At 32.3% G+C, this 118703-nt stretch overlaps 14 protein-coding genes and 1 long non-coding RNA gene across 20 annotated transcripts; 7 read left to right on the forward strand and 8 right to left on the reverse strand.

Annotated features, from left to right (window-relative positions):
• Nucleotides 1-6019: 6019 nt before the first annotated feature.
• LOC124821732 (uncharacterized) lies at nucleotides 6020-11284 on the reverse strand. Its single transcript, XM_047293666.2, has 2 exons — nucleotides 10338-11284; nucleotides 6020-6356 (listed from the first exon to the last, which is right to left on the reverse strand). The coding sequence occupies exon 1, from the start codon at nucleotides 11187-11189 to the stop codon at nucleotides 10353-10355; it is 837 nt and encodes a 278-aa protein (XP_047149622.2). The 5' UTR covers nucleotides 11190-11284; the 3' UTR covers nucleotides 6020-6356; nucleotides 10338-10352.
• Nucleotides 11285-17530: 6246 nt separating this feature from the next.
• Nucleotides 17531-21075, forward strand: LOC124821717 (glucose-6-phosphate/phosphate translocator 1, chloroplastic-like). Its single transcript, XM_047293655.2, has 5 exons — nucleotides 17531-18425; nucleotides 18927-19152; nucleotides 19502-19724; nucleotides 20360-20573; nucleotides 20757-21075. The coding sequence occupies exons 1-5, from the start codon at nucleotides 17913-17915 to the stop codon at nucleotides 20766-20768; spliced, it is 1188 nt and encodes a 395-aa protein (XP_047149611.1). The 5' UTR covers nucleotides 17531-17912; the 3' UTR covers nucleotides 20769-21075.
• A 5249-nt stretch (nucleotides 21076-26324) lies between these two features.
• On the reverse strand, nucleotides 26325-28951 carry SGP1 (Ras-related small GTP-binding family protein). Its single transcript, XM_047293629.2, has 6 exons — nucleotides 28348-28951; nucleotides 27901-28021; nucleotides 27664-27760; nucleotides 27517-27556; nucleotides 27109-27192; nucleotides 26325-26787 (listed from the first exon to the last, which is right to left on the reverse strand). The coding sequence occupies exons 1-6, from the start codon at nucleotides 28684-28686 to the stop codon at nucleotides 26623-26625; spliced, it is 846 nt and encodes a 281-aa protein (XP_047149585.1). The 5' UTR covers nucleotides 28687-28951; the 3' UTR covers nucleotides 26325-26622.
• A 4670-nt stretch (nucleotides 28952-33621) lies between these two features.
• Nucleotides 33622-36280, forward strand: CHL (chloroplastic lipocalin). Its single transcript, XM_047293615.2, has 5 exons — nucleotides 33622-33772; nucleotides 34322-34448; nucleotides 34804-35046; nucleotides 35347-35637; nucleotides 35863-36280. Exons 1-5 carry the CDS (start codon nucleotides 33717-33719, stop codon nucleotides 36139-36141), a joined length of 996 nt encoding a protein of 331 aa, XP_047149571.2. The 5' UTR covers nucleotides 33622-33716; the 3' UTR covers nucleotides 36142-36280.
• Nucleotides 36281-38936: 2656 nt separating this feature from the next.
• LOC124821670 (hexon) lies at nucleotides 38937-41860 on the reverse strand. 5 transcript variants are annotated; one of them, XM_047293603.2, is made up of 2 exons: nucleotides 41580-41860; nucleotides 38937-40394 (listed from the first exon to the last, which is right to left on the reverse strand). In XM_047293603.2, the coding sequence occupies exon 2, from the start codon at nucleotides 40353-40355 to the stop codon at nucleotides 39834-39836; it is 522 nt and encodes a 173-aa protein (XP_047149559.1). In that variant the 5' UTR covers nucleotides 40356-40394; nucleotides 41580-41860; the 3' UTR covers nucleotides 38937-39833. The 5 variants fall into 5 exon arrangements, with proteins under 5 accessions (XP_047149559.1, XP_047149550.1, XP_047149561.1 ...); XM_047293594.2 differs by lacking the exon at nucleotides 41580-41860 and adding an exon at nucleotides 41420-41573; XM_047293605.2 differs by lacking the exon at nucleotides 41580-41860 and adding an exon at nucleotides 41276-41417.
• A 1809-nt stretch (nucleotides 41861-43669) lies between these two features.
• LOC124821661 (DNA polymerase I A, chloroplastic/mitochondrial-like) lies at nucleotides 43670-51216 on the reverse strand. Of its 2 annotated transcripts, none has more exons than XM_088095594.1 (12): nucleotides 51066-51216; nucleotides 49651-50524; nucleotides 49313-49561; nucleotides 47749-48428; nucleotides 47115-47556; nucleotides 46498-46593; nucleotides 46133-46225; nucleotides 45858-46052; nucleotides 45183-45275; nucleotides 44888-45100; nucleotides 44646-44735; nucleotides 43670-44300 (listed from the first exon to the last, which is right to left on the reverse strand). In XM_088095594.1, exons 1-12 carry the CDS (start codon nucleotides 51164-51166, stop codon nucleotides 44139-44141), a joined length of 3288 nt encoding a protein of 1095 aa, XP_087951720.1. In that variant the 5' UTR covers nucleotides 51167-51216; the 3' UTR covers nucleotides 43670-44138. The 2 variants fall into 2 exon arrangements, with proteins under 2 accessions (XP_087951720.1, XP_087951719.1); XM_088095593.1 differs by having other exon boundaries at nucleotides 49313-49504; nucleotides 51066-51181.
• Nucleotides 51217-52524: 1308 nt separating this feature from the next.
• On the reverse strand, nucleotides 52525-54982 carry LOC124821654 (putative serine/threonine-protein kinase PBL23). Its single transcript, XM_047293572.2, has 5 exons — nucleotides 54495-54982; nucleotides 54121-54302; nucleotides 53824-54013; nucleotides 53356-53747; nucleotides 52525-53001 (listed from the first exon to the last, which is right to left on the reverse strand). Exons 1-5 carry the CDS (start codon nucleotides 54616-54618, stop codon nucleotides 52750-52752), a joined length of 1140 nt encoding a protein of 379 aa, XP_047149528.1. The 5' UTR covers nucleotides 54619-54982; the 3' UTR covers nucleotides 52525-52749.
• Nucleotides 54983-60274: 5292 nt separating this feature from the next.
• LOC124821551 (uncharacterized) lies at nucleotides 60275-62159 on the forward strand. The gene is made up of 3 exons (XM_047293455.2): nucleotides 60275-60971; nucleotides 61151-61654; nucleotides 61742-62159. The coding sequence occupies exons 1-3, from the start codon at nucleotides 60514-60516 to the stop codon at nucleotides 61947-61949; spliced, it is 1170 nt and encodes a 389-aa protein (XP_047149411.2). The 5' UTR covers nucleotides 60275-60513; the 3' UTR covers nucleotides 61950-62159.
• A 3006-nt stretch (nucleotides 62160-65165) lies between these two features.
• Nucleotides 65166-71271, forward strand: LOC124821643 (uncharacterized). The gene is made up of 7 exons (XM_088095602.1): nucleotides 65166-65547; nucleotides 66780-66920; nucleotides 67022-67387; nucleotides 68718-68963; nucleotides 69445-69537; nucleotides 70091-70291; nucleotides 70754-71271. Exons 1-7 carry the CDS (start codon nucleotides 65233-65235, stop codon nucleotides 70967-70969), a joined length of 1578 nt encoding a protein of 525 aa, XP_087951728.1. The 5' UTR covers nucleotides 65166-65232; the 3' UTR covers nucleotides 70970-71271.
• A 1123-nt stretch (nucleotides 71272-72394) lies between these two features.
• Nucleotides 72395-74859, reverse strand: LOC124821634 (taxadiene 5-alpha-hydroxylase-like). The gene is made up of 4 exons (XM_047293553.2): nucleotides 74228-74859; nucleotides 73372-73813; nucleotides 72866-73053; nucleotides 72395-72782 (listed from the first exon to the last, which is right to left on the reverse strand). Exons 1-4 carry the CDS (start codon nucleotides 74717-74719, stop codon nucleotides 72480-72482), a joined length of 1425 nt encoding a protein of 474 aa, XP_047149509.2. The 5' UTR covers nucleotides 74720-74859; the 3' UTR covers nucleotides 72395-72479.
• Nucleotides 74860-75990: 1131 nt separating this feature from the next.
• Nucleotides 75991-78947, reverse strand: LOC124821624 (Transmembrane proteins 14C). The gene is made up of 3 exons (XM_047293543.2): nucleotides 78592-78947; nucleotides 76961-77048; nucleotides 75991-76430 (listed from the first exon to the last, which is right to left on the reverse strand). The coding sequence occupies exons 1-3, from the start codon at nucleotides 78788-78790 to the stop codon at nucleotides 76358-76360; spliced, it is 360 nt and encodes a 119-aa protein (XP_047149499.1). The 5' UTR covers nucleotides 78791-78947; the 3' UTR covers nucleotides 75991-76357.
• Nucleotides 78948-81855: 2908 nt separating this feature from the next.
• LOC124821606 (DTW domain-containing protein) lies at nucleotides 81856-83566 on the forward strand. Its single transcript, XM_047293522.2, has one exon. It carries the CDS (start codon nucleotides 81913-81915, stop codon nucleotides 83176-83178), a length of 1266 nt encoding a protein of 421 aa, XP_047149478.1. The 5' UTR covers nucleotides 81856-81912; the 3' UTR covers nucleotides 83179-83566.
• Nucleotides 83567-84147: 581 nt separating this feature from the next.
• Nucleotides 84148-86840, reverse strand: LOC124821591 (purple acid phosphatase 18). The gene is made up of 5 exons (XM_047293498.2): nucleotides 86626-86840; nucleotides 85391-86059; nucleotides 85033-85221; nucleotides 84862-84950; nucleotides 84148-84705 (listed from the first exon to the last, which is right to left on the reverse strand). Exons 1-5 carry the CDS (start codon nucleotides 86776-86778, stop codon nucleotides 84486-84488), a joined length of 1320 nt encoding a protein of 439 aa, XP_047149454.2. The 5' UTR covers nucleotides 86779-86840; the 3' UTR covers nucleotides 84148-84485.
• Nucleotides 86841-88568: 1728 nt separating this feature from the next.
• On the forward strand, nucleotides 88569-111662 carry LOC124821770 (ARM repeat superfamily protein). The gene is made up of 39 exons (XM_088095615.1): nucleotides 88569-88886; nucleotides 89071-89284; nucleotides 89440-89535; nucleotides 89649-89766; nucleotides 89853-90026; nucleotides 90844-91014; nucleotides 91142-91197; nucleotides 91302-91391; nucleotides 91490-91635; nucleotides 92762-92844; nucleotides 92929-93057; nucleotides 93146-93217; nucleotides 94211-94379; nucleotides 95264-95403; nucleotides 95522-95614; nucleotides 96127-96307; nucleotides 96842-96936; nucleotides 97053-97205; nucleotides 97339-97495; nucleotides 98422-98555; nucleotides 98772-98853; nucleotides 98941-99121; nucleotides 101456-101531; nucleotides 101717-101881; nucleotides 101962-102027; nucleotides 102108-102212; nucleotides 102386-102475; nucleotides 103590-103807; nucleotides 103908-104115; nucleotides 104227-104406; nucleotides 105063-105158; nucleotides 105264-105331; nucleotides 105423-105765; nucleotides 106692-106907; nucleotides 107335-107994; nucleotides 108081-108484; nucleotides 109183-109435; nucleotides 110151-110321; nucleotides 111167-111662. The coding sequence occupies exons 1-39, from the start codon at nucleotides 88727-88729 to the stop codon at nucleotides 111395-111397; spliced, it is 6444 nt and encodes a 2147-aa protein (XP_087951741.1). The 5' UTR covers nucleotides 88569-88726; the 3' UTR covers nucleotides 111398-111662.
• A 1833-nt stretch (nucleotides 111663-113495) lies between these two features.
• Nucleotides 113496-115461, forward strand: LOC148204682 (uncharacterized). The gene is made up of 2 exons (XR_015783232.1): nucleotides 113496-113749; nucleotides 114930-115461. It is a non-coding gene; the product is annotated as an uncharacterized LOC148204682 (long non-coding RNA).
• Nucleotides 115462-118703: the final 3242 nt, after the last annotated feature.

Here is a 118703-nt window from a genome sequence, read left to right on the forward strand (position 1 = left end):
TAGCTTTCAGGAGTTGAAGCAGAGATTGACTAGCGCTCCAGTATTGGCCATTCCTGACACAGGTAAACCTTTTGAGGTTTTCTGTGATGCTTCCTATCAGGGATTAGGATGTGTCTTGATGCAAGAAAGAAGAGTTGTTGCATATGCCTCAAGACAACTAAAGATTCATGAGAGAAACTACCCTACACATGACCTGGAATTAGCTGCAGTGGTGTTTGCTCTCAAGATATGGAGACATTATTTGTATGGAGCTCAATTTCAGGTGTTCAGTGATCACAAGAGCCTGAAGTATCTCTTTGATCAGAAGGAGCTTAATATGAGACAGAGAAGGTGGATGGAATTCTTGAAGGATTACGATTTTGACCTTCTTTATCATCCCGGGAAGGCAAATGTAGTTGCTGATGCCTTAAGCAGAAAGTCAGTACATGTTTCTGCATTGATGGTTAAAGAGTTGGAGCTAGTTGAGAGCTTCAGTGATTTAAAGCTGGATGTAGAATTTGAACCTGATGGCATTAGATGTTGCAAATTGGTTATATCAAGTAGTATCTTTGAAAGAATTAAGGAGGGACAACTAGTAGACCCCGAGCTTCAGAAGTCAAGGGCTTTAATTGGTAAAGAACAAGGAAAAGATTTTAACACTGGGACAGACGGTCTTCTACGATTCAGAGGAAGAACATGTATACCAAATGATGGAGAGCTGAAAAGAGTGATTTTAGAAGAAGGACATCGCAGTCGTTTTAGCATGCATCCCGGCATGACTAAAATGTACCAGGACCTCAAGGAGTCATTTTGGTGGTCAGGAATGAAAAGTGATATAGCTAAATTTGTTTCCTCTTGCCTTACCTGTCAGAAGGCTAAGATAGAACACCAGAGGCCAGGTGGTATGTTACAACAACCTGAGGTTCCTGAGTGGAAATGGGACAGCATTGCCATGGATTTCGTAACCCATTTGCCACACACTGTCAGAAAGCATGATGCCATCTGGGTAATAGTTGATAGATTGACCAAGAGTGCCCACTTCTTAGCAATTAATTTGAAGATGTCTATGCAGAAGTTAGCTCAGTTGTACATCAAGGAAATAGTTAGATTGCATGGTGTGCCTTCCAGCATCATATCGGACAGAGACCCCCGCTTCACTTCGCGTTTCTGGCAGACTTTACAGAATGAGATGGGCAGTAAACTCCAGATGAGTTCTGCTTACCATCCTCAGACTGATGGTCAGTCAGAACGGACTATACAGTCATTGGAGGATTTGCTTAGGACGTGTGTACTTGATCATCTGGGAGTCTGGGATGAAGTGCTACCATTGGTGGAGTTCACATATAATAACAGCTTTCAAACCAGTATTGGAATGGCACCGTTCGAAGCTCTGTATGGGAGGCGCTGCAGGACACCTTTATGCTGGTTCCAGGATGGGGAGTTTGTGTTGGCTGGGCCAGAAATAGTGCAACAAACGACTGAGAAAGTGAGAGTAATTCAAGAGAGAATGAGAGCCTCACAGAGTAGGCAGAAATCATATGCTGACAGGAGACGCAGGCCTTTGGAGTTCGAGGCCGATGACCATGTGTTTATTCGTGTGACACCTACTACTGGAGTAGGGAGGGCTATCCGTGCTAAGAAGCTTTCTCCCAGATACCTTGGGCCATATCAGATTACTAGACGCATCGGACCAGTCGCATATGAGATAGCTATGCCGCCCCAGCTAGCTAATCTCCATCCAGTCTTTCATGTTTCTCAGCTTCGGAAGTATGTCCCCGACCCTTCTCATGTGTTGGAAGCTGACACTGTACGAGTCAAGGAAGATCTCTCTATAGAGATGCAACCGGTCAAAGTAGATGAGAGGCTATCCAAACGACCAGATGGGAAAGCTACCAGACTGATCAAAGTCATTTGGGACAGTAGAACCGGCGATTCTACCTGGGAGAAAGAGGAAGAGATGAAGAAGTCATATCCTCACTTGTTTTCTGGTAAGTCCTAATTTTCGAGGACGAAAATTCTTGTTGTTGGGGAGAATGTAAGGACTTGGATTTGAGTCAGCAAAAAGGGGATGACAAGTGGCAAAGGATGAGAGGTTGAGTACTTTAAAATAAAATTACATTAGTTTGGAAACAGTGGTTTTAACTCATTCCTCTTGTCTGAGAAACCATTCCCCTTCCAGCAAGCTCTCTCCTCCTCCTACATCTTCTCCCTTTCCATCCTTCACACTGAACCATTAAAATCTTGATTAGGTGCTGCCCCAACGATCACAAAGTAGCGGGTGTTGCTCTTAGTCGGTCAATTTTCCCAAATCTGAACCGGTAAGAAAACCCCCTTTCTCATGTGCCCTAGGGTTGTAAGCATGTGATTGAACTTGGTGCATGCAACCCATTTCGTTTTCTTCCATAATCTAGCTTCTATTTGGTGCTAAGATTCGTTTTCTATCATCAATTGATGATTTATAGGTGATTCTAACCTTTTGAAAGTGCAAGCAAGTGGTCTAGGGTTTCTACTTGAGCTTGGTTGTCTACACTAGAGGTAAGGGGAGCTAGTTCTCTTTTTGATTTTACTGTATGACGTGATTACATAATGATTTTCAAATTGGTATGTTGTTGGAAGCATAATTTTGAATTTTGCTAACTTGAAATGCATGTATGAAAGTGTGAGTGCTACGTGAATGTGGTGATTGATGGATGTGAACTGTTTGGGATGATTTTGAGTGATGAATTATGTATGTTGGAACTGTTTTGGTGTGTAAAATTTGTTATGGTGTTGATAGGAAGGAAAATCAAGTGTCTTAGGGTCACTTTTTGGTCATTTTAGAGGAAGTGAGGTAGGGATTTTGAGTAAATGAAGGCTGCAGTGTTCCTGGACTGTTTGGGCAGCCTAGACAAGTCCATTGTGACTTGTTAGAAGCATAACAGTAGTTGAAAACAGGTTCCAAGTAGTGGAATCGAATTTGGGTCCCTAAGTTGTTGAAATTAGTGTTTTGGATGCTGAAAGTGAACTTTAATCACTTAAAAATGGTGGTAGAAATGTTTAGAATCATTTGGATAAGTTTAATTAAGTCTAAAATGAGAATTAAGAGTCTAAGAAGTTGGGAAAAGTGGTTAGAAATGGTTAAGGGAGGTTCTGTTACCATTCTGCAGAGTTCTGAGAATTCTGCAGAATTAAATTCTGCAGAACGCGCAAACTGAGCGTTCGTCCATGGCGGAGCTGAACGCTCGGCCATGCATGTGCTGAGTGACGTTCGGTCAAATGTTGGTTGGATGAACGTTCGGTCTTAGGAGATGATAGTAATAGCGTTCGTCCATGGGAATGTGTTAGTGATTAGCGTTCGTCCTTGTCTGGGGACGTTCGGTCAAAGGTTGGAGTGATTAGCGTTCGTCCTTGTCTGGGGACGTTCGGTCAAAGGTTGGTGTGATTAGCGTTCGTCCTTGTCTGGGGACGTTCGGTCAAAGGTTGGTGTGATTAGCGTTCGTCCTTGTCTGGGGACGTTCGGTCAAATGTTGGGGGATTAGCGTTCGTCCTTGAGCCGGTGTTAGTAATCAGTTAGCGTTCGGTCATGATGAGGCTTGATATTGAAGCGTTCGTCCTAGTTATAACAGCGTTCGTCCAAATTGGGTTCGTCCAAGTGCTTTTGGCGTTCGTCCAAATAGGGATCGTCCAAGATGTTAGGACGTTCGTCCAACAGGGTCCGTCCAAGGACTTTTGGGCGCTCGTCCAAGCAGTTCGTCCAAGCGGTTAGGACGTTCGTCCAAACAGGGTCCGTCCAAGGACTTTTGGGCGCTCGTCCAAGTAGTTCGTCCAATGGTGTTAGGACGTTCGTCCAAACAGTGTCCGCCCAAGGGCTTTTGGACGCTCGTCCAAACAGTGTTCGTCCAGTGATATTTTCTTTTGTGCTTTCTCTCATTCCAGTAAGCTTTGTTAATTAAATATTTCGGTTACAATTTATGAATGCATCTTCATGTGATCCAGATTGGTTGAAAGTGTATGATTATAAGTGGTTTATGATGTACATTGTTGATTCAAAAGGAATATTATGAGATTTAAAATGGTCGGATTAAATCGGAAATTTAGATCTCTCGGTGAGATCAGTTAGTGTATTGAATGAATGTAAGAGGCTTCCATATGGGGGGTTATCCCTAACACTCCAACGGTCTTTCATTCTCACTTAGAGAGGATCGACGCGTGTGGTGGGAGTAGTGGGAGGTCCTAGGGTAGACGCTATCACTGGAGGTCTATTCCGCGGTAACGGATTAGCCTTGTGTATGGTCGGGTGGAACCCCTCGGCAATGGCTTTGCAAAGCAGTAGAGGCCATCACAAGTGCACAACCCGCCCCAGCTCTACATACATTCTATGTCCGGACGTGTCTAGAGTCTTAACATGATAGGATACTTGTCTTGATGAGTGTTATTAAATAAATGCTTATGTTTATGATGACTTATGTGTATGGATATTCTGGTAAATGCTAGATTGGTTGAAAATGAATTGTATGATTGTTTGAGATCTAGCTCACCCTTGCATTTGTGTGTGTTGCATGTGTTTGATTTCCCTCTTGCGATGATCATCCAATCCTTTGGATGTGAGCAGTAGGTGATGATGTACCCTTGGAGCAAGCGTTGGAGAATGAGGAAGACCCAGCTCCTAGTGCTTAGGATTTCTTCTAGCTATGATGTTCAATAGCTTTTTATTTTTTTTTTTTGAAAAACTTCTAGCCTTCATTTTAGCATGATCTGTATTTTGGAGAATTATGAGCTTGTACTTATATTTTAAAGTTTTCCAGTCAGACTTGGATAACTGTACTCCTAATTCCATCTATTGCGTACTCCTAACTGTTTCTATTATTATAATTGATGCATTCTACGTATATACTTTGTTATATATTTTGGGATGTCACAAAAATAACTACACGTAATTAATTAAGTTAAGAAGATTGTTTATTTATTTCTAAAATCTGAAGAACAAAATATATAAAATTTTTGAATAAAAATAAATATCTTGTAATCAGAAACAAAAAAATATTTTATAATACACATATACGAATTTCATATATGTTTGAGTGTACCAAAATCGAGTTTCATTTATAAGATTATCATTATCTTATTGTAATTATAAAATTAATATAAATAATTTTTATAATTTTATCGTAAATAAGTTTTATTTATTTTTTAGGTAATTAAAAAATTTATTAAATTAAGTAAAAAGGTTAAAGAAAATTAAATATAACTTTTAAAATTTTATTTAAATAAATAAAATTTATTGTGTAAGTATTTTTTTAATTAAAAAACTGATTAAATTTAAAAAAACAGTTAAATTAAAGAAAGATAACTTGAAGAATATAATTGATAAAATAATTAATTAAAATTAAAATAACTTTTATTTAAAAGATAAAATTAAAAAATAAATGTGAACACTGAAAAGAAAAATCTTCTCTGTATAGATAATAAATGCAAGATATTATAAAAACAAAAACATATTTAGCATTTTAAGAGTTTTAAATGAATACAACATAATTAGCCATGAAAATAAAAACATCTCTAGAGTAATCAAATTGGACAAAACTAAAACATCCCACAAAAGTAAATTTAATTATTTAAAAGAGAAAACCAAACATTGATTTAAAACACTTGATATTATTGTTAAAGCTATGTTTAGTAAAGTGAAGAGAGAAAAATTAAGTGAAGAGAGAAGATAAATATAAAAGACCATTTTGAATAAAAAAAATGCTTTAGAAAAAGTGAAAATAAATTAAGAAACCTTGTGTTAGAAAATATATTACTATTAATTTATATTATTGTAATAATATAATATAGAAACGGACAGTGGAATGGTAGACAAAAATCAAGTGAAGCGCTACTCATTTCACTTGCATTAATCGTTTATATCATCCAAACCATAATCAGCCGTCTGTTAAAGATCATTCAATCGCATATACTTCCATCAAATATGTGCTGCGTCTAACCATTTTTTTCAGCTTAATGCAGCCAACTATACTAAGAAAAACAATGCCAAAATAAGTGCAAACAAACAAAAAAAGAATTGATCCAGAAGCATTACCAATGTCATATTATGTAATATAACCCAAATGGCACAAGGGGGTTTCTGTCCTACGTTCGAATCAGTACTATCTGTCTACGCGATCCGGCATTTTTCCCCTGAAAATCTACACGGGGACTTCTATGGTCCAATGCTCAGATTTTAGTAGAATAATGATTTCCTCAAAAACATAAAGCTGTTTCTAACATTACACATCCTCATCAAGACCAAAATAAAAAATCCCTAACAGGAGAGTGATTCAAGGTTGTACAAGCTGGATATTGAATCGCGCGCAAGATGTCCAGAGTCCGTATTTGGGTTCCGATTAGCAGTAAGAAACCTGTCATAACAATTTGAAGTCAAATAACCACATATAACAAGAAAAATAACGTACTATCAATATGCCGAATCCAATGTCTCAAATAACTTCCCAATAATCAGCAAATTTACTAATAATAAAGCAGTCCAACAATGACAAAGGTAAAAGATTTCAGTGATTAAGAATATATAGAGGATGATGGAGAAAGTAATACAAAATTTAAGCAAAATAATATTAAGCCAGAGATGAAGTTCAAGTTGTTGAATGTGACGAGGTTGGAACACAAACAGAGACAACACTGACACAATAACCACACAAAAATATTAGCAAAATTTATGCTTCGTAGATCATATAGAATACCAAAGATGACATCAACAAATATTCTTAACAATAGACAACTAACACGCAAAATGTACACTAACAATGTCCTCAACCTTGCCGAAGCATAAGTTAAAATAAGATATAATTCATTCCCTAACTAACATACAAATTTATGGGCCAAATATGGATTCCGGAGTAAACATTACGAACATATCAGATTACTGAACATATTATACATAGTATTCCAATATTCTATACAGAAACATGCTCCAACATGTATTATAAAAATACAAGGGCTACACTTAGTTATTTAAACCCACATCCTGTTGCTTAGTTATTTCACTTTCCTACCTATTTATCATGTACAGCTGAAAAATAAAACAATACAATAACTTCACTCCTATTTTACTGAGACAAATCAATATCATATAGATGGCAAGTGTTGACAAGCATTTTAGTGACTAATTGTTAAAAAGTGTAATTTAAACCTAACTCAATCTCACAAAATCGGTTTATAAGATAGGTTTACATCCACTTAAATACTCTAAATTGGCCTTCTTACTAGTCTATATAGAATTTCCAACACCCCCTCACGTTGAGGTATATATATCTCGTGCGTGGAACTAAACCTTAATGAATGATCCGATAGTGGGTGGAACGATATGCCCAACATACACAAATTTCGCTAAAATTGACTCTAACCCATGACTCTTATACCATGTTAAAAAGTGAACTTTAAGTCTAATCTCACAAAACCAGCTTGTAAAGTGAGTTTGCACCCACATATATACTCTAAAGTGACATTATCACTAGTCTATATGAAACTTCCAACTAAACAAACTTAACACCCGGTCTTAACCAAAATTGCCACATAATAAGTCCAAAGTTGATGACTAAATTAAGCTGGTGCAAAAACCATTATGATTGCTTTAAAATAAAGATAAATGAAGAACAAATAAAGAGGAGCAAAAGTCATGGTCACCAGTCCAAAGTGATTTAGATATTATAAAAAAGTTGCTAAGTCAAGAAAACAAGCTAAATTACATAATTCTTTTCAGTGAGACTAGTCCGGCATGCATAAATTCACAAGAGAATCTGACAACCCACAAGTCTCGATCATGTGGGTAGAATTGGGTAGACTGGTATAAATTCAAAACTTTGAGTCTGAAAATCTGCTGCCACAGGGCATGTATTTTTGCCCAAAACAAAAGAATTTTGTCAAAAGATGAAGGGTAAATTTCCTTAAGTCACACTGTACTGCTCATCTATTCATAATGCTAATCAATCATTGTTTGTCCATTACAGCAGGCAAATTAGTGGTTCACTGTGGAGTTACTGTTGATTGCCCATCCATATAGCATGTCAGAAAATGGAAGATCAAGGTTCTTCCTCAACCAACACTTTTGTCCTGAAACTAAGATCACACCTGAAATAGAACTTGATCTAGGGTAGAGACACAAGTTATATGAACAAAACCATGGTAAAAAAGGTCAGAAGACTATTAATTATGATTATGGTATACATTTCATTTAGATACTATGATGTGTTTCTTAATGAGGTACAATCTTGTCAACTAACATGTCAAGTCAATGAACGTTCTGTGACTACAAATGGTAAAAAATATCAGTAAGACTATTAATTATGGTTATGGTATACATTTCATTTAGATACCATGATGTATTTTTTAATGAGGTATAATCTTGTCAATTCACATGTCAAGTCCATGAACGTTCCATGACAATAAAATAGTCTTTACCTAGAAAGTGGATTTCAATCATAACTCAGTTTTGCAAACTCAGCCTGAGAAATTTACACTAAATTATACACTAAACATATCTCTAATTGATTTGAAATCTCAAACATACTCTGTCACACCAAGGCCTACAAGTGCAAGGTCTAATAGCGACATGAAGTATCTAAAAAAGCTTACTTGGATAGGTTCAAATACAATATTAGAAATCAAGTTTAAGTCTAATTCAGTATCATAAAACCAACTTAGCTAAAAACAGTAACAAGTTTGCAGAATATCAGAATTCTAAAGGAAAATCAAAGATTATGGAGACCAGAGATTCGAATGGCCAACTGTCATAGCTAGAAAGAAAACTGAGAAATGGTGGAAATGTTATGGAACAAGGGTCGGTGTTTGTGTTTGGCACTAAAGGGAACACGAACTGACCGGTAACAGAAAAAGTACTCCTACAAACAAACAGACCTACAGTAACTTTGATAGAGGGTGAAGAAAATAGTGAGAAATGATATACTAATGTTCTTTGGTTGAGTGGAAACAAGAGTGAGACAAAAAGGTGTGGAGACAACCCCTTTTCATTTTAAGCACAATTCCCTGCAAAAGGAAACAACTGACTCAATTTGACAGGCCTTTCGTGTGGGATACACAAACCAGAAGTAATTATACACAAGGTTCAAAATTGTGATCCACATCTGCAATTGAATCTGCAACAAAAGGGTTTATTGACTCACCACACAACCCCATTGAAACCACAACTGCAAATCTTTATGAAGCCATATACACGACATAGAACCACGATTATATGTTTAGTGGCTATTTCCAAAACAACATTGAATCACCTATACTCATTCACTCTACTTCTCTCTTCCTTCTTTCCATCCACCCTATTTATCTCCTAAACAACGTTTTTTCATGGTTATCATCGGTTAGAACTCATGTCCAAGGCTTTTGACTATTTACTCCTCTATTGTACTCAAAGCAGCGACTTCAAACTACAAATGCCATTCATTATTTGTAGAATAATCCCGATTCTCCACAACGTGTGCCACCACTATTTGGACTATTATACTAAAGAATACTCCTTCAAGAATGTAAAGGGAATGAGAAATAACTACACATTGTCTTACAACATTTGCATCGGTTAATATTTAATTTGCTTTCTTGGAGTGGCCTAATAGCAGATAGTAGTTGTAGTGAAGTTAGCCACCTTCACATTATTTGATGATTTCTCAACAGAAATACTAACAAAGTCAGCTTGGAACCTAATAGGCCACAAATAACTTGCAATATACGCATACCTTCCGCTATTCTTGCTAATCAAGATAGTTTAAAATAGTGTATCCAAAAGGTAAATTCAAAATTCGTTTATAGTAGACAGCACACTGTTCCTTACTCTGCAACTCATTGGTCACAACAAAATAATATCAATAGACAATTCCAATGAATTCAGAAACTTCATAACATGTTGATGTTAAATTTTGCTTCACTTTCAAACGCAAATTTGAGTTGGGATTTGTAATAGCTCCAAATATCCTTACCAACAAAAGTAATATCATCCACTAATTCCCACAATAACAAGGATCAAGGCCGCACTCACATTTTAAAACTTCGATGAAGGAAATTTTAAATTAGATCTTACATCAAACTTTCTGTTACAATAAACTCGTCCAGACATAAATCAGTTTGAACATTTTTCAAACGCAAACTCAAGCACAAATACAGAGGCACTCAGTCTCACCAAAATCTAAAAGAGAGGAATGAGAAAGACAAAAATTAGATCTTACATCAAACTTACTATTACAGTAAACTCGACCAGGCATAAATCAGTTTTCACAGTAAATTTTTCAAACGCAAACTCAAGCACAAATACAGAGGCACTCAGTCTCACCAAAATCTAAAAGACGGGAATGAGTAAGACATCAGATACAACCTACCAATCCATTATCTCGTTACTGTTGTTGGTTTGGAGGGTTTGGGGGAGGAGGCATGCCAGGTCGAGGAGGACCAAACACCGGAACACCGCTGCCAGGTGGTGGGGGCATGCCGGGGCGAGGTGGAGGAGGCGCAGGCATACCAGGGCGCGGAGGAGCCGGAGGTCCTCTCACCATCTGTCCCGGAGGAGGAGGTCCCATGGGGCGCTGTCCAAACTGCGGGGGAGGAACGGAGAACTGAGGTGGACCGCCACCAGGTCTTGGAGGAACAAATTGTCCGGGTGGCATCGGAGGAGGCGGACCCCTGGCCATGGGGGGAGGAGCGAATTGCCCTGGCATCTGCCCCGGTGGACGCATAACCGGCGGACCGCCAGGATACGGCGGCGCATTGAGCTGCGGTGGACGCGAGATCTGCGGCTGCATCATGCCCGGGGCAGGGCCGCCAACGCCGCGAACTGGGCCGGCGAGACCAGGCTGGGCCTGGACAACGGGAGCGGGAGGAATGCCTCTTCCGGCGGCACGACCGATGCCGGGGCCGGCGAGTGCGGCGGCACCGACGGCCTTTGAGCGGGACTCTTCCGGCGGAGGTGGTCCCTCGACGGTCATGGAGATGACCTCCTCGCCGCGGAGGAGTACAAGACCGAGCGTGCGGCGGTCCTCACGGTCGCCGCCTTCGGCTGGCTTCTTGCCCTTGGCCGGAGGAAGCTTTCGGAACTCCTCGCAGTCGCCGAGAACAAGGTTCATGTGGCGGTCGAATGCCATGAATTTTCCGACGAGCTGGCGTCCGTCCTGAATGGTGACGCGCATTCGGTAGTTGATGTACTGGAGCATCTTGGAACTCTTAGACATCGACATTTTGGAAGAACAAAAATTTCCCTCGCAGCTTCTTCAGTGAGAGTGTTCTAGGGTTTAAGAACAGTTGCAACTTCAGAGAGAGGGAAACATTGGATAAAATGCATCCCAGCTCCTTGTTATAACACTACTAAAATGCATCCCAGCCCAAGCCCAGAGCCCAAAAGCGTTTAAAAAAAAAAAAAAACAATCGTGTCTATTCATTTGCGCTGTCATAGTTTGGGAAATTGAAAACCAATTTAAGGAGTTACTTTGAAACCTTATTATTAACTAAATCTGAAACTATACAAATACAGTATTGTCTTTGAAACTGTTCAAACTCCTTTCTTATATTCTATTTTCACATATATTTTTATAATTTTATATATCTTTTCTCTTTTTGTTTTGTGGAAGTTTCTCACTTATGTTATTTCTTATATAATTAAATGGGAGTAGTGTGTGTTTGCATTGGAGTCGTGTTGAATTGAATATAACCTTACTTCTCGTTAGAAAGTGAATTTAAGAACATTTCAATAATAAACCAAACATATCTTTAATTATATTTTTTTTCTTTTAAAATTCTATGGATAAACTGATTCAATTTTACTTATTTTATTCAAAATCATTGGTTTATGTCTTTTTTAAGTGTTTTATTTTCTTGAAATCTCTTAGCCCCGTGTTTTATCTTATCTGGTTTGGAAAGTATGTCTTAATCTTTTTATTAGTATACCAAAGCTAATTTTAGATAGGTAGGTCTCGCAACCTAAGATTATTTATTTTATTCATACTACTACTAGACTTAAACATACTTTTTTAAATTATAGTTTTTTTTTCTCTTTTTTTCAGTTTATCTAAAATTACAATTGTTGTTTTAATATAAGTATCACACACTAGCCTATTATAAATATTGTGATATCATAAAAAAAGTAATATATAAGAACCTAAAACATAGTTAAATAGTAGAAATAATTTTCTATAAATGAGATTATGTTGTTGTATTATTAAAAGGTCTAATTATAGAAAAATCACTTAGTTCATATGATTTGTTGAATGATAAATCAAGACAAAATGCATGTTACAATGTCATCAATATTACTGTTTTATAAAGAAAAAAATAACAATAATCAATCTTGTCTCATATGTAGTTAACAAAGTTTTAAGTTTCATATTCAAGATATAGTCACTCTTAAACTTGGACATTGACTTATGTCCTACGTGGTTAAATTAAATTATTTGTGGTGTGATAAAGAGAATTTTAAGCTCTTCAATCGTCGTATTTTCATGCTATTATTATTTGTTTATATCATCGTTTATAACTAATGACATTTGTTATTTCAGTCTCTCTATGACATTTTTAAGATTTATAAGGTTCAATTCTATCCTGTTCAAAATGAAAGTTAGTCTATTTATATAGATCGAGTTTCATAACTAAATTTATTAGTGTAAAACAACATATACGATAAATATACGGATCATAACAAGTATTTTATAATTATTTCAAAAGAACTTATGTAACACATGACAATTCCTATAATTCATAATCAATATAAACAATGATGTTCATAATTTATAGTTGATTTTTTCAACGAAAGGTGTGTGAGATTGATGTAATTTTAGTATAATAGGATCTTTTAAAAATGTATTTTATATTTTTATTTATTGTATGTAATTTTATTAAATAAAGAATAAAATTGTATAATTAATTGTTTATGTTGTTGTTACTCAAAGTAAAGTATATAAAGTAATTTAATAAAAAGAAATTAACAATTATTAGCGAAGTAGTAAATACTATTACTAATATGATAAATGATAAGAATTTTGTAATTCAAAGAAAAATAACTTATATTTTATATATATATATATATATATATATATATATATATATGAAACAGTATGTGAATGTAGGTAATGTTGTTATAAGTGATTAAATTTTATTCTACGAAAAAAAAATTGTTATTTCACTTTTACCATAGAACATTTATTTATTTATTTGGATTTGGGTGATCCCTTTTATTATGATATAATTAGTGAATGATTTTTCTAATTCTTTATGTCTCATATGGGTTTGATAATGTTGATTTTTCATCTTTTTATTTATTTATGTTAAGTTTTGTAAATAAAATTAACCTATTTATAACTTTTATCTTATTTAATCCTTGAGTCGGTATTGTTTTTGTAACATTGTTTTATGTTTTATTTATTTTGTGTTTGTTTTATCTCTAGTATCAATTTGAGTATGTGAAATAAGTGAATAGGAAAAAAATTTGGTTGAAAAAACAAGTTAGGTTTCAAGAAAGCATGATTGAACAAGAAAATATTATTTTTAGGCAAAGGAAAATACTTGCATTGGGTGTCATAGGAATTGTGCCTAGCTCCACAAAGTCATAGAACCAAGTTGCAATGTTGTCTAGCTATGAATAGCATAATAGTGGTGTTGGGCGCCTCCCACATTTGCACAGGCTGATGTTGGGCAGCTAGACTGGTGTTAGGTGCCACCACATTTTAGAGAGTCACCGTTGAACGGTCAAAGTTAGGCGTCACATGCCAGTGATGAACAGTGTTAGGCGGTAATTTGACAACGTTGAGTGGTGCTCTAACAGAGACCGCCCTTCTCTCGATCTGAATGATGGCGTCCAATGGTCTTGAGATGACGTCAAGCGATAACAATGCTCAAACACGAAATTAAGGCATTTAATCACATTCTTCGCGAAGGTTTTCATTCATTCCCTGTTTTGCATGAGAGATAAACACTTTAGATGTTTGGGAAAGGTTTTAGGAGACCATCAGAGGTGTTAGTAAACTCTCCCTTTCCTCCTTGAGTTTCAATCTTCACCCCTTTTGAACTGAAGAGGGATATGAGTTGTAATTTGGAGTGGTGATGCTAATGGGAGACGCGATTAAATCTTGGAGAGTCTGTTATGTGCCTTGGGAAATGACCTCTATATTCTTTATGATTTCAATTTTGTTTTTATCTCTTCAATTTGTAAACCTTGAGTTCTCAACCATGAAGTGCTAAATCTATTGTTGATATTAGATGTAATAAACTAAATTATTGTGTTTCTAATTTATATGTTTTTTCATTTCAATATTAGTATTTGATTTTTATACTTAGTGTTTGTTGTAACTTAATTACCCATGCTTATTGTTGGTTCTTGAGGTGTTGGAAAATGTTTTTAAATAACTAAATATAAGTACCTAATGAACTTTATGTAGGGATGGATCATCATTAGTAATTTTAAAACTCTTGAACTTAATGTATAATTTAACTTGATGAAGATTCAAAGAATTTGAACTTGATGAGTCATTTTATACTCAAAGTTACCAAGAATGAAATTTGAGCATATTTGTGAATTGATTTTGACTTCAATAGTCAGTATATAAGTGTGTACCCCTTATAATTTCATTAATTATTTACATAACTCAAACTTTGCTTGATTTGAGGACACGACACATACTTTTGAGTAGAAATAATCACAAGAATCACTATTCTAAATGTCTCCGTTGAGGTAGGAGTCCCTCTTTATAACCCAATAACATAAATCTCTCTTCAAGAGTTAGGTTCAATCAAAACAATAAGATCATTTACAAAAATGATAAAGTAAGAGAGTTGAAACTGTAAAATAGTTAAAAATACATTATAATGAAGTAAATGAGATATAATCTTAATAATTATAAATACATAATTAATTTTAGTTATACACAAACTATTTAATACAAACCTCAAAAAAGTTGTTGAGTGAGTTTGTCATTTATCTTACAGACAACTTCAGTTCTTAAAAAAAAATAAAAACTCGTTCCAAAAAATAAAAATTTGTGTCATGTTAAAAATACTTTAATTTAAAATAATATTACATAAAAGTTACATGAAATTATGCCATAAATACAAAACTTTACAATAAACTAATTCCACTAAAATTATGATCGTTACATAACTTTAACATAAAAGAAAAGTTAACTCAGTTAAATAAAGTTAAACAAATTCATTTTAACATATCAAGAAAACATGATATAACTTTTTAATAATGAAATTATGCAAACTTAATATTACTTGCATACAGTAAAACTTGATATATTCATAAAATCAAAATAAAATTGCATCATTTACATTAAAAAAAAACTAAAAATAACACTTACATTAAACATTTCTTTTTCTTATATTTGAAAATTGAGAATCAATTATATTATGTTTATTTGTATATAATATAATATAAAAATATAGGATAAATAGTTAAATAAAATTTAAAATATAATAATAATAATAAACATTATTATTATAATTTTCTCTCTCTCTATATTATGTGGTTTTGTTTGTTATATAAAAAGTAAAACAATTAAATATGTTATTTACTGTATGTAATATTGAAACTATGATGATACTGTAGTAAAAAACAGTAGTTATATAAAATAGATTATTTTTATAATTTAATTATACCTATGAGTATTTCATTTTTATCTATTTTTTTCACTAACAATTAGTTATTATTTTATTGTTGTTTTTCACTATAATTTAATATTTTTTGTTGTTCCTTATAAAATTTATATTGTAATTTAAAAATATGCTAAAAGTAAAACAGACAAAGAACTATAAAAATGCATTTATATATAATTACAAACTATAATACAGAGAGATTCCTTTGTGTACATATTTTATTTATAATTTTATCTTTTAAGTATTACTTTTAAATAAGAAAATTAATTTTACCTATTTTATCTTTTAATTGATTTTTTCCATTTTTAAATTTAACAATTTTTTAAACTTTATCGTTTTTTTTCAAAATTTAATTATTTTTTAAACTAAAATAACCATTATAATACAATAATTAGCTAAAAAGTTAAATATTTTTGTAAAATTATGCACAATTTTTTTTATAATTATAATCATATAATATTTTTTCTTTGTTATCATAAAAAATTTATTTATAATATATAATACTTCTAATACGTTAGTAAATAGTAACGTTGATAATGTCATCACAGTAACTATCATACTTCTATTAATTATAATATTAATAATAATAATAATAATAATTATTATTATTATTATTATGTTAATAACAAACAGTGATACATAATAATAACATAAATAGGAATACTACTGCTAATAAATAATAATAATAATATTATTAAATAATAATATTGAGATTTAAATGAGAACATTTTTGTTTTTCCTCCTGGAATATTCACTCCTGACATGACACTGACATTATTAACATTCTCATCAACCTTGTTATCATTCAGCTTTTGTTCTTTTTATTCACTTTCAATAATCCTACAGTGTCATCTTATCATGCCACCTGCACGTGCCACCATTTTAACTCAGTCAAATCCACGTGTTTATTTCTTCTTCTCTGCCACATGCATAAACTACAACAATATCAAACATGCTCTCCACCAATCTCGCTCAGTAAAATATTCATTTTTTTCATTAATTTGTCAAATTTTACATCAGCATCCAACTTTTTTTATATTAAATAAATATTTTCCACATATAAAAAATTTATAATTGATTACATACTAAAATTTAGCTATAATTAATTACATGCTAAAATTTTGTCAACATATATTGTTTTTAATTTACATTAATTTTAGGAATTATTTTTTCGTATAAATATATCTTTAAGAATTTTTTTCATTTCTTCTTGCAACATAGTATAAAAGGTAATTCCATATTTATGATTTATTAAAAAAGTTCACATTTATTTTTATCAATATTTTTTACATTTTTAACAGCTCACTTTTACTTTATCTCTAAATGGAATGTGAATAATTTTTAAAAAGAATTTTCAACAGTTGGAGATGATCTTATATTAAAACTTCATAACTTATAAATCCAAAATACAATTAGCATATTAAAAAATATCTATATTATAATTTTAAATTTTAATAACTTACACAATCTAAAATACTTTTTATGAATTTGAAATTTAGTTATTGTGCTTCTATCTTATCATTTTCATGTCTTTATTATATTGTATTATATAGAGCCTCCAATCTAGTTTTAAGAAAAAAAGTATAAAAAATAATTTGAAATAAAATACATGATATGATGGGTTATAAAAATAATTAAACAAGTGCTTACAATTAATGAGTATATATAGATAGATAATATTTCTGATAAAGTAGATGAATGATTTCTTTTTCAGTTAATAAATATAAATAATATATTTTTCTGTTGCTAATTAAATGCTGTATAAACTCGTAATATACTTAAATGTGGTATCATTATAAGCATTGAAAGATTGAATCTTTCACCCTTTTACTAGCCGCGAGGAACGAGACAAAGGCTTTTGAAAAGGGCAAAAACCAGCAAAGCAAGTGCTTTTTCGTCCTCTTCTACTAATTCCCAAATCCCATTGTCGAGTTTTTAGCATCATTCCCCGAACAGATTCCAAATGATTTTACCCTTAAACAGCTCATAATATCTTTCACATTATGTGATTGATGTTTTCTAGACTTAAATATTACCTTAGCACTAGCAAGCTTCTGTGTTTCTGACACAGTAACTTTGATTTAAAGAGCCAAATCATAGAGACATTCTCAAATCTCATAATAATAATAGTGCTCAGTCCGTGAGATTTCACTTCACGGTTCTGACACTGACACACTCGCACGGGATCCCTTTTTCTGCTCGTCCTTTTGCTGATTTCCTCTTCATTTATTAGCGACCCATTGGGATTTTGATTGGGAAGTTTAGTTTTTTATATTCTGGTTTTTATTGGTTTTTGCCATTTCATCAGTGATCACACCATGATTTGCACGGTGAAACAGCCCGCCATATCGATCGGAGCCTCTGATGTTTTGCTAAGAAAGGGTTCAACTTTAGCCTCAGCTAAGTCATGTTCCCTTGTTGTCCCTTCTTCCCACCCAAGGGAAAAGACTGTGAGATCTCTTTTGTCAGTGCAAAAGCCACTGCACCTTTCATGTGTGGGGTTGGGGAATTTTGTTAGGTCTTCGGTGAGGCGTGAACGTGGTGATTTGGGGACATGTAAGGCCTATGAGGCTGAGAGACCGGAGGTGGAAGGGGCTGATCCATCGGAGGCTGCTAAGAAGGTGAAAATTGGTATATACTTTGCAACCTGGTGGGCTCTGAATGTGGTGTTCAATATTTATAATAAGAAGGTGCTGAATGCGTACCCCTACCCTTGGCTTACCTCAACACTCTCCCTTGCATGTGGGTCTCTCATGATGTTGATCTCTTGGGCCACCAGGATAGCCGAGCCTCCCAAGACCGATCTTGAGTTCTGGAAGACTTTGTTACCTGTAAGTTAGTGACTTTTGTTTGTATCCTTAGAAAAAAGTTTATGAAAGAAAGTGAAAGCATGTTTTTGTCTGTTCATGTGTTATATATGTAATCTTGGTTTTAAATTGTGCTCATTGCCACAGTTTTGTTGTGATTCTGGATATTGTGGGAAATTGCGAATAAATATGGTTTGCTCATAGCGACCCAAGAAAGCTTGATGTTTTCTCTGAAATCACTTTTTAAATATGGAATTTTATTCCATCTATTGGTATATGTGTGTGTTTTGACTTTGATGATTTCATGAATAAAAGAGCAAAGTTAATTCATTTAACCGTGTTGAATTGGGAGGAGCTTTATTAGTGATTTTTTTTTCAATGATGAAAAATTAAGTTTTGGAAGCGGAAAATTCACTTTTTTCTTTCGGATTCAATTCAAATGAGAACTTGCATGGTTTGGCATTTTCTCTGATTATTAATATCTACAAGTAGACAGGACCTCAGTGTTTGATGTTTTTCCTTCAGGTTGCTGTTGCACATACAATAGGACATGTAGCGGCAACTGTTAGCATGTCAAAAGTTGCAGTCTCCTTCACCCACATCATAAAGAGTGGTGAACCAGCTTTCAGTGTTCTTGTTTCGAGATTTCTTCTGGGTGAGACCTTCCCGGTGCCAGTCTATCTTTCCTTAATTCCTATCATTGGTGGATGTGCACTTGCAGCTGTTACTGAGCTCAACTTCAACATGATTGGTAAAGAAGTTGCTTTTCTGTTGCATTTTTGTATTTTGTTGTTGAGCATAGTATAGAAGTCGGATATGCTAGAATCAATTGATGGAAAGTATTGGTTAAGGCAATAATAACAGAGTCCCCTCCTCCCCCTACTCAAGTCAAAAATGTTTATTACCTAACTTCTATTTATGTATTTAATTATTGTGTGTTAATGCTTGTGTTAAGACATCACTGTAAAGGATGATTTACTGCTACATAGTACACTTCGGTGCTTATGTTGTTACCAGAGGCCGTGATGGAATATATTTCTCATATTTGTTTTCATGCCCTCTTGATTTTGATTCAATAACTGCTTTATTATATATTTCAGGTTTTATGGGGGCTATGATATCGAATTTGGCATTCGTGTTCCGTAACATATTTTCAAAGAAGGGCATGAAAGGAAAGGCTGTTAGTGGAATGAACTACTATGCGTGTTTATCTATGTTGTCTCTTGTAATACTCACACCTTTTGCGATTGCCGTGGAGGGACCACAGATGTGGGCAATTGGATGGCAAGCAGCTCTCTCTCAAATTGGACCTCAATTTATATGGTAACTATAACATATATAATCTATCTGATGTTGTTGTTGATTCTGTGTTTTCATAAAGGTGATATCTTGAAATTGTCGTAAACTCATAATATTTTCCCGACTACTATTGTCTACACTGCACAGAAATTGCAATTTGTTTGATGTTGATCTACAAGACATAACATGAAGGAAAGGTGGATGTTGTTGGATTGCTTGTTTTATGGAGTTGCTATGTAGATAGCAGATGTATGAATTTGATGGTTATGTACTATCAAAATAAAATTTTCATCGTTGATCAAACAGAAATTAAACATATCCAATTTGCTGGTTTTTTATTGGATGATAATGTGCATAGCCTCTTCTCTCTGTTAGTGAGAGTGCTGTTTTTAGTAGAGTGAGGAGAAAATGTTGACTTAATAACTTTAACTCTGTGTACTTTGAGAAAGGAGAACATTTTCTTAGTAACCATTTGACTGTGATGTTTTATGTGAAACCTGATTTACGTGTTTGGGGTTTCAAACAGAAAACTAACTTGAGTTCTTTTGTTTTTATTTTGAGTTATATCCATTGTTCTTGTTCTTTCACTTGTGGTCCTTAAAAGCTTGTGTGCTTCTTCTGTCTTATGATTGTTTATGGCTGTTACCTGTGCACAACAGGTGGGTGGCAGCTCAGAGTATATTCTATCACCTGTATAATCAGGTGTCGTACATGTCTCTGGATGAGATCTCTCCTTTGACATTTAGCATTGGAAACACCATGAAACGCATATCTGTTATAGTTTCTTCAATCATCATCTTTCACACACCAGTTCAGCCTGTCAACGCTCTTGGAGCTGCTATTGCCATCCTCGGAACCTTCTTGTATTCACAGGTACTATCTAGATGGGATTTTTTCATAGTGTGACATTGATCTGTTGATTATAGATGAAATTTTAAGGTTTTAGGTGAAAGATGGTGTGATGTTCTTCATATTTTATTTTTACATTCTGATAAACACATTGCCTATTTTGAAAATAACAATATACATAATCTCTCATTCTACTGATTTTTGCAGTCAAAGCAGTAGAGTGGAGGAGTCATAAAAGTCACTGATAAGGAAGTCTATTATGCAAGGTGGTAGATGGATTTTGGTAAAGTCTGAAGGATCCGACACTTTTGTCTATTTCTATGTGAATAATAATAGTTAATAATGATGAGCTTCTCAGGAACATTATCATTAGAGATTATTAGTTTTTCTGCTCCTTCTCTGTGTCTAAATTATCATCAAGTTTGAGGAATAAATGTGTGTATTTGTTTAGTCTGAGATAATTTCTCAAAAACATGGTATATTATAATAAGGTGACAATGATAATATGAAATCTACGTTGATGTTCCTTAAAGTTCACAAAACGTATTCTCGTACCAGTATAATTGTGAAACAGCGACATGCTACTCTGTATTGGAACTTGACCTTGGAATAGCATCCTTGAAGATAGAGAAGGAGGAAGCAGCAATGTGAAAGTAGATGGGCCTAATGGCTGTTTGTGGATGACATTTAAGAGGCCATAGAAGCCCACAATACTTTTATGGATAAGGTTTTCAAGATCAGAAGCAAGAAGTAATCTAGTTTCCTTACTATTTTTTAACAAAAATGATTTTATATATACTTCATATTTTTTAGTTTTGGAAAATAATTTTTATAAAATATGGATATTATTACTTTGATGCTTAACAAATTTTTGTAAACACTTTACCTCTATTATTTTATCCTTTAATCTCTTTATTTTTTTACAAATATAAACGTCAACTTAAAATATCTCTAAAAATGAAAAAAAAAAGATTTCCAATGAAAACACATATATTACACGTGTGTTTACTTTTTTTTTTCTTTCATAATAACAAAAAATTATAAAATTATAATTATAAAAATCAATATAAATAAATTTTATTTATTTTGTAGGTATTTTTTTATTATAAATAATTATTTTAGTTTAACAGAATATTTAAACTTAACAAAAAAAAATAAATCCAAAAAATTGTTAAATTTTAAAAATTAATAATAAGTTAATTATTTTAATTAAAAAATAGTTACTTAATAAAATTATAAAAACAAATGTAGACGCCAAAAGGAAAATTTCTTTGTCTAATGGTATAGATATTTTTTGGTTTGAAACAAATTTCTAAATTTTAGTTTGTCAAAATTTTCCATATAAAAGACTTCTGTGTTCCTTATTTTAAAACATTAAATTGTATATAATTATATATATAATTTGGGTTAAGGGAGTTTGAATGAATTTGAAAACTGGAATAAAATGACAAATTTAAGCTCATTGATTACAAATAAATAAAAATCATTTGTAATCGCACACAGTATTTTTTTTTTTTCAATCAATGTGCCGAATTTAAACAAAAATGAAATATCTGTAACGTTCTCATGTCTAGTTCAATAAATTAAAAAGAAAGACATAACGGTAAAAGTATACTTAAGACATTCTTATTATAAAATATGACATGACAACTATGCTCATAATTTTAACATTTAAATCTTATTAAAATGTGTCGTATTCCAAAATAAAATAAAATAAAAATTATGTTTACATGATGAGTCTAGTTCAATAAATTTAATCTATTTTGGTAGTTTTATGAAAAAAATATAATTGATTATAGTTTTTTTTTCCTTTCTACTTTTTTATTTAATTAATATAACATTATTTACATATTTTCTTCTTTTTAACTTTTCACTCTCTTTTTTTTTATTCATGAAATTTTAAATAAAAAGAGTTACATCATTATCAAATAATAAATTGCACTCTTAATTTAATAATTCAAATAAATTATAACATATTACATAAATTGCCCCTAATGTGAAAAGGTGGACCAAACCACCATTGAATAATAATATTTATCAGAGTAATAATATTTATAAACTTTTAGTCTAATATTAAAAAAAATAGAAAAACTGCTTTTATTATTTTTTGCATATTTCATTCGTTTCTTTGTCTGTGCTTACTTTTTATCTACCTAATTTACACAAAATATTTTCTTTATATTTTTCATCCGTGTCTAAGATTCTATCACACTAATACTTAATATAGTTATTTTATTTTTTATCTTTCTTTTTCTCTTTTAAAGGTAAAAAACACTTTTACAGTCTCAAGTTTTTAAATTTACTCTTTAATTCAAACACATCCTTACTACCGCGGTCTTAACAATCATTCAATGTAACCAGAAATTAATAAAATAATTAATGACGAGACTTCAAAACAGTTACATTCATTTTAATCAATGAACATTGATGTAATTCATTAATGATAAGACTTGAATTAAATTACATTTAGTTTAAATTCATTAATATTAATGTCATTCATTAACGAGGAAAGATAGGATGATTATATTTTTTACTCACATTAAATGTGAGTTACTTCATTAAATTAAAATAATGTTAGTCTTTAATTTTTTTAGTTGTCAGTTTTTTAACAAAAAGGTGATTTGAATTAATTTGAGTAGATTTGATGGTAATTTTTTTGTTGTTTTTTTGAGTGAATTTGTGGGTAACTGAGAATTGATTTGAAAGTAAAGTTTCTGAGAATTAGTGTAGGATTAGATTGATGTGACAGATAAAAAAAATTTGTTTAATTGTTAGAAATTAAAGATTACCAAAATACCCTTAGAAATTAATGTGATATAAAATGATAATTGTTAATGTTATTTTTAATTGTAAAAAAGTTTATAAAGAGTAAAACATTAATATTAATTATTAAAATTTATTTTAAAAATGAAAAAATTATAATTTAGTAAAATGAAATTATTTTTAAATTTAATATTTTTTGTAATATAATTTATTATGAATTATTTGATAATCGTTAATATTATATATAATTGTAAAAAATATTATAAGAAAAAAAGAAAAATGAATTTTTAAGATGGAAATAAATTGTATTATTATTATTATTATTATTATTATATGTTTATTATGCACCAAACAATTCTTCGGTTTCATGGAGGAATAGGCGAGCCATCATAGGTGGAGGATCTGTCAAAGATTGAAGAGAATGTCTGGAATCTGCAGATCTCGACGGAGAGGTTCGCGATCTCCTCACCGATTCGCGGTTCGACTCCATTCGCTTCCTTTTCCTCTGATTTACGGCCGGATCTCCTCCCTCCGACGATGTTCAAAGGGCATTAACACCCTTCCTCCACCTGCGTCTATGTCTGCGTCGACGGCCGTAAACACGCTTCTGCTAAGCCACTTATGGCGACTGAACAAGTATTCCAGGTATGGGGAACCGGTGATTGGAACCGGAACAAAGAGGTGCCCTCCGTAGAACTGGATACGAAGCACGTAGACCCGAGGCGCAAAACTATAACAACCTTGCCTGGAACCGGATACGCGAAGCATGAAACCGAATACACCTCCTTCGCAAATTCTTCCAAAAGCTGGAACCGGATACGCGTAACAGTGGAACCGAATACATGAAGATCTCTTCTGCTTCAAGCTTTCGCCTTCTTCATCCGGTTGCCTCCTCCTCATCAACCGCCTTCTTCCTCGTCCAAACATCAGTTAACACACACCAAACTTATCTATACATGCCTTTAAAATGGTCATGGAATTATAAAAATAGCACAAGGAGATACATGACTTTTCAGTATAAATCATCGCAAATCTTTGCAAAATTGCGAGATGCTAAAAATAATCCAATCTCGCAAATCCCTACTTTTCTCTATTTTTCATTCTTCACAAATAAGTCCAAGGAACAACATTTCTCACACAAATTTATCTTCGGTGATTCTCGTATACACCGTGAAAAATGTAAGGACTTTTTTTATCAGAATTTTTTACGACAATTTTTTAAACAACTTTTTTCGATTTTACAGAAAATTCATTCTTTTACATATTTTATACGAATTTGTTTAGCTGATTTCAAAATTCAGTACTTTTACTGTGAAATTATCTATACAAGAAATTTGGTTTGTCACGTCAGTTCGCTTTAATAGTAGATTTTTCTTTTCAATATTTACTTTGTTGAAGTAAAGAAACTCATTAATAACTCACTATAAACAAATTTCTAAGTTAAACACGATATTAATTACTCTTATATTTATATACGGTTCTTAATATTTAATTATTTTAGACATAAATAGCATGAAAAGAATGATCTTATAAAATATTTCAGTAAATTAAAGAAAAAATGTTACTTTTTTTTTTCAAAATAACCATAAACCACACTTAAAAAGAAAAAAAAGAGAGAGAAAGAAATACATCATAAAATATGTTTAAAGTATTAAAATAATATGCAAAAAATCTATATTTACACAAATCAGAATAAATGTTTTATTTGAATCAAACAGATTTCTCAGTAAAGGATTGTGAGCCCTTTTCTATATATATCTTTCAATTTCATTGCAAAAGGAATCACCTTGATAATTTTTTTCCCTGCAAAACTTAATTCTCAATGACCTTATTATATAGTCAGCCATGAAAGATTTTCTTAGTCTGTTGCCATTGGAGTTGCTTATAGTCATCATTTCACTCCTTCCCTTCAAGGAAGCGGTGAAAAGTTCTGTCCTTTCTAAAAATTGGTTGAAAGCATCAAAGTCTAAAAAAAATGTAGAGTTTAATGAACTTTTTTTTTGTTAAACCTGACCAATCTTTTGAGACCAGACAAGTCCAGAGAAGAGCTTTTCTTGACTTCATCGAAATTTGGATTGAAAACCACATAGGAATTGTGTTGGACAAGTTTTCTTTGAAGATGTCAACACAACAAGATGTGGGGGACATCATTGATCAATGTGTTGGTTTTGCAACACAGTAAGGTGAAAAAATTAACACTTGACTCTGCTGATTGATGGAGAAAGGACAAAAAATATAACAACTTATCAACAGTAATAACGCAGGACCAAAAATATAACAATTTATCAAACAGTAATAACGCAGCGGAAATTCAATCTCCCTTTATTGTGAGAATATGTGAAGAGCACCAAACAAATAGAACAAAAATAGAATCCAAAGCACAAAGAGATACCAACAATTTTTAGCGTGGAAAACCTCTCAATGCAAGGGTAAAAACCACGAGTCGTCCAGACCAAAGAAAAATCCACTATGATCAATAATAGGGTACAAAAGAGTCTCCAATAATAACACCAAATGACGTGTTCAATAAGCCAATTTAAATAAGCACAAATGCTTACAAACAAGAACAAAGAATATGAAAAATCTCCAAAACAGGACTGCTGGTGCGGGACTGATTTCTCCCAATATAGACCTCCGATTGACGATCCAAACGGTCACAATAAAGAACCATATGTCTGAAACCTACTGTCCAAAAATCAGCTCGATCCAACGGTGAACGACTTCACAACGACGAAAACACAAGTGCAGGTTTAGGGTAATGCGGGAATGACTTTCTCTATTTCTTTTTCTCTTACTTTACTTTTACCTCTATTCAAATTACTCTAATGTGCCCTACTAATTTGACCCATCTCTATTTGATCGATAATATTATTCGGTGTGATTATTCTTTTATAGAGTTTTAGAATGTATTTTTGGGATGTTATATCAATCATAATTATACAATAATAAAAAAAATTGTTAGATATTATATTTCTAGCATTCGAGAAACAAAAAAGAATTACAGAAAAAATATGCAGAAATAGAACTTCTCTTTCTTTATAAGTAGAGGTGGAAAAATATGAATGCCTGTGGGCTTTGACCTCAGCCACAACAGGGGAAGATAGACAGAAAAACCGAGACACAACATCTCACGTTATCACTCTCTACAGAAGTGAAGTCAAAATGGCCCGTTGAAACATGGAATTTGTAGGTACCTAGGTGGTCAAGATTCCTAGTCAATAAGAAAAACTGGACATGTTTTCTTTCTCATTCTATTTTTTTTATTCTCCTTTTCCCTGCTATGTACACATAAATAACTATGTAAAGAAATTTAGAAGTCAATTATGGGTTCTCCAACTCTCAGATTTCTTTCCACTGTCCACGGCAGGTTAAAGAGCTTGGCCATGATGAACTTGAAAATTTTGTTCACATTTATGTTGTGTGTTGCACTTGAAAAGAAAAGGGTTGCCTTCATTGCCTTTGCATACGCCCTTGCCTGTAGGAATAATGTGTTAAATTTCAAAAAAAGCCAAGGAATGTGATTGAAAGTAAGACTTCAATTAAAGTCATAACTCGTAATTTGTGCCAAAAAAGGAAAGTAATGGAATTTGAACGTCACTGATCAGACTTTAATCAGCATGTAGGTCCCAAAGTTAATGCTAAACGCGGAAACACAAAGGTTGATAAATTTCATGCCGAGGTTTCAAATATGACTAGCATTTATTACAACAATTTTTCTCTGTTTCTGAGTCAATCAAGGATTCATCAATAGGGGAAAATGAAAAATGACCAATCCTGGTAATTATTATTCATCTACCTGTGTTACAATTGTCCACTGCACATCTGGGGGTAGTCTAACAAAATCATCAAACTTGGTTCCTATCAGAATTGGGATTGCACTCTGTAAAATGAACAAAATGACATAAAAATGTGCCAAAAATTGTCATTATGGTATCTTAATTAGTATACCATCAGATCCTCTCTCTGTTTAGTGTTGATGCAAAAATCAATGCTTCTGACAGTATGCAGTATAATGTAATAATGCAGATACTGTATCTGTATATGCACTACTTCGGATCTTGTCTCGTTTTTTTAAAAAGAGTTTCCATGCGAAAAGACTTTGGAAACTACACTTTAATTTAAAAAGTGGCAATCACTTTATGAAATAAATTGAATTCAAATAGTACCACTACTGTACAAGCCCTGCAAAATTAAATTATGGTACCTGATTCCACTTTCTTGCTTCACTATACCATCCAACAACACTGCAGGAACATAGCAACGGACAAGAAATGCAGAATCATTATTTCTGAGTTACGTTTCTAAAAGCACTACACCAAACTCATCACACAGATAATATCTCTCAGCCTACCTATTTAGTGTACAGCGACTGGTGAGATCGAACATAATCAAAATTGCAACTGCATCTTTACAAGCCATGGGAATTTGATCCAGGGACCTTTTATCACCTACACACGCCACATGATACTTCACCATCAATGATCAATTAACACAACACACCCAGAAAACTAAAAAGAATAGAAACAGGAAAAGCAAAATGTAAAAAGTACACATAAAGGAAAAGAAAGGTAAAGTTTAAGCAAAGCACCTGCAACATCCCATATTCTAAACGAAATGCGTGCTCCTTGAACAGACAAAGTTTTGTCCATCAGATTCAATCCTTCCATCTGTAGACTCATCTTTTCTTGTTCATTCCCTACATACTTGATCTGGTAACAGGAATTCACACAATAACCGCAAGCTAGTTAGACCCTTTCACTGCTACCACACTTGACCCATTTCAGAAGAAATAAATAGCTATCTATGTACGCAAAATCTAACCCGCAAATAACTTCAAAATCACGTCAAAGTTAAATTCTAATCTATCAATACGATAGAGTTAAATTTTTTATCTTCAACCCAAATACTGATTCTCGTATTCAAATTATTCTTTTACAGACATACACATAACCTAAAATCGAAACCAGACCTTTAAGAAACATAATTATATCTGAATCATACGATGTTTTGAATGTAAAGTTAGAAACAAGCGTACCACAAAAGTAGTTTTCCCAATATGGCAATCACCCAACAAGCTGATCTTGAGGTTCACCAAATCGGAGTCGGAGTCATAGCCGCAAGTGGCGGCAGCGAGGAAGGTGTCGGAGTCGGTGGCGAGAGGCAAAGAGGACGATGGGTCCCGGAGCGGTAATTTCCGGTAGTGGGGTGGCCTTCCGGCGACGGAGCAAACGATAATTCTATTCCAAATGAAACGAAAAAATTGGCCGACGAAAGATACCCTTTTTAGGACACCCCACCGGACGTCGACCTGAACGAACTTGCGGCAGAGCTGAGACATCTTTCTAGTGGTTCGGTGAATGATCTTGGCCATCATGGAGCATGGTTTCCTGTGGGCAAAATCAAAACTTTCGCAAAAACAGATACTACTCAGTACCTATTATCTTCTTCTTTCGTGTAGTTGTTCTTCGTTGATGATGTTCCTGTTGTGCGGTTCGTTTGGTCTTGTTTGGGTTCTGGTCCCACTGTTTGATATAGGGGACAGTTGACCGGTATTTTTCACTTCGCTTTCCCAAACGCTCCCTATTGCCGCCTTCTTGGTTTCTGCGTAGGGAGGCCTTACTGGGTGAGTACTGGTAAGAGCAAAACACTTCACGTAATTTATACTATTTTTCACACAAAAATACTACTTTTACCAAAATGTTCTTCAAAGATCTAAACCATCATTTCAGTTCATCACGCACAAAATTTCTCACAAGTTATAGCAATATCAAAAGATTCATTAAATAAAAAGTGAGACCAATTAAAATTTTCCATTTTTAATCAATTTCAATAATTAATTAATAAAAAAAGACCATCAATTTTAGAAACTAATTTATTACATGCCACTGTGTGTTACACTTTTAAAAGCTAAAATGATGACTTACTTACCTTTTTTTTATCACATCAATTACTTTTTGTGAAATTTATGTCTTCTTTTGTCATGGTTTGTTGTATAAGAAAATGGAACAACTGTGTTATGGAATGTGGCAAGAGAGAAGTATATTTATGTCTGTGAATCGGAGCATCTTGTGGAGTGTGGCGTTTAAGGATAGGATAAGGCCACGTGGCTTTATTTAATTTTTAATCCTTATTCGTTAATGATAATAATTACAACAACAACATCCATTGATGACTGAAAAAGTAGGAAATAATATTAATTTCACGTATTCTTCTTCATTATTATTAGCATTCTAGTAACAGTTTGAATCGAAAGCCTAAAGAAAATGATTACATGTCTTAGAGTCTATCAATCAATATTGTAATGACTTCATTTGATGCTAAAATGACAAATTAAACAAACAATTCAAAACAGTTATTGAACCATTTTTATAAATTTCAAAGTTGAAATTTAATTATATGCGATCTAGTTTGAAAAAATTTACTATATTCAATAATGGTAGTAAACTTAAACACAAATATATACCAAAAAAGGTAAACATTTAATATTTAGCGTGTTAATAACACAAGAATATTTAGCATGTTGGACACGTCTAATTATATTTGAAGTTAAACGCGCTTTTGAATTAGATTTGGAAAAGTCAATTAGAAATGATAAAGGTAAAATTAGTTAAAAATAAAAGTGACGATAATTGGGAATTTGCAATGGTAATTATATGATTAGTGGAAGTGGGTATAGTAGAGCATCAATTTGGTTGTATGATTAGTGACAAATTACAGAAATGATAATGTGATTGGTGGATCTGAATCTACAGAATATAAAAGTTAAAACTATTTGATAAAGGAAAAAGGCTGCCACACCTTCTTTAACTTTTCTCTGCAAATTTAAAACATTCTTATTATGAAATTAAAATATATACCATAATAGAGAGACCGTATAATTTCAGTATTTGAATGATTCTATATGTATATACGGTGTCGTCCGAGGAAGTTGACGTTGATTTGATCACCGCAACTACATAGGAAAAACCTTCGTACGAGATAAGTTAGTGGAAATCAATTTCACTTTGTCGTCGCTTTTGGAGAGATGGAGAACACCACATGAGATCTTAAACCTATTATTTAATTAACTATGGAATCTTGGTAATTCCAAAAAATGTTACCCTAATCCAACCTAAATCCATCACTAACCTCAGACTTCAACTAGGAAAATGCTACATTCTTTTTAACGTGGTCCACATATATATATTAATATATTATATAAAATAAACGTGTAGCTATGGAGCTAGAGCAAGGCATCTAAAGTTTTATTGATTAATTAAATTAATCCACCAACCTATCTTTCTATAAGAATTTTTTATAGTTTTTAATATGAATTTATTTTGTTAGTTACACAGATGATGGGTTTGGGATAATGAAATAAATGGAAAGCTTCATACCAAACTGATCATACTCGTAGAGCAGTATGTAACCACCGCTAACCACTGCCAATATAATTCCACTAACTTTTTTTTATATATAATAAATATCTTAATGAATATCTAAAATTTAAGATATTGTTTTAGTTAAATTATGCTAACTTGCACGGAACTATGAGGAGTGTGGTTGATAATGTTTATTAATTATGATACAAAGTGAACCAACTTCAGTGTAGGTTTATTATAGATGTTGATGGATATTAGTAGCAGAAGAAGAAGATGACGAAGACACGTGGCAGAAAGAGAAAGAAGATGAAAATCAGACGGCTTGAAATTATGGTAATTGCATGACGTGTGATTGAGTGAGTATGGTGTTATAGGGTGATTGATTTTTGACGGTGGAAGTTTGGTAGAGTTTGAAAGTGGGTTTTGCAAAGTTGGGGTGTTCCTTTTCCTGAAATTCTATCATGCGTCTACCATACGTGAAATGCTTTTGCTCCATTTGCATACCATCTTTCTACAAAATCGTCTTAAACTTCCACGTTTAATTTCTCATCAAGCGTTTATATTTTATTAAACTTTCACATTAAATGTATTTTTCCCTTTTTATGGCTTTAATCTATAAATGTATATTTTTCCAATTTGAAAAATAGTTATGTTTTGATTTAAATTTGGGATCTATGAAATGAAAATCGAAAAATACTAAGTTAATAGAATAAGAAGTTCTTAGTAAAATTAGTTAGCCGATGAATATATATATATATATATATATATAAATATTATAAACAAAGGTATATTCTGAGATAGTTATAATCATATGTTTTTAAGTAGATTTTGAACTCTTGTTATATTTTTCAAGAGTAAAAATATATAAATAAATAATATAATGATTAAAATAAATAGTGAATTATAGAAGGAAGGATATATGGCTTTTCTTAATTAAAACATCCAGACAAAAATAATATTATCATCATCTTTTTAAATCACGTTACTTATAAGTTGCAATTTTTTTCCAACTTAATGAGATAATGTTTTTTTTTATCAATCACACATTCTTTAGTTAAATAAATTTATAAACTAATTCAGTTAATAAAAAAAGTAAAGTCGTTTCTCAAACACGTAATTTTTTACTACCGAACATAAATATATATGTATATTGTATGTAATTAATTATGTATTTTACAAGCAAACAAAATATATAACGTTGATTCTCACTTCATTTTATAATAAGACGTATTAAATTTGGAATCGTGTTCAACAAACTTTTGTATATTTATTATACTGTTTTCAGTTCAGCACACAATTTTTGTTGTTCATTGATTAAGATTGGATTCCATTGACCAATTCGAGGAAAGTATTGAACTATTGAAGAAAAGTATAATCTTTTTTTAGGTAAATAATTATTTTCTTAAGAAAATGTGGGGTAGTAATTTATTTTGAAGGGATTCCCTCAACGAACTTGATCGAAGTATTGAAGAAAAGTATAAATCTTTTTAAAATAATAATTATTTTCTTAAAAAATATGCATGAATTTATTTTTATTTGAAAACAAAAATAATTATAATAATATTGAGTTATATTTGTGAAAACGTATAGTTAAATTTATTATTGTATTAATTGAAGTGTTATAAAAACAAATTTATAAGAGTTTAAGAAAAGAAACAATATCTTATCACTATGAAACCTGTGTAAAATTCATGCATTGAAGTAAGTTTATAGAGTATATAATAAAGCAAAAACCACATTTTTAGAGGTTTTTTACGTTCAAAGGTTGTCTATATAACCAATTTTTTCCCATATTTTCTTCAATTATTTCACATGTTGTCTACAAATTTAGGTTTAGCATTAATTTTCCCGTTAACTTTTTGGTTTTGATCTGTCGGTTTGATAGAGACTGAGATTGTGCTTATTATTTATTTCCTTATATAACCCAAAATAAACAACGTGATTAGCAACTGCAACAAATTCACTTACTAAGCTTAAATTAAATATAATTTTGTTTATAAATTAAAAACAACTTACACAAATTTCCAAGGTAGTTTGATATTATTCTTATAATTTAATCTTGGTTGTTTGTGTGATAATATTTACGTATAAGTTATAAGCCTTCAATTTTAATCAGTAAATAGGACCAAAAAAAAACTAGGAAAAATGTACCTAAATTATTTGGTTTTATATATCTCATCTAAACTTCACGTTTGAAAATCCAAGCAAAATATTTTTTATTACACTTTTTCGAAAGTAAAAATGTACCTAAATTGTTTCCTTTTGACTTTTTTTTTTGTTACTAAATTTATAAAATTGTGTTGCTCTATTTAATTTGACAATTTTTTTAAATAAATTTAAGGAAAAATACTTATTGAAGAAAATGTGTTCAAAAGTATTGATGTAACACTTACTTTTAGTATGGGTGTTAGGAGGAAGTCATTGTTCAATACCAACTGTTAGTTAACTTTAGAAGAAGAGTAAAGTAGCAAGCTAGTTAATAATGAGGTTGTATAGTTTGTTCAGGCAATTTCTTCATATACCTCATAAAATTTTTAACATATTTTCATTATTTTTTTTATTTTTTTAAACATAATTTTTAGATTTTGGATTTTGGATTTTATATTTTGAATTACAAAATAAAAATTCATTATGAATTGAATAATTTGAAATATAACATATTTTGAATTATACAATATAGAATATAATTATTTTTAATTTAGTTTGTACATTTTTGAAAATATAAAAAAATTATATTTTTGATTGTGTATTCTGGTATACAAAATAAAAAAGGCATTCTGGAAATACAAAATTTACATTCTAAGGAATACAATAATTCATTGAGGTGCAGGAAGAAACTGCCGTTGATTGATAGAATGGGCCTTGAAGTGAAGGCCCAGTTAAAAAAAAACAGAAATATTAGGCAGGCCCAGTTTCATTCATGGGACCTTAGAGGACGATGTTTCAAGAGGATCTTTTGTCACAGAAACCAAACCTTGGACATTAGAAAGAAAGTTCAGAATGGGGCAACTTTGGACAAGACAACTAGTGAAAACACAAAGACATGGTAGAGGTTCTTCTACGAGCATCACCTCCTCCACCTCACTCTTCTTATCCCAGGTAACAAATTTTACTCTTTTATCTCCTTTACACTTAATTGATCCTTGTAATCAATCTGTTTGCTCAAAAAGCTTTTCTTTTTGTTATTATGTCCCTTTATTTGTTTTACAATTCTGGAACACCCCTTATGTTTTTCTCCTAATTTGAAGTATTTTAGTAATTAGTTGTTTTTTTTCAATGTTTGTCGAAGAAGACTCTCTTTTTGTGCTTCAATTTCCTGATCATGTTATGTAGCTTTTCAATGTTCATGTACTCACCATTACTGAATGCATTTTCCATTTTGTACTCCCAGAATTTTGTCTTGTAATAACCAGCTTTTAGTTAGTTAGATGGTACACCACTTTATCTTTTTTCCCTCTCATTGTGGTCCTCCTCTTTCATTGGGATTTTGATGGCATTTTCTGCCACCTTAAAAGTAGATGCTGTTAAATATCAACTCTTGATTTCCAAAACAAGATGCGCAATCTGGGACTGTTTGAGTGATTTTTTTGTAATTTGTTTTTCGGTTTCATTATTGTTCAAATGGGATGACATTTTTTTTTGTTCCAGACAATGCAGGACAGTTTCAGGAAGAACATCGGTAAGGTGCTCGTTGGAAGTCCCAAGTAAGGTTCTGACCAAACATGTCTTATCTGGGCTTGCTGCTTCTTTGATCTTTGTTTCTCCAGCAAATCAGGTTTGTATCTTTTTGTATTCAACAATCCAAGAGTGTTGCGTTTTACAACTCAATTGAGCACGCAATTCCATGAAGTCATATCTCAAATACCGATCAGGAAGACTTATCTAACATTTTCACAATATTGTTTTCCTGAACTCATGATAACAAGGTTTTAAATCACGGTCACAGTTTTTTAAAACATGGCATGACAGTAGTTTATAGAGATAATTTCTGTTACAAAGGTGGGATATTATTATGTAATTGTGGCAAATAGAGAATATTTTTAACTCAAAAAAAATATATCTAGAAATAGGTGTTTATTATTATGACGAATGAGTTGTTTTAAGTATTTGTTTATTTATTTCATCAACAGTCTGTTGCAGCAGATCTATCTCGTGCTCAAAATAATATATGTCAAATTGCCAGTGCCAGAGATGCTGCACTTACTTCACCATTTGAGAATGGATCTGATGAAAAGGGTGCAAATCTAATGATGATGAGAGGTATGACAGCCAAGGATTTTGACCCTGTAAGATATGCTGGAAGATGGTTTGAAGTTGCTTCACTTAAACGTGGATTTGCTGGACAAGGCCAAGAAGATTGTCACTGCACTCAGGTAATGCAAAAATAAATATAGCAGTGAATACACTGTACAATATTTGGTTTAGAAAAGAGCTGATTTTATTTATGATCTTCCAACATCTTTCCCTAGCCATCTTCATATTATTCATAACAAACTGTTGAATTTGGAGGCACTGACAGAATCCTAAGTTTGGCTGTTCATTATTTATTATGCATGTGTTGAATGTTCTGTCATTCAGTAGTAGTATACATCTTAGAGATAAGATTTGTCATTTACCTTATTTGGCATTTCAAGCTTCTTCATAGTAATTTGCGTGTACTAATTATATTTCAGGGTGTATATACATTTGATAGGGAAGTACCATCTATTCAAGTTGACACCTTTTGTGTTCACGGAAGCCCAAATGGGTTTATAACCGGAATTAGGGGAAAGGTTCAATGTGTTTCGGAAGAAGATTTGGATAAAAATGAGACACAGCTAGAGAAGCAGGAGATGATCAAAGAAAAATGCTATCTCCGCTTTCCTACATTGCCATTCATTCCTAAGGAACCTTATGATGTGATTGATACTGATTATGACAATTTTTCTCTTGTTTCAGGAGCTAAGGATAAAAGTTTTATCCAGGTATTTACTGAACTTAAAAATACACTTCAAATATTCTTGAATCTTGAACCATGTGTTAAGCAAACATTATAACTTTGTAGTCATTGAACTTCATTCATAAAAGCTTTATCTGAATTTTGAACGATGTCATATGTGACATCTAATGCTATTTGTTAGTTTAGATAAAGAAAAGAAACAACACTGCATCACCCAGTTCTTTGATTAATAGTTATTAATGAATATCAGATATATTCAAGGACACCTAACCCTGGACCTGAATTTATTGAGAAGTACAAGTCTTACCTTGCAAAGTTTGGATATGATCCAAGCAAAATTAAAGATACACCACAGGATTGTGAAGTCATGTCCAATAGTCAGCTGGCTGCTATGATGTCTATGTCTGGAATGCAGCAGGCACTTACAAACCAATTTCCTGATCTAGGACTGAACTCCCCTATTGAGTTTAATCCTTTCACTAGTGTATTTGACACTTTGAAGAAGCTTGTTGAGCTTTACTTTAAGTAGTAACTATGTTTTGTTTTAAGATATTTACTCCTGTAAACAATAGCTAGCTGCTATCATTGATAGCAACCTATGTGTAACATGTAAAGTATGACCTACCTGTATCTGCTGTAATCCTCTGGTATATCGCGTTTTATCTGTCTATGGTGTTTTAACAGAGTTTTGTATGCAAATAACCATGGTGTGGTAGGATTTTACAGCCTCCATACATTTATTAGAATGTAAATATGTTAACCATCTCACACGTCCGACAAGAAAATGTTCTGTAATAGAATCATAACAGAAAAAAGGAAAGATGCTGTCTTTTAGCATTTGACTATAGGCTAAGGTTTTGACTGTGTGCTGGTTAATACAGTGGAGTTTTACTTAAAAATTAAAAGTTGGGTTTAAATCCATGGCCTAAAAATATAAAACTGTTAGTTCTTGATCACAATTTATAAATTTGGTCATCAGAAAGTTATTTCCTTTGCTAAAATTATAATATTGGTTTATAATCTAAATTATAATTGACAGAATGAGTGGTAGCACAGGTTTTTAACTAAAGTGTTGTTCTTGTTTTCTGGTGTTGTGTCTCTTTTTTTCTTTTTTCATAGTTTATGTGCTTCTTAAATATATATTCTTTATAGCAATCACTTAATCATAAACTTATATTTCATGATAAATCCTACAACAAGCAAACTGAATCATATCAATAATGTCTCCCAAATCGAAAGCTCATCAAGTAAAAGTATCAAATTCTACATCAATTATTGTTTTAATTAAACAAAAATAGATTTTGGTATATTAAAACTACAAATGGTAGAAAAGATTTTTAAGTCGAAGTATCAAATCTGAAAAGATTAGCATAGTAAAATCCCGTTGAATAATGTCTGCTTATTAATTTAAGGTTTTGTAAAATTAAATATTTTGTTTCAAATAAAATAAAAGTGAACAGTGTAAGCTAAAGAAACAAAATAATAAGATAAATAGTAAAAGATAAATATAAAGAATATATTCTCTCTACAAGTTGCTAAGCAGTTTTTTAAGCACTTGAAGAATTAACATGTAGATTAAAAAGGATGTAATAGAATATGATATGTAAAACATAAGGTTTGGGTTTTAAAAAAACTATACATATATATGAAACATAGTTTAACACGTAAAAGAAATTAATACTGTAATTAAAAAATTAACACTATAATTAAAAAGGTTATATCTATTATTTTTAAAGTTTGAGATAAAAATATATCAAAGTTGGAGAAAAAAAAATAATTATAATTTTAATATGATGGTAACATTATTTGATAAAAAAATGCCTCAAATTATAACTCACCCAAATATGTGAGATGGATTTCATATTGAAACGTAACAATCCAGAGAGGTTTGTCTTTTTAATATTTTATTATTGCTCAGAGTTGTTAGTTTGATTAATATAAATAAATATTTTTATTTATTAATATGTATGTTTATAAATATGAATCTAGATTTTATATTCTGTCTATTTTAATATATTTTGTATATAACATTATTTTTTTTACTTGTAGTAAATAATAGACTATTACTTTTTAATTTTTTTAATGATTGTAATTATTATATTGAATCTTAATTTTTATAAGATAAATAAACTTTGGACAAAAGAAAGTTATAAATAAACCTTTTATTTTTAATTTATGTGAGTCGATACGTAATTATATAAGAGATTAATCGTGAGATATTTTTTTCATTAGCCCATCCTAACTTATTTATAATGAAATATGTCAAAATAGAATTGATCGACCAACTTCGTCATCTTTAATTACAATATTAGAAGAATTTTTAGACTTGTATTTTTGAAAAGAAATAGTCTCCCTATCTTATTTCTATAGGGAAGTCTTATTTGTTAAATTATATTCTTCATTTTTTGCTTTCTAAGTGTTTTTTTTTTTCATAACATATTTCAGTGTCAGTTTTTTTCTACTATTCAAATTCATTTTTATTTTGATAAATAAATTTTATGTTGATACGCACAAGCCATAAGAACGTTTTTTTGTTTTTTTATAATTTATTTCTAAGACACATTTAATTATTTTTATTTGTTTATAATTATTTAACATTTATATAATTATTATTTAATATTTATATAAATATAATTTATTTATTAATTGATATTTAATATTGGATGAAAGAGGTGTATATTGAATACTTGATATTATCTTTAATATTTTTTTAATTTTAATTTTTTTTGTAAAAAATTTATTCACTTATTATTAGAATAGTAAAAAGTAAAAAAAAATAAAATTATATATATATATATATATATATATATACATGATAATCGATAGAGATGAGACAAAAAATTTACATAATGATAGATGATAATTTTTACTTCAAACATAAGAATAAGATAGTCAAACCCACTAATATCTTTTGTTGTTATCCCATCATGATTACATGTAAACGAAATCATTTTGAATGGCCCATGACAGGAAATAAAAATAGAAATTTTCTTCTTTAATTTTTCATCACCTTCTAAACGATTTTAGCATATAACTATAATAGAAATTGGTCGACTTGACCAAATTAAATTAAATTAAATTAAATTTATTGGAATTGGTTTAGGTTGGGTAATTTAAATTTTGAACCAAACTAAACTAAACCATTTCGATGTATCTAGGCTTTAATTTTGACATTATCAGATTCGCCAAACCTATGGCTAACCTATTTATAGTTAGTTAGTTGTATTATCTCATCATCAACAACAAAAATAGGTATAATTTTGAAAGAAGTCGCAACAAATTCATGCAGATAAGTAGAACAGATCCAAGAAATGGATTCTATAATACCAAGAACAATTAAAATGGATAACATACTATAATACTACAGTTGCAAAACAGAAAAATTTGTCAAGATACATGAATCTTGCATCCTGGTTTTCTTTCTAGGTTGTATTCAAATCACAAGACTTATGAGTCTATGTATGTGATTGTGTGTGACAAAGTGATTTTGCTTTCCTGATTTAGGTAGCCTATGGATGTGATCCTACTATCCCACCTAGCTGCTACTTTTATCTTTCACATGAATCCCATCAGATCCTACCATGTACTTAGGAACATGATGAAACTTAAAAAGGTGGTATAGTAGTTAGGAACTACACTGTTATAACTGCAACCACATGAATGCAGTTTCACATCTCACAGACCTGTGCCATGCATTTCAGATACACAACATAAAGTGAAGCATTCTTGTGAAACCACATCTCCTGCAACACAAGAAATGCCTCAGAGTCTCTGCAGTTTTCCCACTAGAACAAAATCACAAACAACCCTGCATAAATCAAAAGATCATGCTTTCTCCCCAACACAAACCAAACATAGCATGCATAAAGCCACTTCCTTTGACTCAAAAAATATGGCTGGATTTCCCCCAGTGGAAATAGGAACCCGAGGCACAGTAGCATCCCTCATAATGCAAGAAATCGAGTACTTCAGCAGGATTGATTCAAATTCACAAAGGAACAAGTCTCAAATCACAGAGGTGGGTTCCTCCGTTAGTAGTACAAGTTCTAGAACCACAATTGCATCTACAGTAGAAGAAATTACAAAGAAAAAGCGAGTGAGTAGCAGCAGGCTTTTACCAAGTATGTGTTCTGTGGTTGATGTATCAGACAATGGTAGGCCAAATGGGACCTCAGCTTTCGGTTACAGGAATCTGAAGTCTGACACAAAAAAATTCCAGGTTTAGATTATGCTCTCGGATAGCTTTGAAAACCCAAGCTTCTTTAGACGACTTGCTAAGGGTGTAGCCCAAGCCTTTTCTGCACTCCCACATCTTATGTCCACAACTTCAACAATGTTAGGTATTTTCTTATCATTTTTCTCCCTCACTGGAGTTCTGCTCAATGAACATTTATCAGAACCTAGCATGGGTATTGTCTGTGTATTTCTGCCATTTGTTTTTGTTTTTGTTTTCTGGGGCATGCCATTGCCAGGGCCTCTACGGTTTGTGTTTCTACTGCTTCCACTGCTACTGGCTTCAACCGATGATTTTCTTGGTTGTAGTCTTTTTTGGGTTGCACTGCCACAGGGAACTGAAACAGGAAGTGTTTGAGTTTTAGTCCTTGTTGAAGATACCAGCTTCTTTGGGGCAGAAGGAACGTGATCCAATTCCCTTGTCATCAAGGAGCTGATTGTTCCAGTGGTCCCAAGCTTGATGGATCCTCCTCCACCTTTTACAACCTCCACAGTCTGAGCCATGCTCATATTATGAGATTGATGCCCTCACCAGAATTATTCAACGATCTGTTACACAAATTAGTGTCATCAGTGATCTGAGATGTAAAGCTATAAACTTCTCACAAATTTTTTTAATTTGGTTATTCTTCTTTTATTTACATGATTGGACAAACTTTTCTGCAAACAAATGACTTACACAAGTTAAATTAACTCTGAACACCTAATATTTTTCATCAATTACGAGAACTTCTGTAGGAGATGAAGTACATAAGTTAACTTTAACTCGTACAAGACACTCGATTCATTTGATCTTATTTTCTTCTCTTGTAATTCTTTGGGGAAATTAATCAAACAGGACTTGAGTTAGGAAAAAACAAAGAGAAGTGTAATAAATTCTGCAAGGGTAAGAGGGATGGAGAGGGAAGTTGCTAGATTCACTTACAAAAACATGGTTCCAGCATCAAATCAAAAACAGCAGAACAGCAATTCCGAAATAATTAAAAAAAGTAACCCCCACTTAAAATAGATGATGATTCAAGTTGGTTCATTCATAAAATGCAGGTTAACAAGTTGAAGCATCACACACTGTGCATCACGATTTCATAACAAGGTGTTCATAACATCATAACTTCAGGATGAGAATTACAATTCAGCTATAATGAATCAACACACAAAGCAAAAAAAAAGAAAGAATGCCAAATCACAATGGTTAGGCGAAAATGAATCAAATATAAATCACCATTCGTGTATAAAAAAAACCCAGAGAAGGGTAAAAGGAACCCAACTCACCAAAACACAAGCAAAATCAAACGAAACAGTCATCAATTTTGACAACTTGAATAAACATGCATATATATACTAAGAAAACCAACGATATAGTTTCTTTGAGAAAAAATAAAAGCAAAACAAGAATGTATTTGACTTCCAATTCAATCAAATTGCCTCACTTCAAAGAGTGGCAATCTAATTCGAAGAAGTAACAACCCATCACTACACCACAGTGCAGAAGAAAGAAACAGCATTTTAGATCCACAAGAGAGGCATGAAAGATGAAATAAAAGGGGAAAACAAAAATTGGGTATTGTACGCACTGCAAGTTTATGGCTCCACACTTTTGCAAAGTTGCAGATTTGAAACAGACCCATCAGAGGAGGGAACTTTTTGTGGTAAAATTGAGTGAAAGTGAAAGTTGGGAATGAAGAAGATGGAGAAATTAGTGTTCTACAAAAAATCATATCTAATCCAACCTACTTTATTTGACTCTCTCTGTGTGTCTTGTTTTGGACCGTGCGCATCCAATGCTCTTGATTTGACTCATAAGCATCGTCGTGCAAAGGTTAACTTCGCCACCAAATTTTCACAACTCATTATGGACAAATCAAATCATAATCATCAAGGCAAAACACTATGTGAAAATTATTTTTTATTACTTTATTCAATTCACTTTTACGATTCTATTGAGTTTCTTTCATAAATCTTAATATCTTTTTTTCATAAAAAAAAAACATGCAACTTCTAGAGAAAATTATGTAAAATAAGTTATCCAAAATCGAAGTTTGAGATCCCAAGAGAGAAAAGTTCAAAAGTCAGAAAATGAAAGTTGAGAGTTTGCTAAAACACAGATCACGTGGCCTACAAACCGCCCAAGGAGACAGGAACCCACTTGTTACTTACCTGTTCCAAATACTATAATGTGTTTTTTTTAATATATATATATATATATATTATTACTTCAAAATTGCATCTTTGAAACAGACCCAAAACCAAACTGATATCTGCATTTTGGGATGAAGGAAATGTATGCAGTGACTGAACTTTTCATTCAAAAGAAAAAGTATTTTTTATCTTACGTTGTTTCATAAATAATTAATATTATGTGAGCTTTCTGAAAATGTTGCATAATTTTTCAGCAATTTGATGAGTTTAAAAAGCTTTTAATTTGTCTGGTAGAAAACTCCCTCACTCAGTAAATAGCATCGATTGTTGACAGAATGTGATGTGTCTGTCATAGCTTAGCAGGCATTATTTGACAAACTCTGCTCGTCTCATTATGGAGTGTGAACTCTTTGACAAATTTGTTTTTACAAATTTATATTAAATTAATTCTTTTAATAAGAAAATTATTTATTTTAAAATAAATGATATAAATACAGTGATATTTTTTAATTAAAAATTGATATATATATATATATATATATAATTTTAATAATGATTATTATAATGGACTATAATTTTATATAATTCATTATTAAATTTTAAGAAATTAATATCATATTAAAAATAAAATTTAAAATATATTTACAAATTTGTATCATATGTTTAAATTTATTTTTGGATTTTTCGCATACTGTCAGATATGATTTATTTTTTCTGGGCCCTACATGAATTCTAGTGTCCGTTCTTGGAAGAAGTTAATCACAAGATTAATACCGATTTTATAGATGAAATAATGAAACAATAAAAGTAGCAGAATTCATAGAAAAACAGTAATATGGTTTAATTTACACTGTTAAGATTTACTTAAACAGATAAATATTTTTAGTTACCTGTATATTTAATTTTTAGTAAAATTATCCATTATACTTTGTTAATTGTATTATATTTAGGATAATTTTTCTATAATAATGATATTCTCTTGGGATTAAAATGGTCTATTACTCAAACCAGAATAGCGTGTTTGCTCAAATTATAGGAAAAAGAAAAAATGAAGATATAAACGAAAATAAAATAAACAAGTGAGAAAATGAAAACAATATATCACTTTGAAATGCATCAAATATAAGTTCATGTTGATTCACAACATGAAAATGTCATCGTTTTTTTGTCTTTCTTTGATAATGTTTCTTACAAGGATTCATTGAAGCACTTTGATTCTAATCATTTCTCTCATTTTCTTAAAGTATTTCCTATTTTTATACATGTTTTCACATTCAACTCTAGAAAAATAACCAATAAATAATCCCATTCAATAAATATATAAACTTGTGACTACACGATGCAAGATTTTTAAAAATATTATTCTAATAAGATTAATATCGTTGTTTGATTACTACACAAAATCTGTTTGATTCTTTGATACAATTTTAATTGTTAAGTGTTCACTTTTTTTTGTTACATATTAATAGTTCATCCTTTGTATCCCATTTGCTCCTATTCATAAGGTCGTTATCACATAATTCATTTGTACAGAATATCATAAATTCACAATACTGTTCTGATATTACTGAAAATTGTCAGTGGTTATGAGATAATTTGTGCCTGAAAAGTGCAGTTTGACGGTGCAGATATCATACCATTATATGATGTTTCTACAATCAACAAGTGTGTTTTTGCAACAGATGAATAGAAATGTAGATAAGTTCATTTTATAATAATCTATATACAATATTGATATGGTTTGCATCAACCAAAAAGACCAAACTGGTACATGATGCAAGGCATAAAAGAAAGACATGACAACTGAAGTAAAAAGCCGAGGCCAGTAATTTTGGCCTTTTTCTTCCTTCAAAGGTTCAACGCGTTAGGCTTTGGAATGACCAAAACATCACACTGGAAATTCTCTAAAAAAGTGCCATGCTTTGGTGTTACCAAAATATCACATGGAAATGACTGACTTCCTAGGACGTACAAAACCTCTATAAAAATCAAGCACATGAAGATATTTATGGCTTATTTGCCTTGAAAGTAGAGGCAGCAGAGTAGTGGCATCTTTGGTTTGTAATCACCAAAGGAGCAGCAGCAAAAGCTATCTGAATGAGAAAACATCTCTAAACAGAACAGCAATGGCTTTTTTGCCGTACAAGGGAGTACCTATTTCCCAGCATACCAGTTCTGAGCACACTTGGCATCAACAGATAGGTCAACTTTAAGAATGTTCTTGCCATTAAAGGGTTTGGACATGCACTCAACAACTATGGACTTTGCAACCTCAGCCGATTCAGTTGGTCCTTCCAATATGACCTCATCATGAACCTGCTTGGCAAATCCAAGATTTTAAGTGAAAATGTAACAAGTTTGGAAATAGATATCTGAAAATATTCAGACTCAAATATCAAAACATAGTTATAATTTATTTTTTCTTATAGGCCACTGCTATGAACATTAACAGTACATGTGTCAGCCAAATTCCCAATTGGTACATATACTTAACCCCCAGTTCCCCTACCAACTCCGGGAGCAAGAATGCATAGAATTGATTATTGAATCAAGACTCAAGTAGAATATGGCAAGTGAGAGCAGGTGTAATTTGAACACACGTTCCACTAAAATGAAAGCAAGAAAAATTAAAAATGAAAAATAGATGGAGCACTAAATTACCTGTAGAAGTAATTTCCACCCAAGTTCCTTTAACTGCTTATTCTTGGAAATTTGCAACATGGCACACATGGCAACATCAGCTGCACTACCCTGTTGAATACCACAAATCAGAAACCCAAAAAGAAAGGTCTGCATGTGGTAATGGCATCTCAACTGAAAGCATTGAGCTATTATTATGAGAGTAAGAGGAGTGAACCCCTGTTTGGTCATGCAAGTATGTATTTATTTTAAGAGTTAAGGACCTGCACTGGAGTATTGATAGCAGCTCTCTCAATGTGACCTTTCTGATATTTGTTAGCTTGGGCCATCAAAGGGAACCGTCGTGCTCGCCCTAGCAATGTGTGTACACAATGTAACTCGTGAGCTTCCTTTTTACGCTCCTCTTGCCATTGTAAAACCTCTTTTCTATCATTGTACCAAAGGTCAACTGTTTTCTTAGCATCTTTCACAGAAACCTGAGAGTGGACAATCAAATAATAAATCACAGACACTTGCCACCTGGGCAAACCCCTTATAATAAGTAAGAGTTCAGGGTACCTTCCAATCCTTGGAAAGCCCAACCGGTGTCTTCCCATATGCAATTGAGAAGTTAAGCATTTTAGCTTTTCTTCTTTCAGAAGCAAAGGCATCCTGACATGGAAAGGGAGAAAAACTAAAAACATAATCAAATTATAAAACAGTTTTTATAACTTATAACAATAAACTGCTAAAACAGGCTTTTCCATATCTTTGAGGGTCAGGCATCAAATGAAGCCAAACTGCTGAAACAAGGTTTAGATATTCCTGGTGTTTCGTATTTACTTCTATTAATATAAATAAACATTATCGAAAGCATTATACGTCGAAAAACACTGAATCCTCATGTTTGGAAGCCTATCACAAATAAAACTGCAATCCTTCTATTATCACTGTTCCATGTTATGCTTTCCCCCAAAACAGTGTTCTGACATGCAGTACTTGTTAATTATTTTTGTGGGGAAGTTCACAAATTATGTGTCTTTGTTCCAATTCTTAATGAAATATATTTATGTTATTTTGCATTTGATGGATCTATGTCCAATCAGAACATGAATTTTTCCTCCCTCATGCACTGCAAGCACTCTGGTTCTCACTGTCTTATGTCATCAACAACGAGAATTACCAAATTAAAGACAAAGACACTACGTGAACGTCTCTATGAAATGGTATTTGGTACTAGTAGCAGACAGTTACCTTCAAAAGAGGAACTGGGGGTTTATCTTCACCAGGCTTACGATGCCACTCAAGAAGCACTTCCTTTTTCTCAACTGCTTCACGAATATATGGGTACATATTCATTGCGGTCCTTGAATGAAAATCTCCACCAGCTTTAAAAGCTTCCAACATGCTCTTACAGTCTGCAAGGTGAGCCAGAATCCTAAGTTCCAGCTGTAACAATACAGAAGGCTGTTAACTGAATGAAAGTTATTGAAAATAGCTTAGTTAGATAGACAATATAGACTATTAACCTGCCCATAATCAGCAACTATAAGGGAATTCCCAGGTGAAGCAATGAATGCTTGACGGATTTTGTATCGGTCTTTTTCCAGAGCAGGTTGATTCTAATTCACAAAGTGTATGTGTTAGATTCTATACCGTTTTAAAATTCAATGACTAATCTACTAAATGTAATACCCATATGTGAATGTCCAAATGCAAATTGAAAATGACTGTATGACACCAATTAGTGAAAACACAAGCACACATATCAAGGTAAATGGTCAAATCTCAATGTATAGTACTTAAAAATTTCAAGTTCACAATTACTGTTAAAATGAAATTTCCTAATCAAAATCATAAGACTTCTCTGATAAATATTGAAAATTAGAATAACCTGCAGATTTGGCCTTCTTGCTGACAAGCGTCCTGTCTCTGTGTTGATATTTAAGGAACAATGAACACGAAGATCTTTGCCAGATATATTTTGTCCCTGACAAAGAGAAAATGAAGCTATAAGAGAGCACGTATAAAGTGCTTCATTGCAAAAATACAGACATATATTTACTTAATTAAGCATACAAAAAATCAGCATGAACTCAAGGAAATAATTTCTCTTGGCATATCCAAGCAATGGAGAACCGAATACCGACCTTCTCAAATGAGTATTTTAATAGCTCAAGGTACTATGGTACACTTGTTAAGTTGTTAAGCATTTCATTTGGCCTTCTCAAATGTGGGTTTGTTAAGTATTTTAATACCAAATACATTTGGCCTTCTCAAATGTGGGTTTGGTGCCCAGTTGAGTTGTTAAGCATTTCATCTGCCGAAGTTTCATATGATTAACAAATAACTGTATAAAAATATCCTCTATTGGAAAATGAATAGAAAACGTCTTTAACTTTTTACAGACAATATGTATTATGTTGCAGTTTTTATACAGGGTTCAAAATAAAGAGATTTAGAGCAAGCTCAAGAAACTTCAAATTGGAAACCAAACAATAAAAAAAGTACCTGAAGGGGAAGGATGAAGTTAGATATCAAAGAGTTGATAGAACAAACTTGACACAAAGCAGCAATTGCATGACAAGCTTCTCTCCCTTCTTCCTCTGTTGGAAAGGCAGCGTAGGCTGTTCCATATGCAGATGAATCAATTTTTAGGGGTGCAACTTGATTTTGAGAAGTATTTCCATCTTCATCACCAAGTTCCAAGTTACAATCCTCATCAAAAAAGTCATAATCTGCAGAAATTTTTCCAGCCATGGCCTTTAAGGCGTCACCACTAACTGACGGCCAACCAGTTGCGGTGTACATCTCAGTCTTCAAGTTATAACCTAGGCTCGTCACCTTTATATCACGAAATTTTTTCGGAGCCTTCTTGCCTTCTTCAATCACATTATCAACATTGGGAATTTTGAATATTCGTTCAGTTGGAAGTGCCAGATTGGAGTCCTTTCTGTAAATGAAGAATGGGACATGAAAATTAAAGTTTTACTTCAATCTTACGCCCTTAAGCTACTTAGTCGTAAACAGCAAAGTTCATAAAATAAACTTACAAATAGCAAAAATACATCAGTTTTTTACTAGCAAATCGTTAATATATTAAGATTTTAAAAAATGCTACATGTAATATTTTAAAAATGTTCACCTGTTCAAAGTGCCACCAAATAGTAGCTGGCGCAACTGTGAATCACTTCCCACATTCATATATTGGGCATCTGGACAATACCTACTTGCCCATTTCCGGAATCTATTAGCAGCTATCTCTTCCTCTACTTTGGCCACCTTTTCTATGCTTACAAGATAAGCCCGATCAACCAGCATTCCCTCAGATTCCATCATGACTAGAAGCTCACCAAATGGCCGCCAATATTCATTATAGAAATCATACATGGTTTTCCCATACACTGGCACACCATCGAATTTCCAGGGCATGTCTGAAAGATGGCCCTTTAGGCTCTCATACAGCTTCAAAGTGCTGCTAGCATCCAGGGCAGAATAGCATATCCAAGGTATACGCTCATTTCTCTGTAGCTCTTCAACAGGAGCAATGACACTTGTTTTACCCTCGGATCCATCCTTTTTCAATTTTTTCTTACTAAATATAGTTTTCATTGAGACCTTACCAATCAAATCCTTTTGATGGTTCAGCTGAGTCCTAGACATGACCCTTCTGTCACCTGTAAGCCCTTCAAGAGAATAACCTCCATCTAAAAGTCTAGAAGAATCCCATAATCGTGCCATGTGCATTGTATCGGCATGGAATCCAGAAACTTTGAACCCATAATTCTCTATAACATGACAGTCAAAGCTATAATTATGCCAGACCTACAGAATATACCAGTGACTCAGTTATTTCAAATGTGGTTGGTAATCTTTGTTCATGTACATAGACGAACCCAGAAATTTAATGGCAATATGATTTTATAAAAAAATAGACTTAATTTTTTTACTCTTGGTAGAATAACATCACCGGGAAATCCTTCACTAATAAAGAGGCCTGGGGGAAAAAGTAAAGAAGTTTTTCGTCCCACCAATTAGCACATTGAGGAGAGGAATGGGTGAATATTTGCAAGGCTTAACCCCGAACAACTCTAGACGAGTATTTTAATTACCAGGGTCTACAAGGAAACCATTCCCCTGTCCTTCAACAGGTCATACTTGCATGACCTATGGAGAGGATCCAGTATTCTGCATGCCGGTTTGGGAGAGGGTTCATGGATGAAACTGGAATTAATTTATTGTCTTGCCATATGTGCTTAAGTAGTGGAATGAGTGAAAAAGGAATTGGACAAAAAAATATATCAAGTCAACAAAACAGAAGCATCAGATTGTCTGGTATGGAATGGATTAATACAGAATGAGCAACATTTTAATATCTTATGAACTGAACAAGGAGTAGTGACTTTTTTATAGCTATGTTTATGCAAAAGAATCAGGAAAAGATAAAAGGTAACATACCACTAAACCCATAGTAAAAATCAATATGGATCGCTGTATAATATGACAACAAACTTTTAGATTACCCACGGTAATTTTAGACCAGACAGTAGCTTATTTTCAGATTATCAGATATCATAACTAGTACATATCATAACTAGTACGGCACATTTCATAGTACCAAGCATATAGTTAAGACTTGAGAGGTTGCACATTGAGGCGAGTAATATAATTAAGACATAGATTGGAGGGAGGAAGAAAGAAAAGTTCACCTTCCTTATGGAAGAGTCACTAAAAAATTCGGCAAATTTTTCTAAAATCTCTTTGCCTCCACCATCAAGAACATCTACCCAGATACAGGACTTTCCACGGCCAAAATCAGCTTCTGGACCACAATAAATGCTGAAGCATATTATCTCACCATGATCAACAGGAGTTTCTTGTTTGACATCTATCTTGGCTACCTTTGAAGACAATAAAATCGGCAGATAATGTCCATAGTACGCAAACAGATACACACACTAGAATAAACGAGGAGATAATTGAGCTTCATAGACTCTAGCGAAAAGGAATAACCATAATACACTAAAAACAGTGAAAAGATTAATACCTCGGTATCACATGCGTATATAAGATGCCTGTACTTTGTTGTGAGCATCTTGGAAACTTCCTCTGCAAGAGATATATTATCAACAACCAGAATATCCTCATAGATACTACAGAGCCTATTCCGAAGGTTTATTTTGTCAGTACCACCTGCCTGTTTAGCAGATGTTACATTAATTGAATCTTTTGCAATTCCATCCAAACCATGATCACCATTGATTACAGTGATTTTCTCCTTACTAATTTCCAAAGTAGATTCGTTACACTGGCGGACCAACCTTTCAGAATCTACAAACACCTTTGATTTGTTTAATACAGAATACTTAACAGCAGATGAGACATGATCCCGATGATCCTGCAGTATAATATTCCTGTCCCCATTCTTAAAAACAGCCTGGTTCTGACCAAAGGAAGCAGCTCCATTAGATGCATTAGAACAACCATTTTCCCTGTCAAATTTATTTGAGCCGTTCATTTCCTTTTTGTTTTCTGTTAACTTATCTTTTGCTATAGTCCAGCCCCTACAATCACCACCAGACAAGTTTTTGCCCACAGTGCTTGCGGAAAATCCATTATTGCAAGAAGCCACATCCATCATCCTAACTTTCGTTTCACATGAACGCAAAGATTCCAGCTCTTCTTCCTCTGTCATCTCCTCCAGTGTGCCAGTCGATGCATTTGCAATTTTCATAGATGAAATGCAAACTGGACTTTTGCATGGAAAATCACGCTCATACCTTACGCCATTGTATTTACTTAGCCCTGCAGATGTCCCTTTTGTACAGCATGAAAAATCTGCTCTAGATTGTACAGAATTTTCAAGCACAGAGCTGGTTCGGAGGCCATTGTATGAAATTTGGAATGACTGATTTTTTCTTCTGCAGTTCACATCACGCAACCAAAATAAAAATTCCAATCAATTAATGTAAAAGCATTTTATCCAGCCATGTACTGGCCAAGAAAAAGCTCCATCTGTAGGCATCTATGGTAAAAAAAAACAACACACTTTATATCCCTTATTTCTACAATTACAAACAAACCTGCCGATAAAAAAGAAAAAAAGAAAAGAAAAAGATAATCCCAGGTGAGGGTGACATCCCTAATAACCCATTTCAGGTTCAGTAATCAACAAATTGGTAAATAAAGAAACAAAAAACAATACAACTAATGTTAATGCGAGGGTCAACCTTTCAAACCATTGAAGAACAACAAGCACTATGACCCATTAGACTGAAAAACACAATCAACATAGCTTACCATGTGATAAAAAGACATTAGTTTCTTAAGAAAAAGAAAAAAGAAAAGAATACCCAGTTATAAAAGATGCAAAATTTGAAGATATTAAAGAGATGAGCAAGGTGAAGGCAACGAAAAACGTGAACTTTGAAATGAAATAGAGAGAAAGAAAGAAGGGTAAACCGTTGGAGTGACGGAGACGGTAAAAGGGAAGGGAGAGAGAAGAGGCGCGAGAAGCTGCGGCGGCATAAGGGACAGTGTGGCCTCAAAGCAGACACCTCCATTGAGGCAGCAGTCACCTCTCAACCAGTGCTCCCTCCACGCTCAAACAGATTACGAACCATCTATATATATATATATATATATATATATATATATATATATATATATATATATATATATATATATATATATATATATATATATATATATATGTATGTAACATAGTTTATAAATATAATCAACAAGACAAAAAAGAAAAAATTTGAAAAATATTGGCCATTAACATTATTATTAAATAAAAAAATAGTAAATACGATTTTATCAGATTGTTTGCCACGTAATGGAAGGCCAGGATGGCTCTAACAGTTATCGAAATTTCGAAAAGAATTATTTTCTGTGTGTATTTTAAGTTATTATTGTGTTTTTTATGAAAAATTTAGTTGAACTTGCCTAATTTTTTTATTCATAGCTTTTAGATAAGTTGTATAATATAGATAATCTTTTCCTTTTTTTTTATTTATTTCAGCACACTGTGTTTGGGTTAGAATATTTAAAATGTACACATTGTAAATAAAACCATATGGTTAAAAAGAAAACCTTCTCCAAAATTTATGAATAATTTTTAATGAAAATTATGAATAAACAATTATCACAAAATAAATAATAAACTTAATTTTAGGAAATGAACGTCAGTAAATCTATCATTTAGCTTATCAAAATGAGTTGGATTATTTTTTATAATTGAATTATTTAATTCTGATAACTCAACTTCCATAACTTGTCAATTAATAGATGAAGAGAAAAGGTTGAAGTTGGATTCAAACATCAGTGTTAAACATTTTTTAATTTTTTTTAGTTAAGTATTATTCATTTTAGGCTGTTTTATACAAATTAAATAATAGTATTATAAATATTATAATTTAGATTTTTTTTTGTAAAAAGGAATGGAAGTATTATTTTGTAAACATAAATTTTATAAAAGTATAATAGGTTATGTTATTTGGTTGTTTTACATTTATATTTTTCTGTCGATAATGGAAAACTGGTTAATGTTGGATATGCTTAATTTGGAAAGGATATAAATTTAACTTTCCATCATGTTATATTTCATTAATATTTAATTTAATTTCAAAAAATTTAACATTGACTTAATAAAAAAGCGTTACAGATTAATTTAACTGATCTCAAAAAAGAAAACATTACAATTTTTTACAACAAAAATATGCATTACATAAAAAATTGAAAATAAATAACATTAGATTAAACAACAATTTAAAGTAAGTTTGTTTAATTCAATTTTTCTTCCTCAAATTAGGTTATATACAGTATCACCTAATCGTTGTGTTATTTTTGTTTCTCCATCAATTTATAGCACTGTTGTTTAGATTAGAGAATCACATTAAGTAGGCAATTATGAATATGGTAGCAATCTTTTCATTCTATTATCAAAATCTAATGCTACTAATCACTAGATCATGAACAAGGAAAAACTTGTAATAGTTTTCTGATTTTCATCATGACACCAAGTGGCATCATGCTATAGTAAAAAATTGTTACAGATTGATTCTCAAACTTCTTTGGCAGCTACATTTTCATTCATTGTTCTTAATCTTCTATAATCCTATACCATTTCAGATTCCTTCTGTTAGCTGCGTTCTTTGTCCTCCAAAAAAGTGTCTGTTGCATGTTGCTGTTTTCCCACTTGCATCTGCGTCTTGGCTAAAACATCAATGGCTGTAACCACGTCACTGATCAAAGGTCGAGTATGTGCTTCCTCCTGAAGGCACATTGCTGCAACTGCTAGTGCTTGGTGTAGACCCTTTGCAGGGTAGTTCCCTTTCAGCAATGGATCAGCCATTGATGTAAATTTCCTTCTGTCTTTGAACAGTGGCTGTGCCTGAAAACAAGAAACATTATCAACTCTCTCATCATTTCTGCATATTGGTCTAAACATTATGAACTCAATTTATATTGGACATGTCATAAAGTTGGGTTAAATATGGTTTACTCATTAAACTTAGAAGCAAAATTGAAATTCATCTTTGTTCAAACACGTTTCAGTTCAAATATCAGTACGAAATATTGAAATATTTAACACGTAAAAAATATTAAGTCATTGAATTAAGAAGATTATATTTATTCATTTTTTAAGTTTAAGGATCAAACTGTATCAAAATTTGAATGAATTTCGATTTTGTGTCAAAGTTTAGGACTAAAAACACATTTAATGTTATAAAGTTTTGTGACATACCCAAGTGACTAAGTTTTGCTCCTCAGATGATCTTGATTGATCAAGAACTCTTCTTCCTGTGATCATCTCTAGAAATACCACTCCGAAGCTGTATATATCTGATTTTGTAGTCAATTGGCCTGTTGAGGCATACTCAGGAGCACAATAGCCATAAGTTCCCATGACCCTGGTGGATACATGAGTTTTATCACCAGTTGGACCAAGCTTTGCAAGTCCAAAATCAGAGAGCTTTGGATTGAAGTTTTCATCCAATAGTATGTTTGATGATTTGAAATCACGGTATATCACTGGTGGATTTGCTACCTCATGCAAGTATTCAAGTCCTTTAGCTGCACCTGCTGCTATGTTCATTCTGGTTTGCCAATCCAAAGGCTTTCTGTCCTCAGGTAGTTCTGTCAATCATTTTTCTTTTGTATAAGTAATAAATTTCATGTCAAGACACTGTTTAATTAAGAAGCAGTTACTTACCAAGAAGGTGATCTTCTAAAGAACCATTCACCATGTATTCGTATACCAAAATCCTTTGTTCACCATCTGCACAATACCCTACCAAATTAACAAGGTTAGGGTGGTGCAAGAGACTCAAAATCAAAACCTCTACAAGAAATTCCCTGTTTCCTTGGAATCCATTCCTGTTAAGTTTCTTCACAGCTACAACCTGCATGAAAGTAACACAACATCAGAATCAGAAGGTTACTATTTATTAAGAACTCCAATGGATTTCTTTCTTGTCATAACATTCATATAGATGTGAATAAACGCTACCTTGTTTATGCTTTTAATGCGTCCTTTATACACCCTTCCAAAGCCTCCTTCACCAATCATGTTCTCGGGGTGAAAATTCCCAGTTGCAACACATAGCTCATGATAAGAAAAAGTCTGAGAGGTAATATTCCCTCTTCCAATCTTTGCAATTTCTTGTTCTATGAACTTCCTCTTGCTGTTATCTGAGAGATAAATTGTCCAAGTTTTAGCCATTTGTAGGAAAAAACATGTCAAGTGTTTGATAAGTTTTAAATCTACTGTATAGGCTCACTCTATGACCACTTTGCATCAGCAGCATAGCAATCTAATGAGATATTAAATTGAGAAAAATTTTCCTGAAAAACAAAAATTTGCATTGGGGCTATGAAAAATACCAGATTTAAAACACATGGTACCACATGATGGCATAGATTTTGCATGATTGAAGTCCCTGCTGCTCCCTCTGAAGGAGTTCTTGTTGATCTTCTCAGATGATGTGCAACATGAAAAGAAACTCATCTTCTCTTCCACCACTAAATATTTAACATAATTTCAAAGTTGATGCATCTGGTTTCCAAATGCATGCAACCTTTGACACTCCAGAAGTGGCTGAAAATCAATCTAGGATATATTTTATTGAAACAATGGCTGTGCAGAAACCAAATTGGTCAGAAGTTCTGTTTTCACAGAAACTTCCCCCCACATGACATGGTTACTTTAGCTTCAATGGTATTCAAAGGCCATAGTTAGGAAAATAATTATGACTTTGTCAAATATGGTAATCTAAAAATGACCGATAAGGAGTCACTTTTCTTCAATATAGGATTTCATTAAGTGTTTTCTCTTAGCCTGCACTTTATTGTGCCAACCAAAATGGAGGATCACTCCTTTATGAACCTCCTTGAGAATAAATTATTCACAACTATTTTATACAAATATCAACGGCTTATATCTACTTTCTTTCTTTCCCATCTACCTCCCTTTATATTCTTTTTAATCAATCATCTACCTAATTTTATTTATCATCAACTTAATGTTGATTTAAGCTCACTTAAATCTTCATTAATATACCCATCTATTTAATCATGCTTTGCTGGAATATTTTACCATGTCATTGCATTTTTGCATCATGATTTAAGAATGTCTATTTCAATTACTTGAGCATGTTGGTAACAAAATTAGCTCCATGAAAAAAAAATTAACTATGTTTTTCTCCAACACACTATTGTAAAAATTGTGTTTTATTTTTAAACATCATTTTATGAAAGTCATAAAAAACATCTTCTTAATAAATAACATTATAATAATGTTATACTTTATAATTTAGTTTAGGATGAAACACAATTTTTCATAATTCCGAAGAAAAACATATTTAATCCTAACCTAAATATTTAATTTATATTCTCTTTAATTAAATGATTTCTTTTGTATTTCTGTCAAAGAAAAGTTATTTGTAAGAAGAGAAGGTTGAGAAGAAGAGGGAAAACAAATAGGAAACCCTTATTTTTAGTCTTATGAAGATTAATGTGTTATCAGATCTTCCAAAATTATGATCATCAAATTTGATCCTTTAATAATTTAAAATGTTGCTACATTCTTCCTTATCAAGAAATATGGTGATATAAAAATATAAAATTAGTTTTTTTTTTTTAAAATTTGAATAATAACTTTAATTTTTTTGAAGGAGCAACTTAATTGTTTGGTTTTACACACACACAATATATATATATATATATATATATATATATATATATTCACTCCAACTGTAGTGACTTCAAATACATTCTTATAACCAGCAGTATTGCAATTATTTTTTTCGCCTTTCTTATTACAACCAAAAGTTGAAAAGCTTCACCTTTAATTTGAATTGTTGAAACCAAAGGCAACAAAAATTAGCTGGCTCCAATTAAAGATAATTTACTGGGTCTAAAATGAACAATAATGAGGAGATATAGGTTGAACAGTGTCTGTTCTTAGATGAGTGAAAGCTTGCACTAATTTAAGTTGTAGGTATCTAGATCACCTACTGAGACAGAAGCTGTAAATGATATGCTGATAAAATTTGAGGTCTTTCATTAACATGGCAACTTTTTTTAGGAACCCTTCACCTGCCTCAAACTGTATTCAATGTTTTCATGTACAATTAAATCCACTGCTATCTGCTTATAATAAGTGCTGGAGGGCCACACATAACTGTTAGGAAACTGGTAAATATTCAGTTTTCTTCACTCAGCCATCATAAAGTTACAGTCTTGAGATAAAACTAGTTTTCAGTGTATAAACAATGCAAACTTTATTTTACAAACTGATTTGATAAGATTGAGTTAAGTTTAAAGTCTGTTTAGTAATCCATTTTGTAGAATTCACTTAGATTTAAAGTATACTTTTTAACCATTTTTGGACATCTATTGAAATTCACATACACCTGTACATATAAGACCAAAACAATAGAAGTGATTTAGGAATATGAACTGGTACGCCAATGCTTCTGAAAAGTACATGCAATGCTAAGTAAATTGTAAGTTTTCAAAAGGAACGCATAATAATGGCAACTAAAAGCATATAAATTTGCTAAGACTGTATACTGACACGGTATTAGAAAGAACTGATCCAATTTATCATGTTATACCTTCTGTATCCGTCTGCATTCAGTGAAGGATCTTGACTTTTCTTAGATTTTAATGTTTTACAATGAGGTGAAGCCATTAACTTGCACTTTTCTTCTGAGATTTTAATGTGTGCCTAGGAATCGAATCCATTTATATGTAAGTGTAAGGAAAAAGAAATCATCAGTGCACAGTGTGATACTAATCTAGTCACAAAGACTAAGCTATTTGATAGAGTTTCGCTACATGAGCATCATACCATTCTATGGTGAATCCTTACTAATGGTTTATAAACAAATCATTGATCTCTAGATTTTTCAATCTCTTTACCGATTTGACTGTTTTCGGAAACTCTCACACACATCTGTGTAGTCTCTTTCTACCTCTAATGGATTATTCTCCATACTCTTTACAACATTGATCACTTGGCGTGAACATCACTGACAAGACTAAAGCTTTTAACAACCATGAAATCCAGACCCATAAGTAGATACATGGAAGCTCAAGACTCAAAATACAATAGGCTTAAGGAGACTCATGATCAGTGCAAGAACTAAATTAGTTTAGGAAACTTTACAAAAGATATATAGTAGCTAACTTAATGGAAGTGCAATTACACGATGGGGTCCAACATGTGGAGGCTCACATGAGAGAGGTGTTACTGACATTATTGCTTGCTTGCTTGGAGTGAAAAACAATATAAGATCAACAAACTTAGTTATGTTGCTTTTTCCTTTGTAAAAGGGTATAAATACTTTGGGGAAATGACAGAAGGTTTTGAGCTATCATTTGAGATGAGAAAACTTCTCTGCCAGGGTTCTTCCATGCACCATTTGATTTCTTAATTCTTACTATGACTCTTACTTTTGTTAGCTTCTCTGCTGCTTTGTAAACTGGCAGAAGGGAATGTTGGACGACAAACATGGTGTTCCATTGATGTTTGTAATAGAAACAATTTCAAACGTTAGTCCTTTGCATCCAGTTTTCTTCCAAAGTAGCTGCTGCATGTTGAATGCATTAATTGGTTTGCATAAAAATGTTGCGGTAGATGTGAGAGGTGTGAATTACAGAACTATTTCATGAAGCTACCTTAGAAGTTATAATGGACAGAACTCGTTAAATTATGAATTTTGTTTCTGGATCATACACATTCATACCCTATGAAGGTAACAGAATTCCATGAGTAATTGACAAGAAAACAGAAAGCAGACTCTGAAAAAGTTGACTCGTCGATCATTTTAATTAAAATAAAAATATAAAGCTATTTTAAAGATAACTTTTTTCATTTTAGATCTTATGTATTTTCTTCCTACATGTAATGTTTTCTTATTTGTGGTTTGACGTCTGAAAAAGAGATATATTTAACTCTCTGGTTTTACACATATTTAATATACCTAATAGATCGGTATGAGAATGATACACTAACAGCGCATATTTGGCATTAATGGATGATTTTAATTTTATGTTCAGGTGGTATCAAATGTATTGGATATATAAGTCATAAATGTATTGAATGAGTTGAAAAAAAAAATCCATGAAATAATTTGTTAAACTCAGAGATTTAATATATATATATATATATATATATATATATATATATATATATATATATATATATATATATATTTGTTATGACAATATAATTTTGGATGTGTTTTTTATCTCGGGAAAAAGGTTTTAGAAAATAAGAAAATGGAATTGATTTTAGGAGAAAAGTAAATTAAAACAATTAATTAAAAATATGGAGAATAGATTTTAATTGATTTGAGAGAGAGAGAGAGAGAAAATAATTATTTAAGGGTTTGGTTTTTTAAAATTGGTTATATAAAAGAATTTGAAAAAAAAATTGTTGTTATTATAAAAATAGCCTTTGTATAAAAATTGAATGAAAGATAGAAGAAAATTGGATGTTTTTTTTGGGTATGGGTATTTGTTCTTACGGAGATTTGGATATGATTATAGTATCTGAAGAAATATCATATATATTTCGAATTTCTAAACTCTATATAATATGTTATAAAATAAAATATAACAAAACTTATCAATAATACTGATATATTATTTAACTAGATTAATAATATATGACGTTGACATATGATATAAATGATATTTGTGAGATAATTGACACCACATATTTTATAATTGATTTAACTATGCGAATTTTGATATTTTGGTTGAGATTTAATTAAGTACGAGTTTAAATTCAACAATAAGAAAATAAAACAGTATATAAAGGTGAATACTCATTATTCTATTGTCTTCATATTTTAGGTAGAAAGTGTCAATTTCCTATATGATTAGACTCAGATATCATCGATGTTTGTATTTAAGGAATTACTCCTAACACCTCTCAGTCTGCAGAATCGCCACATCCTTTTTCTCACTCAGCTACCATGCACTGCATCCTTTCCCTTGCCATTTTCACTGCATACAACACCTTCACCTCCCATGTCAACATGTGTTGTCGTGCCAATATCGAGGAGGTGTAGAATATTTTTGAAATAAAAGAAAATAGTAAAGAAGTGCAGAAACACTTAGGATGGTGGAGAGAACAACATAATTGTATTCATTATTCCATTGTCTCCTATAAACCATTGTTATGTGTTCATGACATTTTAGAACATATGATTTATTTCATAATTTGTTATTCTTATAAAATACACAATAAACATATTTATATTTTCTAATACTTCATTTACCAGTTATAAGATTTGAATTTAAATAAACTACAAATAACTATCTAAACCTGTCCTTAGCAGTTTTCAAATTCACATGCCTCATTTATCAAGTCTTTGAAGTTAATTGTTATTTTGTTATCCTCAATTGCTTATTTAATGTTTATCTTCAATTCTTGATTCTTCTTTGACTAATATTTCACAAAAGACAATTAAATGATTTTTAAAGAATTATGTTTGTCTTATGCATCCATCTTATAAAGAAGTATTTGATAAAATTGTTCTTCGGCCATACCATTTCTATAGAATATAATCTCTATGATTTACAACCAATAAGACGTAAAATGCACGAGATGACACTTTTCAGCATTGGTCTTACTGATATCATTCTTATAATCTTTAAGCCCTATTATTAACCTTATTAACCTCCAATTCTATAATAATTCTCGATTTCTGAAATAATTTCTTTCCATATCCATGCCCTGAACACATATACTTTGATTTTTCTACTTATTTAGCTGAGTTTAATTAAGAAAAAACTATTCATTTGGTTTTTTTTTTATCTAAATAACATTATTTTTCCGAACAAAATTTCATCGGTGGAGCTTATCGAATATGAAAAGCTAAAAGCTTCAACTCCGTATTGTCCAATCATGTCGATGCCCCCACTTTCTCGGAAGCAGTATTTCATAAATCAACACTTGTCTTTACTCTACAAACTAATTTATTTAACGTAAGAAAAGTATTTATTTTACGGAGGATATCATAGACTTAACTTTGAATTTCTTGTATATAAAAAAGAATATATAAATAAAAGCATTTGAAATATAGTACGATGTTGGAATGTAATAAATAAAGAGAAGTTCTGCATTCTGTGGAGAAAGATAAAGCACAGAGGTATTGGATTCTGTCTGAAAGCATAATGACCAAAGGAACACCAAAAAAGACGACAACATGAAGGAACGAACAAGTAACAGTATTCAAAAACATCTTGATGGTACCTTAGACAATAAGTTCTCCGAACTTGCTTCAAAAACTTTAGTTACGCGCTTACTAAAGTGATGAGCAGAAGCTCCTATTTATGATGAGTCTGGAATTGCGAGAGTGGAAGGTGTGTGAGTGAGAGGCATAGCATGGAATCGGAACAGTGTCACGATGTTTATCTGAGTTTGAAAGGGAAAATCCACTACGGCTTCGGCGGAAATCTGTACAACGCGCTGCGGAAGAAGGGGTTCGAGACTATGATGAACAAAGAGGGAATGCAGAGTGGTTCCCAAGATTCACCCTTTCTTCTGAGAGCAATCGAGCAATCTAGAATCTCGATCGTTGTTTTCACCGAAGACTACCCACGTTACACTTGGTGTCTGAAGGAGCTTGTCAAGATTGTCGAGTGTATGGAGACCAAGAACCAATTGGTTTTCCCAATCTTCTACAAAGTCAAACCCTACAACGTCAGGGAACAGAAGAAATCCTACTTCAATGCCTTTGCCAGACACGACAAGAAGTTCGGGAAGGACTCCGACGAAGTCCGCAAATGGCGGTCTGCTATGTCTCGAGTCGCCAATTTGCCTGGACTCATCGCTCGATCTGGGTACGTAAACTTTTCTAACTCAAATCCAAAACAACTTGCATCAGTAGGGTTATTTTAGTTCATTCAACACTCACATTTGATGTGTCAAAGTCATACATTATTTGTTTGTTAAAGTACTAGGTTGTGCAATTAATAAAACTTGCGTTGTGGTGTGTTGTGTTGTGATCTTAATCTGATAGGTATGAATATGAGCATCTTGAAAAGGTTGTGGAAATGGTGACTCGATCCTTGTCTCGGTACGATATCTTTATCAGTTTTAGGGGACCAGATACTCGTTACTCCTTCACGGGTTTTCTGTATCAAGCACTGTCCCGAGAGAGATTCAAAACCTTCATGGATGCCGAAGAGTTGAAAGACGGGGACAAAATTCCATCGGCTATTACTGAAGCCATCGAATCGTCAAGGCTATCCATTGTTGTTCTTTCTGAAAACTACGCAGATTCTTCGTCGTGTCTTGATGAACTTGACACCATCATGAAGTGTATGAAGACCAAGAATCAGTTAGTTTGGCCAATATTTTACAGAGTGGAACCCACCACAGTAAGGAATCAAAAGAACACTTATCACCAAGCCATGGCTGAACACGAACAAAGATATGGACGTGACTCTAGTAAGGTGTCGAAATGGAGACAGAATTTGTCTGAAGTTGCTGACTTGAAAGGATTCCCTCTTCAACGTGATGAGTAAGTGTTACATTTTCCTTTACTTGAAGGGGACAATAATCGTTGAACAGATAAATTAAAATTGATTTTTGTTTGTTTATTTTGTAGGTATGAATATAAAGTGGTGGAGGAGATTGTGACAAAAGCCATTGAGAATGATAATGGAAGATACTCCCATGTAACAAGTCTTGACTTGAGTGGCATGAACAATGGTGATGAAAATGAGTTGGCTAGTTCGAGTCCTAGTACTAGCAGGAATCAACACACCACTGACAATGATGATGAAGATTGTTCCTCTGAATTAAGTGTGGGCTAGAAGGAAAACTTCTTACTTCTTTTTACAGGGCCAAAGTTAAAAAAGGTGTAGTAAGTAATCTGATATATAGATATACTGTATTCTGATAGCATTTTCTACAAAGTATATATATAGTTTGTGTGTGTATAATGATAACACTTTTTGTAAGAGTAAAGAGTTGTGTTACTGCATATTTTTAGATAATATTAGTTTCTAGCCCTTGATCTTTAATTCCTCTGTTCCTTACTTGCACCATAGGCACAATATTTATCTGTGATACTATTTTTTTAATAGACAACTAATCTCTCATATCTTGAGTTAAATTTCTCAATTTTTCAACTGATAAAATATTTTGAAAACTCAAAAATTAAAAAACTACTTTGAACATAATTAACCATTAAAATTGGTATTAAGCTAAAAAGAAATAATATAACACATAAATCTCGTTAATTGCATTATAATTTTATACTATAGGATGACAATGTGAATGAAACGAAAAGCCATAATCTACATAATTTTTACTAGAAAGGTGACAATAATTGTAATGTAATATTTATATCAGGTGCTGATTTCTTTGTCTCATCAATGGCTTTTTTTGGTGGACATAACAATGATAGCTCCTCTTGGAGAGTAGTTGCTAAATTGTTTAGCTTTTGTGGCTACTTGCAGACAAAATTGTGATGAGATATGGCGAATCAAAATCAAAATATGTTACTTGCACGATTAGCCAACCGTGGCAGCAGTTTTGAATGAACTGATAAAGGAAAAATATATATAATAGGGATAAAATAATTATACAAGTAAAATAATCTTAAAAAGTAATTTTTTATATTTATAAAACAAAAGAGAAAAAATAAAAAAATAGTATTATTATTATGTATATAATAATATATAATGGTGGAAGGGGAATATACCAAAACCTCGTATGCTTCAAACAAATCATTATATTCAAACAAATCATGTTCAACATGCCTTGTTATAAGATGTTCACCATGATTGATTATATGGAGCTTTTTGATTAAACAATTCCTCGGATTAATTAGCATTGTCATTATAGTTTTTAATTAGTAACCATTGTTTTAGGTTAAGCATTTTTGACAATATCTTATTATATTATTATTAGCACTAATAATTTGATCTCTTGGTGGTAGTACCACAGTATTTTTGGGTAGAAGTACATTGAAAACAATGTAATTATTAGTTAATATCGCACTCATTTACCTGCGATTTTTTTTTTATTTTTTTAACTTAAATATGTTTTTCCTCTTTAAATTACAATAAAATATTATATTTTATCTTTAAATTAAATTACAAAAGAATTTAGTTATACATTGATGTAAAACATATTTTCTAATAAATGATAGGTGGAATTTTTTTTATGTGACAAAATTTATAGTGAATTAACATATAGTTAGAAAAAATCATTTATATGACTTTTTTTTATAGTGGGCTAATATAAAGAAAAAAATGTTTTATACGACTTCTATAAATTAAAAATAAAATACTTTATAATTTAATTTAGAAATAAATCATAACATTACAAATGTAGAAATGAATTACTTTATAATTTAATTTAGAAATAAACCATAACATTTTATAGTAGTTATGAAATGAAAATTCATATTTAATCTTTATTTTCTATAAATACACAAAAAGTGTAATATAATATATTTTCCAAGTAGAGTATTTTTCATATAATAAATGAAATTTTATAATAAATTATAATATAATTTTCCCGTATGAAAAAAAAGTTTTATATAACTTTCCTATAAAGACAAAATAATTTATAATTAAATTTAAGAACGAGATACAATTTTTTATAATGATTTAGGGAGAAAAAGAGATACATAATATATATATATATATATATATATATATATATATATATATATATATATATATATATATATATATATATATATATATATATATATGAAAAAAACATATGATATACAGATTAAAATTTTTATTTCTTTTAATCTAAGCTCATTGAAATTAAATTGTAAGGTAAAAATTATCTTTAATTATATACCAACGAACATTCGTATGTGGATCCTTAAATCTAACAAACTTTTTTAAGATAATAAGAAATAAATTTAAACTAACTCATTCTACAAACTCACTTGAAAAAGAAAATTCTTCCACTCATATACTATAATAATCAGAAGGTAAATTTAAGTTTAATTCATCTTATAAGATAAATTATTAAAATAGATGTTATCTTTATTTATATACTATATATATATATATATATATAGTATGAATATAAGATCTTCAACATTTTATTACTAATTATATGTACATACTTGGTGATATGTACATAAGTATGCGAGTATAAACTATATAACACATCAATTAAACATAAAATTTTACAAAATTAATATATATAACTTCTAAAAAACCATAAACATCCAATAATTATTATGTAAATCCATTATTATAACTTATAAATATTGTCTCATTCTATCACATAACTAAAATAGTTTAACATACATATAAAGCGAAATTGTTTAAATTTAATTATTATATAACATATTATATATATAACTCTTGATTGGTATTTTTGTTGGTTACTTTCCAAAACGTTATAGAATATAAAACACGTTGTTGGATCATTGATTGAGTGATCATAGCTTCAGACATGTTCTCACATGCCTAATAAATGATACGCATCCGGTTTAAGTGACAAGGATCATCCTTCCCAAAGGATATAAGTTTAAAGGAAATAAATAAGTTTTAAAGGAATAATCGAAATATTTTAAAAGAAATAAACTTAGAAATAATTGAAGGAAATAAGTTTTAAAGGAATATAATAAAATGAATAATGAAAGTTACTGCTTTCTTTATAAACTTTTTTATTTGTAAACTTTTAAAAGAATATAAATATAATAAAATTTATATACAATCCAGAGCTTACCTTAGTTTACCTAATTTACAGCTTTTATTTGTAAACTAACTTCAGCAAGTAATATACATATATCTGCATTGAATTAAGATGGTTGACCAACAAAAGTTTTGTTGTCGTTTTTTATTCTTCGCCCTATGTTATAAAATTACAATAAAATTTAATAAAGAGTGTGTTAAAAGGGTCTGTTGATATGATATCACTTCTGGAAATATTACTAGGTAAAAATTCTGTATTTAATTAAATAAAATAAACATAAATATTTAATATATATATATATATATATATATATATATATATATATATATATATATATATCCAATGATTTTTGATCCAAAGAAAATGGTTTGAGGAACAGAGTTGACTCTCCAAAGCCATTTGTTCAGCTTCGATCGTGCCATGGCGAAGAAGAAGGTAGCGTGGCTGCTGCTGCTGCTCCTGATATCGGTGTCCGTGCCGGGCCTCCAAGTTTGGGCCCTGAAACCGCCGTTTCACCTGCGAGATGTGCTTCCGCTGCTGCCGAGGCAGGTATCGTGGCCCATCATGACCCGCCTCCACAGCGCCGTGGATATCCTCCCCGTCTTTGTCGGCGCCGCCTCTTCTCCGGACAACGTTCTCGAGTGGAAGGGCGCCTGCTTCTACGAGAACAAAGCATGGATGGTGTTTCACAACAAGAGCAAAACTGAATATGGCGGCGGAACCCTTCACATTAAGGTTGCTTTCTCTTCTGTTTCAATCTCAAGTTTTGGAAATCTGGGTCACTTCTTTGTGCCAAAAAAAAAATCAAATTTTATTTGACAAGTTTTGTTGACTTGTTTGTTGTTGTGAATTTCTATTCGCTCCTCATGTCTGGCACTCTATTGGGTGTTCATCGCTTAGGTTTTACCCTATCAATCTCAGAATTGAAACCAATTAAGTTGGCTTGAAATTTGGACCTATTTTGATCCAATTTGAACCAAACCAATTAAATTCAACGGTGACGGGATCGGTTGTGGTTTACGAACCCTAACCAAGCCAATTATATTATTTTTTTATTATTAGTTATTATGCCTGGAGTTTTATGATAATCTAATTATTAAAAATATATTGTTTTTACCTCTTAGTGACACAGATATGTTTGAATTTTTGGACAATCATGTATTTTTTTCATCTGTTTAAAATAGAATTTTATATTTCTGTGTAGCATAGGACGTGATTGATTTGAATCGAATCCATCCATTCGCTGGTATGGTTCAGGTGTGAAAAAATTTGGAAAATGAAAACTAATCCAAATCAATAAAAAGATTGGTTCTGATTTTATTTTCCTCTAAACCTGATCCAAACTTACCCATAAGATTAACAATAGATGTACTATTAGAGTAATGTCATTCTCTCAATAAATGTTATTACTTTTATTGAGACAAACAGCGTAATTAATTTAGAGATAAATTAAAGTTTAAATAATTCATATTTCATTGAAAATTGCGAACGTCAATCAATTTTTTTTTTTTCTGAAAAGCTAAAACTGCAGTAATTAAGATAGTCGGTAAAAGACTATGTGAACTTCGATTGATGAAACTGTGAGCCTGAAAGATACTTAAGACCAGACATATCTTCATATCGCTTGGTTAAGGGAAATTCGTCATATTCATTAGTGTTTTGTTGTTTTTTTTATGGTTTAACTAATCAGTCCCAATAGCCAACTTTTCTTTCAGTCCCTTAAAAATGTTTTCTGAATATTAGAATGCGTAGATTATGTTATGCGATTGAAGCGTAATTTGGTGGATGTTGGTCATTTGAAAGGTTCAGAAATCTGCCTCTGGTGGTTCTTTTATACTGCATTAGAGGAGTTAAGAAAAGTTATTGAATGTCAGTATTTTGCATTTGTTTTCTCCCTCTCTATCTGTGTCTGTACGGATTTGGGATTCAGCGGGAGCTGATTGATTTATACCTATGCGCTGATCTAGGTTAGCAATGCTCACAGTTGGACGTGCATGGATCTTTATATTTTTGCTACCCCATATCGTGTAACATGGGATTACTATTTCCTGGCCCGGGAGCATACACTTGAGATCAAAGCATGGGAAGGAAAAGCTGAGTATGATTATGTAAGTGGCTTTCTTTGTTTTGTAGACTGTCACTAAGTAGTGTTTCTTGAAACTCGGAACACATTTTTGTTTCAGAGATCCTTAACCTCTTTTGCAAACAGGTGAAAAACCATGGATTATCAATTTTCCTCTTGCAAGCTGGGATGTTGGGGACCCTTCAAGCGCTTTGGGAGGTGTTCCCTCTATTTTCAAATACTGGATGGGGCGAGAACTCCAATATTAATTTTTTGGAGAAACATATGGGATCTTCTTTTGAAGTGCGCCCTCAGCCTTGGGTTACAAATGTCAGTGCTGATGACATCCATTCTGGAGATTTCCTTGCTGTTTCAAAAATACGAGGTCGGTGGGGTGCTTTTGAGACTCTAGAAAAGTGGGTTAGTGGAGCTTATGCTGGTCACACTGCTGTTTGCCTAAGAGACGCCAATGGGAAGCTCTGGGTTGGAGAGTCGGGACATGAAGATGAAAAGGTAAAATGTCTAACTTGCTTTACATGTACTGGTTCTGCGCAAGATTTATTATATATTTCATTGCATTGTTCTCAATATCATACGAATCACGATAAAGAAACGTACAATTTGATTCGAGCAGCTCGTGACTTGAATCCTTGAGCGAGTGTTTGGTGTTCCAATTGCCCCATGGATAGTAGGAATCACATAAGAATTGCAGGTTGCACATGAACATTGATTTTGGTGCAAGCAACCACGCACCAAACTAGTTTGGATCATTGTATCCTGTTCATGTTTTCCACTCATTTTTCACTTCAATCAATCCCAGGGAGGCCCCATTGTATCCTTTTCATGGTTTTCGGTCGTTTTTCTTGTCTTCTAGTCTTCTTTGCCTCTTCCAGTCTGGCCAACTTGCTAGTTTGTTGGTCCCTTGTTCTCTGGGGTGACCATACTGTTGAACTTGAGGAGTCATTGATCGTTTGTCCTTGTGGCTGTTATGATTTGGAAATCTTAATTGTTTTGTAGCTTATATCTCACTCTGTCATCTATCTGACTTCAAAATGCTAATATATGATATGGGAATATATATATATGTATGTATATATGTATGTATGTATGTATGTTTTTAATTTTGATCTTTGTAAATTTTTTTTGGTTTTGGTTCTTGTTATTTTATTTTAATCCCTCTAATATTTATTTTCTTGTTTTTTCTCGTTATTTGCTTTTAGTCCCTTTGATTAAGGGGCTAATTCATAGTGAAAAAAAAATTATAAGGAATAAAACAAAAATAAATAAATATTTTACAGAGACTAAAACAAACTAACAGGTACTAAAAAAAATAGAAGGACCCAAAAATAAATGAAAAAATCATAGGGACCAAGCTAAAAAACATGACTATATTTCAAGAACTAAAATTGAATTTTAGTCTTATGGTTCAATTTGCGATCTGTAACACAGATCTTCCAATTCACGATTTTTACATTGATTCAACTATCATGCTTCATAGTCATTTCATGATTATTTCATTAATGTTTTATATTTTCAACCTTGGAAAGTAATATTTCTGGAGTCCTATGAAATTTTAGGTTTTTATATAATTTAAAAATAGTTTTTTAAGTTTCATAAGTTAACCATGTTATAATCAGAAAACAAGATTATGCTAAATTTAAGTTTGAAAAAGTTATTAAAATCAATGCATATCATGTTAACGTATATAGATTTTCTTTTATGACAAATAATTCATTGTGGTAGTTTGATTGTTCGGTGATGGTAAAAGTACAGTGGTTTGTCAACTCCTCAGCTGCAGTCAAGTTGCTAGCTTTATATTTCCTTCCTCATCTTTTGTTTGCAGGGAGAAGATATAATTGCTTTGATGCCATGGGAAGAATGGTGGGACTTTGAACTGACTAAAGATGATTCCAATCCCCACATTGCATTGCTTCCGTTGCACCCTGACTTGCGTGCCAGGTTTAATGAGTCTGCCGCATGGGAGTATGCACTGAGCATGATAGGAAAACCTTATGGTTACCATAACATGATCTTCAGTTGGATTGACACTTTAAATGGAAACTATCCGCCACCCTTGGATGCTAACGTGGTATTGATTTAATCAGTTCTGCATGAATTTCATTTTATCTGTGTTAACACTAGATTCAACTATATTGAGTTTTTGCACCTTTATGCCAAACTGGACCATTTTTTTTCCTACAATTTTCTAACAATTGTATGAATTATTTCAAAGAGAGAATAAATAAACCACCTTACTATCTTGCAGAAGTTCAACACGAACCTTGTACTAAATTGTTTAAATAGTATAAACTTTTGTTTGAATTAGAGTACCACAGGTTCATGTAGCTTTATGTATTGTGTGGCCACAAAGGAAGACCATTGTTATTCAAGAAAATGTTCATTCTCATAAAGAAAAAAATGATGGATAGATTCACAAAATGTGGTACCGATTATTGACTGTGTGGTCTCTATCTTCTGCCCGTGCCATCTTTTCTTTGTTTTAGCCACATGCTACATAGCTTAATGATTTATGAATGAGTCTTTGGAGCATTTATTTTATTGCTATGCAGGTTGCTTGCGTTATGACAATTTGGAATCAACTCCAACCTGAGTATGCAGCAAATATGTGGAATGAAGCCCTGAACAAAAGACTTGGAACTGAAGTATGCTGCAATCTTGTTTCTTGCTCTAATACACACACTTGAAAAAGGAGAATAATAAGAATTTTTTTTTCTGAAAATGTTCTATAATTTGACATATATATATGCTAAACTTAGCTAAATTAGTGCTCTGAAACTGAAATCTCTTAAATGTGGAAACTAGAAATTTAAATAGTACACAAAGCTAAGTGGACAATATTCAAATGTTACAAAAATTTAACATTTTATTCTCACTTTCCTGGCAAAATTATGATACACAATCTAAACATTTTTGGCTTCTGATACTGAATTTTATTCTATTATCTAGCATAAGTGATAAGATGCTCGTGATGCGATCAATACCATTTATATATATATATATATATATATATATATATATATATATATATATATATATATATATATATATATATATGATTATTCGAGGTATTCTTGAACCTTGATATAACATATGACAGACTAGGCATCTCATTCTTTTATAACTGCTTTGTCATGATATGAAATTTCCCCTTAGTTAAAATAAGTGAACCATGTAGCCTTTTTTCTGTTTCTACAGGGACTTGACCTTCCAGAAGTTTTAGTAGAAGTTGAAAAGCGTGGATCATCTTTTGATGAACTGCTGACAATTCCTGAACAGGATGATTGGGTCTATAGTGACGGGAGGTCAACATCTTGCATTGCTTTTATACTTGAGATGTACAAGGAGGCAGGGCTGTTCGATCCAATTGCTAGTTCTGTTCAAGTGACAGAATTTACGGTGAGAGTTTGCTAGGAAGTTTTTTGGACAGCAATACTCAGGCTTTTTAATTTACTCATACACAAAATTTTACTCAAGTAATTTACTGTCATACCCTTATGTGGAATAATAAAACCATTAGGCTCAAATATTTGAATTAAGTACAGTAGTTTACAATTTGTATAGTCCACAAACTTTAGGAATTTTTCCTTTACTCCAAAATCCACATGATTAGATGGGAAATAGAAATGGGAGGAGATGGATTTTGTCTTCTTATTTCAGCTCCAAAATTTTGAACCAAACATGGGATTTCTTTAAAAATCCTTCTCCTCTTCAACCAAACGCCACTTAGGTAAATTTGCGAGGTGAAATGAGGTTATTTAGCAAGGTTGATATTAGTTCATGATACAAGTTAAAACACTTCATTATTGTAGTTTCTTGACCAGGCGCATATGGAGCTTAATTTTTTTGCAATAAATGCAGATAAAAGACGCTTACATTCTCAATTTTTTTGAGAACAATTCTAGTCGCTTACCAAAATGGTGTAATGATGGAGACACTGTGAAGCTTCCTTATTGTCAAATTAAAGGCAAGTATCGAATGGAATTACCTGGATACAACACCATGCAACCATACTCTCATATGAATGAAAGGTGCCCGTCTCTTCCTCCTAAGTATTCCAGAACCAAGGATTGCTAGCACTCTTCATTTTTTTTGCTCTAATCCTAGGGCGATTACATCATCAGATTATTTCGTCTTCTAGACTTGGATTGCTTAGGAGACGCCAAATGAATTCTTGTTGTATCCATTTGCATGTTAGAAAAAAGTCAAACAATTCGATATTGCGTGTAAATATATATTCTTGGAACTTATGTTAGACATTCACGCAATCTGGATCATCTATGTACCTAAAGTAAACAGTGTAAATATATGTGACTTGAATATCTGTATTTCCTGCAAATTAAATTTGAATAAGTTTCATATGTAATTTTTTTTTATAAGCCTTGCATCTGCATTTTTTTTGTCTGTTAAATGAGTTTGGCATCTGTGAATGAATTGAGAACTTCAAGATTTTGCCGTAGCAATTGTTGTTTGCTCCAATTCAGCACTTTGAATGTAAAACTTGTAGGCTCACCCTTTTATTGGAATTAAAATGTGAGTTAAAGATGTACCGAAGTATAAAAAGCAATATTTTAAATTAAATCATTGGTCAAGACATTAGTTCAAAGTTTAATGGTTAAATCCATGTGGAATCCATATTAATAAAATTATCTGTAACAATTAAAAATACTTGAAATAATATTAATAGTATATAATATCGTAACTTTGTGATGCTAAAAACTAAAATAATACATAAATTTATAAGTGTTTAACATTTAAAAGTTTAAATAAATTTATGTGTCATACTTAAATTGAAATCTCAATAATACGTATTAATGTTTGTAAAAAAAAGTGTGGAATAAAAGAAGAAAACGACTGATATTTTAAGTTGATTTTTGTTTTAGTTGAGAAAAAAGTTATAATTGTGATTTTTTTAACCTGTTTTTTAGCAAATTGATTGGTTTTTGTGATTTAGTTTGATAATGACTATGTGCATGACTAATGGTATGCCTGAACTGAATTTGACAGGACGCTCAGAATGATGGTAATGTTTGGGTCCTGAGTATCTTGATAGAAGAGATTAAGTAAAATATAAGCGAAAAAGTTTCATAGGTTTATTGTTTTAGATTGGTCTTGAGTGTTTCGGTAGAAATGATAACTAACATATAAAGGAAGAAGTCTCAAATTTATTTAGGTTGAGTGTGCTGTCATATTCTTTTATAAGGTTTGTTTGTGTTCCATTGGTAAGAATCTCTTCAGTTTTATCTCCGCAAATTTTCAGAGTTTATATTTTTTGTACTGATAATCTCTGCTATGGTTGGTGCAGTCTTGATTAGACAGAAATTTTTAAGAAATTTTTCCATTTAAAAATGAGATAGTTTTCCAATTCTGTCAAATGATGGAATATGCAAATTAGGAGATACATGCGAAATGATTTAAAATAGTGTAGTTTAAGTGCTTGCTTATTCTTCTTGTTGTTCCTGTAAGATTGTAACCCAGTTATTTTCAAGTGTGAATACAAAATAAGGTAATAATTACTCCCTTATTATTGACATTGACTTATTTTTGGTACATCGTATTATAAGACCAGCTGTTACTGAAATGACCATTAAGAAAGTCTCCTTGGCCAAATTTGAATCAGTAGCCCTTGAGATGGTACTGGCATTGGATCCCTATTGAAGAAATTGTCTGAACATAGTTTCCAACTGAATCGGGTCACTAGGTAATGAATTGCAACTAGAGTTTCAAGCCTGGAAAACTCATACCCTGGACATATTCTTGCTCCCCCACCAAATGGAATGAAGCAGTAGGGTGGTACAGATGCTTGGTTTTCAAATCTACTAGGTTCAAACTTCAATGGTTCTGTGAAAATGCTGCTATCCATGTGGGTCATTGCTGTGACCCAGAAAATCTATAAACGTGTAGAAAGGATTTGATCAGTAACATAATTGCATGGAAAGAAGTTCTAATGACAGACAACAGAGTTTCAATTACCTGCCATCCTTTGGGTATGAGGTATCCATCGTATTCAATATCTGTTTCAGCCTTTCTGAAGCCACCAAAAATAGGAGGAAACATTCTAAGAGTTTCCATTGCTACTCTCCATGTGTACTTCATCTTTGAAAGGTCTTCCCATGTGAGTGCCTCTCCAGAGGGCTTGCCTTTTGCTATCTCTTCCTGTTCTGCAAGCATGAACCAAATGAGTTTAATTTCTAAGCATTGTCATGTTATAACAGTTAACAAACTCATTATAAATGATGGTTTGTGATTGACTAATTCTAGATTGTTAACGCATATACTGTTTAATCCAAACAAGTGTTTAATTTCTATGCATTGTCGGTGTAAGAAACCATGACAAGTTTTTCCTGTTTTAATTTATACAAATAAAAGAAGTAATAACTCAATAGTGGTATCTTTGTAAAGAGTAGGTACTGTAGCAGGATAAACAAAAATTACTCTTCTTGCGCTGGTTCACACACACACACTTTGTTGATGCATACCTTGAAGAACTGCTGCATAAATAGCAGGTTCGTTGGCTAAGAGTCGGATGATGAAAGTGATTAGAACAGATGAAGTGTCGTGTCCAGCAACCATGACAAGCTTAATGTTGTCAATGATTTCCTTCTCAGTCGTAACTTGTTTGCCATCTTCATCAACCGTGCCTAACAAGCAACTAATCAAGTCTTGGCGTGCAGATGCTGCATTTTGCTCGAGTTCAATCCTCTTCTTCTGCACAGTCTCCTTCAGCATGGTCTGGATTCTTGCACTTGCTCTAAGGCTACGATTGTAACGTGTGAAGGGCACGTTAATTGGGACTGACCACATTCCTTCTATCATCTCTTGGAAGGAATCCAGGTATTGATCTCTCTGTTTTCCACGCTCAAGACCAAACAAAAGAGAGCAAATTATATTGAACGTGAGAGTCTTCATCAGAGGCAATACCTGAAAGAAAAACGAGAATAACGAGTGACTCAATATTGTTTTCCCAATCTAGACTTGCTTCTTCTTAACTCCAAAAGGAGAGTGTACATATATAAAGATAGTAAAACTTAAGCTTAACATCAACTAATCTTATCTATCTAGCTAGGGTAAGCTCTTGATCGCATTAAGAGAATGAAGTTTAAGTTTAACATAATCTTATAAAACCAGTTGATTAGGTGAAGATTACATTACACCCAGTGTGGTCTCCAACAATATCTATAACAAGGTACAGGTCACAGTCCAGCATGCTCTTTGGTTTGCATTTTGTTAGGATTTGCTTCAAAAGTCTCTAATTTTCCCTCTTCACATGAAAAATTAAACTGCCCTTTAATCAAACAGGTATTGGGTTGTAAATTGCAACAACAAAGTACAAACCTTGACTTGCTGTTTCCCCTGCCAATGCATCTGAAGGTGATTCCTGACTTCTTCATCCATTTTTCCCACATATCTCTTCAACGACTCTGGCTTCAAAAATGAAACAAGTGCACCTCTGACTCGGCTGTGATCTTCACCACTCAGTTCCAGCAAGGTCCGGTCACCTAGGATCATTTTGATGGATTGTGTTTGCTGGTTAGCAATTGCGTTGCCGCCACTAGAGAATATAAACTTATTTGCAGCCTGTCCATAGATTAACACTGTTGGTTTTCCGAATAGGCTTAGCTTTGAAATGGGACCATACTTGCTGATTCTTTCTTGAACCCATTTTTCTGCGGTGTTGGCACGCATAGCTCGAAGAAGGCCAAGACTTTGACCAATAATAGGTATTCCAAGTGAACCAGGAGGAACCCTTTTAGAGGGGTTTCTTCCTCTTCTCAGCAGAAGAAGGATTGGGATGAAGAAGAGAAAACCCAACAAAAGAAGATTCATGGTTGAAGTTTTCCTTTTTCAGATTCTCAAGGCAGCAATGCTCTAGTGAGACTATTTATGTTTGACTTTTGTGAGAGATTTGGTCGTTTGCTTTTATCTCTAATTGAAGGGTACAAATGAAACTCTCTGATAAAGCCGGCTTTGTACATTATCAAAACTGCAATCTGATATAAGAATGTTTTCATACGTAGCTATGATGTTATTTTAACATCATTTCTCTAATTTTATTTGCTCTAATTTATTAGCTATGCACTCATTGCATTCTATAGCATCCAAAATTTATTTGTCTAATTAATTCTCTAGTTGTAATTAAATAAATTCAAAATTAATATGAAATTGGTGTCACCTAGAAGTTAGGTGTAAGATTTGTGAACTGATCAAAAAGAGTATTAAGATTTATGCTATAGATGGAATATTAAGCACGTTAGTCTGAGTTCCTTGACTTGATTCTTCTTTTTGTCCCATATATGTATTGAAAACACGGAACAAGGAGCTTAATTTCTCTTGAAGGATAGAGACCTATCAACAGGTATTATTTCTCAATGACGACAAAAAAAATAATCAAATGAGTTAAAATAGTGTTATAGAGATGTGGTGTAAAGTAGAAACAAACAAACAAAAACGACATGTTGGTTAATGTGTGACACACAATGCATATACATAGTATCTTCAATATCATTGTTATTCACGCTATTAAGTATCTCATATTTATAGTGCATAGTGTATTATTTAAACAAAAAACTCCACTTGCACTTGTATGTAAAAGCACAAGTTGAGTGTACCAAATTCTCAATCACTTAAAATGATAACTCTACACGACTAAACATTCTATATCTAGTTTTATTTAACATAAATAAAAAGTTATTAATAGATAACCAACTAAAGATTTTAGATAAATATAGAAGTATTTGTGCAACTTGTGAAAATTTGTTGAATACATTTAGATTTCACATTCAATATAAACAAAAAAGTCGTCTTATAAATTTAGATGGGAGACAGTATCATAAAATAATGAGATGACTATCGAAACAGCCTTCACTTTAGAAGTCTGTAAAGTCAATTTTGCCAATTCGTAGGATTAATTTAGAAAGTCTATAATACATCTATTCGAGAAATTCAACTCCCGCATACATAGCCTAAGAATAATGTCAAAATTCAGTAGGAACAATCCATATCTTAGTAAGTATTTTATAAAATTAAGTTAAGCTTAATAAATAAACACCCCAGTAAAAATTTAGGTAATTGGAGATAAGCGTCAGTACAAAAAATGGTTGAGAATGTAAGTTGTCACACCCAGAAATGTGAATTTGTTGACTGGTCAAATAACAAGTCTTAATACATTTCATTTGGAAATACAATGGAGTTTGTCAAGTATGCAACAAATTTGAGCCAGATTTGCATTTAAACAATCAGTGGTAAGGTATTCTAAGAAAAAGGAAAGGAGGAAATAAAACGAGCTGCTTCCAGAGTGATGGAGGACTCGCCCAATTCTCCTACGTGTATAAAGACAATGACAACAACTATCTTTTGTTCCATACACTTTGAAACTTTTAAAGTACAATGATATATCTTAGCCATCTAAGACTTGCAAGTCTACCAACAATCTGTATTATAGAGTGAAAGTATATCATCATATCATCACTCAGCCTTGGTGGGGAGATGGTTGCCGCCAGTTGCCAATTTGTAAAGATAAAACAGAGTCATGAGAGCACTGCAAGAAAAAGACAGACATATTCGTAATCCTATATACAAAAAAAAATCGTTGATCTATTAGGGATATACATCCACGGGCAACATTTTACAAAAAACAAACACCCTTAGTTGTATAAAAGTCTACAAATGCATATACAGAGTGCAGACACGGTTAGGATCAACAAGCAAGAAAATTATGTTGATTACAATAGTTCTTAGCGACAGGTGTGGAGCAATTGGACAAAGTATAGATTAAGTATGCAGTGCTTGATTTCTGACTTCGAATTTTGAACATAATAAATAAGCAATGTGCAGTTCAAAATAAATTGTAGAACACGCATAAACAAATTGGGGTGATAGCACATAAAATTATTTCTTTTTGTTCTAAAATTAATGAGAATGTTAAGCTTTGATTATTTAATAAGAGTTTAAAGAAAAAAAATTATTTCCATGCATGCATTTACTTTCAAAAACCATGTGGTCATGGATTTATAATCTACAAACCATTTAAAATGCGTTTTGGGTACTTCTAATCAACCCTTCGATTACCTGATTCCTGCAACAAGACCAGCAGGCATAATCTTGGATGTTTCCAAATATCGCCGCCCCATAACCCCAGTTAGTGTGGCTGCACAAGCTGTTTCAAAATATACAAATTAGAAAAAAGCTCAGAGCATCTCCTGCTAATGTGGACCATAATTAATTCAGTGATCACAGCGTGTAAGATGAATACAGAGCAATAGACAAACATTCCCAGTATAAACACAGAGATAGTCATAGATCCTACACATGAAAATGTAATTTGATACATCATTACCTCGGCTAAAGTTTCTGTGCATACCTTCTATTATTGAGTATGAGCAGTGCAAGTCATTACAAAAATAGAGCATGCTTTCATTAAAGAACATACAATACAGCACTCAAAAAATACTATTCAAGCTGAAGGCTTATGTTTTTGCAACTACAAATCCATTGAAGTTATCAGATTGCTCTTATTATGCTATACGATTAAAACACCAAAACGAAAAGACATTTGTCCCATTGCATAAAGCTTACCCATTTGATTCCAATAGCCTGAGAAATTTTAAATACATATCCAGAAACTCTTGCGTTTTGCAAATAAGAGCATTATTATAATAAACCACGCACCTAACATATCTTGATCCGTCAACATGAATTCATTGAAGTTTCCATGCCATTCAACAATATCCATAGACAACCTCTTTCCCAACTACTTGACAGTAAGTCAAAAATACAACTATGTATCACTTCCCCTCCCTCTTACTCTTACACCTAACCTAATAAATCCCCCAACATTCTCTTCATCTTAATCACTTGAAATATAATGTAATACACGGAAAAGCACCATGGTTGAATAACATGGAAACTCCTAAGGTTGAGTTTAGATAAACTTCTCAACAAACATTTACAGAAGACAAAAATAAAATGAATCCTAAAGGGCACAATGAGTCAGACTTCTCCCACACAAGTTAAAACGACATATGCATCTTCACATCTCAACTTCTCTTTTAACTTTTTCATAAGTTGATGCTTGAGATTCAAGAAAATATTGTATGCAATGAGATTGTAAATGATTTTTAAACAATCATCCTACCACAACTTGCGATGTATGGTAAATTTATTAACTCTTACAATGAATGATTTGAAAGTCACGCATTCAAGACTTCCGATAGGTTCACAAGTTTTAGATTATTTGACATTGTTAAACTTTTTAACTGATAATGTATAAAAACTAAACTCTTGGTCTCACCTCACTGGAGAAATTTTATTCGACTTACCTTCTTAATTTTTCTTTCTTTCTTCTCCGATTAGTACTACAAGTAGCTCATAAAACAATATAGTTTAAGAAACTAAGAGGATTATCGAGCTGATTCTTTAGGAGAAACATAGAATTTTTCATGGAAATATCATCACGACATCCTAACATAGAGAACATTAAAATCCAACATTTCATAAAATCCGAAACGAATCCGACAAATATCCACGTCTTTCCTCACATCCATCTCAACAAACTCATCAAATCACGAATTCTAGCACAGAACTCATCTCAGATCCAGAATCGAGAACAAGTCAACTGTCAACGCGACGAAGCCTAACATCTCCAAACCAAAACAACAACACTACGTAACAATAATGAAAGGTAGAGAAATAGAACATACCGGTCTCGAGAACGAGAGCGAGGTAAGAGTTCTTTCGTTTGCCAAAAGCATTGAGACTGAGATACCCGGCGATGATGAGAAGCAAACCGGAACCGGCGCCTCCGGCAAGAGAAGCTACGCTCCCTTTCGTTATGTACGCAGACAGTCCACCACAAACTAGCAACAAACCGTACGGTATCGTGAAGCAGAAATCGTGCATTTTGTCTTCCCTTTTCCCGGAAAATTCAGTTCAATCCGAAAAATGATTGAAAATGCGTGAGAGTGAGAGAGAGAAGGGAAAGGGAGCGTGGAACGCACAAGTCCAATATTAACACCTCAACTTGCTCGTTTAGAATTATTCAGACATTCAACACTTCATTTTTAAAAGTCAGAAAAATACACTAATGAAATTATAGAAATGAGATAGTGTCATTAAATAAGAGAAGAGAAGATGAAAGATGAGAATAATGTTATTCAAAAATAAATTATTATTATTATTATACAAAATTAATTTATTAACTATATTTTATAATTTTTTATACTAATTGTTATTAACTAATAAATTTATGGGAAAAATCATATAATCAATGTATTTATTATACATGAATAGTGAAGTTTTTTTATTTTTTGAAAATTAAAGAAAAACAAATGTTTTTTCTTTTGGTTTGACTAAAATATAACTCGAAGAAGGTTAATTTGGAATTTGACTTATGTATTAAGACTTGGTTTATTTATTTCAATTTAGTTAAATTGTGCGTTTAGATGCACACATATTATTTTTATTTTCTGTTTGGGATTGTAAGAAATAAATATCTGCCTCCACATAAATTTATTCTTTCAAAAAGAAAATATTTATATGAGCATAACAACAAAAATATTCTTATTTACTTATTATCTTCTTATTCCTTAGTTAACTTCGCTTTGGGTATAAAATTTAAGGAAAGAATGTAATATTTCATCATTCTAATTGCATGAAACTGATAAAAACATATTTTATAGTTGATATTAAAAACAGTGTTATATTCATCCAAAAAGGAATATAACCATGTTATCATGATATATACTGAAAAATTACCAAACTATAGAGTTCTTCAAAACTATAATGACAAAACAACGTTTTATTTTATGGAATCAAACAACAAGTTCTTCTTCATTTAGATATGTATTAACTTTTATACTATCCTCTACTTATATCAACAAGATAATTATTGTAAAAAAAAATTAAAAATAAAAAAACCAACAAAATAACTAAGAGTAAGCTAATATGAAAAGCAAAATATCATATATCAATGATCATATTGTATCATCACATAATTCAAATATTTGTAAAGAAATAAGTTACTTTATCAAATATCTTTCTATACTCAATTAATATGTGCACTTGAATCAAACTTATGAAGTTATGTATTTGTTGGGTCTATCGAGGATTGACACTTCTCTCTATCTAAGATTTTAAATATCACTCTTAGAAAAATCAATGAGGGGGTTTACCAGGAAGACACAAACACCAATGAGATCTGAACTCAACCATATAAGAGATTGATACCACCCTCTACCCAAAACCTTAAAGCAATTGGTTAAGGGATCTTTCACCTTTATATATTACTTTATTTTCTCATTTTTATCCAATGTAGGACTTAGACTCATACTTGTATTCCTAACACTTTACACTTATATCATACACTCTTTCAAGTATGTTGTACAACAAGTTAACAACATATGTACAAGCTATTTGAGATTTTCAATATAAAATTGTTGCTTTCTCAAAAAACTCTTAAAATTATGTTCTTACATATTCAAATTAAATGTAATTGAATCAAGAATGTGATGCAAAAAGAATCAACTTAATTGAGTAATTGTAGAAAAATATATCAAGCAACAAAGGTCAAAGTTATCAACAACCTAAACTATAATAATCTTATGCAAAAAAAATACTTCAATTACAAACCTCCAATCGAATATTGGAATGGTCAATGTAAAGAACATTATGTCTAGGACCAACTATATAAATTTCAACTTGATTTAGCACTTACTGAAGCAAAAATCTCATATTTTCCACGATGACTCCCAATAGGAAAACTAAAAGATTAATCGAAGATCAATTCCACCATCTAAGATCACCAAGCAAACCACAACATCATTTATCACAACTTTAACATATCACATATTATAATATCAGACTTAACAAATTTAACATATCATCCCGTCAATACAAATCAAAATAATCAATAATAATAAGTTGAATATCAAACATCATTCTATTTTAAACAAATAATTGGAACAAAGTTCACAATGTAAAAGTTAAAAGTAGCTTTCCTCACTTGGCAAAGCAACTCAAAACTACTATAAGATCTAAAATCATGTTCAAACTTACAAAATGTTTTATCTACACATAAAAACACCAATAAAATGATGAGATTATATAGCTGATAAGCATAAACTCACATTAATGACTTCAAAAACTAATGCAGACAAAGAAAACCTATATGTTAGAAAAAAAACAGATTGAACTAAGAAAAGAGATAAAAAATCAACTTTTTCAAAAGTAGAGATCAATCAATTATCTTTGTAAAACTTGATGTTTTAATCTAATCATCAAACAAATTAATGTGATTAGAAACTTAGAAAGAAGAAAAAAAACCTTAAAAAAATGTTTGTAGAGGATGGTGTTATAAAAATTGAAATTCAACTATTAAATTTTTTTATATAACTTAAACTTTTAATTATTAAAATGTTATAATATATTTTTTTTATAGAAGTCATCCATGCTCTCAATCTACTATATAGATTCCCTTAGAGAAAATTATATTCCAACCTATTATAATCCATAGCTTAATTATTTTCTATGGTTACCATTTTACAACAAAATACAATCACCAAATAAATATAAAGTAAAGCTGCAATTACAAATCATCAAATGATTTAACCTATCATCTCGTATATGCAATAAAATTAAACATTTGAATCATTTTATGATACTTCACACACCATTAACAATATATTCATAATTGATCTTTTACACACACATATAAAAAGTTTGAAACTAGAGGGACTTAAGATTTTATACCCATATTGTCAACTTGTTTAAATTAAAAATAGGTAATTTTTAATGAAGTATTTAAGAAAAACAAAAAAGCATATATAATTTGTTTATTAAATAAGCTTAAAACTGTTGTTTTTAAAACAATCATATAAAAGTAAAAGAAAAACAAAAATTCACTTGTTTTATTAAATAGATATTTGTTTTTAAAAAAGACAAACAACTCACCCTAGTTTTAAAAAACGAAAATAGCAAATGACCAAACGTATTAGGGTTTTGTTTTAGAGACCAAACTTATAGGGATGGTTTTTCTCGTTACCCAAATCCAAACCACCCCCTGGTTCAAGCTCAACCTTTCACACGGTCACAAGCTCCTTCAGCGGAGAGTCACCAAGATTTTGATGTCGACAACTCAGGGCAATTCTAAAAGACCCATTTGCCCGTCGTGTTCCAAACCCACACGAACGTGTCTCTGCTCTCGAATCCTCACACCGTGTGTCCAAAATTCCGTCCACGTAACCATTCTGCAGCACGCTCTTGAGCGTAAGCACCCCCTCAATTCTACCAGAATCGCTAGATTGGGCCTCACGAATCTCACCGTTGCAACTGTTTCTGATGTTAATTTCCACGCCCGGTTCCAGATTCGCTTGTTGGATCCGAATTGCCAAACGGGTCTTGCTGGAAACGTGATGAATGTACTCCTTTCTCGTCCGTATTGCGAATTTGGAGACACCCAGAAACTACTTTCTGAAAAAAGCTCTAACTTGAGCGATTCTGATAATGCCCAAAAATGTGGTTTGAGAAATGATCGTGGATGTTTTCTGGATTCTCCCACTCTTGCTGAAGTTGGGACTCAAGTGAGTACCACTGATGGTGCAGTGGTGAATGATGAAGTTGAGAAAAATGCTGTCCCTCCAAATCGTGGTTTAACCAGAGGTGTGCATGAACATAGTGGTAGGCTTGCTATTAATGTTGCCATTGGCAAATATGGTGCTATTAGCTCTATGTCTCATATTTGGATAGCACAGGCACAATGTCAATCCCCCAAGTTAAGCTTTGACAATATTTTGGCATATCCCGAAGCTTCTGAAGCACTCTCAGAAGGGTTTTTGGTGAAGAAATTTCAAAGAAAGCAACTGAATGGGGATGCAGACTTGGAAGAAGAATGTGAAGAGTTTGAGCTGGAGGTTCGTCCTGGATCAGTGCTATTATTTCCCTCCGATAAAGCTGTGAATATTAGTGACCTAAATGCTATTGGTTTTGAGGTGAAGAACTTGATTGTTTTGGATGGAACATGGGCTAAGGCGAAAAGAATTTACTGGGAAAATCCTTGGTTGAACGTTTTGCCCCATGTGAAGTTAGAAGTGAACGAGGCGAGCTTATATAGTGATGTGAGACATCAGCCTAAAGCTGGTTATTTGTCTACTATTGAGAGTATTGTATTTGCCTTGAAGGCAGTTGGGGAGAATCAAGAGGGTTTGGATGGTCTCTTGTATACTTTTGAGTCCATGGTTGGAGACCAGAGACGCTGTAAAGAAGAGAGACTGAGCGAACAGTTCTCCAGTTGAGGTCCTTTCTTCTTTAGATTGATCAGCTTGAAAAAGATGCTTAAACCCAAAACAGAAACTATTTAAAATGAATTGTGAACCCTGAACTTTGTAAGAGTTTTTTTGTTTTGGCCTCATTATCCATTTCCTGCATGCAAAAACGCGCAAGATTATCTGTATATGATATACCATGGATAATTCATTCTCCGATGAGTTTATTGAAAGTCTACAGACTATTGCTGTGCCCCATATGCTGAACAAGGACAGGAGCAATCTGAGTAAAGCAATCAGTTTACTGGAACTAGACTATGCCTTTATATCGATGTTTTAGTAGCCCAACGCTCTTTTAAAGATTGGACAATCTGAATGGATCTTTAGAATCAAGATAATTTAGCAGTTTTTGACGTTACTTCTGCTACATCTACATGACCTGATCTATGTTTAGACTGAATAAATGAATACATTATACGTGTTGCTCAGTGCCGTTCTCAAGAAAATAGAGGACAGTCTGTTCCCCTACGACTTTTGAACAGAATCATGGCTGCTCATGCTAACTGGCCTCGACATCAAACCGAGAGACATTGCGAGGATGGAGCTGGTTTGTTATTAATTACACAAAAAACAGCAGAAACAGGCCAGAGCAATCCAACCACTTAATGTTGATAATGTAAAATGGAGTTAATTGTTATCACGGGGAAGAAAAAATAAAGAGGGGGAGGAAGGGAAAATATTTTGCCCGCCTCAATTCACCAGATACAGATATCTGTTATCAGAACTCGGTTTCTCTACAGATCTTTGTAAAACTTGCTAAGATGGCTTAAATGTAATGAAAGTCGAAATAATCCATAATGTGACCCTGTTCTTAGATTGCTAATTTGCATTCCATCATGTCCCATTACTCTTCAGCACTTTGTTAATTAGACCTTCGGACATCATGGCTTTACTCTTTGCGTGGATCTAGAATCATATCAACAATCTGAATGCCAGTCCTGAATATAAAATGCATGCATTTTTCACTAACCAGTAAGCAACCAAATTTATTTTGCTGTACATACAGAAACCAATCCTATAGGTTCAGACTAAACAAGCAACATCATCAATTGCAAAGACACAACTCGCCCTATGCTGAATTTACTGACTAGTCCAAGTCCTTATAATATCTAAATATATGTACCAGCAAAACGAGCGGCAATATACTGAAATACCTGACTTTACCCATTCTGCTGCTAGTGATCCATTGTAAACTAAGGTATTGTTTCATCATCTATATTTTTACAGAACTTATGCTGATGCACACGGTTACGGAGTAACATTTGCAGATACAACTTTTAGGGTATCATAAGTGTACTTCTGAGTTCATGTGTCTTCTGATCAACGCATCCCGAGCTGACCAAAGACTTTATCCAGATATCATCAACTTTTACTGAATTGTCATCATCGTTCCTGTGCCAACTCCAGAGGGCATGAGTGGAGTTTACAAACTTCAGCTCACCGTGACCAAAACTGGCTTCGCGGAATTCTGACCACTTTGGCTGTGGGTTTATATACCTGTCAATAAACAATCTTGTAAGGACACATCTAGGAACAATGAAAGAAAAACAAATTTCAGGCTGCATGCATCTGATAAACCTAAATATAGCCTTTTTTTCACAAAAACAATTCAGAGAACAGATTCTGTGGAATGTTTCTGGATCTGAAACTTACTTCCGAGCTAAGCCTTCCCTGTTTCCTCCATCACCTATAGTTATATGGACAGCACCACAGGGATCCAATCTTCCATTATAGACACGTTTCTGACAATCAGAGTATTAAAACCCAGTTTTCATCAAATGGGTGCTTACAAAGAAAAGAATATGCTAAACCATAAAGACATACCGAACGTTCGTAAGCGTGAACATGACCAGCAATAACTAAATCAACACTAGCGGCATAAAGCAACGGCTCAATAGCTGCCATCATATCATCCCCTGCACCTTGATGGGCCTTGTTACTATTATACCACGGTATATGAAATGACACAAGCAACCAAGGTGTCCTTTCCCTATCAACCTTTGACAGATCTTCCTGGAGGGATGAATGAAAATTAAAGGGTGAACAAATAGTGGTCCATAGTGTGATGTAAAAAAGACAAATATCAACAGACATGTTTCTGTAATTATTTTTTCATGATCAAGGCCTGCAACACACTTACACAACTATAGTAATTCGTGATCAATAGGGAAAATCAACTGACCTTTAGCCATCTATATTGTTCAGAGTACACATCATAATCTTCATAGGAGCCAAGCATGATAACGTGAACACCAGCAACTTCAAAAGAATAATAGAGATTTGAAGTTGATCCACTTTCCTCAAATGGCATTTTCCATCTGGAATTATACGACACAAACTTGTCCGTTAACAAGAGTATGTTCTCTTCTTCATGGTTGCCCTCTGTCACCATCCATGGCCTTGTACTAGCAAGCGGCTCCACTAGTTCACCAAAACTGTCCCACAGATGCTGCATACAATCAGCATATGAAAGGTCTCCTGGAAGCAGGTAGACATCATATTGAGATTGGTCAATGTGAGCCAGTGTTGATTTAGTCCAGCCAGTCTGACCAAGATCGCCAGCCACAGCAAAAACAATTGGAAATTGGTTTGGAGGGGTTTTGAGCTGGAAATCAGGACCTATTCCCCCACAACGGTAAAAGTACACAGTATTGTCTTCCAAAGGTCCAATTACAACATGATGTATCGTTCCTGAGGTATATAACATATAGTTATAAGAGGTGAACTCTCCTTCAGCAATTGAGTCATATCTCCCAGGTAATGTTCCGTATTCTACATACGAGGGTGAATGTTTATCATCGGTTATCCAGGTAACTCTGATGTGCTTCTCTCCTGCCAAAGAAATGTGTACCTGGAACATACAATTGACATCAAAGAAACTGAAATTTAGTAAGTCACGATCATGCATTAAGAGGTTGTTGACATGATATTGCTTTACAAAGGAAGCATAGTTGACAGTTCACAGTATATTTGTCCCAGAACTGGGAAATGATTTACAGAAAGCAAAACAAACCATTTAAGTTACAAAATAAGCAGATAAGCAATAATCATTATTTGTTTACGCACAGTCTCGCTTTTAAAAGGCTACCAGAACGATACAAACAAACTACACAATTAGAATCTCCGTGTAACCCAACTTTGAGCTCAATATGAAGCTAGAAACTGGTATTCGCCATTTAGAAGCAAAGATCCATCTACTTCCAATTATTAGATCCAATAAAACAAGCAACTTTCGGTGTATCACAAAATAGAAAACAATCTTGAAAATATAACCCAACAGAATACCTTAATCCAATCTAAAACAAAAGAAACCAGGTACTATGAGGATGATCAAATAGGAAATAGTTAACACACAACTGGAATAAAAAGGACAAACAAAAAGTCGTATTTTGTGAAATGAAAACGAGGTTGATTGACCTGTTGAGGATAAGAGGAGTGGGCCTTGGAAATTGAATACCGTGGGATGGTTAAGGTTTTACGAGGAAGAGGGCGAAGGTATTCAGATTCAACCGTGACGGTTGAAAAAAGAAGCGTTAGAATCAGAAGAAGTTTGTGTTTTGGTTGTTCCATATCAGTGTCTGCCTGAGACAACAAAGTACCTGCTACCACTTCAATCCTTCTTTCTACTCTTCATCGCAAAATCCAATATCCCATGACATCAGCAAAATGGTCGTTTCTCATTTATTCCAAGTATAATCCAATTCACATTTTTTTTTTCATTTATATAAATAAATTAAATAAAATGGTAATATTGAATAAAATATTAATATTGAACAAAAACTGTTTGATTTTTAGAAGTTGAACATTTAAACATGATTAATTTTTTATAAAAATTTAAAGTACATATTCATAAGACTATCTCCACTAAAAATAGATTTAAGTGTTTAAAGTTTTAGACGTGGACAAATGGTAAAATACCATCAGTTGAACTAAAAATAATATTTATTTATGTAATATGCAATACTGAAGAAACAAAAATAGGTACCTTTAGATGACAAATGTATAATTTGTCTTATCTAGAACTCGGTTTTTAATATATGGACGATGAAGAGAGGAAGGAAAAACGAAGAAAATTAAAAGAATTATATAAATATCATCAATCCACTTTGAAATAAAAGAGAGAGACTTATGAACTTCTAAAATAAAGTTGTATTCGTTCGTACACTTTTTTTTTAAGTGTTTTTTTTTATTGATCAAAATTTATGGTTGAAAATAATGATTAATATATAATTAAAGAATACATATTGATACCATTTTGTAATTTGCTTTTTCATGAGTTATCTGTATATACCTTTTTTTTTCACTTTTAATAAATTTTTTGAAGATTAATGTGTTCATGTGTGAAAAATGGATATTCCAACACTCGTTTAATTAATATTTTAAAATGAAAAAATATAGAAAAAAATTAATACTTTAAATATAAATGATTTTTTAATAATTTATTAAATGAATAATAATTTAAAAATGATTAAAAGATAAAATAAAAATAAATAATAGTATAAAAAATTAACTCTTTAAATATAAGTTGTTTTTTTAATAATTTATTAAATGACTAATTAGTTTAAAATTATAAAAGGATAAAATTAAGAATGAAAAAAATAATATATAAATATATTTTAATTTTTATGAAAATTTAATTAAAAAATAAAATAAAAAGTAAAATAACTTCTATGACAAAATATATATCTATCTCTCTCTCTAATAAATATGAATAACAAAGTAATTTTTCTAATATCGTTTTTTTATATTGTAATTTAGAAATTATAAAAGAATAAAATTAAAAATAGAAAAAATAATATGGAAAAAAATAATACTTTAAATATAAGTTATTATTGTAATAATTTATTAGATGATTAATTAAATACAAATTTCAAAAAAATAAAAAATAGTGTAAAAATATATTTTAATTTTTATGACAAATAAATTTAAAAATAAAATAAGTAGATAAAAATGTAAAATAATTTTTATGCACATACTACATCAAAAGATATATATATATATATATATATATATATATATATATATATATATATATATATATATATAAACGAAATATAAATAATATCAAATAACTAAAAAATCAACTTTTTAAAAACTTATTAACAAAATAAAATGGTAATTACAAAAATAAATATAATTAAAAGATATAGTTTTCATTTATAAATAGTTACTTTAAATAGTTGTTTTAGAATAAAATAAAATCTAAAAAAATAGATAAAAAAGAAATACCATAATTAAATTATTTAACATTATCAAATAAATGTTTGAGCAATTAACAAATTTAAGTTCTTATTTTCATTTAAATATTGATTAAAAGAGTGGAACAACTTGGAAAGGAGCTTTGACCATTTGAAACACAAAAACCCTAAACCCTAAGGTAGTTCAGAGTGCCACAAATATAATACTTTCTTCCTTTTGTTTTAATTTGGTTGCTCCGGAGAGAAGAATCAGAAGAAGCATAAACAGAAGAACCAAAACCAAAACTGTTTAAGCTTCGTTTTGGTGCTAAACCCTAACAATGGCGACCTCCTTAGCCTCGCAATTAGAAACTCTAAGGTCCTTCGCCAAAGCCGACTCCGAGCCTCTCAAGCGACCATTCACCCGTCCTTCAATATTGTTCGATCCCAAAGAAGCCGCCGACATCGATATCGAAACTCTTTTCTCCCTCGCTCTTGAAGGTCAATCTTCTCAATTTGCTTCTCATTTTACTCATTCTCTTTTCAACCAAGCTGGTGCAGCTGTGCAATTCACCTAATCCAATAAAGTTTTGCACTATGCTAATCGTGACGAATGGAGCATATGAAGCGTGTTGCTTCTTTATATTCTGTTTTGTGTTTGCTGACATTTTTTTGGCTATTTCAGGTTTAGAGGTTCTTATTGGCAAGGATGAGCGGTTCAGGAACTATAAGAACGATTTGTTTAGTCACAGGAGTAAGGAGTTGGATAGAGAGTTGATGGGAATAGAACAGAATAATCAACTTAATGTCTCCATTGCTTCGTATTTAAGACTGCTTTCTGGATATTTTCTTCTTAGGCCTGCTCTTAAAACGCTTGAGTACTTGATACGTAGACACAAGTGAGTACTTGACTTGATTTTGATATTTTACGGTTGCTTGAACAGTGTTATGGATTGTCTTCTTCTTCGAGGTGTTATGCTGATAATCTCATTTTGCCCCGCCTCCTTTACCTTTTCTGTTTTGTTTTTTTTATGTGGTCTGTTTTGAGTTTCAGGATTCATGTGTACAACGTCGAGGATTTGATTTTGTGTTCTTTGCCGTACCATGACACACATCCGTTCGTTCGAATAGTACAGATACTTGATACAAGGTTAGAAAGATATGATTATGTGTTTTTGGTTTGCTTGTGATATGAACTATTTGACTGGCTTCTGATGTGAACTATTAGTTTGGCTTCTAATGTCTCACTTAATTTCTGTAAAGGAATACTAAATGGGGGTTTCTTGATGGTGTTAAAGCGTCTGGTGCACCGCCTCCTAGGATGGTCATAGTGCAGCAGTGCATCCGTGACAAGGGCATATTAGATGCTCTATGCAACTACGTAAGTAATTTTCTTTTTTGTGTTTAGTTGTGAATTTGGAAGTGGTCTACTGGAATCTAATTAGATATCAGAGCATTTGGTTACAGGCATCTCCGTCTAAAAAGTCTCAACCTTCAAGGCTTTTTATTGGTTTTTGTACTGCTGTTTTTGTTGAGGTTTTGGGTACTGTTGTAACTGTAGACGATGATCTTGTAAAGAGGATACTTCCTTTTGTGGTATCTGGTCTTCAGCCTGGCATTAATGGAGTTTCAGATCACAAGGTTAGATTCAAAGGAAATTATCTCTGTGCATTAGAATTTAGAACTGATTATATTTAGACATCACACTGCAATATATTTTGTGACTACTTTCTCATTAGTTTGCTGTTTATTTACTTGCCGATGGTAGACTTAATGAATTTGCTTTTCTGTTCCAAAATATCCTCTAATGCAATATTACTCATCACTAATAAGAATAGTCATGTAGCGTTTATAATTTGGTACAAGTGAGGCTAACCCACTTTGTTAACAAGTGTTATTCACTGTTTCTTTGTCTATTGTCTTAAATTATTTCGTACATTCTTTATAGTTTGTTTCCATAAATGTAGAATATTCTTAGACAAGCTCATGTTACAATCTATACGATATGTTTAAGCAATTGATATCATAGCATTATCTCGGATCTGATCCTTTACTTATCCACAAATGTTGAGGGAACTGTGTTATCACAATCGTAAACTGTGATTATATTATATGTATGCTTGACCTCATTTTGAGGACTTATTTTATGTATTGAAAGGTGAGGTTTTAGGTGTAGAGGGAGGTAAAGTAGAAAATAGAGACTTTGGATGATCCTATACTGGTCATAGTTATAATGATTTGCAATGTCATGGTATATTCTTAAACAAGAAACTCTAACTCTAACTATTTTTTACTTTAATCATTGAGCAATCTTAAGATATTATGAGAATATTGGCAAACTAATACTAAAACATGATTTAAGATATAGTAAATTATTTGACATATTCTAACAATTTTTGTGCTACGTTTCTTGGTACCTTGTGAAACAATTGTCTTTTCAAATTTTCCTCATATGCAGGCTGGTTCTTTGATGATCATTGGTTTGCTTGGAAACAAAGCTGCATTAGCTCCCAAGCTTTTGAATAGTCTGATACGTTCAGTTGCTGAGGTTGCTTGTGGCGAGGCTATACAGATGACAGATATCTATTGGTTTCGATTGTCCCTTATTACTTTAATAAATGTTGTTCAGGTACTAGTGTAATCCTTGATGTTTGGGTGGTAAATAGTATTTATCCAATTTCCTTTCAGAATGCAATATCTATTTCTGAATCTTGCTATATTTTTATTTTAACTTGTTATGTTGGAATTTTTCTTAGTCTCAAAATGTTGAAATCCTACCAACGAAGGCCTTGGAGGTTTTAAATAAAATAAGGTAGTCAAATTGAACTGCTCAACTTTTACATAATCACTGTCCTTGAACTGTTCCCTTTTCTTTATTTATATTTATACCATAGTTAATCCCTTTTAATTATGTAGGGACCTGGCAGGGGTTTTATCAGAATTATCTAAGGAGTTCAATATTGAAAAGTTTCTTCGTGTGCTTTTGGACTCCCTGATTGACTGCAGGTGAGCATTGTATGATTGTCTTTCTGTGCATATATGCTTCAAGTCATATTTTATAGAGGCTTGTGTCTTGTGTTGATTATAACAACTACGGATTGCAGTTCTGATGAATACTGTCAGCAGACTTTGCTATCCTTGATAGAAATTATCCCCATAAACAGTTTTGTTGATCACGTGGTCATGACAATTCTTTCAACTTGTGTGAAATTATCACAAAAAGTTGGTGACTCAACTTCTTCCATGTCAGGTACATCTGATTTTGTACTGTAAAGAGCTCATTACTTAGTTCTGTACCCCTAATTATATATCTTTTTGTAATTCATAAGGTTGAGCTTAATAATAATTCATATTGAGAGTGAATCAATGAACCTTTAGAAGCTTCTGTAAACAATTTTTTTTGTACCTGTTTGTATTTTCTTCTGAATTCTGAAAGCAATGATCATGCGGGCCTTTTTATGTTATGAGTAAGTTTTCTTTAACTGTTAAGTTTGAACTTACTCTGTGTTTGTATTAGCTTCTTTTTTAGGCAAAGAAGCTTTATTTGTTAGCTTATTGGGAAATTATTTTCCCGAATCAGAACTTTCTGTGCAATATATATATATGATGTTAAAATAGTTCTACATAGCACTGGTTTGTTTTCTGTATCAGTATTACGTAAGAAAAGGCATGTATTGTCTATATAAATAATAAGAACTGGCATTTGAAACACCAGAGCAAAGCATAGCATTATATCGAATGCTGATATTACTCATTCATACTGCATGGAAAGCTCCTGTTAATAGGAAGCCAAACTCTTGGATCACACTGTTGAAAATGATGCCATTGTCAAGGAGCTTTAGTCCATTCTTTAATAGTTTGAAACTTGGGAAAGAAAATTAGAATTTGACTTTGAAGTCTAATGCCTTCAACAGGGGAAGTTTTATTTGTTTAGAAACTACACACTCATTTTTTAATACTTTCACCTTTGAATAGCATGTATGGATTTATAAGGAAGTCCAAAGACTGTGAAAAAAGATGAACAGTAACTCAAGGAATCAAGGAATTGCATAGACTACTGTTCAATACATTAATGCTGCCAACAATCCATGTTGAGTGTGGTTAGACATCATTAACTCAGTTGATTAACTGTCTAATGAACTGGGTGTCATCTAATTGTGTATCATAGTATGATCTTGTTAAATAACACATTAAATCATTAAAATGTGTGCTTTTTATGTTTTTAGTAGTTGGTGTATATTTTTATTTTGTTTTGTTGCCTTTTCTAACTTAGCTCTCTACTGGCTTTATGTTTTTTAATAGAAATCTACAACTAGTCTGTTAATATTGGTTGCTTAGATTATTTTCATAATGTTGGTTTGTCAATTGTTGGTTAGCTGGCTGGGCAAAGAAGATTCTGATTATTTTCAATACAAAGTACCCTTCGGAACTACGTGGTGCAGTTCATCATTTCCTTCAGGCATGCTGATGAATTTTCTGCTTTTTTGTTCTCATGCATTGTCTGATAGTTTATAATGTGTTCAACTTTGAATATGTTTAACAGGAAAACAAAGCGCGTTCCAAGAAAGATGATTCGTTGTATAAGGTTTTGTGTAAGTTGTTAGATGGAAATTTGGATTCTGCACTTGATATCTCACACTCAAAAGTTTGGTTTGGCCTGTATCATCCGAAGGTACTACTATAGCTCTTCTATTGAATATCTGGTTTATATAAATCTATATGTGTATCATGTACAATAATGATAAATTTTGATGTTATAGGCTGATGTTCGTCGTGCTACACTGCTTGATTTAGATTATTCTGTTATTCCGGAAACCAAGGATGGTTCAAAGGTATATCTGCTCTTCTAGTTTTCCCATCCTTCCAAAAACCTTATGTTTCCATTAATTTGTATTTTTCATTTCACAATGTTTGAAGAACATTAAATTCTGTTTCTCATTTGTTTGTATATATTTTGTAAAGCATTTTTGGTGCCAATTTTTTTTGTAAAGAACATTAAATTCTGTTTCCTCCTTTGTTTGGTATAAGTTACACCCACTCTCGCCATTTAATAACATTTTACTGTATAACTTTATCTCGAAAGCTGTTTTAGGTTAATCCAAATTTTTGGACACATCAATTATATACTTCAAAATTAATTTAATGTATTCTTTGAAAATATAAAGCATTTATTTTTCTTCTTATTGTCCATATTTTACAAAATATAAACCATTTAATTTTCTTCTTACCGTCCATATTTTACATAGATAAATTTTGGTAATATGTTATTATAAATCAATTGTTGGTTCAACAAAAAATTAATTTTTTAATGATGCAAGATCGGGTGTAAGTTAGAATGCTGTAAATTGATTCCTCCTCGTGTACAGTACTTGTAATTTCTGATACTGGTGGCATATTACTTTTCTTATATTTTATTCGTAGGACATGGTTGAGCTAACAAATGTTGCTGTCAAATACCAGTTTTAAATACTTGTTGTATTTAGAAATTCTGATATATTGTATTACCCTGCAATGTCTGACTACGAATGGAAAATGCTAGTAAGAAGTTTGCTGTAGGTACCAGGCCAAAGGTCTGGTTGTGGTAGCATTGAGTAGTTTATTAATGAGTTTTTGGTCTGCCATAATCAATTATATCAATAAGCTATGCATCAACTGATTATCATCATGGTTTATGCTATTTATGAATGAAATTATGAATTGATATCATTTTCTTGGGGAAATATTTATAATATGGTCAGAGATTTTGTTAGGATGAGTTGATGCTGTCTTTGCGTATTCAAAGTCTTTGACTTTTGACTAACCCCAACATACATCTTGGTTATCAGAATCTTATAAACGTTCAAGAGGCCATATTAAGACTGCTAGATGATACAGAACTAACAGTTGTTCAAGCAGCTTTACGTGTTGATGGCTTGTCAAATGTAATAGATTCTTCTAAGCTTCTTGATGCACTACTGAATGTGCTAAGAAGATGCATGGACAAACTGCTTTCAGGTAATTGGTGGTATATTATAAATAATTAGGTAGAAGTTTATCCTATATGTTTATGTTGTGTTGTGGCACTACAATGAAATGCAGCGTGCATTGACTTATTGGTATATTGGGAAAAGGATTTTGTTCTTTGAATGCATTCTGTATGGATTTTGATGTATGAATGTTAGTGGTGGGAGTTATGATTAGAGAAATAAATGTGGTCTTATAAATGTCTAAGTCTCCTTGGTGTTTTTTGAACGTGTCTATTGGGATTAATTTGTTCATCGATCCCATTCTTGTCCATTTCTTTGTTGAAGGGTGTCTGGTTGTCCATTTTTATGTTTATTTGTATCAAAATGTGTTTTTCCTTTATGATGACTGGATAGTTATAGCTGTTGGGTCATATGCTTCTTTTTGGAGTTTTTCACCATATGATGATTCGAGCTGTCAATGCTTATCTTAGATTGTACAGTCAATTATTAAGAAAATTTAATTGCATAATGTCTGTATTAAAGTTTAAATTAGAAGAATGGAAGCATAGTGATGGGATTGTTGGTTCTAGTTCACCAAAACATGTTCTGAGGAATGTGTAAATTGTTGCTGTTCTACTGTTACTCGAGTATATATTGTCTTCAAAAAGTTACAGCTTGTTGTTTCCTGTTTTGGTCTAATAAACTTATTCCAGTTCTGTTATGTCCATGGATATGGATGAATTTGGCTTCACAGAGATGTTTGTGTTTTGGTAGTCTTTAAACAAATGGTCTTTTGCTTGTTTCTATATTAGAGATTCATCAAGGATGATGCATCTAACCATAGAGTGGCTGGTGGAATTAAATAATGGGAATAAAACAATTACTTTGTGCTCTTTCTCCACTGCATCTTTTAACCACCTCATTTTCTTGTAGGTTCTGCTGATAGCGATAGTCTAAATGGTGAAGTTGCAGTCACTTGTTTAAAGAAAGCTATCTCTTACTTCGGTGATCATACCGGTTACTTGAAAAACATTGCTGCTATGATTTTTCCATTACTCATTGTTCTAACCCAGGTAGTGGCTAAATTCTGATTAATTTGTATTTTGGATAAAAAATTTATTATATTATGATCTTGTTTCTTCTAACTAAATTGTTTTTATATTTCCCTTGCTCTTATTTTGCTTTGCGCAGACACAGAGCTTGAATGTAAAAGCTTTGGGACTAGTCAACAAAATAAACTGGCCACTTTATAAGAATATTTTCATGGCTTCATCGGGAGAAGTGGTAAGTATCTGCCTTTTGAACTAGTTTGCTCTAAATTTATATTTAATGTATAACTTACAGTGAGAAGAAATTTAAATCTATTTGTCAAAAAAACCCAAGTTTGTCAAACTCAGGATTCTCTAGGATTGGCGAAAGTGTCCAGGACATGAACATGATATGTCACTAGTATTGAAGAACACTAAATATTGTGAAATGCTTGAGCATAAAGGTTCCTTAACTTTATTTATAATGGTACAGTAGTTGAAGGGAGTAATTAAAATTTACAAGATCCCTTGATGGGAGGAAAGAAAAATAAATCAGATTTGAATCTGATATAAATGAAATAATTGTATAAATACAGAAAGTGTTGGACATATTCCGATATCTAAATCAAATACCACACTAGTACATATATAGGGTTTTATCAAAGTCATTAGTTATTCATCAGTAAGCAAAGCCACTCCTAAATATGTTTGTCAAAAGAATTTGGCAATTGCCTTTCACTTTACTGACTCTTGGAAGTAAAATTGCAGGCATTGATACCTGGAAGTTTATCTTCAATTAACTTGAAGATTGTCAATAAAATGGCTGAAAATTTCTTGGTCCATCCTGAAGACCATGTTAATTGGTTTGTGGAATGCTGCAGTGATTTGGAGTTGTCAAAGACACTCTTCTTTTTTGTTCTCTTGCAGTCTCTTTGTATAAAACCAAAAGGTTTGCTTTCTCCTTCTCTTTTTGAATTACATATTTTCAGAAATAGTCAATGTCGAGATATGGGAGTAAATATTGCACATTTGGTGTACAGTAAAAATAGATTGATCGGATAATGAATATATATTTGTTTGTAAGAAATCCCTAAAGTCAAGGGATTGGGATGAAGAGATTTGGTAGATTTGCTCCAGATTTAGAGTCTCTATACCTGGAGATTTGTTTGCTTTATTTTAGGAGATTTGTTTCCTTTTATTAGGATTTCATTTTGCCTTCACATACCAATGTAATGGTACTTTTTGAGATCAAGAAAAGTAATTCCATAACTATCGCTTACCGTCTGTCTATGCATGTTTTCACAGTTCATAACTACATAAATATATTATTTTTTTGAATGATTGAAAACAATAACGTTTTGACACATGTCAGAAATAAATGTTTTGAGCTATATCGTAGCTTTCCTTAGTTGTAGTTTGTTTCTTTCTATTAGATGTTAGTCATAAACTTGTAATTAATTGACTTTTTTTCTTGTGATCAAAGACGAAGAAGACATTTATGCACTATTTGAATGTCTATTTCCTTTTCTAAAGGCTGAGTGGGAAACTTCAGTAGGGGCTGATGTCGTATTGGATGAGGTACATAGGATTTACTTGCATGCTGTTTTTCTTAGTTCATTATTTGTCTCGTTTTTCTGTGCTGAGAAACTAATTTTTACTTGTTACTGTTTCAATTGTTGGGAATTGTTTTGCAGTTCAATTCTGAAATGCTAGAGTGGCAGTGCAAGGATTTCTTAAAAGATCTTTTGTATGCCAATCTAAGGCCTATAAACGTGAAGGTTATGATTTGCATATTTTGGAGGCTGTTAGAACTACTACTATCTGTAGCACCTTCTGACATTCTGCTGGTTAGGAATTCCTTTGTCATTTTTGTAATCCTGTAATCAATGTCTTATGAACTTGCTATCCTTCTCAGAATTTGCTACTAGACTCCTTTTTTTCCATCACTGATTGGATGAATGAACCTTTTACAAAATGCAGCGTGATGGTGATAAGTGGGTCAGCAAGATAAGGAATCTGTTTGTTTTTTTTGCCTCCTCAAAATTGAAGCATGCATTCCGTAAACACCTCCATCACTTAGCAGTGCAGTGCAGAATATCACCTTCTTGTCTCTTGTCTAAGTTTTTCACAGAGGAAGGTTGCTATATACTTGATCTTTTTTATTTTGATTCTCATGGCTTTTTGTTGGACACTGTTTTTGATACTTCTGTTGTGGATATGCTGGATTGTATTTTTTTCCCAACGGGGTGGTCTATTAATATTTATTAACAGTGCAAACATATCCAATGCCAAATCATTTTACGAGAGAACAATTTAAGATGCATTGGTTCTTGTATTTGAAGTATATATGATGTTTAGAAAAACTAATATCAGAGAAACCCTCTTCTCAAAGTATTTTTTTTCGAAGTGAGAATAGAATGTTTACTTGAAGAATAAATTTATGAGAGTGGTACTTGAGAGCAAGGGTGTCAAACTCTCAAGTTAGCATTAAACTCTTTCGAGTTTGTGATCCTAGATTGAGAAAACGAGTTAACTCACTATTAAACTCTTTTCTGAGTAAACCTGGGTAAATTCACGTGGACTATTGGGTAAATTCTAAATCCTTAAGCACTTCTATGGTAAGCCCCTTTTATCCTTTCATCTACTTCTTTAGTACTTTTGTGCAAATGATTTCTGTTGGAGAAGAGGAATTTTATTCTTTGGAACCATTAGGTTGAAGTTGCTATTGAAAGTCAGTCCAGAGCCTTCTACACTGTCTTTTTTTTATAAGTATTTATTCTAATTTTTTATTCAAAACTGAGATATTTGTGGAGTCCATGGGTTTATCTCACACCAAAAGAGCTTTTAAATATCTTTGTTTGTCTGATTCTAATCACAGCATTAATATATGTTTAATTAATGCATATATGCCCAACCAAATTTAGTGTTTTTCCATCTATGCAAGTGCAGTTGTGTTGTTATAATTCCAAACTGCGTAGGTATTCTATAGCTAACATTTTATGGTTCAGAAGTCATATAAGTTCCAATTGGCTTGATTTTTGGGTTGAATATTCCATTTTGCAGGTGTTTCTGCTGCAGTCCAGGTTGAAAGTCTTCAATGCTATGCATTTCTGTGTAGCCTGGAACCAGATAGATGGAAACTTGGACTTTTAGCTGAATTCCCGTCTGTTCTTGTTCCTTTAGCGAGTGATACTCAGGTACGATTCTGTTAGCTTTATTCTCTAAACTTGCTATTTTTCCCCCTCTTTTCTGTATATTGCCTATTTGTAATTGTTGGCAAATTGTCTTGTCAACGTATCTCAAGTTATTTTTATTCATGGTTTTGCTGTTTTTTCTTTTTCTTTTTTTTTAAATTTTTGTGGGAGTGTTGTTGGCTGCTGATAATTTCTTTGCATCTTTCTAATTTCTTCCAGAATATAAGGGTTGCTGCCATGGACTGTATTGATTCATTGTATACATTGTGGTGTCATTTTGAGCATGCTGGCAAGAAAAATGGTAATGTTAGAATAATCTGATGTAGTCCGCAATGCTTTATTAATTTCACCTTAGTACTTTGTAAGTATCTAATACTGATAAGAACAGGGAACAATGCCTCATGGTTTCATTTCGTGGGTGAGCTTCTCTCCCTGATGAGTCAGCTGAAAACATTCATATTGTCCGACAAGAAATTTCTTCCTTCACTATTTGCATCCACTTTGAGCTCATCCTTTACAAACAACTTGGAGCATCAAAACATTTTGGTACCTCAAAATGTTGAAAAAAGGTATTTTTTATGTTATTATAGAAATTCTTATCATTCTTATTTCAATAGCTGCACTTTATTTCTGTAGAACTGTTTTTTATATTCATTGCTTTAGCTGCTGCTTTGTGAAATATTTTTCCGCATAGTATACTTGATCTTCTTAAATGTGGGGAACATTTGGATAAAGTCCCCTTGTAAGCCTTTTCGTTTCTAAAATCTAAATGATGATGTTTGACAAATGACTAGTGGTGATCATGGATTGGATTCTTGAAGATCCTTCCAACTTTGCATTCCTTTTGCCCAACCCAACCTTTCCTGACATAGGCCTGAATTGACTTTTCTCTACCTAGACTCGACCCAACTTGGATCCAACAGGACTTAGCTTGATTTTGACTCAAACTTGAAGTTACTCAACCCAACCTAGGGCTTGTCCAGCATGGCCCGCCCTAGGCCCCAACCAACACAGTTTGACCTTGGTCTCACCCAACTTATCTTGACATGCACCAAGCTTGACCCAACTCCATCTGAGTCTTGTCTAACTTGGATTTGAAGGTCCAACTCAACATGGCATGGGCTCAACCTGTTTTGACTTAGACTCAAGCCTCGTTGACTTAGCTTGACTTGGCCTTGACCTTGTAGGCTTATCTCTATTCAGACTGTTGTGGGCCAACTTTGCCCAAGTGAGTGTCCCACATTTGGTAGAAATAAGGAAGTTGAGCAACATATAAGAAAAAAGACACCATAAACCCATTGTCTTAAAGTTTTGGATAGGAGATGGTGTTAGGTTTCTAATATATGAGTTTGGTCATAACTCAATGGTACCAAATCTCTTCTGTTTATCCCCTTGAAAGACTCAATGAGCTTAGACCAACCAACTAAACATGGTTCTAGTCGAACTAATTTTTGGGCCTATCAAAAAAACGATTTGAAGAAAAGATTAAACCAAAACTGAACTGTATGATATTTCAGTTAAATGAAATCACAGAATACAAGGCGAGTATATATAAGCTCTAAAGGTTTCTAAATAGGTTACAGAAAACAGAAAACTAACATTCAATTGAAGAACTGAATGTTTTTACATCAATCTCTAATATGGCCCGACCTATCCAAGACTTATCTAGGTTTTTCCTAGCCTAGCTTGACTTAGGCCAAATACGACTTGATGTTGGGCCTGACCTGGCCTATCTTTGACTGCAATCTAACCTAGGTCTGGCTTAACCAAACTTGGCTTTGGTGTGGTCCGGTCCAAGTTGTCTTAAATCTCCTTGAGTTTGAATTTTCAAAATCCAAAAAAATATCCAATTCAAGTTTAATTAAATGATTCGACTTAAAATCCAATCCTCTACTTATACACTACTTTTGCTATTTGTTTGGTTGATATGTGATTAAATAAAAACTCTTGAGGTTGCAATTAAAGCAACCTTTATAGATGCTGCAACCAAGGCTACCTTGGGTTAACCACAACTGAGACAAATTTCTAAACTCCCTATCATGCCTAGGACTTCCAGCCTACAGTGTGGCAACTGTAGATGAACCAACATTGGAACTATTATAGACTCCTACATTTTATAATTTGGGTTTGGGCATAACTCAACCACAAAGAATTGATGGTAAGGAGAGGGTTTTCTCCTAGTTATATCATATATTTTTGCTCTATTGCTTGTCAATGTGGGACTATATCACCGGCCTTGTTGTTGCAATTAAGACTGCTACACAAGAGGCTTCACTTAAAGACAAAGGACTCTACAATAAAAAAGTAAGCCAGCAAGTATTGATAAAATGACAATATAAACCATAATTTCATCAATGTCCCAAAGTGGTCCTTCTTTGCAACTGTGACAGCTTGGATTTGTATGTGATTTGGGCACCTTAACTATTTTGTGAATTAATCTTAGCATTATATTAGAGGATGAAGAAGGATAGAAGGTGCAAATTGCTTCACCTCACAGATGTTCAGTCAAATATAGATTTAACATTGTTTGATTTGATTTACAATAATGTTTTTCTTTTTTGTTTATTTGTTTACAATCTGTTTATTGTTTCAGATTGTGTGGCTTATCTTTGTTGTGGAGTTTAAGCTGCTGTTTTGTTTTGTTGAGATGGAGGGGGGATAGAGTAGGTTTAGCCATTTAGGAATATTCAGTTTTTCTTGGTTCTGATACTTATTGTCATTGTTCGATGCAAATTTCTGTGAATCATCGTGTAGCTTTCTCCATCTTAATTAGACCTTTTTGATTTTGCTTATTTGTAGTTTCTTTTTTTACTTTTTGTGAACAATGTTCCTTGGAAAAGTGTTCATTTGTATTAATTTTTGAGATCCTTTATTCCACATTGTTTTCAAACACATCTCTTCAGGTTTGATCAGCCTACGAAAATAAGAATTATAGCCTTCATTTTGGGTTCCACGCTGAAACTCTCTAACTATGGAAAGGTTTGATGTCTTCACTCTCTTCTATTTTTGCTATTTATCTTATAGCTATAGATATTAGATATATTAGATATAGTGATATATATGAAGGTTTCATATGTTCATATCAGATTGACAGTGTTACATGTGGGTTTTTATGCAATCCTGAGACTGTGAGGAAGTAACTTATTAGTTGATATCCCTTGCAGCTAATGATTTTATCCTTGTTCAAAGGAATTGGGAATGCCCTTATGCATGTTCCAGAAGTTGGCTCTTTGTTGTTCACTTTTCTTATGCAATACTATGAAAAACTCAGTCTGTCGTGTCCAAAATTGTCAGACAATGAAATTCAGATAACGTGCCTTTTGCTGGAGGTATGTGTTTTGAGTTTAGTTTTAACTGGTGGAACCTTTATTCTGAGATTAGGTGTGAATTTGTTCCACTTTATTTGTAGAGCTGTGTTATGTCATCTCCCTCTGGTGGAAATGATCTACAAGATCTTTTAGTGAAAGCATTGCGGGTGAGAAACTTTTTGTATATTTTTCGCATAATGCGTATTGTTATTTTGAATTTACTGACTTCATTCTCTTGATGTTTCAGTTTGGGGGCCTGAATTCGGATGACCCTGCCTGTGTAAAGCCTTGTATCGCTGTTTTGAACAAACTCAACAGTAAATTCTATGTGGACTTGAAGAATGAAGTGAAGGTTTTATTGTCATTCTTGATTATTGATGAGTTGATCTAATGATTGCTGCCTTTTCTTTGCTTTATGCGATAAAATGTGTGATAATTTTCCCTTTTTGTGTAAATGAAAAAAAAAATACCAAGGTAGCCCGTACTGAGTCCTAACTTCTACTTTTTTTTTCTTATGCCTTCCAGGAGCATTTGTTTTGTGAGCTTGTGTTTCTGTGGCGTAATGGTAATGGTGATGTACAACGTGCAACTAAAGAGGCATTAATGCGTATAGATGTTAGTTTCTTGCTCATAATCAAATGTTATTAACCATGTGTTTTCTTGGTTAGTTCCTTTTTTAATGTATCTTTCTGGAGTGTAAGGTTTTTTAGTGGTTATTTGCAAAGAACTTAATTATTTGGTATTATTCTATCTGGAACTTCCCTTTGGAAAGGGTGTTTATTTATTATTTTATGTTTTTGGGACTGGGGTAGTAAAAATATAAAACATTTTGTAAACCAGATGCCCCTTTACTTGACAGGTGAAGACACATTCCACAGTGAATTTTCTGTTTAAATTGTTTTTAAAGTACTGATGGTTAACAAATGGTATGAATATTTAAATAAAAATTGAAAACACTTATATAAATGGCTGCAAAACATACCATACAAGCCGGTTTTATGAGGTTGAATTAGACTTAAAGTCTACTTAACATGGTATCAGAGTCGTGAATTAGATCTTGTTCTAGTGAAATTTGTTGTTTGTGGGGTCTATTGTTCTACCCGGTATCAAGTTGTTATCGGATCATCCATCAATGTCTGGTCCCACACATGAGAAGTATATGTCTCGGCATGAGAGGGATGTGTTGGAAGTCTCATATTGACATATAAGTGGGTGCAAATCTCACTTTATAAGTCAGTTTTATGGGGTTGAGCTAAGTTTAAGGTCTTATTCTTAAGAGAAATCTTAACAATCAATATATCTTCTATTTATTAGCCTTGGTCTTTCTGGAAACACTTTTTGTTTACATGTTTGAGAACCCCTGTGCATTTATGCATATGATTGAGTTCATACAAATGTTTTTATGACATTCTATTTAAAACTTGAGTAATAACATCATTAATATTGTTAATTAATTGTAGCTTTGTTAAATGAACAAGTAGATAGCATCTTTCGGAAATTATTAAACAGTTAATATGGTTGTGACCTGAGGCAAAATTTCAATACGTAAGTTCCATTCTTGTCGATGGCCATGGCCTTTTGAAGCAGCTAGTTGTTTTTCACTTTAAATGTTATTTGTTGTTGCCCTGTTACTTTTTAATGTAGTGGGAGGGTTCTTCCAATTTAGTATTCCACAATTGGATGAAAAGAAATGAAATTGAGAATAATTGGGGATATGTTGGAATTGCAGATTAGTTTCTCAACTGTTGGCTACATGCTTGATCTCATACTTGCACTGAAGAGTTTTATAGTTAGTTCTTCAAATGAAAAGGCGGTGAAGAAACAAAAATTGGTTGGACACCAAGATGCTGAAGATCCTTCTAATAACATATGGAGAAGAGATAATCCAGTCTATATCCTTAGTTCCCTTCTTGATGTTTTGCTATTGAAGAAGGACATAACAAATAGGTGTTTGCTTAATTCTGAATCTGAACGTTACATTATGTGTACTGTCGAGATTAGCGATTGATGCATTTAATTGTCCTAATTTTCAATTTGATTGTTGCAGGCATTTACTGTTAGGATCCTTATTTAAGCTTCTTAGCAAGGTATTTTCAGAGGAATGCGTGAACGAGTCCTTTATACCTGTGCAAAGGTTAAGCCAAAAATCAAGTTCTTCTGAAGCCAACAATAGCACAATATATCATATTCAACAGACTCTATTGATAATCCTGGAGGATATAATTATTTCTCTTAAAAGCATTGCCTCACTGAATGTATGCATCCTAATTGTGAAGCTTTGAAATTTATTATGTTAGATAACTTAGTTTGACTACCTTTCGCTATTTTGGTTATATCCTTATATAGTGTTTTATCGTTGTTGACAGGAAAATATTAAAAGTGAAATTAACATTAAGCTACTGATAGGGTGTGCCCAGAACTCTGAAGTTATCACCCGCAACCATATATTTTCTGTTCTTTCTGCTATTACTAGAGTTTATCCAGAAGAAGTTTTTGAGTATATGCTCGATATTCTTGTAGTTATTGGAGATGCAGCCGTCACACAGGTTTGTTAATATAGAGTTTTTCTGTTGAGCTTAGGCATTCTATGAGTAGAATAGCTTATTATATCCTTTTCTACCATGTTGGTATGGTTGTCATTTCGGTAGAATGGCTTATTATATCTTTCTCTTTTTGTTTGTCCATACTTGTTTCAAATTCACCCATTGACTATCTTAATTACATGGTTTGTTGGACAACTTTGCCTAATGTGAACTGGTTTTATAGTAACAAATTCACCCATTGACTATCTTAATTACATGATTTGTTGGACAACTTTGCCTAATGTCAACTGGTTTTATAGTACCAAATCCTATAGGCATTTCTGTTATTCCTGAGTTTCCTTCATGCATCACTGGTTAACAATCATTTGTTGAGTAGGGTAGAGAATCTTACAATCCCTGCCTCAATTATTGGGATCTGCTTTATATTGGAGAACCTCGGCCACTTGTTTTAAGGCCTTATTTCTTAATAACTGCTTGTTAGTTACCATTTAGGATTTTATTAAAAACTAGTAGAATGCTTCTTTTTAGCTCTTGCAACTTGTCTTTAGTACCGTGTTTAAAGAGAAAAAATCTTCATAGTTCAATTTAGTAAGGATTATTAATGATTAATTCTGTGTACGAATTGTGGTGTCACCATTTCTCTTTTTATATGCCTGTAGATTGATGACCATTCAAGGATTGTTTTTGAGGATCTTATATCTGCAATTGTTCCTTATTGGCTTTCTAAGACAGATGATGTGGAGAAACTACTGAAGGTTGGTTTTCATGGAAACGGTTTTTGGATGTCATGTCTCTTCTGTTGCTTCATGTAAAGAATCTTTTCAGATCAAACTTTTAATATGTACTTTTTTTCCTTACAGATTTTCATGGAAATATTTCCTGAAATTGTTGAACACAGAAGGCTGTCATTTGTGCTATATTTATTAAGGTATTCTTCTATTTCTACACATGATCTGCTATTGTTGACACTTTAGCCATTGGTTTGGGATGTGCATCTTATAATGATGGCTGTTTTGCAGAACTTTGGGTGAGGAGAAAAGCTTATCGTCATTGCTTATCCTACTTTTCCGTTCGCTAATTTCAAAGAAAACCAGTTGTTTTCTTAATGCTGAGACAGCAGATGATTTAACATTTTATACTAAGGAGTGGGAATATAGATTTGCAGTGCAAATTTGTGAACAGTTTACGAGTAAGATTTGGCTTCCTTCTCTAGTCATGCTGATTGAACAGAGGGTGAATAGAGATGTTGACCAGACACAGCTCCTGGAGTTGTTTATTGTGATGCAATTTTCTTTGCAAAAGTTGCAAGATCCAGAATTTGTGTTTAAGTTGGAATCAAGAGAAGATGCCGCTGTCATTCAGGTTAAATCCAAATCAGATGCATGCTGCTAGATAGTTATATGATCTCAATGTTCTCTACATGGCAAAGTTTTAATGTTACCTGTGTCATGTTTTTCATAAATAACTTATAAATTTTCCAGTCCTGTGCCCTATTGACAGATAATAGTGTGTTGTTGAGACCTTAATTAAAAAATTTTGGCAAATTATGTGGACACTCTTGAACTAAGGCTGAATTCCACAGACCTCTGTAGTTTATATAATGATTCAATGTTGTCTAATCGTCTTTATCTGATAAGAATGTTTGGAGAACAACTGCCAAAGCTAGCCATTGTGTTTCGAGAGCAAGACCTTATAAACCCCACAACAAAATCCTGTACTTCCCATGTGGGGCTAAATTCTTGTACACTGCAATTAGAATCCCACACTGTAGCCAGCCACCGCACCCACGTCGGTTGGCTGTGGTGGAAATATTTGAAACCAAATTGATAGAAGAACCTTTTGACTGCACCACTAGAGCTAGCCATTGTACTTAGAGAGTTCAAGCCAAACTTTTCCCCAGAATCCCATACTTGCTGCAATTGGATCCTAATATTGACATAAATTATATTTGTTTGATATTTCATTTTAGGTTCATATTCAGCTGTTGACTTTGTTTTTTGTGTGATGGTAATGCAATTAGTGTTGTATACTTATATTTCTGCTAATGTTCTAATCTTTGAATGAGCCCACAAACACTTGTTTTGTAGATATATTGATAATGAAAATATAAACTGAAATGTTCAATAACAAATACGGATCATATTTTTTTTTTCTTTCTAGGTTGCGGTATTTGGTTTTAATGAGATGGCAATGACAGTAGTGTGTTATGCTTTTTTTTGTGTGTAAATGTTCTAATTATGAATAAATTCATGATTAAAATAAATGTTATGGCTTCTTGAATGTTGCAGAGGGCATTGGGCGAGCTTATGGAGCAGGTTGTTTTACTTTTGCAACTTGTAGATGCAAGAAAAAAGCAACTGAACATCCCTGTAATTGTGAGGAACGAGTTGAAGGAAACTATGCGTGCTGTTATAAGGATTCTAGCAGGAGTCATGATACCTTATGTGTACATTAACAGCATAACTAAATTGCTCCACAATGCAGATAAAAATGTCGGGAAGAAGGTATGATTTTTAATATAGTTACAATATACAAATTTTAATAGGATTTTGTATTATTTTGACTCAAGGGTAGACCATAATTTGTCGTCTCTATCTACTTTGTAATATTCTGTCAGGTATAGTGATTTTCAAGATGCTCCTTTAATTTGATGGATAGACACCGTGGTCATTGAATTTGTTTTATATTATTGTGTATTATTCATATATATTTTTTATACCATTGATTCTATATCTTGGTGTGAAGTTTTAATAGAAAGTGTATTTATATTTCAAAAACATAAATGATAAATATATTTTTAATATAGAGCATTTAATAAAGTGCGTTTTATGCCTGCACACCATGAGAACGCAAATACAAATCCATAATCTTTAGTTTTGTGAAAACAGGGCATTGAGAAACTTTTTGATATTTTATATTCTTGGACTGCAGGCTCTTGGGCTGTTATGTGAAGCTGCAAGAAGTCATAAAAATGTGAGCTTAAGGCTTAAAGACAATAAGGGTTCTAGGTCAACTCCAACTTCTCTTTTGCTTCATATGAACGAAACTTCCCCAGAATCACTTAAAAAATTATGTGTTGAAATTATTCGAGTACTTGATGACTCATCAGATACCTCCTTGAAAGTGGCAGCAGTTTCTGCTTTAGAAGTTGTAGCTGAAATATTCCCTTCCAATAATTCCATTTTTAGTCTGTGCCTTCAATCTGTTACAAGATATATTGCATCTCATAACTTAGCTGTGACTTCTAGCTGCCTCAGAGCAACGGCTGCCCTGATAAATGTTCTAGGTCCAAAGGCACTGGCAGAACTTCCCAAGATTATGGACAATGTGATGAAGTCATCTTATCAAGTATTGTCTAATTTGGATATGAAACCCAAAAGTAGTGATGTTGTATCAGCCACAATGGAATCCTATTTTTATCTTCTCATCACTTTGGAGGCAGTTGTGGACAAGCTTGGTGGATTTTTAAATCCGTACCTTGTAAATATCATGGAGATTCTGTTGCTTTATCCTGAACATATTTCAGGAATGCATGCAAAGGTGGAATCTAGAGCTCATGGAGTAAGAAAGCTTCTTGCTGAAAGAATTCCTGTAAGGCTTTATATAATGTAGTATTGTGTATCTGGTATGAATCAAAGTTCTTGTGTTTTATTTACCAATTCTTTACTTTTTTACAGGTTCGACTTGCATTGCCACCTTTGTTAAAATTATACCCGGCTGCCATTAAGGCTGGGGATAAAAGCTTAACTATTGTCTTTGATATGTTGGGAATCATAATAGGTACAATGGACAGATCGTCCATTGTGGCATTTCATGGGAAGGTATTTGACCTTTGTTTGGTTGCTCTTGATCTGCGCCGGCAAAGTCCTCCTTCAATTGAAAACATTGATTTAGTTGAGAAAGGTGTGCTTAATACATTGACTGTTCTGACTCTAAAACTTACGGAGAGCATGTTCAAGCCCCTTCTCATAAAGAGTATAGAGTGGGTAGAATCTGAAGTGGATGGAACTTCATGTACGGGAAGCATTGATAGGGCCATATCTTTCTATGGCATGGTAAATAAGCTTACAGAGAACCATCGGTAAGTTGACATTCGTATGTTCTATTTTTGGTTACCTAGTAATTGTTCTTCTCAGAAATGTTCCTTGAAATAAGCATGGTTGAAAATTTAGGCCTATGTGATTATTTTATTATCAGAAGAGTTTAGCTTTTTGTCCCTAATAAATTAGGAATTATAATGTATATAGGAAAATAGTGTATTGAACTACCGTAAATATGTCAACCACCTATGACAGTAGATAAATTTCTTTATATAAGTTTGCTTACGATATTAAATTGAGAGTTAGTTTCAATGTGATTCCTTAATTATTACTCCCTCTTCTCCTTAGTATATGGCATTTTTAACATAATCGCACAGACCAATGAAAACAATTTAGTTGATTTTTTAAAAAAGTATTACTAATGTACCAAATTAACCTTCATTATGGAGGACTTCTATAATTTTCGTTTCACTATTCATTAACACAACAAAATAACTCATAATATTTTTTGGGGCTTAATAAAGCAAACATATGGAAACCTGTAGAGAATTATAGACTGTCTTGTAGAAAGAACTAACAATTTCTTTAAAATCGTGTATTGTAATAAGCTGGAGGGAGTATAATGTGTATACACCCGTAGACATTAGTGTATATTCAGTTATTATAATGTTACATTAATTTTTTTTCCTTAAATAATGATCAAAGACAGCCATTTAAGGTGTTATATCCTTACTTGTAGGTCATTGTTTGTTCCTTACTTCAAACACTTGCTTGGTGGATGTGTTCATCATCTTAGTGATGATGGAGATGTGAAAGTGTCTACTGGGAATCAGAAGAAAAGGGCCAAGATTGTGGATGATGGCAATATAAAAGAAACAGGCAGCGTCTCCATCAAGGTTTGGCATCTCAGGGCACTAGTCTTGTCATCTTTACACAAGTGTTTCCTGTATGACACCGGGACCTTGAAGTTTCTGGACTCCTCAAATTTCCAGGCAAGTGAATTTGTTGCATATAAAGAACTCACTTACTTCATGTCTATCCAATACCAAAGTATTGGATATTAATTATGTATTTGTTAAGTATCAAGCCTTTTAAAGTTATAAAAATTTAATTTAATATTTGTTACAAATGAGACATCGAAGCACTGTCTCTTTATGAACCAAAACGGAATCTATTCTCTGTGGATGGTCCAAAAAATGGATTGAGTTTTACACCATTAATATTTGTAGATTATATGATATGATTTATTATGACAATTATTAATACTTTTTATTTTTAATATGTTTGCAGAAGTGAAATTATACAGTTATTATATTTTTTGAATTTTTGTACATATCTAGATATATATCTTATACATATTGTATCTTGTATATTTTATAATAATTGTATCTTGTATAAAATATAAATAATATTTGACATATCTAACACAACAGTTGCAACACGATTTTGAGTAGTTATGAGAAAGTTCAGTGAAGACTTTGTTTCTTCCATCTAGTTGATTGATTAGCTCACCCCACTTAATATTTTTTAAAATATTTGTACTAGGAATTTTTCCATTTCACTTAAAAATACTTTGCATATTTTCTTCATTCTCTTTTCTCTCATTCCTTTAAGGAATAAAATATTCTTTTAACCTTTTAGCTTCCTTCAGTAGTGTTCTTTCTAATTCTATTTCCTCACTGACTGTAATATCATACTTGGCCACAGATGTTGTTGAGACCTATTGTTTCACAACTTGTAATAGATCCACCGACTTTGTTGGATGACAGCATGAATATACCGAGTGTGAAGGACGTTGATGACCTAGTGGTTTCCTGCATCGGTCAAATGGCAGTGACTGCTGGATCTGACCTTTTGTGGAAGCCTTTGAACCATGAGGTAAGTTTTTTATTTCTATTCCTTTCTAGTCGTTATTGTTTATGCATGTAATTTGACACTGACATTCTATTAATATGTTGGATTTTATTGAGTGAAACACATGAGGTGTTAATGGGAAACACTGTTTTGAATATGGCCATAGTAAAAATATAAATTACAGATATGGCCCGCAAAACCTTTGAACTTGACAAATCCGCTCCCCTACCTGTTAACATAAGTAGCTACGGTGCAGTAGCAAGCCAATAAGTGGATTTGGGCTAATATCACTAGCCATTCAAACTAGAAAAACAAGAGCAACTTGTCACAGGACTCGAACCACCCTAACTGCTTTCAATCTTGTGCTTCCATCACCTATCTTTTAACAGAAGAAAACGAGGGAAATTAATTGAATCTCTCTAATAAGTGCAAAAGGCAAAACAAGTCTTTGAGAAGTCAAATGAGGCAACTTCCATAAAATTTGACTAGTTTATTAGAAAAGTTTAATTCATTTTGTTTGGGCTTAACAAAGTTTAATTGTAAATAGACGACAGAGTTATGCCATTTTGATCAAACTTAAGATATTATGCTATTGACGCTCTATAGTTATGTATGTGATTTTGACCCACAGGTTGATAATCTAAAATGGTGTCAACCTTCTCGTGTTCTCTGGCATCCTCATTACATAATACATTAGTTTTTTCTCATTAGTTCTTTATTTTAATTTTGGGTATTCAGTAACATCTAGAGCTCTAGAGTGCTATATGTTTGTACCCAACTCATACCAGTATTGAATTTCATTTGCCACCCATAGCTGTCGTTTAAGAAACTGAATATCTTTCTGCCTTCTTCTTCCGGTTCTTTTACAGGTTTTAATGCAGACACGGAGTGATAAGATGCGAGCTAAAATGTTGGGCCTAAGAATTGTCAAGTATTTTGTGGAGAACTTGAAAGAGGAATACCTAGTTTTATTGGCCGAAACGATCCCCTTCCTTGGTGAACTACTTGAAGACGTGGAGATTTCAGTTAAATCTCTTGCGCAGGATATTCTCCAGGAAATGGAGTCTCTGAGTGGGGAAAGCCTTCGGCAATATCTATGATGTAGTTTCTAGGGGTGTTATGATATCTGTAATCAATTGATGAATCCGATCCATAGCCCCTGTAAATTTTGTTTATTTAAGCAAAGTTAGCATTAATTTACTCTGATAAAGGTAAAAGTTCTATTTTTAAACTCTCAATTATTTAAAGCATAATGCTCTTAGGGAGTATTTGTAATACCAAGAGGGAAAAAAATATTAAATTGATTCGTTTTAAAACATACATAATTTTAGTCAATATCTAACTTCGTTCCCCAGTTGAATGTAATCTGTGACTCATTTCTACACAAGTCTTAATATTTTGTATCTTGTTCATTTAAACTTTATCATTTCATTTGTTTTAAAAAAAATCAAGTTTGTCGTGCTACATTTTTAGTTCGTTATTCTTTCGTTGCTTTCTATGCATGCAATTTTTCTTTTTTGCTCTTATTATTACGTCAATGATTTTTAAGGTTCTGATTTTACTTGGGACTACATTGACATTTTAATTTAATTAATCTTTCTTTTCAATGTAAAATATATAAAACATAAAACTGGTTGTGTAATTTTCTCAAGCGGCAGCGTTGTGTTTAATGGTGCTCTCAACTTACAATCTGGTCAAACATGAATTACTGATAAGCACTTTGAAATTGTAATGTAAAGCCTTAATGATCTCTCTCTCTCTCTGTACCTATTTTGACACTCTTTCATTCATTCTTCCTTGTAGCTGTTAATGGAGCAAGGACTTGTAAGGCATAATCTTTAAAGGGAATTGTTAATAAAAACTAAAGGTTTTACACATTAACTGTTTAAAATTAAAGTTATTTATATAAGTAACTCTTTAATTTTAAGCAATTCACGAATGTAAACTTTACATTGAAATTGTTTTTATACATATAAACAAATTTTGGATGTAAATTCATTAAAAACTAGACAAATACTAAATATTTTAATATAACAAATGAAAAATGTCATTTAATAATTGTCAAATAAAATAAATAATTAAGAAGTTGCGTCATGCTTTCTTAATTTTTAGTTAAAGCAAAAGCTTACATTTTCAATCATCTAAATTTACGTTGGAATTAATTTTTATAATTTAATCTTACAAGTTCTTTACTTTTAAATTGTGGTCTCTTCTCATGCTTCGCATTTACTTTCAAATTTAAGTTTCTTGCCCAATTGCATTTCAGAGATTTTATATTAAATTTGGTTTCTTTTCTAGATTCTTTGAATTCGAATACATTTTATTTTCTTGCCCATTTTTACATCTTGAGTGTTTTTAATTGATGAACCAATAACTGATTATAAAAGCCCACATGTTGAATTCACAAGTTCCAGCTTTTGGTGGCATAATCTTCCTTTTAGGCACTCAAAGAAAGGACTTACTGCAAAAAGTACACGAGGCCATTCGATTCATTTCATGCATGGAAAGTTTATGCTTTTCCTTTCTTCGATCAGATATTCTTATAATATTAGATAAAAAAACAAGGATAACGATACTTTTTGACTAACATTTTTTTTATAATATTTTTAACACTATTTATGTGTCATTATGTGATTGGTCCATGTTGGTGTTTATGATTATTATTATTGATTGTGGAGTAATTTTGGACCAATCACAGTGACATGTAGATGATATTAAAATATTATCAAAACATGTAGTTAAAGTATCATTATCCAAAAAACAACATCCCAAATGTTTTGGTGTCAAAAAATCGATGGTTCTAGGAAAAAAAATTTTAATTTTTTTACAACGACAAATTGTTATTGGTTTATTTTAAATATACATATCAATAAAACAACTATAATGTATTGTTAAAAAGTTGTTAAAATAATTGTTAAAAAGAATTTGTTAAAATGTCATCGTCCATCTTATTATGACGTATGTATAAGACATGAAAAGGTAGTGTTGATGTGTTTAGATTTTAACAATTGCGAAACACAACTGAGAAGAGATTCTGAAAGACCAAAGGTGCAGCGTACGATACAGTTGAAGATGATTGTGATGAAGAATCTGGTTCCATCCCTTTGTCAAGTTGTAGATGCAGCTTTTCTCCATATTCCATTTCTTCAAACACATCTTGTACTCTTTCAAAGATGGATCCAACACAGTCACTGGCAACCCAACAAGCCTTCCATTTTCTTTGATACATTCATCCAATGACGATTCCTCAGTTTCTGAAAGAAATTTGTTGGCAATCTTTGAGGGTGGAATGGACAAGCGAGCATGCTTTGGGTCCAAATCTGTACTAAAAAGCGTCTTTTCGATCACAAACTTTATCTCAGATCCATTGAGTTCTTTAATCTTCTCCTGAAATTCTCTTGGCAGCAAATGACCTTCTTCCTCACTGTTTCTCAAGTCATGCCTATTATCAGGTAAATTTCGTTCCTCTTCGTATGCACTGAATAAGGACACTGCCTCTAACAAATATTCTAACTTTGATTTATCCTTACTGCATCCTACTTTAGTCTTCATTCTCTTTGATGCTTTATCATTACTTTCTACTTCTTTCCCTTTCCTTTTGAGACTCCTTTCACTCATTTCCATGGAAAACTCATGCTTGTCTTCTCTGCCAAGAAAGTCACTGAACACAGTCTTCATCGTTTTTCCATTACTAACTTTCTTCTTTTCGGTTCCTCTCAGAATTTTCTCTTCCATTGTTTTACGTTTCATTCTACACTCTTCACTCTTGTAGATTAGAATATAATATAAAATAAAGATAAAACATTTATATTTAATAGTATATTCGTAAATACCTTGGTTTAATAATTAAGGTAATATGATACGATCAATATATTTTTAGTTAGTATATGTATTATGTTATATTGTTTAAATTTAATATAATTTTAGTTAATATATGTATTATATTATTTTTACATTCATTTAAAACACAAGAGTAAAATGGTCATAAAATAAGAGTAATGATTATTTTGAGTAATGGTTATACAAGGGTAAAATGGTCTTAAAAATATAAAGTTTTGTATTTTTTCTAGAAAGAAGAGAGTAAAAAGTAAACAAGGATAATGTCAAATAAATGTAAAATATTTAAATGTGTCAAAAATTATTTTCCATAAAAGAATATTATTTTATATTTTTCAAGAAAGAAAGAGTAAAAAGTAAGAAAAAATAATGTCAAATAAATGTAAAAAATTTATGTGTGTCAAAAGAATAAATTTTTACATTTTTTTCAAAAAAAGAAGAAAGTAAAAAATAAGAAAAGATAGTGTTAATTAAGATTTATGTAAGTCATAATATATTTTTCTTATACTTTTATCTTGTGAATTTAATTGATATCATTCTATTCAAATATATTTTTAATTCATAAGATATTGTGTAGATTTAGTATTTTCTCGATTGTGTGAGAATTTAATTGATGTATGTTAATTGAAATATATTTTTACGTTATATGATATTGTATAGATTTTGTGCATTCTTGATTATGTGATAGTGTTTAATTTAGTAATAAAGGTAATTATAAGAGAACTATATTCCAATGTTGTCTAAAAGAAAAGATAAATTGCGAATAATATTTCATGTTATCTTATTGTTTTTCAGCAAAAAAAAGTTACAAGTGATATATTTATGAGCTTATATGGGGAAGCTACAGGTGGTATGTTTAGGAGTCTGTATGGGAAAGTTACAGGTGGTACGGTTAGGAGCCTGTATGGGAAAGCTACATGTGGTCCTGTTATGAGCCTGTATGGGGAAGCTACAGGTGGTCCTGTTATGAGCCTGTATGGGGAAGCTACAGGTGGTACGATTATGAACCTGTATGGAGAAGCTACAGGTGGTATGGTTAGGTACAGGAGACAGACCAAGGTTCTTCTTGATGATGTTGGGAATTTGTAGTGATAATGTGTTGAAGACGTTATTGATAGGATAACGTTGATGGTATACTCGTGATGATAAGGTTAATAAGGTTATAGATGATGATAAGGGTGTAAAAATGATTATGTTAGTATGATAGCACGGTAGATGATTGAATTGTTATTAAGTTGTGCTAGTTTCCTATGTACAAATATTTTAGAAACAATGTAATTGAGTTTGCTTTATTTCGTTTTGATTTTATTAATTTCGATATTATATAGGTTGATTTCCCCAATGATATTATGTTTAATTAAAGTTTTAAATTTTTCCTCGTAATCAAGACATCCTAAAAATCAGCAAAAAAAGTTACACGACAGATAAACTCACTCGCAAACCGGTTTAAACATATAACATAATTGGGTGTATGTTTTTTTATTTAACGGAAATAAGATACTTAGGGATTATTATTACTTTTCATCCAATAGTTTACTTTTAATTTTATATTTTTTATTTGAGGTTGTTAGAATATTTACCTTATTTATCGTGATTATATTATGTCTAGGGTTACTCTATTTATCATAATTATATTGTGTCTAGGATTATCTATTTATCATGGTTATATTGTGCCTAGGTTACCCTATTTATCATGATTATATTGTGTCTAAGTTATCTATCATAATTATATTGTGTCTAAGGTTATCTTATATAATGTACTCTTGTACCGTCTATAATTATTTTACAGTTTCAATATTAAGTGAGATAGTTAATACTTATTATTTATTTTGAACATTAATTTTGATATTATAATATGTTTTTTTATTTAACGGAAATAAGACAGAGACATATTATTTTTATTTATCATTCAATAGTTTACTTTTAATTCGATAGTTTTTTAAGGTAATTATATCTTAGTTAATACTTATTATTTATTTTCAACAAATTTTATTTTAATATTATAATATGATTATAAAAGGTTATGTTTATTTGGGTTGAAATACGACTTAAGCATAAGAAATACACAAAATATAATTCTCTTATTTCTACTCTTATTTTTAAATATATTTCAAAACAATGAAAGAAGTAAAGTATTATATGATTCACACCTTATAATATATTGATATTTAATATAATAAGAAAAAGAAGAAAAAGATAATGTTCTAAGCATGGATCTTCGCTTGTAGTAATGTTTTTAAAACGAGAGAACAAACACGAAAAAGAGATAGGGTGAGAACGTGGTTAGAATGAGGCTACATACACCCAATATGCACGCCAATATGCAAATGATATTAAAATATTGTAAAAAGTTATGTATGAAAATATCATTATTTATTTTACCGGAGACCTAAAGCTAAAATGTTATGTTTATCGATAGGAAGGAGTCTTAGAGGAGATTGATTTGAAATCAACTCATGCCTCTTTTTTAATTTATTTTATTTTATATGTAAGAAGCATGATTCAGAATTCGATTCAAGTATTATAAATTATATAATTAGGATCAAACACTTTTTATTCGAGGTATTATCGTGTTCAAGTATTTATTTTATTACAATTTTATTTTTAGAAAACGTATTGAAGAATGGAGAGATGAAAAACTATTTAAATTATTGGACTACCGAATATAAACTCTCTAGTCAAGGTTGAAAAGAAACGAAGATTCATTCCCAATGAAAGATTTGAGAGGTTTTAGAATATCTTACTAGTCCTACATGATCTCAATATTTTCATTCCAAGTTTGTAAATCTTTAGAATTAATCACTCCTCTGAAAAATATTTAAAATATCTTTAATATTATTCTTCATATGTGACTATTAGGCAATAATAAAATTTATAGAAATAATATATTAAGTAATATAAAAGTTTTATGATTTCAAGTGAATTTTTTTTACGTGTCATTTTTCTTTTAAAATTTTACATCCACAAAAATATTTTATTATTATTATCTTTATTAAAGAATGGTTTTATATATATATATATATAAATTGATGAACAAAATTTAGCTATTCTAGTTTTGCATTCAGATTTTACACAATTTATGATTTTACAACAAAAGTTATAATAGAAAAACTATAAAAGTATCAAAAATGGTAGAACAAACAACAAATCATGATTAAACTAAATGTAATATCATAAGTTTACACTTTGATAACAAAGAAACTTATAAGTAAAATTAAAAACTAGACAAATACTAAATATTTTAATATAACAAATGAAAAATGTCATTTAATAATTGTCAAATAAAATAAATAATTAAGAAGTTGCGTCATGCTTTCTTAATTTTTAGTTGAAGCAAAAGCTTACATTTCCAATCATCTAAATTTACGTTGGAATTAATTTTTACAATTTAATCTTACAAGTTCTTTACTTTTAAATTGTGGTCTCTTCTCATGCTTCGCATTTACTACTTTACATTTGCTTTCAAACTTTAATAATAATAAAAATGAAAATAAAAAAATAAAAAGAATAATATAAAATCTAATTTAATATATTTAAATATATTAAATATTATTAGAATTTTAAATTAAATTAAATAATTATTAAATTTTAAATTAAAAAAATTTTAAAAAAATTGTTAATCAAAATTTAACAATTTTTAAAATTTTTATTTATTTAAAATTTAATAATTATTTAATTTAATTTAAAATTCTAATATTATTTAATATATTTTCATATTTTAATAATTATTAAAATGTAATTTATATTATTATAATTAGAACTATCACAACCTGCGGGCCAACCCGGCCCATCACGCATTCGGACTGGGTTGGATTTGAAAAAATTGTATTTTTTTATGCAGGATCAGATTTCAACCCTGACTGATTTAAATCCAGTTCATGCGGGTTGAACTCGTGGTGGGCTGTAAGACCCTAGATAATTACCTCTGCAAAACACCTGTCCAATCAGATTTAATGCAATTAAACCACTCTGCCGTGCATTGAAAAACGCACCCACGTCATTACTCAGAACATTAAAATCCACTCACATTCTCTGCCACCCGTCTGCCATGTGTCAAGTTGGAACCTTCTAAAAAATCAGTAGTGGAAGACAGGTGTCCGCGTGTGAGTGAACGTCCGTTTGACTTGGGAAAGAGAATTTAATTTTCTGAAAAACACTCCTTCCCATTCTCTGCATGCACTCACCTTCTTCCTCAAAACTGATTTCTCCATTTTCTCCACCTTCTCTCTAGAACCAATTCACCTTCTCTCTACTGTAACTCATCACCTTCTTCTCCGTTCACGTTTCAGAACCGTAGAAACGTTCCCTGGGACGAGAGCGTCTTTCTGGACCGAACAGAATTGGGATCGGAGCTGGTAAGTTCCCGTCTTTGACCGTTCGTCCATTAGGTTTCATGTGAAACCAAGTTCTGGGTTCATGCATGGATGATATCTGAGTTATTTTGATTTTGGTGTTTAGATTAAGTGAAAGATATTAAGTGAATTTGAGGGTAGAACGTGGAGGACGAACCAAATCTTTGCATTAGGACGTCTCACTCACTGATCCGGGTAAGGGAAGCTTATTAATTTA

This window comes from Vigna umbellata, chromosome 1 (genome assembly GCF_029865625.1).
Source record: "Vigna umbellata cultivar VRB3 chromosome 1, Vumbellata_1.0, whole genome shotgun sequence".
Taxonomy (NCBI): domain Eukaryota; kingdom Viridiplantae; phylum Streptophyta; class Magnoliopsida; order Fabales; family Fabaceae; genus Vigna; species Vigna umbellata.

What these genes read in the sequence shown, in the direction of transcription:
- CHL (XM_047293615.2), top strand. Translation starts at nt 33,717, where the DNA reads ATGGTAGAGGTTCTTCTACGAGCATCACCTCCTCCACCTCACTCTTCT. An exon ending in CCTCACTCTTCTTATCCCAG is followed by an intron (nt 33,773 to 34,321) that starts GTAACAAATTTT and finishes TTTTTGTTCCAG; the next exon opens with ACAATGCAGGACAGTTTCAG. An exon ending in TTGTTTCTCCAGCAAATCAG is followed by an intron (nt 34,449 to 34,803) that starts GTTTGTATCTTT and finishes TTTCATCAACAG; the next exon opens with TCTGTTGCAGCAGATCTATC.
- LOC124821624 (XM_047293543.2), bottom strand. Translation starts at nt 78,790, where the DNA reads ATGCACGATTTCTGCTTCACGATACCGTACGGTTTGTTGCTAGTTTGT. An exon ending in CGCTCTCGTTCTCGAGACCG is followed by an intron (nt 77,049 to 78,591) that starts GTATGTTCTATT and finishes ATTTTGAAACAG; the next exon opens with CTTGTGCAGCCACACTAACT. An exon ending in GGTCTTGTTGCAGGAATCAG is followed by an intron (nt 76,431 to 76,960) that starts GTAATCGAAGGG and finishes TTTTTCTTGCAG; the next exon opens with TGCTCTCATGACTCTGTTTT.
- LOC124821732 (XM_047293666.2), bottom strand. Translation starts at nt 11,189, where the DNA reads ATGTCGATGTCTAAGAGTTCCAAGATGCTCCAGTACATCAACTACCGA.
- LOC124821643 (XM_088095602.1), top strand. Translation starts at nt 65,233, where the DNA reads ATGGCGAAGAAGAAGGTAGCGTGGCTGCTGCTGCTGCTCCTGATATCG. An exon ending in CACCCTTGGATGCTAACGTG is followed by an intron (nt 68,964 to 69,444) that starts GTATTGATTTAA and finishes ATTGCTATGCAG; the next exon opens with GTTGCTTGCGTTATGACAAT. An exon ending in ACAAAAGACTTGGAACTGAA is followed by an intron (nt 69,538 to 70,090) that starts GTATGCTGCAAT and finishes CTGTTTCTACAG; the next exon opens with GGACTTGACCTTCCAGAAGT.
- LOC124821661 (XM_088095594.1), bottom strand. Translation starts at nt 51,166, where the DNA reads ATGGAGGTGTCTGCTTTGAGGCCACACTGTCCCTTATGCCGCCGCAGC. An exon ending in TATACGCATGTGATACCGAG is followed by an intron (nt 49,562 to 49,650) that starts GTATTAATCTTT and finishes CGTTTATTCTAG; the next exon opens with TGTGTGTATCTGTTTGCGTA. An exon ending in CCCCAGTTCCTCTTTTGAAG is followed by an intron (nt 45,276 to 45,857) that starts GTAACTGTCTGC and finishes TTTCCATGTCAG; the next exon opens with GATGCCTTTGCTTCTGAAAG.
- LOC124821654 (XM_047293572.2), bottom strand. Translation starts at nt 54,618, where the DNA reads ATGAGTTTCTTTTCATGTTGCACATCATCTGAGAAGATCAACAAGAAC. An exon ending in TACCATGTGTTTTAAATCTG is followed by an intron (nt 54,303 to 54,494) that starts GTATTTTTCATA and finishes TTTATCTCTCAG; the next exon opens with ATAACAGCAAGAGGAAGTTC. An exon ending in TTTAGAAGATCACCTTCTTG is followed by an intron (nt 53,748 to 53,823) that starts GTAAGTAACTGC and finishes AATGATTGACAG; the next exon opens with AACTACCTGAGGACAGAAAG.
- LOC124821717 (XM_047293655.2), top strand. Translation starts at nt 17,913, where the DNA reads ATGATTTGCACGGTGAAACAGCCCGCCATATCGATCGGAGCCTCTGAT. An exon ending in GCTCAACTTCAACATGATTG is followed by an intron (nt 19,153 to 19,501) that starts GTAAAGAAGTTG and finishes TATATATTTCAG; the next exon opens with GTTTTATGGGGGCTATGATA. An exon ending in ATTGGACCTCAATTTATATG is followed by an intron (nt 19,725 to 20,359) that starts GTAACTATAACA and finishes TGTGCACAACAG; the next exon opens with GTGGGTGGCAGCTCAGAGTA.
- LOC124821770 (XM_088095615.1), top strand. Translation starts at nt 88,727, where the DNA reads ATGGCGACCTCCTTAGCCTCGCAATTAGAAACTCTAAGGTCCTTCGCC. An exon ending in TAGATGCTCTATGCAACTAC is followed by an intron (nt 89,767 to 89,852) that starts GTAAGTAATTTT and finishes ATTTGGTTACAG; the next exon opens with GCATCTCCGTCTAAAAAGTC. An exon ending in ATGTGGAGAAACTACTGAAG is followed by an intron (nt 105,159 to 105,263) that starts GTTGGTTTTCAT and finishes TTTTCCTTACAG; the next exon opens with ATTTTCATGGAAATATTTCC.
- LOC124821591 (XM_047293498.2), bottom strand. Translation starts at nt 86,778, where the DNA reads ATGGAACAACCAAAACACAAACTTCTTCTGATTCTAACGCTTCTTTTT. An exon ending in AACAATATAGATGGCTAAAG is followed by an intron (nt 85,222 to 85,390) that starts GTCAGTTGATTT and finishes TCATCCCTCCAG; the next exon opens with GAAGATCTGTCAAAGGTTGA. An exon ending in TTCACGCTTACGAACGTTCG is followed by an intron (nt 84,951 to 85,032) that starts GTATGTCTTTAT and finishes TCTGATTGTCAG; the next exon opens with AAACGTGTCTATAATGGAAG.
- LOC124821606 (XM_047293522.2), top strand. Translation starts at nt 81,913, where the DNA reads ATGGTTTTTCTCGTTACCCAAATCCAAACCACCCCCTGGTTCAAGCTC.
- LOC124821634 (XM_047293553.2), bottom strand. Translation starts at nt 74,719, where the DNA reads ATGAATCTTCTTTTGTTGGGTTTTCTCTTCTTCATCCCAATCCTTCTT. An exon ending in AGGGGAAACAGCAAGTCAAG is followed by an intron (nt 73,814 to 74,227) that starts GTTTGTACTTTG and finishes TTTTTCTTTCAG; the next exon opens with GTATTGCCTCTGATGAAGAC. An exon ending in TTATGCAGCAGTTCTTCAAG is followed by an intron (nt 73,054 to 73,371) that starts GTATGCATCAAC and finishes TCATGCTTGCAG; the next exon opens with AACAGGAAGAGATAGCAAAA.
- LOC124821551 (XM_047293455.2), top strand. Translation starts at nt 60,514, where the DNA reads ATGGAATCGGAACAGTGTCACGATGTTTATCTGAGTTTGAAAGGGAAA. An exon ending in GGACTCATCGCTCGATCTGG is followed by an intron (nt 60,972 to 61,150) that starts GTACGTAAACTT and finishes TTAATCTGATAG; the next exon opens with GTATGAATATGAGCATCTTG. An exon ending in TTCCCTCTTCAACGTGATGA is followed by an intron (nt 61,655 to 61,741) that starts GTAAGTGTTACA and finishes TTTATTTTGTAG; the next exon opens with GTATGAATATAAAGTGGTGG.
- LOC124821670 (XM_047293603.2), bottom strand. Translation starts at nt 40,355, where the DNA reads ATGAGCATGGCTCAGACTGTGGAGGTTGTAAAAGGTGGAGGAGGATCC.
- SGP1 (XM_047293629.2), bottom strand. Translation starts at nt 28,686, where the DNA reads ATGATGGCCAAGATCATTCACCGAACCACTAGAAAGATGTCTCAGCTC. An exon ending in TAGAATATGGGATGTTGCAG is followed by an intron (nt 27,761 to 27,900) that starts GTGCTTTGCTTA and finishes TGGCGTGTGTAG; the next exon opens with GTGATAAAAGGTCCCTGGAT. An exon ending in AGTCGCTGTACACTAAATAG is followed by an intron (nt 27,557 to 27,663) that starts GTAGGCTGAGAG and finishes ATGTTCCTGCAG; the next exon opens with TGTTGTTGGATGGTATAGTG.